General features: G+C 58.1%; 4 protein-coding genes and 1 long non-coding RNA gene across 8 annotated transcripts; 3 read left to right on the top strand and 2 right to left on the bottom strand.

Annotated features, from left to right (window-relative positions):
• Nucleotides 1-9,993: 9,993 nt before the first annotated feature.
• CALML6 (calmodulin like 6) lies at nucleotides 9,994-11,642 on the top strand. The gene is given in 7 exon segments (XM_053447939.1): nucleotides 9,994-10,162; nucleotides 10,839-10,904; nucleotides 10,906-11,014; nucleotides 11,124-11,268; nucleotides 11,346-11,386; nucleotides 11,389-11,445; nucleotides 11,517-11,642. Coding segments are annotated over 7 exon segments (468 nt in total). The 5' UTR covers nucleotides 9,994-10,159; the 3' UTR covers nucleotides 11,564-11,642.
• Nucleotides 11,632-13,748, bottom strand: TMEM52 (transmembrane protein 52). Its single transcript, XM_047873797.1, is given in 6 exon segments — nucleotides 11,632-12,529; nucleotides 12,532-12,582; nucleotides 12,662-12,840; nucleotides 13,402-13,461; nucleotides 13,554-13,597; nucleotides 13,683-13,748. Coding segments are annotated over 6 exon segments (522 nt in total). The 3' UTR covers nucleotides 11,632-12,407.
• Nucleotides 13,749-14,912: 1,164 nt separating this feature from the next.
• On the bottom strand, nucleotides 14,913-82,523 carry CFAP74 (cilia and flagella associated protein 74). Of its 4 annotated transcripts, none has more exons than XM_047873061.1 (39): nucleotides 82,434-82,523; nucleotides 73,045-73,130; nucleotides 71,130-71,217; nucleotides 70,863-71,000; nucleotides 68,988-69,086; nucleotides 67,242-67,346; nucleotides 61,870-62,043; nucleotides 61,346-61,456; nucleotides 60,862-60,964; nucleotides 59,883-60,040; nucleotides 58,515-58,719; nucleotides 56,971-57,132; nucleotides 56,313-56,486; nucleotides 55,704-55,822; nucleotides 53,235-53,301; nucleotides 52,779-52,868; nucleotides 45,152-45,316; nucleotides 43,817-43,979; nucleotides 36,987-37,063; nucleotides 36,320-36,442; nucleotides 30,408-30,529; nucleotides 27,942-28,070; nucleotides 27,670-27,757; nucleotides 26,966-27,139; nucleotides 26,058-26,191; nucleotides 23,977-24,253; nucleotides 22,924-23,022; nucleotides 21,739-21,875; nucleotides 20,961-21,095; nucleotides 20,685-20,794; nucleotides 20,521-20,576; nucleotides 20,270-20,389; nucleotides 19,878-20,033; nucleotides 18,879-19,011; nucleotides 18,043-18,197; nucleotides 17,680-17,812; nucleotides 17,323-17,453; nucleotides 16,979-17,113; nucleotides 14,913-16,814 (listed from the first exon to the last, which is right to left on the bottom strand). In XM_047873061.1, the coding sequence occupies exons 2-39, from the start codon at nucleotides 73,109-73,111 to the stop codon at nucleotides 16,764-16,766; spliced, it is 4,863 nt and encodes a 1,620-aa protein (XP_047729017.1). In that variant the 5' UTR covers nucleotides 73,112-73,130; nucleotides 82,434-82,523; the 3' UTR covers nucleotides 14,913-16,763. The 4 variants fall into 4 exon arrangements, with proteins under 4 accessions (XP_047729017.1, XP_047729019.1, XP_047729018.1 ...); XM_047873063.1 differs by having other exon boundaries at nucleotides 56,971-57,129; XM_047873062.1 differs by lacking the exon at nucleotides 82,434-82,523 and adding an exon at nucleotides 82,077-82,243.
• Nucleotides 20,052-20,965, top strand: LOC125173660 (uncharacterized). Its single transcript, XR_007155107.1, has 3 exons — nucleotides 20,052-20,170; nucleotides 20,691-20,775; nucleotides 20,891-20,965. It is a non-coding gene; the product is annotated as an uncharacterized LOC125173660 (long non-coding RNA).
• Nucleotides 82,524-96,790: 14,267 nt separating the features above from the next.
• On the top strand, nucleotides 96,791-105,665 carry GABRD (gamma-aminobutyric acid type A receptor subunit delta). Its single transcript, XM_047871560.1, has 9 exons — nucleotides 96,791-96,858; nucleotides 101,501-101,613; nucleotides 101,910-101,977; nucleotides 102,073-102,293; nucleotides 103,037-103,119; nucleotides 103,560-103,697; nucleotides 104,378-104,533; nucleotides 104,768-104,979; nucleotides 105,301-105,665. The coding sequence occupies exons 1-9, from the start codon at nucleotides 96,791-96,793 to the stop codon at nucleotides 105,598-105,600; spliced, it is 1,359 nt and encodes a 452-aa protein (XP_047727516.1). The 3' UTR covers nucleotides 105,601-105,665.
• The last annotated feature ends 13,103 nt before the right edge of the window (nucleotides 105,666-118,768 follow it).

Here is a 118,768-nt window from a genome sequence, read left to right as displayed (position 1 = left end):
CAAGTCCTCTCTCTGACAGGCTGCTCTTTGGCCCCGTGCGTGAGTCCCGCCTGTAGAGACCACAGAATTGCCCTGGGACCTCTAACAAGGACCCAAGGGCAGCCCCAACAGCCAGAACCCCCAAACCATCTTCTGAAACGAAGGTGAGTGCGCAGGGGCCTGCGAGGCTATCTGCAGTTTGGTGTGGGCTGGAACAGCAAGGAGGGGGTCACCGGGTCCCCACACTCTTCTGTCCCCCGCTTGCTCTTGGCCACTAGGCTCTGCTCCAAGTCAAGTGGGCACGTGACACTCGGGCCAGGCACCATGTGCTCTGGGGAAGGCAGGGGGACGGGGGACGGGGGACGGACACTGCCCTTCCGCAGGGCCCCTGCAGCCTCCCCCCGCCCCCCCCCCCCCCCCATCTCCCAGCCCTCAGGGTCTCCGTCCTGCCTGGCTGGGTGGCCGGCCTCAACTCAACTCAGGAGTACTCCTGGCGCCTGAGGCTGTTTGTTGAGAATCCCGTCCCTGAGGCCCAGCCCATGGACACCTGGGAGGTGATGCAAGGTGTGCCTGGAAGGGGCGCTGAGAGGCAGGGTGGGACCTGGGGGCCGCGTGGCCTGGAGAAGATGGCGTGCAAGGGCAGTGGTGCCAGAGACGGGGGGACCTGGGGCCTGAGGAGGTGGAAGAGGAAGTGGGGGGCTGGGACCTCAAGCGGCAGGGGTGCTGACAGGAGTCAGGAGCACCGCGGGCCCTTGGGCTGCCCCTCCCGGGGAGGCTGGGCCTGCAGGCACCGGGTGTTTTGGAAACCAGCAGGTGTGGCTAGGCACGTGGGGCGGCTGCCTGGTGCCAGGGGCCCTGGAGCTCTCACTGTGACGTGTGTCGGGGACCTGCTGGGCCCCGCTATATTCCCCTGGGCATCGGCCCAAGTCCCATGCCCAGACCTGCTCTGGAGTGCCCTGGCGGGGGGAGTGGCTCAGTCTGCTGGATCCCACTCCTAAGGGCCTGTCTGTCCCCCCCCCACTGCTCCTCCAGCAGCCCCTGGTGGCCCTGGGGCCCAGGCCTTGGGTAGGCACTTTGGTGCCCAGACCTCTGAGAGAGACAATGGGGAGGAAGCCCTTGAAGAGGGTGCAGGGTGAGGGGCTGTGGGTCACCCCCGACTGGGCACCACCTGCAACACGACTGAGGCCAGGGCCAGGGGTGCCCCACAGGCCATGGGTGCTGCCTTAGGCTAAGCGCCCCCCACCCCCCCAGGGGCTTTACCTGGAACCTGTTTCCCCTCAGTGCAGGGCAGACCTTCAGGCCGCTGCCCCCCTCTGGCTGCTGGGCCCATTGGGACTCTACGACAGAAGTCTGAGGCTTTACATATGTACACACATATACACATATTTCTATTTTGTAAATTTATTTATTTTTGTGAGAGAGAGCACAGGTAGGGGAAGGGCAGAGGGAAGGAAAGAGAGAACCCCAAGCAGACTCCGAGTGTCAGCGCAGAGCTGGTTGCAGGGCTCAGACTCACAAACCGTGAGATCATAATCGGACGCTTACCCCACTGAGCCACCCAGGCACCCCTTCAACATGTATTTCTTAAAGTTTATTTTGAAAACAGCATGAGCAGGGAGGGGCAGGGGGAGAAAGAATCCCAAGCAGGCTCCACACTCAGCACGGAGCCCAACTCGGGGCTTGATCCCACAAACTGTGAAATCAAGAGGCCAGTGCTCAACCAGCTGAGCCACCCAGGTGCCCCAGAGGCTCTTGATGCATTTGAAACCTCTTTTAGCTTTGGACACCATGTCCTTGGTGTGTTCACGTGCAAACAAGACGGAAAGGGAGCAGGAAGAGTCTCAGAGGTGTGGGAGGAGCAGGGGTAGGGAGCACAGGACTTCCAGGCACCAGCTGAGCAACCCCCACCCCCCCACCCCGACAGCCAGGAGGGTCACACAGCAGCCAGGCCGTGTCCCAGGAGCCCAAGGCGGGGCGGGGCGTGTGTGCGTGTGGCTATGGTCCCCCTGGCTCAAGGGCTTACCTGGGGGCCTGCACATGCGGGTCGGAGGTCAGCCCAAGACCGCCAAAGGCTCCACTTTCCCACAGCCTGTGCCCTTCCCCAAGGCCCGCCACCCGTGGGGTGAATGAAAAGGGATGTTTATGTCTATTTGTCTCCTGCCAACTGTCGGATCCAAAAGCGAGGCTTTGAAGACAAGACTTTGAGACGAGGGGTAGAGAGCGGCACGCACCAGCGGCCTAGGCGGCGACCTTGGCCCAGTTCCAACGCGGGGCCGTCCGACCCCAGACCCTAAATGACCTCTAGCGGGGAATCGCGGCCCGCCGGGCTCCGCACGGCTCACGAGCGCCGCCTGGTGCCCACGCGTGGAGACGCCGCCAGCCTCGCTGCTTCCGGGCGGGAGCCGAGGGCCGGCCGAGTGACGGGCCGGGGGCGGGACCGGGGGCGGGGCTGAGGCCGAGTGACGGGACAGGGTGCGGCCGGGGGCGGGGCCAGCGCCGAGAGACGGGCCTGGGGCCGGGGGTGGGGCCTTCTCTGAGTGACGGGGCAGGGTGCGGTCTGGGGCGGGGCCTGCGCCGAGTGACGGGCAAGGGGCGGGGCCTTGGCTGAGGGGCGGGCCTGGGCTGAGAGAAGCCCCGCCTCGGACCTCGCGGGGGCTTTGGGCCCCGGGTCTGGCCTTCTCCAGGAAGAGATCGGCCGTGGCCGCTGATCTCTGGTTTGTTGCAAACTTGTGTCCCTCCCCCGCCCCCTCCCTTAGCAGAAACAGCCCCCTGCCACTCCTCTGGCTGTTTCCTCTCGTCTTGATTTCGAAATTAATCGGAGTCTCGGTAGTCAGCGGTCAGATTGCTGTCGATCTCCAATGTGGAGATTTCCTTGTGGATCAATAAGTGGTCGATGTTCAGACCCAGGGGGTGCTGAGGAAGGATGCTCTGGGGCTGCGCCCGCAGACTTAGCACGCGTGCGGAGCGCGGGGTGCGGAGGGGCTCCCCGCCCCAGACGCGCCCCCTGGAGGGGAGCTGCCGCCCCTGCAGCCTGGGTGCAGCCACCCGCCCTGCCTGCCTTCCTGCAACCTCTCTGAAGGTTGTGTCTGAGCAGAAAGCAGCTGGGGTCCGTTTTGATCGAGTCGGACAGACTTCGGTTTATGTGACGATTGTTTTAAATGAGTTCTTTTGATTATTGACGTATTTAGATTTTTTTTTAGATTTATTTTTTAAAATAAAGTTTATCTGGGGGCGCCTGGGTGGCTCAGTCGGTTAAGCGTCAGACTTCGGCTCAGGTCATGATCTCATGGTTTGTGGGTCCGAGCCCCCCCCCCCCTCCCCCCGGCGGGCTCTGTGCTGACAGCTGGGAGCCTGGAACCTGCTTCGGATTCTGTGTCTTCCTCTCTCTCTCTCTGCCCACCCCCGCTCGCGCTCTCTCTCAAAAATAAATAAACATTAAAAAAATAAACTTTATTTTTAGAACAGTTTTAGATTTACAGAAAAATTGCTGACAGTACAGAGTTCCCATGCACTTTACACTTCACACCTATGATAGGACTATCTTACTAGCATGATACATTTGACTTTGTCACCATCAACCAGTATTGACATACTATTCTTAACTAAAGTCCTTGCTTTATTCAGATTTCCTTGGTTTTTAACAAACGTCCTCCTTATGTCCCAGGATCCCATCCCGCATGAAGTCATCACATCTCCTTGGGCTCCTCTGGGCTGTGACAGTTTCTCAGACTTTCTCTTTATTTTAATGTCCTTGACAGTTTTCAAGAGCGCTGGTCAGGACACTTTGTAGAATGTGCCCCTCTTGGGATTTGTCCGGTGCTGTCTCATGATTAGACTGCGGGCGTGGGTTTCAGGAGGGCCACAGCGGGGGTGCAGTGCCCTCTCGTCACATCGTATTGGGGGTGACTCATCACTGCCATGTTGACCTTGATCACCTGAGGGGGGGCAGCCCCTGGTTCTCCGTTTCCATACTCTACTCTGTGGAGGGAAGTCACTGTTGGGGCCTGGGTTGTGTCCCCCCCTCCGTGAGGCTAGAATAGCTACATGAATTATTTGGAATTCTGTACGGGAGAGGTGGCTCTTCTCCCCCATTTATTTATGAATCACTTATACCAATATGGACTCATCAATATTTATGTTTATTGTAGTGGTAAAATATTAAAAAAAATTTTTTAACGTTTATTCATTTTTTGAGAGACAGAGAGACAGAACGTGAGTGGGGGAGGGACAGAAAGAGGGCAAGACACAGAATCCGAAGCAGCTCCAGGCTCCGAACTGACAGCACAGAGCCCGACACGGGGCACGAACTCATGAACGTGAGACCACGACCTGAGCTGAAGTCAGAGGCTCAACCCACTGAGCCACCCGGGTGCCCCAACTGTGTTTTTGATTCTACCATTCTGACAGGTGTGAGGTGACATCTCATTGTGGTTTTGATTTGCATTTCCCTGATGACTAATGATGTTGAGCATCTTTTCATTTGTCTGTTGGCCATGTGGATGTTCTCTTAGTATTTGTCCTTTGTGACTGGCTTGTTTCACTGAGTATAGTGTCTTCCAGGTGCGTCCGCGTTGTAGCAGTTGCCAGCATTTTCTTCCTTTTTATGGCTGAATAATTGCATCGTACATTCTATGCGGGTTCTCCAGAGAAACAGGACACACACGCACACACGCACACATGCGCACGCACTCACATGCACACACGCACATATGCACACACGTGCACGCACACACATGCGCATGCACGCACACACGCACACTGAGCTGAGGAGACTGATCACGGGAACTGATCCACGCAGCTGTGCAGGCCACGGCGTCCCACCCTCTGCCCTCTGAGGGCCGCGGACCCGGGAGAGCCCGTGGCGATTCAGTCTGCGTCCGAAGGCCAGAGAGGCAGGACGTTCCACGCAGGCAGAGAGCAAACTCACCCTTCCTCTGTCTTTTTCGTTCCGTTTGGGCCCTCACCAGACTGGACAAGGCCCACCTGGCTTGGTGAGGACAGTCAGCTTACAGAACCAAACGCTTATCTCTTCCAGAGACGCCCTCACAGACGCATCCAGAAATACCGCTTCGCCGCTGTCTGGGGGCCCTTAGCCCAGTGGAGCTGACGCATAATTTTTATTATCACATATGTATACACTATGTTTCGTTTCTCCATCCATCCCTCCCTTGGGGTGCTTTGGGTTGTCTCCACCTTTTATGTATCGTGAATAACGCTGCTGTGAACACAGGCGGACGTGGATCCCCCTGCTCGCAGTTCTCTTAGGTACATACGTGGATCGCGTGGTCATCCTACGTCTGCTTTTCTGAGGACTCGCCAGACTTTTCCACGCAGCCATTTCGCATTCCCACCATCTGCGCACAGGATCCCGATCTCTCCGCCTCTTCACTAACCCTTGTCGCTCTCTGTTTTTTTGAGAATAGCCATCCTACTGGGTGGGAAGGGATAAGTCACTGTGGTTTTGAGTTGCATTTTCCTAATGATTAGTGACGGTGAGCAGCTTTCCGTGTGCTTCTTTGCCATGTGTGGATCTCCTGTTGGAAAAATGTCTATGCAAGTCCTTTGCCCATTTTTAATTGGGTTGTTTATTTCTGTTATTGTTGAGGTGTAGGAATTCTTTTTTTTTTTAACGTATTTTCTTAAAGTAGACTCCATGCCCGATGTGGGGCTTGAACTCGTGACCCTGAGAGGAAGGGTCACATGCTCTACCGACTGAGCCAGCCAGGCGCCCCGAGTTGTAGGAACCCCTTACGTATCCTGGACACGAATCCCTCATCAGAGATGGGGTTTGTGGGTATTTTCTTCCGGTCTGTTGGTGGCATGCTTCTGTGCACAATGGATATATGCGGTTATAATCCGATCCTGCTTGATTCATTTCTTGATCTCATTGTTCCAGCACTGGCCCCCGGGAGCTCTGTCAGGTGGCTCGGTTTACTTGTATGACATTACTTTCTGCTTTCAAGTTATGCTGCTTTTCTCAGGCTTCTGTCTTCTGTCCTGCATTTTGTTAGGTTCGTTATGTTTTCTTTATTCTTTTTTCCCTCCACAGATGTGGACTTGATGCAACTTATTTCTATTATTTTAGTGGTTACCTTAAAGTTTCACATTACATTAGCAAATTTTTAAAAACTGTTTGTTTTTGAGAGAGAGAGAGAGAGAGAGAGCGCACACAAACAGGGGTGGGGCAGAGAGAGGGAGACACAGAATCCGAAGCAGGCTCCAGGCTCAGAGCTGTCAGCCCAGAGCCGGACGTGGGGCTCGAACCCATGAACAGCGAGATCATGACCTGAGCCGAAGTCAGCCGCTCAGCTGATGGAGCCCCCCCCCCCCCCCCCCCCCCCGCCCAGGCACCCCTCACATCACATTTTCACCTCAGTCGCCGGCGCTGGCCATTCCTGAACAGGACTGGGATCTTACACTTGCATTCCTGGCCACCTGCCACGGTTGATGGTCCGGGGCTGGCTTGTTTTTACTCCCCTGGTCCAGGCTCCCCTTGCGGACCCTGAAACAAAGACTCAAGACTAGGGCACGGAATTTTTCTTGGGCGTATGAGGTAAGAGGGGGTGGGGAGGGGGCGTTCCTGGGCAACCGTACTCAGCACACTGGGACCCGGGGGAGACGTGTCACGGGTGCACGCCGTTGCCGGTGGGCGAGGGGACTGGCTGCAGGCACCGTGCAGCGTGTGGGTTCCAGACTGTGGCCTGCCCTGTGCTGGCTCAGGAAGCCTCAGGCAGGAGCCGCAAGAAGAAGGGGGCCTTTGAGAACCCTTGGTACGTGTAGGGTCTCCCACCTGCCTGGCTCGTGCTCCGGCCCCTCAGCGGAGCCGCTGGGGCCGCCCGTGTCCCCGGCTCCTGCCAACACAGCCCATCGGTCTCTTCGTCCTCCGCTGTCCTTGAGCTGTCAGACCCAGCTCATCCCCAGCCTGGTTATGCTGCAATTTAACCCTGGGTGTCAGCCCAGTGGCCAGGAGGGGAGGTGGATGTCCTGAAGGGGACAAATGTTGCCGGGGATTGGCAAGGGGGGGGGGGTGATGAGGCCTCCGCATTCTATTTCGGCTGGGGGCGGGGGTGCGGCTCTTCCCAGGGAGAGGTGAGCAAACCCTGCAGAGGCAGAATGTTCCGAAGGACACCCACCGGGATGTCCCCCACCCACACGGCGAGGTCCCAGCTTTCCCTGTCGAGGTTCTGACAACGGTCAGGGGCTGGGCAGCGGCCGCCTGGTCTCTGGCCCATCCTGCCCGATCGCCACAGTGACAGCTGGGGCGGGTGGGCCACTAGGGAGGCGTGTGTGTGTCCGACCCCAGCGGCCCCTCGTTGCAGCCGGGCGGCGAGGAATCCATTTCCAGTACCCCTTCTAGTTGCGGCGTGGGCCCTCAGGAAGCCGACCCCGGGATGGGGTTTGCGTTCACGCTACGCACAGGGGTCAGTCCCAGAGGCAGGGAGGGGGCAGGATCGGGTGAGGGAAGTCGGCTGTGCAGCAGGAAGCCTCAGGCCAGCCATGCGGACTCGGGAGCGATAACCCCTTCCGAGGCTCCACCTGGGCCCCGCGGCGGCACAGCTGGTCCGCCCCTGAGGCTGCCCCGGAGGGGTGGGGGGCCTCGTGGCGTCTTCCCACCGGGGACCCCGGAGAAGTCTACGGGCTCCTCTCTTCCAGGAAGGGGTCACTGGGGAAGCACGTGCAGTCTTTCACCACAACCTGGCCTGGGTTTTCAGTCTGTGAGTTCAGCTGCTCCCTGCAGGTGCCTGAGCCTCCCTTCCGGACCTGCCTGGAGGAAACACCGTGTGCCCTGCAGTCAGAGGATGGCCCGGGGGCACGTGCACAGGTGCCCAGGTTCTTGGAACGCACTGCCCTCGATGGCCTTATCAGCCAGGGATCTCCAGAAAAACAGACCACTAGGGGTGGGTGGCAGGGAGAAAGTGAGGGACAGGGGTGATTTATTTTGAGGAATGGGCTCCAGTTGTGACGACTGTGGGGTTGGCGAGTGCAGCTGGAGACCCAGGAAGGAGCTGATGTTGCGGCTCGAACCCAGAGGCCCTCCGGAGCAGAATTCCCTCCTCCTCTGGGGAGCTCAGTCTTTTCTCTTAAGGCCTTCAACTGATTAGATGAGGCCCGCCCACATTACGAGGGTCATCTGCTGATTTAAATGTTAATCACACCTAGGAAAGCTTCGTGTTCTTTCTGTCCAGTGGAATGTTATTCCACCTTAAAAAGGAGGAAATGCTGGCACCTGCTTCAGCATGGATGGACCCTGAAGACATCATGCTTCGTGAAGTAAGCGCATCCGAAAGGACAAATCCTGAATGAGTCCACTTATATGAAGGGCCTGCAGGAGTCAGATCCATGGAGATAGGTCGATGGTGGGCACCAGGGGCTGGGGGGTTAGTGTTTAATGGGGAGTTTCAGTTTGGGAAGATGGAAAGTTCTGGAGATGGACAGTGGGGATGGTTGCACAGCAGTGTGAATGTGCTCAATTTTCAATGCCCCTGAGCTGTGCACTCACAAACGGTTAGGATGGTAAATTTCTATGTGCGTGCTTGTGTGTATGTGTGTGGTTGCCACAAATTAAAAAAAAAAAAGATCGTGGTATGTGATAGATGTTTAATGAATGTCGGTTCCCCTTTCTGAGTGATATTTTACATTAGCTTCGCCACTGTAATCAATATATGTGGAAAAACCCTTCGCGGCAACACCTTACCAGTGTCTGGACAACTCTGGGCACCGCGGCCCTGGCGAGAGCCGTGAAATCAGCCGTCAGGCCGTCCTGCTCCTGGCGCCCCGACTCTGTCTTGCTCTCGGTCCCCGCTGACTTCCTCACGCGTGGTTTGGGCTCATAGATGTGACTAGTGTCACGGAAGAGCTGTCGTACTTCGGACTCCTGTTCTGGTTTGACATCTTCGAGGGAAGGGGTGGGAAAGTCTTTCCTCCTCATCACCAAGCCTGGAGCCAGCGGGCCGGAGCAAGCAGCCAGGGCAGAGGCGGGCCACCCCCCCCAGACCTGGGGCCAGCTTTTGCTGCGCCCCTGTCCCCGAGGCCCGCTGGTCTTGTGCCCGCCGGAGCCATCCCGTCCGTCAGCACAAATCTTGCGGCCTCAGCAGCTGGCCTGGGCCTCAGCGGGGTAAGTCCCGGAGGCTTCGGATACCCGGTCAGGCCCAGAGCCGAGCGGGCGGGGCCGGGCACACCCCACCTGCTCGGATCCGTCAGGCGGGCGTGTGCCCACGTGACTCCAGGGGCCGTGCACGGGGGAGGGGGGGGGGCAATTAGGTGGGAGCCCATCTGCGACCCTCCCCAGTGCAGGGGGGCCGGAGGCAGGGACGGGAGGCGCCCCTCAGCCCATGGGGCTCTGACCAGCACCTGCCAGCCTCCGAGCCCTGTGCCCACTGCCGGTGGGTGGGGGGAGCAGGGAGGCGCTCGCTGGACGTGACGGGGTGTGTGTGAGGGCTCAGCACACGTACGCAGGTGTGTGTGCCGCTGAGACATCTTGTCACCGAACAGCCTGGCCACGAGGCTCCCCTGAGAGCCAGCTTTGCTGTTCTGAGTGGAAGGGAGGTCAGGTTTCTCGGAGAAACCCCAGAATAGCCTCTGGCCGCGCAGAGGAAACCTGGTCTGGCCTCCCGGGAGCCGGTGAAGCGCCCTGGTCCCGTCTGTCCCACCCCCTCTTGCCTCCACCCCATGGCCAGCTGTCTCCTCCCTGGGCTGCAGACCCCCAGCCCCTTCTGCGAGGGGTGGGGGTGGGGGTGCTCCGGCCTGGTGTGTTCTCCCCACCTGCCTTCAGAGAGTGCCTGCGAAGCATCTGGCCCGCGGGGATACGAGAGTGTCACCTGGCCAGGGTGGGCATCCCAAAGAACCCTCGCAACTGAAGCGATGACAGGCTGAGAGGGTTCTGAGGCAGAACGGCTGAGGCTGGGGCAGGGGCCTTACCTGGGACCTAGGATCCGAGGGGGAGCTTCGGGGTGAGGGGATGCCCAGGCCAGGGCAGGCCAGAAAGGGGCTTTGTGGGTCGGGGCCAAACCTGCCCCCAAATAGGGCTGTGGGATCTCCTGGCCATACAAGGCTCTTGGAATCTGGACCCTGGGGACCCCAGGCAGCTGGGCCCAGCTAAAACGCTGCCGACACCCCATACCTCGTACCGTGTGCACAGCAGATCTGGTGCCGAGAGGCGTTCTCCCAGCCAGCCACAGACATGGTAAGCCTGGTCCCGGCACCCGGCGGAGCCACGGTGGGCTCCCGGGTGGTGGAACGGGAGCTGGGGGCAGGGCCCAGGGCGAGAGAGGACGGGTCAGTGCCTCCAGGCACCGGCACGGGCTAGAGGAAGGGGCGGAGTGGGGGCTTCGCCGGCTGCTGACACCACCCTCGCGCTGGGGGCCGGGACAGAGCAGCCCTTTCTGAAGGCTGCGATGGCAGGACAGGCAGGGCTGTCGGGGGCTAGACCCACCCCTGGAAACGCCAGAACAGGCCGGGGTCCTCCACCCTGACCTGTGTCGTGCTCCCCCACGGTGCCCTTCGCCCGGTCTCCCCTGGTGTCCCCTGCCTTCGTCCCAGAGACTGGGCCTGGCCCAGCCGGTCCTCCCTCCCGTGGCTGGCCCGAGCCTCGGTGTCCCACACCTGGTCTCTGCCCCTCGTGCCCGTCCCTCTACCCTGCCTGGCGGACTCCCGCGCCCCCCTTGAGACCCGTCGCTTGTGCCACCTTATCCGGAAGCCGCTCTGGCCGGGGGCCTCCTTTTGTAAGCACAGGCCTCGATGGGTTGCCGGACGGGTGGACGGGGCGGGGTGCCTTGCGCCACATGTGCCCGGGGCCTCCGAGCTCCCTCGGACGGAGGGCAGAGGGGGGCCCTGGTGAAGCCGGGCGGCTGTCCCTGTAGACGGAGCGCCTGACGGCCGAGCAGATCAAGGAGTACAAGGGCGTCTTTGAGATGTTCGATGAGGAGGGGCAACGGGGAGGTGAAGACGGCGGAGCTGGAGCGGCTCATGAGCCTGCTGGGCATCAACCCCACCAAGAGCGAGCTGGCTTCCATGGCCAAGGACGTGGACAGAGACAGTGAGGCCGGGGCAGGGGGCAGGGCGGCTGGGGTCACCTGCGAGCGTGAGCGGGGAGGGCTGCAGCCGCCCGCCCTCACGCGGCCTGGCCCTCTGCTTGCTCCCTGCAGACAAAGGATTCTTCAACTGTGACAGCTTCCTGGCCCTGATGGGGATTTACTGGGAGAAGGCCCAGAACCAGGAGGGCGAGCTGAGGGCAGCCTTCCGTGTCTTCGACAAGGAGGGCAAGGGCTACATCGACTGGAACACGCTTAAGTAGGGCCTGGGGCTGGGCAGGGGGTGGGCGAGGGCCAGAAGCCTATGGGCTGTCACTCAGCGTGGGGGCCCCGCAGGTACGTGCTCATGAACGCAGGTGAGCCCCTCAATGAGGTAGAGGCGAGCAGATGATGAAGGAGGCTGACAAGGACGGAGACGGAACCATTGACTACGAGGGTGAGTCGGGGACAGGCCTGGGAGCTGGGTGGCTGGGCCGGGCCGGTGCTGACCTGTCCTCCTGCTCCCAGAGTTTGTGGCCATGATGACCGGAGAGTCCTTCAAGCTGGTCCAGTAGGAGCAGGTGCTATGGCCCTGGGAGGCCTGCCCGAAGAAGGCCACTGCCTGCTGCGGCCACGCTGCTGCCCAGCCTGCCCCCCCCCCCCCCCCACCTGCCAATAAACACTCCAGACAGACTCATGTGTGCTTTACTGTCCATAGCCCGGAAAGGAGGGGCTGACAGAGATGTGGGTCTGGAGAGAGGAGAGGGTTTTGTCCAGGCAGCCATGGCGCATGGCGCATGGCCCCGTCCCTCCCGCTGCCCAGCTCTGGGCTCTGGACGGCAGCCTGAAGGCCAGGTTGGGGGCAGGGCGAAGACTACCGTTTGCCCTGCCTGCCTGCATGGGGGAGGGGGGTGACCACCCACAGGCCCCTCCCGGAGCCCCTACAGAGGGAGATCACTTAGGGACAAATTTTATTCTGTCTCCAAAAGCCGGGGTTGTCACGGCCAGCTGAGGCTGAGGCCTGTGGGGTTAGGGCTGAATGCAGCAGTCTTCGTGTGCATGCCTGTGTGTGCGTGCGTGTGTGTGCGTGTGTGTGTGTGTGGCCAACACGAGGCCCGGCTGGCTTGGCTGGCCTGGCGTTACATAGCAACCAGGCCAGGGCTGCAGCAATGTGCTGGACGGCCAGCCTTCCCTGGGGAAGGATGGTAGGGGTGTGCTGGGGGGTCCCCGGCTGCAAGTGCCCTCGCACCGGGTCCCTCTGAGCACGGGGTGGCTGGCAGCACTGGGAGGTTCAAGAGGACCCTCCTCTGCCTTTGAGGGGCACCAGGGCTACAGCCAGGGGTGCTGGGCACTGGAGCCTGGCTCCCGGGGCCCTGCTGATGTCTCTAGGCCTCAGGCCCCAGGGAGAGGACTGGGTTACTAAGAGGAGGGTGGCTCTTCCTGTCTGGGTTTGGACATCTTGACAGCCTCTTCGTAGGAGGGTGGCAGCTCAGGGGCATACGGGCTGTAGGCAGGAGGGGTCATGGAGTCGAGGTCCAGCTCCCAAAGGGCAGAGGCAGCCGCGTGCCCAGCGGATACTGCACAGAACTGTAAGCTGCAGGGAACCAGAGTGGGTTTGTGTGGGGATAAGTCTGGCTCTCACTCGCCCCCCACTCCCCCTGCAGGCCACTCACAAGTCACAGTGCTGTGCACCGGGCTGTCACTGTCTGTAGGGCTGACCGTCAGGCCACAAGGCTGAGGTGTTGCTGGCCGGTGTGGCTGGGTGTGTGCCCGCTTCCGGAGGCAGCAGAACCGGACACAGCTGGCTGTGACCCCGCACAGCAGCAGCAGAAGGACAGCGAGTAAGATAAGCCTGTGCAGGGAGGAGCGGGAGCCCACCACTGGACTGACCCCTGGCCACCAGGAGCCTGCTCCCCAGGGGCAGTCAGGGCCCGACTGCCCAAGACAGGACAACGGGCAGGATAAAAGAAAACCAGAGAATGAGTGTCTCTCCAGGCCAGAGACCTTTCACCAGGCCAGAGCTGGGCCTGAGGAGCTGGCCCCTCCTGGCCTCTTGCTGCTGGGCTGTCCTGGCTGTCTCCAGGGCTGGCCACAAGTGCCTTGGGCTCACTCCCAGGACACACTGTCCCAGGCCATCTGCACAATCCTGTGCCCAGACCGATGACGGCGCTCAAGGGGGCCTCCTGCAGGGGTGAGGAAGGAGGGGGTGGGAAGCAAGCGATGAAAGGAAGTCCAGCCAAGGGCCTGTGTGCCCAGAGCTGTCCGGGATCGGGGCAGGGCCCACGTGGGAGGCTGGCTGCCCTGGTGCTGAGGGCAGGAGGTCCTGGCGACTCGGCCGAGAGGGTTCGGGGTCTGGTGGGCCCGGCCAGGGGAGAACCGTCGGACCCGGCTCGGCGCCGAGGCCTCCACTTACCCCACGTGCCACAGGCTGCTCCAGCGGGCCTGGGGCGGGCACCTGCGGGGACGGCGGCACCTGGAGCAGGTGGGGCACCAGCAGGGTCGAGTGCCCCGCCCGAGCCTCCCGACAGGGCGGGGCCAGGCCCCGGCTCCCACCCCCTGACTTACAGGTCCGAGGGGTCGCAGCTGGCGTCTCCGAAGCCCAGCGCCACCTGTGGGGACAGGGGTGAGCCCGGGCCGGGGCGCGCCGAGCTCACACCCGCCCCGCGGTGCCCGCGCCGAGCGCCGCCGACCCACCTGCGGCAGCTGCAGGAGCGGCGACAGCAGCAGGAGCCCACGGGCGGCCGGCACCCCCACTACCATGCTCGGCACGGACAGGGAACCTGAGCCCGCCCGCCGCGCCCCTTTATGGAGGCTCCGCCCCGCGCAGACCCCGCCCCACGACCGCCGAGCCGCTTCACGAGGCCCCGCCCCTGAAGGCTCCGCCCATCGGAGGCCAGGTCCCGTGGCCACACCCCGGAGCCCCAGACCTAGAGCCCCGCCCACTAGAGGCACCGCCCCTTGAAGCCGCGCCCAATATGGGTCCCGCCGCAAGGCCGCGACCGCCCGGTCGTCTCCTCCGCGTCTCAGAACCTCGGGTCGCGGGGTGGGGGAGGTTCTCGCCCTCCGCGCGGTGCAGAGCCCCCATCCCGGCCGGGCCAGGCCTGTCCTGCAGTCAGGTTCGGTGCGGACCGGGCCAGCCCTGTTGTGGCCAGGGCTGCACAGGGTGTGTGGCCTCGGAGGGTGGCGGCCAGGACACATGTGGGCCAACTCACACACCGCGGCGCTCAAGGTGAAGGGTTTCAACAGTCAAGACTCTGGGGGGTTCTAAGCGTGTTGTTCAACGGTATTTATTTTGGTGGCGCGCTGCGGGCGCTCACTGCCTGGGGCTGCCCGGGCCAAGCCCACCCGGATTCCAACCCTGGCTCCCGGACGTTGCGGTACCCTGGAAGCAAACCACGTTTCAGGCGCACTTCGCCTTGAAAGCCATGCTCAACCCAGGGAATGTGGCCTCTGTGGTGTCTGGGCCTGGCCGTGACAATGCCCGCTGTCCATTCTTCTAGGAAAGACTGGGGGCCATTTCTGGCACCTCCCCGCTCTTCTCACCAGGCTGAGTGCGCTCGTCGGTTTCCTCTCCCCTCTGCTCCACCACCGGTGGTCACGCTAAGGGAGGAGGTCGGTACAGCAAGATGCAGGGTGGTCTGTCTTGTTTGGGGAGAGTGGGGGGGGGAGCTACCTTTGACCTTTCTTTTCTTTTTCTTTTTTAAAGGTTATTTATTTTGAGAGAGAGAGAGCAGGGCAGGGGCAGAGAGAGAGGGAGAGAGAGAATCCCAGGCAGGCTCCATGCTGTCAGTGAAGAGCCTGATGGGGGGCTTGATCCCACAAGTTGTGAAATCTTGACTTGAGCTGAAACCAATAATCAGACACTCAACCAACCGACTGAGCCACCCAGGCACTCCCCCCCCCCCCCCCCACTTTTGACCTGTCTTTCTTAATTGCACTCAAGACATACTCTACATGCATCTCCCCCATTGGGAGGGCCTCCTGGGCGTGGCTCTCCCACCTGGACCTGCCAGGCACCTGCTCTTTGATCTTGCTTGATCTTGACCTGGGCTTTACCTGGAAGCTGTCCCACACCTCCAGGCCGCCCCCCCCCCCAAGGGCCCCCTTGCTCACCCTGCTGTAGCCAAGCTGGCTAAGTTTGGCTCTTGACCATCTTTCCTCCTCCTTCTTGCCTTCACTGCCTTGGGAGGCCCAACTCAGGATGGGAGGGAGAAGGATGGACAGAAGTCCAGCCAGTGCACAGGAGTTCAGACAGAGCCTTGGCCAGTGAGTACCAGGGCCTGTTAGCAGGAGAGCTAGGCCGGGGTTTACAAGACAGTGGCTTACCCCTCCTGCCCACTAGCCAGAGCAGGACGCAAGGACCATGGCCTGCAGGGAGCAGGCCCTCCTGGAGCCCGGGTTTGGCCTGGGCTGCTGGACCTGCCTTCTCCTCTTACCTAGTGAGAAAGTGGCTTGGGCTATGGCTGGACAGCACTGGTGAGGGCACAGACAGAAGTCCTGCAAAACAGTACTTTAGGGTCACTGTCACTGGCCTGAGGTTAGGGAGATGGCAGGCTTCCGGGGATGAAGGGCACCAAGGAACTGGGGCTAGGGCAGGTGGCTCCAGGCTGGTATCCCGAAGCCTGTGCCCAGGATGGTCCCCAGATGCATCACACCCTCCACTCCTGCTCTCCTGGTGGCAGGTGCGAGACTAGGCTTGGTGGGTTGCGCATGCTGTGCATGGGGGCCAGACTGGATGTGCTCTGTGGGGTCGCTGTCCAACCAGCACTATCCAGAAGGCAGGGGCTGGGGTATGGGTACATTCTGAGCTCCAAAGAGTATTGTATGGCCTGTGGGGGCTTCTACCTTGAAGGACCTGTTGGAGCCCAGAAGGCTGAGCCTGGACTCGTTCCAGAAAAATGGAAAACCAAACTCACGTTCTGGGTCTCACCCTGGACCCCAGCTTAGCTCTGAAGGAGGACACGAGAATGAGTCCCCCACATTTTGGTCCCTCCTTGCTTAGGGTCACCAGGGAACCTGAAACTTGGGAGCAGCAGAGAAGCCTAAGGGGTCACCCTGGCTTTGAAGCCGCCTGTACCCTTCTCCCTCCTTGATGCGCCTCCTAGGTCTGGGCTTGTCTCAACTCCAGCCCTCTACCCCCAGCACCCTGTCCTGCTAGCTGTTCCCCCAGTGCTCCAGGCACCCACCCTCCAGAGGGGCAGAGTTCATCATATGGACTGATCTGTGTGCATGGTGGGGTGGGGTGGGGTAGAAGGCACGGGGCTGCCTCCCCAGGGCTCTGTCCCCATCTCTCATTCAGTGTGCATCTCACACTGCAGGCCTGTACGAAGCAGCTCAGAAGGTTTATTGGCAGACTTGTGGGGGCAGCTCTTCCCCGCACCAGGGCTTCTAAAGGCTGGGCAGGAGGGTACTGGTGGGGCTGGGGGCTCTGAGGGGCTCAGGGTAAGAGTACGTGTGGGTAGGACTGGCCTTGTTGCCTTGTTCTCGGTGGGGCCAGGGAGGGGTGCTCTTGGCCTCTAGACTTGCTGGGTCCAGGTCAGCAGGAAGCAGCCATGCCTGCAGGGCTGGGGTGCCCCGGCCATAGGGCCATGAAGAGGGCTGCACGTTTGAATTTGCCCAGCAGGGGATGCCCAGGTCCCAGGCCTGTGGGTGGCTTGGCCTGGTTTGCGGACCACAGGAGGGCTTCAAGAGAGAGCAGGAGGTGTGTGGAGAGACTCCTGTGGCCTCAGGGGCCGCTCACCACCTGGGCTACAAAGAAGACCTTGTAAGTCTCCTTCACATCCCCCTTGAGCTGCAGCAGGGCTGACACCACGAGTGGAGATCCAGCTGGAAAGGGCGGGGAGGAAGGAAGGAGCCCCTCAGTCGACTGCCCACCTCACCTGCCCAAGGCCCGCCCAACAGCCCCCAACCTGGGTGGGGCGGGGGTATCATCCCTCCCAGCGCTCCCTGGCCACTCCCAGCGCTCCCTGGCCAGAGTCTGTGGCACCTACGTCAAAGTCTGCAGGTGGCAGCCAGGAGATGCTGATGGTCTTGGTCTGGCCACGCTCCACGAAGCCTCTGGAGGGCTCAATGGTGAAGCCCTTGTGCTGTAGAGATGCGGCGCCGTCCAGGCTGAACTCGACGGTCTGCAGGGCACTGGCGTTACAGGTAGGCCGGCAGGCCGGGCACAGCGCCCAGGAAGCAGTGTGACAGGGGTCGAGGATGCCCGACTCCACCTGCCCTCTCAGCCCTGACCGGCAGGCTGTCCACCCACATCCACCAAGGGGCAAGGCCAGGAGGGACCAGGCTACCCAGGGCAGGGGACGCTGCAGAGGGGCCGGGTGGACCTGGTCACCTTCTTTGGAGACAGCTGGGTGGTCCGGATGCAGCCCACCTGCAGCTCTCGGGTGGCAGGAGGGGCTGGCATGTCTGTGTCCAGCTGGACGTAATCCAGGGTCACCAGGATGGGCTTCAGCTCCTCGGCTTCTGGAGAGAGAGGACCCGGCTGGGGGCCAGCGTGTGGGGGGCTGTGCCACCCGGGGCGTGAGGGAGGTGCCTAGGGGTTAGCTGGTCCTCAGGAAATCGCCCTCCGGGGGATGGGCCAGAATGCCCACCCCACCCTTCAGGCTTCCTACGGCTAAGGGTGCAGGCGGGCAGCTCCCCTACTGTCCTCACACCCCGCGAGGGGGCTCCCACACCTCAGAGAACACACCTTCTCTGTGCTCAGGGTCGCAGGTGGGGATCACGGTCAGGGACTCCACAGGCACGTCCAGGGGGTCTCCACCCTCTACGAACATCATGTGCTCACGGGCCGCGCCCTTCAGAAGAATCTGGTGGGAGAGTTTCTGGGGACAAGGACCATAGCAGTCTCGTTCCAAGTCCCCGTGATGGGGGTCTCCAGGAGGAAGGGGGCCCGTGGAACCGGGGACAGTGGGCTCTCCACTTGACGACACCCAGCCCGGCGTGGAGCCCTCAGGCAAGGGCCAGGGTCTCCAAAGGGGGGCAGGCAGGGAAGGCCGGAAGGGCCCCGGACACGCGGGAAGGGGGGGTCGAGCCGAGGCTCGTGGAGCCGCACCTTTCCGAAGAGCACCACCTGCAGCCTGTCGGAGAAGTAACGGCTCTCGTGGTCCGGGCTAAAGGTCACGGTGAAGTCCTGCGTCTTGCCGGGGTCTATGACGCCTTCGACGGGGATCACGCTGAACACGCTCTGGCCGCTGTGGTTTTGGGTGCCTGCGGGAAGGTCGGCAACGCGCGGATCCCTTGCTCCGCCTGCAGCGCCCCTCCCCAGCCCGACCCTCTGGCCCCCAACCAATCCACAGCCCGCAGCGCCCCCCCCCCCCCCCCCCCGCCCCAAGCCCCCTCCCTGCCCCGCGCTCCACCCCTGCCCCGTCCCCGCCCCACCCGGGCCGCGCCCCCCCCCCCCGCCCCAAGCTCCACCCCCGTCCCGCCCCCCATGCCACCCCTGCCCCGGGCCGCGCCCTCCCCAAGCTCCACCCCTCCCCTCCCCCACCACTCCTGCCCCGCCCTCCGCCCCACCCGGGACGCGCCCCGCCCCAAGCTCCACCCCTGCCCCGTCCCCGCCCCACCCAGGCCGCGCCCTCCGCCCCAAGCTCCACCCCTGCCCCGCCCTCCACCCCACCCGGGCTGCGCCCCCTCGCCCCAAGTTCCACCCCTGCCCGCCCCCCCCGAGCCCCACCCCTGCCTCCCGCTCAAGCTCCACCCCTCCCCCGCCCTCCGCCCTACCCGGGCCGCGCCTCGCCTCAAGCTCCACCCCTGCCCCGTCCTCGCCCACCTCACCACCCGGCCGCGCCCCCCGCCCCAAGTCCCACCCCTGCCCCGCCCCCAGGGCTCGCTCTCCGCTCGCACCTGCCCTCCCCAGCAGCCGCCCAGCGCCCCCGCCCGCCAGCTCACCCACGACTTCAGTCCTCTGGGCCGGAAAGGCGAGGAACTGCGGCAGCCGCTGCTGGCTTTTGCCCCTCCTGGAGCTGGAGAGGCTGTCCAGCTGCATGGAGAACCTGATGGGCAGCGCCGAGCTGTTCTGCAGCTGTGAGGACAGGGACCTTCAGCGCATTGCCGTCCACCGCCGGCGCGCGGGTCACTGCGAAGGGGTCTCAGCTCGCCCTCGCTGGGGGTCACGCCCTGCTGGCTGTCCAGCCGCCCTCCGGCCCAACCATTTTCGCCTTGCTCCCGGCACTTTCCTGGGCTGCTGGTCCATCTCACCCAGCCTCACGTTACCCCCCTTTCCCGGCCGGTGCGCCCAGCCCCCTCCACGGGCCTCGGGGAGGGAAACTCCGTGGTGGTGCGCCTTGGGCTCCACAGCGCCCCCCCTCTGCCAGGCTCAGGCTGGCCTTCAGCTGAACCAACACCCTCGCCCCATCTCTGAGAGTGCCCCTCCTCGATAAACACTTCAGGGAATCCCTGTCCTGGACCCGGTGCCAGGTCCCAGACCTAAGCGGGTGGAGGAAGCAGTTGGCTGCTTGATCCCAAGGCTGGTGAGTCCCTCAGACATTGGAGAGACATGGGGAGCCAGGCCTGCCCTCCCACAGGGGGTGGGAGGCCACAGGGCAGTGCCACTTCACCAGGAAAGTCTGTAACCCCACCCCCACCCTCCACAGCAGTGCCCGAGCTGAGCTCCTCCTCATCCCAGGTGGGGTGGCTCCTGCAAAGGCCCTGAGGCAGGAAGACAGGGAGCACTAAGAGGCGGAGCTGGTGAGGCCTGGAGGGAGGGGCACTCAGCCTTCCCCCTGCTGGACTGGGCAGTGGAGGCGGCAGCTGCTGGAGGTAGGGGCTGGATGGGGGGGGCCTGCACCTCCACTAGCTCCCCTACCAAGGCGGGCCTGACCCCTCCCAGGGTGGAGCCCTCTCCTAGGAGGCCAGGGCAGGCACCAGGTCCCCCGTGACGTGTTTCACCTTGAAGCTTGAGGACACAGACTCTCCGGCAATCACGTAACCCATGTCGAGGACGTCCCCTTCAATGGAGCACGTGATCGTGGATGCCACGCCAGTGCCCACAAGGGTCAGAGACAGCGTGTCTCTCTTGGTGATGATGTCCAGTGTTTCTCGGGCCTGAGAAGACCATGTCCATTAGCATGGAGCAGACATCTGCCAGAGGCGTGTGCTGGGGCTCTGGGAGCAGCTGGGTCCGGGCAGACTGGAGCAGAGTGATCTGAGCTCCCTAGCCTCCTCCTGCTTGCCCGCCAGAGGTGAGGCCCGGCAGCGGGGGGGAGGGGGGGCGGTGCGGGGGACCCACTGCCTCCGGGGACCCAAGCGCACGGGCTGCAGCATGTGGGCCCGGGACTCACCAAGATGCTCTCCCGGGGAGAGAAGGACAGTGTCAGGACCTGGGTCTCGCCTGCAGGCAGCTTGCCGATGGGGGTCAGCAGGATGAAGGGGCCACTGGGGTTCAGCACAGAGAACTCCACCTGTGGCCCGGTGTCAAGGAGAGGTGGCAAGAGCAGGGCTGCAGCCCCCCCACCCCCCAGCTGCTCCCTCCCACCCCCGCGAGCCACCTGGGTCCCCGCGAGCTTCCCGGGCTGGGTGTGGACAAGGATACGGTGAGGTCCTCGGGGGAGATGTTCTGGATGGAGACCTTTTTTATGCCACGGTGTCCTGAAATGGGATGGTGGAGTCAGAGGCCCGGGGGTGGGGGGCGGGCACCCAGGCCTGGGCCCCCGGGGCGGGGGTGTGCCTGGGGGGCTGGGCCCAACTGGGGCTCACCTACAGCGATGTCACCGAAGTTGAAGATGGTTTTGCCTTTGTCGGAGGTCACCACGAGAGACGGTGCCACGGCTGGACACCACAGCTCCAGGTACAGGGTATTGTGGGGACTGGGGGTGGGGCAGGGTGCGCTGAGGGAGCTGTGCTCTGCACCCCGCCCTCGCCTGCCCGCTTCAGCCTCTGTGCCCTTCCCTCCGGGCCCCCAGAACTGGTTCGTAGCAGAGGATGGACAGCCACTTTCTGGAAGACACCCCCTCCCCCACCAGCGCACTGCACCTGAAGCTCAGGGGTTCCGTCCCTTTCCTGTCTTCAGTGTCACCACTGGCAACGACACAGGGAACCACAAACTTGTCAAACCTCCCCTGGAAAGATCTGGCCAGGGTGGCCTGGGCAGCCTGGTACTCGTCCGAACTGGAATTAAGCAGCAGCGCACACTCACGCCCCTGTACCCACGCTGTCCCCAGAGGCCCCGGGGGGCCCTGCCACACTCTCCCGGGCCCCGGGCCGGAGGGGTAAGGGGCAGCTTCCGGGGGGCTCTGCCCGGCTGTGGCCGTCCCAGGTATGTCTGACCAGCTGGCTTTCCCACCCTTCCCTGCTTGCTGGGGGGCCCTCCCCTACCCCAGGGTGCCGATCAGGCACCTAACCCGAGGGCCGCGTTCCTGGGGCCCCAGGCAAGGGTCCAGGGTGGGCAAGTGACTCGAGCCCGTCAGCGCTCTCCCAGCCTCACTCTGCACCCGGGGAGGCTGGGGTTGCTGAGCTGGGAATACAGGGGTCAGGGACAGCAGGGTCTCCCCCAGCCCGCGGCGTGAGGCTGTGCACAGGGACACCGGGCCCAGGAGAATGCGGTGGGCAGATGCCTCGGAAGCCAGAGCTTGAGGGGCCTCGAGGCGGTGCCCAGATTCAACTGTCTCAAGCCGGCCCAGCCCTGGACTTGTGGTCACATGGTTCAAAACAGCTCTGCTCCAGGCCGTCTGTGGGGAAAGTCTCCATGGGGGTCAGGGTGGGGTCTCATCAGACGGGCCCGGAGGGAGGTGTGGCCTTCTCTTGGGCCTACCTGGGCTTGAGGTCCAGTTTCTGCAGCTTGGCGGCCTGGGTGGTGGAGGCCTGGGGCGGGTGGTCCCGGCCCTGCAGCCGCAGCGTGGAGGACTGTCTCCTTAGGTCCTTCCTCTGGGTGACCGTGTCTTTGCAGGGCTGCGGGATGGAGGCCAGCCCTGCTCAGCCCAGCAGGGGCTATGAGGGGGAGCTGTGGCCCCCGGCGGACTGACTCCTGCAGGAACCCCAGGGGCATGGGTTCGAAGGGGATGGGGACCCGAACACCAAGCGGCTTCATCAGGAAGACTGACTGCAGGTGCAACGGAGACAGGTGAGTGTCCAGAGGGAGACACAGGCTCCCAGTGCAGAGACCCCCGTGGGCCTGTGCACCAACTCGTGTTTGCCCTCAACAACAAGGGAACTGAGGCAAAAGAGGGGTAAAGGGTTGCCCAGGGCCCAGGGTCCTCCTTCCTGGTGCCTCTTCCCCTCGCTCACTGCAGGGAGGCAAGGGCTTCTTCCCCCCCGTGTGTGCTGGAGCAGCTCAAGGTGGCACGAGACGCTGGACGAGTGTGCATCCCCAGGGCAGCAGTGGGCGGGCGTCGCTCTAGGCCATGTGACTGTACAGCTCTGTGGGTCCGTGGGACCCCCTCTCCTGGCAGGAGCCCACGTACTGTAACCTCTCTGGGGCTGGCTGGGGCAGCGGGGCCTGGCCCTCGGTGGGGTTTATCCCTGGGCTGATACTTTCAAGTTCACATTTTTGTGTGTGTTTATTTATTTGAGAGAGAGACAGCCAGGGGTGGGGGTGGGGGGGTGGGCAGAGTATCCAAAGCAGGATCCGAAGCAGGTGGATGCTGTCAGCACAGAGCCTGACACGGAGCTCGAACCCACGAACTGTGAGATCACGACCTGAGCTGAAGTCGGACGCCCAGCCCACCGAGCCCCCCGGGCGCCCCTCAAGTTTACATGTGTGAGGCTGTTTTCATGGGCTTTCCTTTCCGGTTGTAAGAAGCCACACCTGCCCATCAGCGTGCCCTGCCGTGGCTCGCCCTCCCGAAACTGCCCTCTGGGGACCCAGCAGTGCTGCCGGCAAGCTGGCCCGGGTCCGGGAGCCTCAAGTGGTGCTGGTGTTCGGCTGAAAGCCTTTGTGCAGGAAGCCTCAGCCCCCCAGCCTGTGCCCCACACCCTTCTCCTCCATGTCCCCACGTACCGACTTGACCTCCGCTTCTTTGGTCAGGGTCTGGAGGGCTTCCTGGAGGATCAGCTTGGTGGGGAGCACGGGCCGGAAGGCCACCTGGACCAGGCACCTCTGCAGAGAGAGGAGCCCGGAGCCCGGAGGGCGGAGCTGGCTCCCTCCGGTGCCCCGCCCTCCTCAGCTCCCGCCGTGCCCCTCCCCTGGGTGCCCCCAGGTCAGGCTCGCTGACACTCCTGTGGGGTTTCACTGGTGAAGGCCCTTTCCAGGGAGGTGCTCCCCGAGCACTGCGCCTGGGGGCTTGGGTAGCTTCCAGTGCCTGATCATCCAGTCCACTCTTACCATGTAGGGTGGGGGGGCCGGCGACGGAGACCCCGCCCACAGCTCACGAGGCCGAGTGGGAGAGGAAACCGTGTTCAGCTGTCCACCCTAACCTGTCTCTGTGGCTGGTGCAGCTGCGGGGCAGCCCCGGGCCCCACGGAAGCTCATCCTAGGTGTCCCCGTGCTCGGGACACCATACGGCAGAGCAGGTGGCATGGGTTGGGGGGAGAGAATAAAGGAAAGAGGGAGGGAGAGGAAGGGAGGGAGCACAGAAGCCAACTGCAACACCCGTTTTGGGGACCCATACTTAGGCAGTATTGGCTAAATTTAAGGAAACGCATTTTAAAGAACCACACTAATTGAAACCTGCCAGGGTCCAGGAGTCCCCAGCACCTTCACATGCCCCTCCTTACTTGGCCCTTGTGGCAGCCACCCCAAGCCCCAGGAGGCTGGGGTGGCCCTGGGACTGGCTGAGAGGAACCACTGCCTCCAGGCCCCCTAGCTCTGTCGGGCAGAGCAGAGGCAGGAGAGCCCTTCTCAACGGAGTGGACGGACACCCTGCCCTTCTGGTGACCAGGCCCTCTGTGCCCAGCTGCTGGGAGGTCCGGGGGTCTGTGTGCCCTCAGTCCCAACTGCCAGAGCCCCCAGGCAGGTGCTTGCGGGGTCAGCCGCCCGCGGGTGCCCCTGCCTCTGGGGCCGGGCCGGGCCTCCCCCGTCCCCGCCCGGCCCACCTGGGGGGCCCACACCTGCCTTTCCTGGCAGCACGGTCCCCACCAAGGGCGAGATGGTGATGGGCGAGTCGGGGGGCGGCAGGAACTCGAAGGTCGTGGGCCCCACGGGAGAGACGTCCTCAGAGCCGACTCGGGGAGCGGAGTGAGTCAGTGAGCTCATGCTCACGTGAGAGTTGATGACGTATAGCGTGGCCACGGATGTGTGGTACAGGGACGTGGCTGCAAACTTGACCTGGTAGTGGGACAGCCCCAGGGGCGGGCGGACGCCCACGGCTCGGCACGACAGCTTGAAGCACCTGCAAGAGCAGGTGTGGGCGGCTCAGAGGCGGTGCTGGCCGTGGGGCCGGGTGCTGTGGGAGGTGGCCTCCAACGGAGACGGTGGCTCAGGTTTTGCTATCTCATTGACGAATTTTACTATCTTTTGAAAATACCACAGACCCCTGCACACATTTAAAGTGGACAGTTAAAAATTTCATCCCAATTTGCTGAGGAGGGAATTTCTGGCTTATTTTTGTTAGACACTCACTGACACTTGAAAATAAAACGGATAGGGGCGCCTGGGTGGTTCAGGCTGTGATTGCACGGTTCGTGAGTCCGAGCCCCACGTCGGGCTCTGTGCTGACAGCTCGGAGCCTGGAGCCGCTTAGGATTCTGTGTCCGCCTCTCTCTCTGCCCCTCCGCTGCTCACGTTCTGTCTCTCTCTCTGTTTCTGTCTCTATCTCTCTCAAAAAGAAACATTAAAACAATAAAACTGATAAACTGCTCTTTAAATACAAGCACAGGAATCTATAAACCCTAGTGAGTTCATTTCTGTCATTACCTGTCTCAAACAAAGACAGGTAGTCCACACACCTCCGTGGTGTGGGTGTGTTTGTTCGTGGGCGAGTGTTCTTGGACCACGTGTGATCAGACTGGGATATGAATAAAATAAGATAACGTATTAAAAAAAAAAAGAACAGATATTTGTTACTTTAGCTGGTGGAATGTTTACACTCCAGATCTTCGAACCCTGATTGCGACTACGCTCTCCTCGTTAGATTTCATCCTAATTACGCATATTTTAATGCCTTAAAGGCTGATGTCGACACTGCTCTGTGATGGTAATGTTGCTCATATGTTGAAATATTGAAATGTATTTTTTTGTGTCGTGTGACCACAGGCTCTAAATGTTAAAACAAATCCTTGTGGGTGGAGAGACACTGCGGTTATTGTTAGGGATGAAGTGCAGGACTCAGTACATACACAAACTCTGCACTTCACCCCCTCAACTCTTCCCACCCGTGGACTCATCCCTGCTCCCCCACGAGTCTGTCAGATGCCAGGTGGCCACTGCTCCTGCCCATGGTCACATGCCCAGGACCAGAAGACGGTTTGGCCCGTGGGCCCTGGCCAGCCCGACCCCACCGGGGCCGCCCAGGCCCCCAGGCAGGACCAGACAGGCTGGCACGCAGGTGGGGACAGGAGAAGAGAGTCAGGGTTAGAGGCGGGTGGGCGGCGCGGCTCTGTGGGGAGGTGGTCCAGCGCCCGGCTGGACACCCGCACAGGACAGTGAGGACGTTCCTCACTGGGGACTGATAGTCTCGGGCAGCAACAGGAACCGGCCCCTCATCCCGGACCACCCGGTCTGCATCCTGTTCGATTTCTCTCCCTACCACTTCCTCCGTCCCATCTGTCAGGGTGGGAACGGGAGGCTCAGGGAGGTCCAGGGTCTGTTCCCATCACACAGCATGTCAGCACAAGTGGGGCTCATGTCCAGGTCCTCCTGAGTGCAGAGAGGCAATCTACACACCACACACACTCGCACACGTGCATCCACACACAATGCACACACGTCCACACGTGTGTGCTCCCATGCTCTCATGCACATGTACTCACACACACACACACACAGGCACGCGCGCACGCACGCACACAGATGGGCGAGCTGGCCCGGCGTGCGAGGCTCCGGATCCCAGGAGCCTGTGCCTGGGTCTGAAGTCCCTGCAGCCAGCGGTGTCTCAGCCCAGCCCCGCGGTCAACCCGGCCGCCAGCGCTGGAGGACGGAGCCAGCTGAACCTGCCGAACGGGGCCCTCTGCGCGCCCCTCGCCTGCCAGGCTCACCGGTTGATCTCCGACTTGCAGACGAGCTCGAAGTTGTACTCCTTGGCCTTGGTGGGCTGGAAGATCACGTCAAGTTGCAGCGTTTCCAGCGGCAGGATTGTCCCAAACCCGTCACTGGGCTGGACGTCCACAAACTGGCGGATGGAAAAACGTCGACGCCGAAGTGAGAACACGGTGATCTGGGGCTTATCGCGGGGGCTGCGTGGACACGCGTGGCAGGGGTGTGAGCGCATGTGTGTGCGCATGGGTGTGTAAGTGCGTCTGCGAGGATGTGAGTGTCTGTCTGTCCGGGCATGTGTAAGCATGTCTGTGTGTGGAGGAGCGACCGTAGACCGGCACGTGGTGTTTGTGAGCGCGTTCGTGTGTACGTGAGTGTCGGCATGTCTGGAGCATGTCTGTCACCACACGTGTGGTCACGGGTATATGCGAGCACGTCTATGTGCATGTGTGAGCGTGTGCGTGTACGTGAGCACACCCCTGTGAGTGTGATGTTCATGCACGCATATGTGTGTCTGCGTGCATGTAAGTGGAGGGTGGGTGGGGTGGGGGGGGCAGCCTGGTCGGAGCCCCATCCCAGCTGCCCTGCAGGGCCAGGCAGGCAGGAGTTCTGGAAGGAAGGGAGGGAGGGAGTCCCGAGTCCTGGCAGGGCAGCGGGCCAGAGAGGGAGGGAGAGGCTGGGACAGAGAGAGGTGAGGTGAGGCGGTGGTGCGGGCAGTGGGGATGAGGAGAGGGACGGGCAGGGGGAGACGCCAGGCCGAGGCTCTTGGCGTGGGCGTGGGGCCTGGGGAGGGGTGAGGCCACCTGGTGCTGGGTGCCCGGACCCTGGGGTGGCAGCTGCCCCGGTACGTCCCCAGAGCTTCCCGACTCTGTCCCCGCACCCTGTGCCCCTCCCCGACCGAGTGAGGTACCTTGGGGAGCCCGACGAACCCAAAACCCTGGGGCAGGAGGGAGAGGTTGCAGAGGCTGACTTGGGTTCTGACGGCCTCGTACACGGTGCAGTGGCCAAAGTCCACTGCCGAGGGGCTGAGCTCCAGGTCCGAGGTGGTGACCACTGCGTGCACCGTAAACCCCACCGGCTTGATCTGAAGCGCAAAGGGCGAGTGGGCGCCGGTCACTGCCCATCCGTCTCCGCAAGTGTTTCCACCGACAAGGAGGGCACAAGCATTGCGTCCACCTGGCAGCCGACGGTGTGCCCTTTCCCAGACACGAGACTCTCTGTCTCGGCCACTTCCCTGTGGTGCCTGACTTGGGAGGGCACGGAAGCAGGTGCCAAAGAAGAGGGGAGGAGCCTCAGGTGGGCGGGGCGCGGGAGGGAAGGAGTGCGCGCGCGCGTGCACTGTGAGTGTGCACGTGCGGCCGTGAGCACACTCGGCGTGTGCACCGGGCACGTGTGGGCTCGGGTGCCAGGGGGACGCCCCGCTGGCCCTGCACAGCCCTCAGGTCTCTCCCTCCGATCCACAAGCCCCTCCTCGTCTCCACTGTGCAGCAGCAGCCGGGGTGGGAGACAGAGCCGCGGGTCAGGTCATCGGAACCCGCCAGGGCCCTGCCTTTTGGGGGAGGCGCTCGGGTCCCCGAGAGTGGCCGGCATTCCTGGGAAGTGTCCCATGCAGACCTGGTCAGCCACCCGGATTGTCATTGGGGCCTCCAGGACTCTGCTTTCCTTGTCGAAATACTTCCCTGCATCTTCTGGGAGGGACTGTCTGAAAGAGATAGGATGCGCTCAAAAGTACTTTTCTCCTTTATATTTGGAGAACGACCGTAGAGCTGACCTGCGAGCGTGTTTTAGGTCACACAGGAGCCACAAATGATAGGAAATACAAGAAATCTAAGAGCCGGGAGATGTGCTCCCCCCGCCTCCCAGCCCCGCGGCCTCCGGGCGCTCACCGCGGCAGGAACTTGAGCTGCACGGCGCAGGAGGACTGGGCCTGAATGTAGCCCGTCTCGGGCAGGAGCTCCATGTGGCCCCTCAGCTCCTCGCACACTTCAAACTTCAGACGCAGGGCCGCTTTCGACCTGCAGGACACGGAGGGACACCAAACAGACGCTGTGCGTCTGGCCCCGCGGGACAGGCACACCTCTCACGGGCCAGACATCCCACAGATGCACGGTACCTGCCCTCACAAGGCAGAGGGCGAGTGGGTTTTCACAGCTCGCTTGCTAAGGGGCAGATCTCCTGATGAGGAACTTTTATTTATTTTGCATCTCCGAAAATTTTTTTAATTTATTTTTTAAATTTACTTCCAAGTCAGTTAGCATATAGTGCAACAATGATTTCAGGAGTAGATTCCTTGATGCCCCTCCCCCATTTAGCCCACCCCCCTCCCACAACCCCTTCAGTCACCCTCAGTTTGTTCTCCATATTTGTGAGTCTCCTCTGTTTTGTCCCCCTCCCTGTTTTTATATTACTTTTGTTTCCCTTTCTTTACGTTCATCTGTTTTGTCTCTTAAGGTCCTCATATGAGTGAGGTCATATGATTTTTGTCTTTCTCTGAGTAATTTCACTTAGCAGAACACCCTCCAGTTCCAGCCACGTAGTTGCAAATGGCAAGATTTCATTCTTTTTGATTGCTGAGTAATACTCCATTGTATGTATATACCACATATTCTTGATCCATTCATCCGTCGATGGACATTTGGGCTCTTTCCATACTTTGGCTATTGTCGATAGGGCTGCTATAAACATTGGGGTGCCTGTGTCCCTTCGAAACGGCACACCTGTATCCCTTGGATAAATGCCTAGTAGTGCAATTGCTGGGTCGTAGGGCGGTTCTATTTTTAATTATTTGAGGAACCTCCGTACTGTTTTCCAGAGTGGCTGCACCAGTTCGCATTCCCACCAACAGTGCAAGAGGGTTCCCGTTTCTCCACATCCTCACCAACATCTGTTGTTGCCTGAGTTGTTAATGTTAGCCATTCTGACAGGTGTGAGGTGGTATCTCACCAATTGTGGTTTTGATTTGTATTTCCCCGGTGATGAGTGATGTTGAGCATTTTTTCATGTGTCGGTTGGCCATCTGGATGTCTTCTTTGGAGAAGTGTCTATTCATGTTTTTTGCCCATTTCTTCACTGGATTATTTTTCGGGTGTTGAGTTTGATAATTTCTTTAGATTTTGGGTACCAACCCTTTATCTGTCGTTGGCAAATATCTTCTCGCATTCCGTAGGCTGTCTTTTAGTTTTGCTGATTGTTTCCTTCGCTGGCAGAAGCTTTTATCCTGATGGGGTCCCAATAGTTCCCTTTTTTTTTGTTCCCCTGGCCTCCAGAGACATGCCAAGGAAGAAGTTGCTGTGGAATTCTTACAAACAGAAACACTGCCACCGAAGTATGTCTCCAGGTGGTTCTCAGAAACCTGAGACTTTATTGGGAAGACCTTTGCCGGGCAGGCACCTGGTGCAAGGACCTGGAGGGGTGTGGGGGCAGAGGTGGATCCCCACCCACCTGGAGCTCTGCCTGCCTCCTGCCCAGGCCAAGGTTCTGGGGGAGGCTGGGCCCCACAGGCCCCAGGATGACCAGGCCTTGTGGCTTCTCTAGGTTTTGTCCACCTCCGACTCCAGAGCAGCCGGAGGAAGCCGCGTGCGTCCCCAAACACACAGTCACCTGCTTCTGGTTAGTGCCTCCGGGAGCCCCACCCTCATCTGGGCTCACCTGGAACCTTCCTGTTTTCCGCCATGAGGCTCCCCATGCCCCTGCCTCCCTTCGAGTCTCTACCAAACCAAGTCACCTGGCCAACTCTGTCACACACACGCGCCCTGCATATCCAGCTGGGGTCTTCCTTTACCCCACAGGCCGAGTGCTGCCCCCCTCCTCTTTCCCTGCCCTCCCCCAGAAAGTGGCTGCACCTTGCACCCTGAGATAAACTGACTGGCAGAGGCTGGCCAGCCCTTGTTCCCCAAACAAATCCACTGGAGCCGCTCTCGAGGCCCCTGACATTTGTGGTCCTGAAGCTGAGACAGGCAAGTCCCCTATGCGGAAGGACGGTCACAGAGGAAGTCTGCAGGACTTCCAGCCCTGCGAGGCTGTTCTGCGGCTGGAAGCAGGGCCGGGCTACGCCCGGTGGGCCTGGTGTCAGCAGGTGCCGGCACCAGGCGGTCTGGGGAATGAGCGCCCGCTGAGCGCTAACCATGGCATTTGCCCTCTTTTCTCCACCTAAGTTGTACTTCGGTAAAAAGTATTTAGAATTGACTGCTCTGGTCTGGACGCCTTTGAAAACACGTTTCCTTCCTCAGGCCTCTGTCCACATTTCCTTTCCTGGCTGGGCTCCCCACTCTCCTGTCTGTGTCCACGAGGGGCCAAGGGCCTGGGTGTGGAGGGGTCCCGGGGTCCTGGGCTCCCCTGCCTGCCGGGCTCACCGTGTGTGGACGAGGATGGAGTCCTGATACAGCCGGTCGTACATGCAGATCTTCAAGTCTACGCTGGGCTTTGGCACCCACACGGGCACGTCGATAGCAACGCCTGTGACTCTGAAATATAACTAAGTTTGAAGGTGTGATGTTAGGACACGCTTTTGTCCGCAAAGCAGGCAATGACAGAGAATGCCAACACAGCCCAGCCTAGGCTTTTTACAAGCCTTACGAGTGCTGGGAACTTCATATTAAACCAACTATGTTTTGGAGTTCTGTGGCCGTTTTCATATCAGATCATTTAAACAATCCTTTTTATTATCCAAATCTTCAAACATAAAAAGATAGAATGGTGGGGCGCCTGGGTGGCTCAGTTGCTTAAGGGTCTGACTCTTTTTTTTTTTTTTTTTTTTAAATTTTTTTTTTCAACGTTTATTTATTTTTGGGACAGAGAGAGACAGAGCATGAACGGGGGAGGGGCAGAGAGAGAGGGAGACACAGAATCGGAGACAGGCTCCAGGCTCTGAGCCGTCAGCCCAGAGCCTGACGCGGGGCTCGAACTCACGGACCGCGAGATCGTGACCTGGCTGAAGTCGGACGCTTAACCGACTGCGCCACCCAGGCGCCCCAAGGGTCTGACTCTTGATTTCGGCTCAGGTCACGATCTCACTGTTCGTGGGTCTGAGCCCTGCATCGGGCTCTGTGCTGACAGCAAGGAGCCTGCTGGGGTCTTTCTCTCTCCCTCTCTCTCTCTGCCCCCCCTCCGCCCAGCTCACACACACATACTCTCTCTCCCTCAAAAAAATAAGTAAAGAAACGTTAAAAAAAGAATGGTATAATGGATTGTCATGTGCCCATCACATAGCTTCGTAATTATCAACATTTTTAGCTGTTTAAAAAAAAACCCCTTTTATCACAGAATATTGCATCACACGATGGGATGGACACTTCATAAAACGGTCACAGTCAACACAGAAAGGAGGCTCAGAGGTCTCGAGGGACGAGGAGGAGTGGGAACCACTTCTCTCCCCTTCCCGGCTGCCGGCTCCTCCGGCCAAACTGAGTCGTGGGTCTGGGGAGGTTGGGGGGTCTGTGGGTGTCCTGCAGGGACAGCATGTGTCCCTCGGGCTAGGCAGGGCCCTGGCAGGGCAGGTCCTGTCCTCCTGCTATGGTGGTGAGCTGAGGACTCCACATGCCTTCCTCCAGGACCCCCAGCCTGAGACGGGGCCACCTGCCCACAGGATGGGGTGGGGGCTACGGAGCCCAGGACTTGTGACACTTAGAACACATCAGCGAGCAGGCCAGAGGCCACAGGGTCTCCGGCGCCAGAGACAAGAAGAACATGGGGAACAAAGACGGCACCCGCTGGAGAGATGGGCTGCCGGGGGGCAGGAGGGGACTCGGGCGGAAGCAGGTAGCATCGCTCCGAGGTAGGGGGAGCGGCCGAGTGCCTAGCAAGTGGCTGGGCTGATTCATGGCATGGAGCCACCCCTGCAGAGGGTCATGAGGCCCGGGAGCCTGACTGCGCCGTCAGATAACCGTTAGGAGGAGGGCGATGCCCGTGAGCACCCGAGTCAGCAGCCAGGTGAGGTGGAGGGTGACACGGGACATGCCAGGTGGAGGAAAGACAGAGACTTGGAGGACAGATGAGGGACGTTCCGGAGGGCCCACGATGCGGGCTGACCGCAATGGGAGTCCCTGCGCGGCAGTCCAGCCGGGCTCAGTGACAGAGCCTCGCACAGGCCTGTGAAAGGCGAGCCACCCTCACTGGGGCTGTCCTTGCAGGAGACAGTGGGCAGCGTCTGTGGACCGCCAGGGGGGAGGCCCGCCTTGGAGATGGGCAGCGGGGCTCGGGATGCAGGCCCTTTCTCAGCTGGGAGGATGACGGTGTGGGGACCGCGCACGCCCCACTCCTGCTGGCGGGAGGCCAGAGGGAGGGAGAGCAGTCAGGGTGTCTGCTGCCCAGATTACCCAGCAGGGCCACCGCGACCCAAGGTCACAGCCCCTGTCAGGCCGGCTTCTTTAAGAGCTTTTGGTCACCAAGTTCTAGACTTTGTTCCCTCCTGTCACCTCTGTAGGGGCGGTGTGGGGTCCTGTGGGGTCACTGTGGGGTCCTGCAGGGTCACTGTGAGATACTGTGGGTCCTGTGGGGTCACTGTGGGTCCAGTGGGGATGTTATGGGGTCACTGTGGGGTCCTGTGGGGTCACTGTGGGTCCTATGGGGTCACTCTGGGGTGTTGTGGGTCCTGTGGGGTCCTGTAGGGTCACTGCAGGGCCACTGTGGGGCCTGTGGAGGGTTGTGAGGTCCTGTGGGGTCGCTGTGGGGCCTGTGGAGTGTTGTGGAGTTTTGTGGGGTCGCTGTGGGTCCTGTGGAGTGTTGTGGCATCCTGTGGGGTCGCTGTGGGGCCTGTGGAGTGTTGTGGGGTCCTGTGGGGTCGCTGTGGGTCCTGTGGAGTGTTGTGGGGTCCTGTGGGGTCACTGTGGGTCCTGTGAAGAGTTGTGGGGTCACTGTGGGTCCTGAGGAGTTGTGGGGTCGCTGTGGGTCCTGTGGAGTGTTGTGGGGTCCTGTGGGGTCGCTGTGGGGCCTGTGGAGTGTTGTGGCGTCCTGTGGGGTCACTGTGGGTCCTGTGGAGTGTTGTGGCATCCCGTGGGGTCACTGTGGGGCCTGTGGAGTGTTGTGGGGTCCTGTGGGGTCACTGTGGGGCCTGTGGAGTGTTGTGGGGTCACTGTGGGTCCCGAGGAGTTGTGGGGTCGCTGTGGGTCCTGTGGAGTGTTGTGGGGTCCTGTGGGGTCGCTGTGGGTCCTGTGGAGTGTTGTGGGGTCCTGTGGGGTCACTGTGGGTCCTGTGGAGTGTTGTGGGGTCCTGTGGGGTCACTGTGGGTCCTGTGGAGTGTTGTGGGGTCCTGTGGGGTCACTGTGGGTCCTGTGGAGTGTTGTGGCATCCTGTGGGGTCACTGTGGGGCCTGTGGAGTGTTGTGGGGTCCTGTGGGGTCGCTGTGGGTCCTGTGGAGTGTTGTGGGGTCCTGTGGGGTCACTGTGGGTCCTGTGGAGTGTTGTGGGGTCCTATGGGGTCGCTGTGGGGCCTGTGGAGTGTTGTGGCATCCTGTGGGGTCACTGTGGGTCCTGTGGAGTGTTGTGGGGTCCTGTGGGGTCACTGTGGGGCCTGTGGAATGTTGTGGGGTCCTGTGGGGTCACTGTGGGTCCTGTGGAGTGTTGTGGGGTCCTGTGGGGTCACTGTGGGTCCTGTGGAGTGTTGTGGGGTCCTGTGGGGTCGCTGTGGGGCCTGTGGAGTGTTGTGCCGTCCCGTGGGGTCACTGTGGGTCCTGTGGAGTGTTGTGGGGTCCTGTGGGGTCACTGTGGGGCCTGTGAAATGTTGTGGGGTCACTGTGGGTCCCGAGGAGTTGTGGGGTCGCTGTGGGTCCTGTGGAGTGTTGTGGGGTCCTGTGGGGTTGCTGTGGGTCCTGTGGAGTGTTGTGGGGTCCTGTGGGGTCACTGTGGGGCCTGTGGAGTGTTGTGCCGTCCCGTGGGGTCACTGTGGGTCCTGTGGAGTGTTGTGGGGTCCTGTGGGGTCGCTGTGGGGCCTGTGAAATGTTGTGGGGTCACTGTGGGTCCCGAGGAGTTGTGGGGTCGCTGTGGGTCCTGTGGAGTGTTGTGGGGTCCTGTGGGGTTGCTGTGGGTCCTGTGGAGTGTTGTGGGGTCCTGTGGGGTCACTGTGGGTCCTGTGGAGTGTTGTGGCATCCTGTGGGGTCGCTGTGGGGCCTGTGGAGTGCTGTGGGGTCCTGTGGAGTCACTGTGGGTCCTGTGGAGTGTTGTGGGGTCCTGTGGGGTCACTGTGGGGCCTGTGGAGTGTTGTGGGGTCCTGTGGGGTCACTGTGGGGCCTGTGGAATGTTGTGGGGTCCTGTGGGGTCACTGTGGGTCCTGTGGAGTGTTGTGGGGTCCTGTGGGGTCGCTGTGGGTCCTGTGGAGTCACTGTGGGTCCTGTGGAGTGTTGTGGGGTCCTGTGGGGTCACTGTGGGTCCTGTGGAGTGTTGTGGCATCCTGTGGGGTCACTGTGGGTCCTGTGGAGTGTTGTGGCATCCTGTGGGGTCACTGTGGGTCCTGTGGAGTGTTGTGGGGTCCTGTGGGGTCACTGTGGGTCCTGTGGAGTGTTGTGGCATCCTGTGGGGTCACTGTGGGGCCTGTGGAGTGTTGTGGGGTCCTGTGGGGTCACTGTGGGTCCTGTGGAGTGTTGTGGGATCCTGTGGGTTTGCTGTGGGGCCTGTGGAGTGTTGTGGGGTCCTGTGGAGTCACTGTGGGTCCTGTGGAGTGTTGTGGGGTCCTGTGGGGTCACTGTGGGGCCTGTGGAGTGTTGTGGCATCCTGTGGGGTCACTGTGGGTCCTGTGGTGTGTTGTGGGGTCCTGTGGGGTCGCTGTGGGGCCTGTGGAGTGTTGCGGGACACCATGGGTACTGTGGATGTCTTGGAGCAGTGTTGAGTTTGGAGGTGCCTGTGCAGTATGGTGACGGGGTTTTCCCTAAGCCTGGGGCTTCCTGTTATAAGTAGGCATTGCCGTCTCAAATCCCTGAGCCCTGACGACTCATTCTCCAGAGCAGAGACACCTAACGAGGAGAAGGGGGATGAGGAGAATGCGGTGATGGCGGACACGTCATCAAATGGTCACCCCTGAGCGGAGGTGGCCGTCATCCTGGCGGCGGGTGGTGGGTGTCAGGGAGGAGCCCCCGAGGCCATGGGCGCCGTGGGAAGAAATCTTAGCTGACCTGAGTAGCTGAGAAAAACCTAGAAGCTGAGGGCCAGGAAAGGGGTAAATAAAAGGGACCAAGCTGCACCGTGGTCTGGTCTTCAGCACGTGAGGGCGAGCGTCTGGCTCTGAGGGCCCCTCCACACGAGAAGAGAAAGTCTCATGGGATTTGGGGGGCCCTTCGTGGAATGGAAAGTGGAATTTCCAGATAAAGGGGGAAATGGAATAAATAGCAACGTGCTCGTGCCAGGGTGGACGAGAGAACCGCGAGAGAGCCAACGGCCCCCTAAGTAACACAATTAGCCTGAAGTAAGAGGGACCGAGCGAAACAACTTCCTGCCAGGCTGTGCCAGGGCGCTGGGCTCTCCCAGCGGGGACTGAAGACATCAGAGGGGCCGGCAAGAAGGACGGTGTCAGGGGACGCGGGCAGCATGGGCAGACACAAGCCCCAGCGGAGCTGGCGGGGCCTGGGCACGGTCACTGGACCCGGGAGGTCGCGCAGGGGCCGGCTGCCGGGCGGGAACACAGCTGGACGGGGACGGGGACGAGGATGCAGCGGCAGTGGCCGTCTGTTGGGAGCGAGCGCCCAGAAGGCACTGAGGGTGGAACCGAGGGGAACGAGCTAACTCCTGAATCCGCTGGCGGCCCTTAGACAGGTGCCGGCGTCACATCTACAATCTCAGTCTTGCCTTTGGTTACAATGAACAACTAACTCAGGCGCCTTGGGGTTAGATCTGCCTTGGGCTCAGGTCATGATCTCACGTTCGTGGGTTCGAGCCCCACGTCGGGCTGTGTGCTGACAGCTCAGAGCCTGGAGCCTGCTTCGGATTCTGTGTCTCCCTCCCTCTGCCCCCTCTCTGACTCTGTCTCAAAAATGAGTAAAATTTTAAAAAATAAAAATAAAAACAAAATAAAAAAGTATGCAGATCACGTTCTCTGAAAAAATTTAATAAACGTGTAAGTAAATAAATAATAAAAACTAACGAGTAAAAATTTTAACCACTTGGAAACCAGGCAAGGCGCTTCTAGCGGTGGAGAGCAAGGGCTCCGTGTGCGCGCACGGGTGTGGGAGCACGTGCACGTTCGCGCGCGCCGCGGTGCCGGCCATCTGTGCCACCAGCTGGCTGTCCAGGCGGCGGGAGTGCGAGCGGCAGGGACCCTGGCGCCCAGGCTGGGTACTCACCGTGGGACACTGCTGATTCTTAAACACGACCTTGAACTTGGTGTAGACCGCTCCTGGGATGATGGGCGTGAAGATGACCGGCACTTTGATGGAGCCGAAGGGGCCAATCTCCCCCTCTGCCACCTGCAGGCGAAGACAGTTGCCGCAGACACAGCCAGGCTTCCCATTTCTATCAAGGCGCCTCCCCATGTCCTCACCGCAGGCAGCATCACCGTGAGGGGGAGTGTCCCTGGGTGGCCTGGCCCTGCCCTTCGAGGACTTACTGCCCAGCAACACAGTTGAACCCCTCCCGGCATGTTTCCTGCCCGTGTGTGTACTTGCTCTCTCGATGCCCCGGGGCCCTTGCACACGGGCGCGCACGCACACACACACACACACACACACGCACACACGCACACATGCACACCATGCTCTAGCCTGGGAGGCCCCGCTCGTGTCTTCTCAGAGTGGGACCCAGTGCCCTGCACCCAGGACATGATGTCTGCTGCTCCAGTCCTGCCTGGCCCCAGGGGGACGGGGGTGGCCGCAGGCTGACTGACAGTGCAAACTGTGCAGAGGCTATGAGTCCAGACCAGTCGAGTGGAAGGGCCACCCTGGGCCACCCTGTGGGTGGGGTGGGCAGGGGAGGCTCAGGAAGGGGGGCTGGGAGCCAGCGGGCCCGGCTGACCTCTCCCAGAGAGATCTCCGTCTGCTCCTCGTTGGGAGGTACAGTCATCACAGTGCTCATGGTCACTCCCTCTGATTCTGGAAGAGAAGGGAGTCCAGATGAGAGGGCTGGCTGGGCAGCCCGTGGGGGCCAGGGGAGAGCTGGGGTGCGGGGCAATCTGGTCCCTCCCTCTCCTGGACCACCGGCTGTCGGTTTTTTTTTTTTTTTAACTTTTTTTTTTTTTTTTTAATTTCTTGAGACAGGGAGAGACAGAGCATGAACAGGGGAGGGTCAGAGAGAGGGAGACACAGAATCTGAAACAGGCTCCAGGCTCTGAGCTGTCAGCACAGAGCCCGACGCAGGGCTTGAACTCACGGACAGTGAGATCATGACCTGAGCCCAAGTCGGCCGCTTAACCGACTGAGCCACCCAGGCGCCCCCTCCCCACCCCTGCTGTCTTCTGATAAGACCTAGGCGGGGCTGCAGCCCTCCATCTGGCCCTGCCCTGCAAGGAGGAGCCACCGGGTGGTGCAGGAGGGGCAGAGTGGGGCAGGGCTTCCCCGGTGGACACGCACAGCGGCCACCATGGCCTCTGCAGCTGGAGGCTGGGGGCGGGAGGGGGCCGGAGTCGCTCAGGACCCCGGCTAGGGGAGGGCAGGCCGGCAAGAGGAGTTGGGTGGGCTTGGTCCGTGGGGTACAGCGGCCTGAGCGTCGGAGCAGAAGACGGAGCGAGCCAGCCCTTCAGGGTCTGGGGACAGGAGAGTGGGCTCAGAGGGGGGGAACAGAAAGGCCCTGCAGAGGGGAGGGCTGATGCAGAGGGAGGGGAGAGGCGCTGGGGTGTGGCCTAGGGGTGGGAGGAGCTTTGGTGGCCAGTGGAGCAGAGGGACCGGGGCCTGAAGGTCTACGATAGATATCGCCTCTCAAATGTCACAGCCTAATCGCCAGTGAGTTCGTTTTGTCTGTGTGCGAGCTGCTGCCATGTTCCCCACCGGTGGGGCGAGCGTTCTGACCCAGCCTGGCCGTTTCTCGGGAAGGCCCCTGAAAGCAGGTGCTAATTCCTCGTGTGAGAAGGTCTTTCTGCGATTCTGGCGTGAAGACGCCATTCGATGACAGCTGGGACGCCCACCCCGGGGGGCTCAGTCGGTCGAGTGTCCGGCTCTTGATTTTGGGTCAGTTGGTGATCTCTCGGTTCTTGGGATGGAGTCCTGCACTGGGCTCTGTGCTGACAGTGTGGAGCCTGCTTGGGATTCTCTCTCTGAATACACTGGGTTATTTGTTTTCTAATTGAGTTTTCAAAGTTCTCTACGTAGTTTGGGTATGTTCTTTACCAGACATGTAATTTGCTAATATTTTCTGCCAAACTGTGGCTTACTTCTTCACTCTCTGAACAGTATCCTTAGAAGAGCAGGTATGTTTAGTTTTGATGAAGTCAAGTTACAACTTTTGTTATATATATATATATATATATATATATATATATATATGATGTTTATTTTTTGGTGTTTATTTTTTTTGAGAGAGAGAGTGCATGAGCAAGCAGGGGAGGGAGGGAGAGAGAGAGAGAGAGGGAGAGAGAGAGAGGATCTGAGGCAGGTTCTGAGCTGACAGCAGAGAGCCTGATGTGGGGCTTGGACTCATGAACCATGAGATCATGACCTAAGCTGAGGTTGGATGCTTAACCAGCTGAGCCACCCAGGTGCCCCTATCGCTTTCATTTTTATTTTTGAATTATTTTCTTTTACTTCTTCATCCGAAGTGCACCCCTCAATCCCCATTCCCTATTTCACCCCCGCCCCTGCACCTCCCACACACCATCAGTGTGTTGTCTACAGTTGAGGCTGTTTCCTGGTTTACCTGTTTCTTTTTTAAATTTTGTTACTTGCTCATTTGTTTCTTAAATTCCACATATGAATGAAATCATATGGTATTTCTCTGGCTGACTTAGTTCACTTAGCATAATACACTCGGGTTCTGTCCACGTTGTTGCAAATGGCAAGATTTCATTCTTTTTAATGGCTGAGTAAAGTTCCATTGTACATATATACCACCTCTTCTTTATCCACTCATCAGTCAAGGGACACTTGGGCTGCTTCCATAATTTGGTTATTGTAGATAATGCTGCTGTAAACATCAGGGTGCATGTACCCCTTTGAATTCGTGTTTTTGTGTTCTTTAGGCAAATACCTAGTAGTGAATTGCTGGGTCGTAGGGTAGTTCTATTTGTAAGTTTCTGAGGAACGTCCATACTGTTGTCCGCAGTGGCTGCACCGGTCTGCATTCCCACCAAGAGTGCAAAAGGGTCCCCTTTCTCCACATCCTGGCCAACACCTGTTGTTGACTTTAGCCACCCTGACAGGTGTGAGGTGACATCTCATGGTGGTTTTGATGTCCGTTCCCCCGAGGATGAGTGATGTTGAACATCTTTTCACGTTGTCAGTTGCCCATCTGGATGTCTTCTCTGGAGAAATGTGTGTTCATGTCTTCCATACATTTTTTAGTTGGATTATTTGTCTTTTGGGTGTTGAGCCCTATCAGTGCTTTATAGATTTTAGATACGAAGCTTTTATTGGGTATGTCATTTGCAAATATCTTCTCCCATCTGGTAAGTTTAGGTTTTTTAGTTTTGTTGCTGATTTCCTTTGCTGTACGGAAGCTGTTTATTTTGATCAAGTCCCAGTAGTTTATTTTTGCTTTTGTTTCCCTTGCCTCGGGAGACATCGCTAGAAAGATGTTGCTATGATCCGTGTCAGAGAAATGACTGCCTGTGCTCCGTTCTAGAATTTTTGTGGTTTTGGGTCTCACATTTAGGCCTTTCATCCATTTTGAATTTATTTTTGGGTCTGGTGTAAGAAAGTGGTCGAGTGTCATTCTTCCGCATGTCGCTGTCCAGTTTTCCCAGCACCACTTGCTGAAGACACTGTCTTTATTCCATTGGACATTCTTTCTTGCTTTGTCAAAGGTTAGCTGACCATATAGTTGTGGGTTTATTTTGTGGCATCCTATCCTATCCTATCCTATCCATCTAAGCATCTATTTTCGTGCCAGTGCCATACTGTTGTAATTACTACCACTTTGTAATGTAACTTGAAGTCCAGAATTGTGAGGCATCCAGTTTGGTTTTCTTTTTCAAGATTGCTTCAGTTACGCAGGGTCTTTTCCGGCTCGGCACAAATTTTAGAATCGCTTGTTCTAATTCTGTGCAAAATGCTATTGGCATTTTGCTGGAGGTTGCATTAAATCTGTGGTTTGCTTTGGGTAGTATAGACATTTTTTTAATAAATATTTTTAAAAATGTTTACTTACTATTTTTTTACAAAATTATTATTTTGAGAGGGGGAGAGTGAGGGAGAGCGTGAGCAAGGGAGGGGCAGAGGGAAAGAGAGAGAGAATCCCGAGCAGACTCCATGCTGTCAGTGTAGAGCCCAACTCGAGGCCAGATCCCGTGACCCTGGGATCATAACCTGAGCTGAAATCAAGAGTCAGATGCTTAACCGACTGAGCCACCCAGGCGCCCCCTGGGTAATTGAGACATTTTAACAGTATTTCTTCTTCCAACCCATGAGGGTGGAATGTCTTTCCCTGTGACATCTTGAGAAGTTCTTTCATCAATGTTTTATTTGTTTGGGTGCAATTATAAATGGGATGGTTTTCTTAATTTCACGTTCTGCAACTTCATTATTGATGTATGGAAATGCAACAGATTTCTGTACCTTGAATTTGTATCCTGAATTTGTGCATCAGTTCTGGCAGTTTTTTGGTGGAGTCTTCAGGGTTTTCTATATAAAAGTATCATGTCATCTGCAAATAGTCAAATTTTTACTTCTTTATTGTTGATCTGGATGCCTTTTATTTCTTTTTATTGCTGTGTTAAATAACAGTGGTGAGAGTGGGCATCCTGCCTTGGTCTTGACCTTAGCGGGAAAGCTCTCAAGATTTTCCCCCACCGAGGATGATGTTGGTTGTGGATTTTTCATGTAAGGCCTTTATCATGTTGAAGTATGTTTCCTCTAAAGCTATTTGCAGAGGGTTTTTTTTTAATATCACGAATGGATGTTGTACTTTGTCAAATGCTTTTTTTGTATCCATTGAAACCATCATATGCGTTTTATTCTCTTATTGCTGTGACATATCATGTTGATTGCGAACACTGAACCACCGCTGCAACCCAGGAATAAATCCCATTTGATTGTGGTGAATGATTCCTTTAATTAGTGTTGGATTTGGTTTGCTAGAGTTTTGTTGAGCATTTTTGCAGCCGTGTTCTTCAGATACGTTGGCCAGTAGTTCTTTCCTTCGATGGCGTCTTTATCTGGTTTCGTATCAGGGTAATGCTGGCCTCATAGAATGGATTTGAGAGTTCTCCTTCCTTTTCTATTTTTTGGAACAGTTTGAGAAGAACAGGTATTAACTCTTCTTTAAATGTTTGGTAGAGTTCACCTGTGAAGCCATCTGGTCCTGGACTTTTGTCCTGGACTTCTGATTACTGACTCAATTTCTTTGCTGGTAATTGGAGTGTTGACATTTTTTATTTTTTCCTGCTTCAGTTTTAGTAGTTTGTGTGTTTCTAATAATTTATCCATTTCTTCTAGGTTGTCCAATTTTTTGGCTGTAGGTTTTCATAATATTCTGTTATAATTGTATTTCTGTGCTGTTGGTGGTTATTTCTCCTCTCTCGTTTGTGATTTTATTTATTTGGGTCCCCGCCGCCCCACCCCTGCTCTTTGGTGAGTCTGGCTAGAGGTTTCTTAATTTTGTTCATCTTTCTAAAGAGCCAGCTTCTGGTTTCCTTGATCTGTTCTATTGTTTTTTAAGTTTCTAGAACATTTGTTTCTGCTCTGATCTTTATTACTTACTTCCTTCTGCTGGGTTTGAGTTTTGTCTATTCTTCTTCTCCTGGTTCCTTTAGCTATAAGGTTAGGTTGTTTGAGACTTTTCTAGATTCTGGAGGTTGGCCTGTGTTGCTATAAACCTCCCTCTTAGAGCCACTTTTGCTGCATTCCAAAGCAGGTTCTAATTTTTAAAACATGAATCATGTTTTTGATGTCACTTCTAAAAGATCTCTGACCAACACGTGATTACACAGATTTTCTCCTATGTTTTGTTTTTGTAGGCTTATAGTTTTAGGTCTTACATTTAGGTCTATGATTTATTTTGAGCAATTTTTGTTTATAGCATGAGGACTGGATGGAGGTTAACTTTTTCCACATATGTTTATCTAACTGTTAAGGTCTCACTTGTTGAAAAGACTGTTTTTTCCTCTGAGCAATTACCTGTGCATCCCTAGTGAAGTCTGATTGGCCATGTTTGCGTGGGTCTGTGTTTGGACTCTGTTCTGTTCCACTGAGTCTCCGTGTCCCTCCCTTGGCCAGCACTACACTGTCTTCTCACTGTGGCTTCAGATGAATCTTGACATGACGTAGTCTGAGTCTTCCTACTTTGTTCTTTCTTGGAATTGTTTTGGAAATTTAAGGTCCTTGGGGTTTCCATAAGAACTTGATAACCAACTGTCAGTTTCCCAGACAAAGGCTGGTGGCAGCTGTGCTGGGTTGCTCGGTCCCAACACTGCTGGTGGAAGTCTGAACCGGCACAAACACGTTGAAAAAGAACTTAACGTTGGCAAAGAAGAGAGGCAGCAGGAGAGCAGCGGCTGCGCCTCGCAGACGCTCACGCACAGGGAGCTGTGGTCCCGGGGATGCCGCCACACACCCTGAAGTCCCCACACGTGACGAGGGCCAGCGGGTGTGTGACTCGAGGTGTGTTCACGGAAGCAGGTGGCACGCAGCCGCGGAAACAGAAAGAACAGCTTACACAGCAGTGTCCACAACAGGCTGCCCGAGGCTCTGTTTCTATGAGGCTGGAACAGGAGGAATCCTGCCATTTCTGGATGTGTGCTGAATGAAACTGTTCAGGGAGGCAGGGAGGTGATGGAAACCATCCCGACGGTAGTTGCTGGTGCAGAAGGGGGTGAGTCGGGGCGAGGCCAGGCCTGTGGGGAGTGCTCTTCCTCCTCCAGTTCACCGGCCCGGGGCTGGGGGGAGTGGTGCCTATTTCCCGGCTCTTCTGTGAACTGTCCTCACCTGTCATAGGCACTCCTGTACCAGCAGGGCTCGGGGTGGCCCTAGACAGCCCTGTGCCCCCATGACCCAGTCAGCAGAGCCTCCAGGTCTTTCCCCACCCCCCGCCCCCCGCCCTCCACCCAGCTGCTACACCCCTGGAGCAGGACTCCTCAACTGTCCCAACAAGGACCCCCAAGAGCCACAAGGAAGGCAAGCCTGCTGTGGCCGACCTGGTGGTCCAAGGCTGGGATTTCCTTTAAACGTTACGTTAGCTTGGGGCGCCTGGGTGGCGCAGTCGGTTAAGCGTCCGACTTCAGCCAGGTCACGATCTCGCGGTCCGTGAGTTCGAGCCCCGCGTCAGGCTCTGGGCTGATGGCTCGGAGCCTGGAGCCTGTTTCCGAATCTGTGTCTCCCTCTCTCTCTGCCCCTCCCCTGTTCATGCTCTGTCTCTCTCTGTCCCAAAAATAAATAAATAAATAAAAAACAACAAAAAACCACACAAAAAAAAAGTTGAAAAAAAAAATAAACGTTACGTTAGCTTAACTATGACTACAAATGTCAATCCACTCCATAAGCAGTGTTTATTTGAACACGCACACACACGCACGCACACACGCACACACACACACACACACACACACACACACACACACTCTAATACACTGCTGTTTAACATCGAAGCCCTAGAAACACCCCACACAGTCCAGCCCTCTGGCGCGTGGGCTCCTCAGAGCCTCCCAGGAGGGAGGTGCTCGATGTGCTTCCGTAACGCGGTTCACCCCCACCCCTGCTCACCTGCAGGGCGCCCCTCCTCCTGCTTCTTGCCGTCCAGCTTCCCAGACTCCTTCTGGCTTGTCATGTCTGCGGGAGGGGACTCATTGCCCTCAATCTTTTGCTCAGAAAAGCTGGTGGTGATTTTATCGTAAATACCTTTATCTCCATATGTGAACAGACTGCTCTAAAAAGAGAACATGAGACTTTCACTGGCAGTTTCCTGCTTGCCTTTCCCACTCAACTGCCCAGACCCCTGTTGTCGGGGGGCCACGTGGAAAGCCCGACCGTGATCCCCTCGCCAGCTCCCACTCTGTCCCGAGCCAGGCACCCAGATGACAGCAGGGCCTCCTTGCCCAGGGGCCCAGGGCCGGCCCCCGCCTCTCTTGTCTCTAGCCCAGGCTGGCTGGCTCCTCCTTGTTCCCCGTGGACACCGACACCCAGTCGTGAATTCTGCTGTGTGCCGGGCTCTGGCACGCGGCTCGCCGCACTGTGTGCCCTCCTCCCTTGGGAGGCCTGGCTCCTCCACCCGCGTGTGGCTGGGGCCCCAGGCTCCAGCTCCACACTCTCCTGGCTTCAGCTCCGACGCCTTCGGGCCCGAGAGCTGGCCCGGCCTGCGCCCCCCACCTCACCCACCACCCCTTCGCCCTGCTCTGGGTTCACACCCCAGCCCCTCGCACCTCTGCCTCCACCCCATCGGTCCTGTCCCTCCTCAGGGGAGACACTTCCAGGGTCTTTCCTGAGACCCCTTAACGAGTGGACCCAACTGCAAAGCAGCTCAGGGCTTCCTGTGGGAAGTTTCTCTCACCCTTCCTCACCCCTCTACACCCCTGAAAGACCTCCCAGCGTCCCCTGGCTGTGACAGAAGTTGCCTCCACAGATGGGGTCCCACCTATGTCCCTCAGGCTATTTCCGTTCACTTAGGAGCACGTCTGCACAGCCTTCCCAGGAGAAGACCGCGGCTCACCTCGCCCCTTTGGAAAGGTCCTCCTGGCCTGCCCACCCCGTGCTGGGACCTGACAGGTGCGTCAGGAGAAAGGTGGACCCTTGTGGCTCTCAGGCTTGGAGCTCCTGGCCACCGCCCTGTCAGTCACCGCACCCTCAAGAGGGGTCAGTGTCCCGTTGCCACTGCGCCTGCCAGGTGGCTCCAGGTGTCCTCCTTACGGAGACCAGTCTCTCCCACTTTGCCTGACGATGGCACCCCTGTTCCCCCTTCTCCTCCAGCCCTGCGCTGACAGACTCCTCCCCCTCACCACCAGCTCTACGCTGCCGGGACTGTGTCGTGGGCGGGGGCGGCATCACACCGTGCCCCTGGCTGAGTAGCCACGGCTATTGATCGGAAGCAGGCCACACACTCACTGTTTTCGCGACCGACTGGGAGATGTCCATCTCACAGGACTCTGATGCCCGAAGAAACTTGAACTTGGTGCCCAGACCTCCGATGTTGGTCAGCGTGACGATCCGGGAGGCGGTCTCACCCACCACGTAGCTGCCAAAGTCGATGAGCTCCTTGTCAAGAGACAGCTGCCAAGAGAGCCAGGGATGAGCCAGGGCGGCCGCTGAGTCTGCGGCCAGCTCTCTTCTCCCACCTGTGGCCCTGCGGCCCTGGGGACTCGGGCTCAGGGTCGGGGTCAGCATCTGGCTCCAGGCGGGGCCTCTACACACCCCAGGAACAGGGTCAGCGTCCTAGAAATCATAGGCTTGAAGCGTGACAATTTGGGAGCTCCTGAGTCCAAATTTTGAACAGTCAAGTCAGCTAAGAAGCAACGAGCTATTAAGCCCTGGAAAGACGGAGGAACCTCAAATGCACATTACTGAGAACCTGAAAAGGACATACGGCATGATTCCAACTGTGTGGCATTCTGGAAAAGGCAAAATTCAGGACACAGTAGGGAGAGCAGTGGATGCCAGCGGTTTGTGGGGAGGGAGGGATGAACAGGCGGAGCACAGAGGATCTGGGGGGGCGGTCAAAGTACTCCGTGTGACCCAGTGGTGACCGCGCGTCATTACAGCTTTGCCCAAACCACAGAGCACAGCAGCGAGCGACCCTTTGTAGACCAGGCACCCTGGGAGACCATGCCGTGTCCCTGTCCTTTGTCTGTGGCCACAGATGGCCCCTCGGAGGGGAGGGCGACGGTGGGGACAACTGTGTGTGGGCGCAGGGGCACGATCTGGCTCGGTCAGTTTGATGAAGCGCCTGATGACAGAGAGTCGGGAAAGGTGTGAGCTGAGCAGCTCCGGGGGAGAGTGGGGTCTGTGGGCTGAAGGCGACCGGGGCGCGGGCAGCAGGTGCAGGAGCCCCGCCCCCGCTATCGGACGGGAGCTCACAGGTAGGCAAGGGCAGAGGCTGGTCCGGTCGGTGCAGGTGGAAGGGCCGACGTGCCAGCAGCGGGCACACCTGTGCACGCACCACTTTCTCACGCCCTGTCTGGAACGAGGAACTGGGCTGCTGGAGGTCTCGCTCCAGGGCTGGCACAGGAGATGGGCACGTGAGCCCTGGGCGTTGTCTGGCAAGAACGGAAGTCCTCAATGGGAAATGCTCCGAGCACAGCGTAACCGTGCGCCTGAGGGACAGGGAGCTGAAACTGCTCCCACGGTGCGGACGGGAAAAGTGTGAGCAGCGACAGAAAGTTGTATTTGGTTCTGGTCCAGAGAGTGAAATAAATCAACGATTTTATGGATTAATGAATGAGGAAGAGATCAGTGTCCCTCACAGAAGAGTTCCAAGCGGTTCACTGGGACGTCCAGTCCTCCCGGCCCCGGGCCTCCCACGGAGCGCGGTTTGGCGGGAGGACGGCAGAGAAGCGTCACAGTGAGAAGTCAGGCGGTGAAGGCCACGTCACAGCGCGAGGCTGGGGGGCAGTGGGCACCCGTGATGGGATTCGGCCAGAACCACCGCGGCGGCCTTCCAGAAACCCGCCACCCCAGTGTACTCATGAGATAAACTCTGGACAAATCCCAGCGGGGGACATTCTACACAGCAACTGCCTGGCACCCTCCTAAACCGTCAGGCCATCAACAAAGAGAAAGTCCCAGAAACTGTCACAGCCGTAAAGACCCTACGGCAAAACAGCAGCATAAGGAACGTGCCACGTTCCTGGGGTGTGACGCCAGCACAGAAATTGGTCGTGAGGTAAAATCTAAGGGAATTTGAATATCGTGTCTTCTCCAGCTAATAATCATCATAATGCGTCAACACTGGTTAATAATTTAATAAACGTGCTACACTACATAAGATGTTTCTGGGGCAACCTGGGTGGGGAGTCAGCCAGAATCACACGTTTTGTGTTAATGCCAAAACCATTCTAGAAAATAAAGTCATTTCAAAATGAGCCGAGCTACCACACCCCTTGCTGTGGGGCTGAGTGGACACGGTAAGGCTCAGAGGGTCTGGGGACGAGGCTGCCGTCCCTGTGAGATCAATGTGGTGCAGGCACATCCCCCAGGGCACACCTCCCCCCACCCTCGTGGGCATGGGCATCTTGGCCATCTGGGCGCTGGCTAAGAGGGTCGTGTGCAGCCTGCCACCCCAGGCAGCTTTTCTGGCTGCCAGTTTTGGGGACCCAGGGGCCCCACTCTCCTCTCTGCCCCCGCAGGACCAGAGGCGGCAGACAGACGAGAGCTTCCCACAGACCAGACACGGAGCAGCCTGTGCGCATACGTGGGTGTGCACGTGTGTGCATGGGTGTGCGTCTGCATGTGGATGTGTGAGCGCGCGTGCGTGTGTATGGAGTAGGTGGCAGGTGACCCGTCTCCTGGTTACAGGTCACCAGACTTCCAGGAGCCACATCTACGCAGGATGGGAGGGTGGCCACTCCCACAGCTGCAGGCAGGGCCTGGGCAGAGGCCGGCGTGTTCTGAGCATGGGGGTGACAGGTGATGACACGCGACTGCGTGGCTAGGGGGCGACACTGCGGGGCATTCTCCCTTTTTCCTGTGCACGATGGAGCCCTGAACGTCAGCGGGACACAGAGCCGCCCTGGGAAGACTCTACTGCCCAGCCCACCTTGCAGCCAGGGCTCACCACGCGACGGTCACTTCCGGCTGGTGCAGGGGACCTGACAGGAGGGATGGTGCCTTGGAAGCCATTTGTGGAGGGTGGCAGGGCGGCGCAGCCCAGACCCTCGCATCGGAGGCAGAGATGAGTCCTTGCTTAGGGCGACTTTGTCGCGGCAGCTCCACCTGATGGTTCGATGGAGGCCAGAGGCACTCCGACCCGAGCTGGGTGTGTGACTGGAGGGCGCTGGCCTCGTGTGCACTTGGCGAAGGGCCGGGCCAGCAGGTGAGTACCCTCCGGGCCTGCCCAGAAAGGAGCCCGAGGCCACACCACGCAGGGAGCACCACGCTGGGTCCTATGTGTGAATCCTGACTCCGGCACGCACGTGCTCCTTCTGGGGGCCTGTCCCCAGCGAGCCCTGCTGCCTGGGCCACTGCGAGAAGGGGGTGTACACGCGGCAAGGGGTGCGGGAGGCCACAGCAGACGTCGGCTCTCCACGGCCTCAGCGAGGCTCGGCAGCCCCCGGCAGGGCTGCCACCATCCGGGCCACGGTACCCGGGCCGTGTGTGAACCCAGGCAGGACCCAGGGCTGCCACGACCACGGCGGAGCGACCTGAGTGCTGAGAACGGAGACCATACGATCGGAACATGCAGAGCACGCAGAACCCATGAATCCACAAGAAAACAGGAAAAAGAGAAGCTAACCGGCCGTTGGGAAAGATAATTGTTCCAACCCCTCCTTACACGGAGCACTAGTGAAGGAGGGAGAACATGAGAAGCAACAGCTTCATGCAGAAAACAACATCAGCGGACTTCCCTCCAGAGCCCCGGGCGGAGGAAGCACAGCTGTCACCGAAGACCTGTCCCCCCCACGGAGGAAGGGGCTGCAGGGGGCAGCCTTGCTCTGTGGGGAGGTGGCAATCCCTGTCGTGCCCGGGTACAAGGCACAGTGATCTGCCACCGTGTCGCTGGGAGAGCCGTCACCAGGAGACCTGTCACCCAGAACTCTGTCACCTGGAGGTCCATCACCGGGAGATCTGTCACCAGGAGACTAGTCTTGGTGGCAGCACCAGCGCAGGTGGGAAGAAAGACTCAGGGACTTGAAGACAGGACAACGGGGGTGTCGAGTCTGAAGGAAAGCGAGTAGGGCCTATGGGACCGCGGGTGGACCAGTGTCCCATCACAGGGGGCCCAGGAGCAGAAAAGGAGGAATCTGGCCCAAAATTCCCAAGGGGATGTGAATATCAAAGAAGCTCTATAAACTCCAAGTAAGATGGACCCGAAGAGACCCACACCGAGACGCATCATAATCAAACTGCTGCGAGACAGAGAGACTCCCGAGGGCCGCAGGGGAGACGTGACCCAGCGCACGAGGCCTTGGCGAGATTTCAGGGGCTTCGGAGGCCAGAGGGCAGTGGGTCGGTGTATACAAAGGGCCAAAAGGAAAAAGCGTCAACCAAAAACCCTTCTCCAGCAAAACTGTCCTTCAAAAGTGAGGGAGAAACCACGACATTCCCAGATGAACAGCCCCGTGGGCACTCAGCCCTGCAGGAGACGCTCCTGCACACCAGCCAGTCGCTCGAAGCATTAAGGGGAAATACGGCCCCATCGAAGCGAGCACACAGGCAGTATAGAAGCTAGAGCTCTTATAACGATGGTCTGTAACCGCACTGTGTGTTTTCTACATGATTTCACAGTCTAATACTTTCATTTTTAAAGCAGGTATTAGTCTAAAAGCTAATGTTATCATCACTTTGGTTTGTAACTCCACGTTTTGTTTTAAGAGACTAATGCATTTGAGACGTTATTAGTTTGTGGTCTTGGACACACGGTCACAAAGATGCAATCCTATGACATTAACAGCTGAAGGGGGTGGGGACCGAGCTGTAAAGGAGCAGACGTCTCACAGGCTTCCGAATTTAAGCTGCTATAAATCCAAATCAGAATGCTTTAACTTCAGGATGTTAAACGTAATCCCTTGGTAACCACAAAGAAAATAGCTACAGCATAAACACAAAAGGAAATGAGAAAGGAACTTAAACATTTCGCTATAAAAAAATCAACTGAACACAAAAGAAGACAGCCACACAGGAAATGAGGGACGCGCGAAAACACGGGGCAACATGACGGAAGCAAGCTGGCCGATGCTGCCGCGCGGACGGCTCCTGAGGACACGTGCTAAGCCACAGAAGCCCGTCACAAAGGACAAGTGCCACGTGATCCCACTTATGTAAGGCACTTGGAGCTTTCAAATCCCTGGAGACCAGGGTGGGGAGGAGGCGCCCGGGGGCGGAGAGGGCGGCACAGGACAGAGCTTGGGTTCCGGAAGGTGGGAGAGTTCCGGAAAGGATGGGGGCGGCGCCTGCCTGTCGTGAATGTACTTAATCTACTGAAGCGCGGACCCTCGCGCGGCCAAGACGGTGCACTCCGCGCCGCGTGTGTTTTGCCACAGCGAAAGATGGAAGAGAGAAAAGGGGATGGCTTCCAACAACACAGCAGTCACACGCCGGTGCCCGGCTGACAGAGCAGAAGACACAGGAGGCGGCTCGGGCGGCTGGCGCGCGTGAACTGGACCGGGAACGGGCGCTGGTTAGGAGTGCTCACGTTCCGGGCGAGAATTCCAGACCGCGGTCGCCCTCATCCATTCCCTCCTTCGGCCCGCCCTCCCGTGCGGCCGGGACGGGGGGCCTCTCTGCTCCACTGACACAGGGCGTTGCCACGCGACTTGCTTTAGTCAGCATCGTTAGGACAGGGGACGAGAGTGGTGTGAGATGTGCTCGTGTGGCTGGCCTTCGTTGCCTGGGCGACGACCGTCGTCCGCGAGAGGCTCCCGCCAGGAGGCCCCGTCACCTGCAGCCTGGAGCCAGCCGCCCAGCCGAGCCCGGCCTGGGTCGGCCAAACCACAGTCGGCGGCGTGTCTGTGACCGTGAGACGGAACGCTTGTGGCTGCGATAAGCTGCTAGACGTAGGAGGTTTTGTTCCGCAGCATCACCGCACTCGGCGCTGACTTGCTCGCTCGGGAGAGGCGATGACGTGGCGGTTTCTGTGGCAGAACCTCCTTCTTTGAGATGCGTGTGGAAGTTTCGCGAGGGTGCGGTGTTGAGTGTTACGCTATTGCTGGTCTACTTGGAAGTGGGTCAGGAAGACAGACAGACAGACGAGGCAAATGTGGTGAATGCCAACAGATGGGATCCAGGCGGCACACGGGCGTTCACTGTGCTGTGCTTCCTGCTTTTCCTTATGTTTGAAATTTTCTTAATCAAAAGAAGAATGGGTGGTGACTACACTTACCATAGTGAGCACCAGGTGACGGAGGTGCGGAATCCCTTGTCGCATGCCTGACACGAATGTGACACTGCGTGTCAACTCCACTCCAATAGTAAAGATTAAAAATTAATTATAAAGTTTTAAAAAGAACCAGTTCTGCACTGCAGAGGCAAATAAGGCGAAAAGGCAACTTCTGGCACGGGAGAAAATATTTGCAATTCAAAATGTATAAAGAACTCACACAACTCAATAGCAAAACACCGAGCAATTTGATTAAAACTGGGCAGAGAGGGCACCTGGCTCAGTTGGTTGATGAGTGTCCGACCTCAGCTCAGGTCATGATTTCACAGCTTGTGAGTTTGAGCCCCGCGTCGGGCTGTGCGCTGACAGCTCAGAACTTGGGACCTGCTTCAGATTCTGTGTCCTTCTCTTCCTCTGCCTCTCCCCAGCTCATGCTCTGTCTCTCTCTCTCTCAAGAGAAAAAAAATTAAAGGGGTGCCTGGGGGGCTCAGTCGGCTAAGCATCCGACTCTGGCTCAGGTCGTGATCTCGTGGTTCGTGAGTTCAAGCCCCACGTCGGGTTCTGTGCTGACAGCTCAGAGCCTGGAGCCTGCTTCAGATTCTGTGTCTCCCTCTCTCTCTGCCCCTCCCCTGCTCATGCTCTGTCTCTCTCAAATATAAACATTTAAAAAAATTAAAAAAAAAAAAACTGGGCAGAGGATCTGAATAGACATTTCTCCAAAGAAGACATCCAGATGGCTAACAGGTACGTGGAAAGATGCTCAACATCATGGATCATCAGGGAAATACCACTCGCAGCCACAAGGCACGACCACCTCACACCTGTCAGGCTGGCTTCAATCAACAACACGGGAAACAACAGGTGTCGGCGAGGATGCGGAGACGGGGGGACCGTGCACCGTTGTGGGCAGTGCACGCTGGTGCGGCCCCTCGGGAGCAGTGTGGAGGCTCCTCCAAAGTTAAAACAGAGCTACCCTAGACCCAGCCATCACACCTCTGACAATACATCCAAAGGACATGAAACCACTAAGGGGAACCCCACTGTCTGCACCTTCATATTCACAGCAACATTGTTTACAATAACCAGCCAGTGAGGACAGCCTAAGTGTCTGTCAATGGACGAACGGAAGAAGGTGGGGTATAGACACAGTGGAATTAAAAAAAAAGGAAATCTTGCCATTTGTAATAGCACCGATGGACCTTGAGGGCACTGGGCTAGGTGAGCTAAGCCAGACAGAGAAAGACAAACTCTGTGTGGCTTCACACAGGTGTGGAGTCAAGCCCATAGACACAGAGAGCAGAGTGGTGGTTGAGGAGGCAGGGGGGCGGTTGAAATGGGGAAAGGGGGTCAAAGGGTACAAACTTAAGTTATCAGTTCCGGGGGCGTAACGCACAGCCTGGTGACCACGCCTTAAAAGGGAAATCGAGGGGACACCCCAGAGCTGCTGAGGGGACCAGCATCTCCTGAGATGGGCCCGAGGGTCTCCTGCGACCTGGGCTCTGCACAGCATGGGATTTACCCCACCCCCCGCCCCGGCACCCCGCTTTCCAGCGTCAATGTGAGCGTTTACCTCCCCAGAACGGCCTGCGTGCTCCGATCCACCCCCGGGTCGGCCCCAGCCTGACCTGAGCTGTTCGGACCTGGGCCCAGACCCAGGATGCACGGTGCAGCCCCACCCAGCTCAGGCGTCCCTGAACCTACCATACACTTCTTCGTGGAACACTTCAGTGGAACGGAAAATCCACCCGTCTGAGCCAGAAATGAGACGCTTCCTTCCAGATCCTTGTTTATCTAAAAAATAAAACACCCAAGCACCATAACATTTGTAACTTTGCCCAGGGACACGGGCTGTGTCTCTACAACCACGGGCTGGGCCTGGGCCCGTCCGAACACTCTAACACACCCCACTCAGACCCAAGAGCACCTACAGACCCGCCTGCTGGCTACGAACCCTCAGCACGGGCCCCTAATTGCGACCAATGTCAGGTACATGCCGCCCGGAGATAAAGCGGCGCAGGGGCGTGTGTGACCCCTGCTGAGGCCCTCGCGTCCTCCCCCCGTCATCTGTGTCTGCAGAGACCCCGTTCTACCCACCACCCACTCACGACGGGTGAGAAAAATCCCTGCGCATCATCTGCTTTTGGAACAGACACTCACCATGGGCTTGAAGGTGACAAGGACTTCGCAGGACATCCCGGCTGACATGGGACCAGGGGGGTCAAAGCTGTAGGCACAACAATCCATGGGGCTCGTCATCAGATGGACGGGGGAGGCGCTGTTGGAACTTCCCAACAGCCACGGCCCCGAGCAGGCACCGAGTGGGCCTTCTGGAGCCCTCCCCGACCATCCTGGGTGCTGTGCCCCAGTGCCCAGGCCCCAGGAGACACTCGAATAACATCTGAATGTGTGCGGAGTGAGTAAAGGGGCGAGTGAGGCGCGTCCCCAGAGGGAACGGATGCCAGGGGCCAAGCGGTGGCCGCGGTTCCCTGGGGACATGCGGTGTCAGGTCTGGAACCAAGGGCCTCGTGTTTTAACACTAGCGTGAGGGCTGGGAGCCAGCTGGGAGCTAGCACGGACCCTGCACACAGCTGGCACCCTCCGAACCCCACTTTCAGTGAAGGAGCCAGGAAAAGAGCCCCCGCTTCACAGGGAGACTCAAAGGCAGTCGGTCTGTCTTGGTCTAGATCCTGGGTGAGGAAAAGCAGCTTCCAGAAAATTGCTAACGTGAGGTGTGTTTTCACAAGGTTGAATTTTACCTAAGGTGCTTGGATTAGAAATGCACAAGCTAAAAATTTAATGTAATTGCTTTCCCCTGCCTGGTAATGACCCCACATACCAGGCAGAAGAAACCCAAAACTTCTCCAGGGGGGAGGGAAGCTTTTGGATACTATATCACAGAGACTCCAGGGGACGGAGCCCCCCCTGGTGAGAAGATGGGGATCCCAGGCTGGAAAGGACACGTGTAAGCCAGCCACGCACACGCAGACGGCAGGGCCAAACTCCAAGAGTCTCCGATAAGAGAATGGTTGAATGGAGACTTTCAAAGATGTCATGTTAGAATTATCAGAGATGGTGGGGCGCCTGGGGGCTCCGTCGGTGAACCGTCCGACTTCGGCTCAGGTCACGATCTCACGGTCCGTGGGTTCGAGCCCCGCGTCGGGCTCTGTGCTGACGGCTCAGAGGCTGGAGCCTGCTTCAGATTCTGTCTCCCTGTCTCTCTGCCCCTCCCCTGCTCACACTCTGTCTCTCAAAAATAAACGTAAAAAAAGTTAAAGACAAACAAAATTATCCAAGATGGAAATAGAGAATCACAGAGGTGACAAAGGAAGAAGACAGTGTCCGGTGGCTGCTGACCTGAGGCAGAGTGCAGGCTTCCGGAAACAAGAAGTATGGCCACTGAAATACGAGGCTCTTGGAGACACAAAGAGAGAAGGGCCAGTGGGGTGCTGGATTCGAGAAAATACTACAGCACACACTTCAGGGGTGGAGGACCAGGGTGGGGCTGAGAAGCGTGTAGGCTTTTTCGGAGGTCTGAATCCTCAGTGAGCCCTAAGCCCGTCTAAGCAGATCAACCTGCACTTGACACACCGCGGAGGCGCTGCCGGACCTCAGGGACAAGGGCGTCTGAAGGCAACCACACGGGAAGCCAGACAACGACCCAGGGCTGGGCCTTCCCAGCAGCAGCCACAGAAGCCAGCAGACGGAGGGGTTGGGGGGTGAGACAGCCGCCAATCAGACCCCAGCCCGGTCCTGGGGAGGAGTGCTTCAGGACGCCAGGGGGCTGATACCGCGAGTCTGGGCCCCAAGTCCCACAGAGACCCACAGATCAACATGAAAAACTAGCAGACCACAAGTAAATCCTGTGCCTCCAGCACGAATGCAGGAGAGAATAAGTTAGTGACACACAGGAATTTCTGGCCACGCTCTGCCCACACGCGCCTTTGCAGATAAGCTGGCGGAAAGAGAGAAGGGGGGAACAGAGATCCCACGTCTGAGCCACAAGCAGCCCCCGGAAGAGAACAGTGTGTCCCACGGTCAGCGAGTGCGGACCACAGGGAGAGGCCGTGGGGACGGGCGGTGGGGAGACATCCTGGGCCATCTCGGGCCTGCAGACCCGTCTATAAAAAGCTGGCAGAACCAGAAGAAACCTTCTTAAAGCCAAAGGCAAAATGCTACGGAGCAGGAGAAAAGAGAGACACTACAGCAGACACGGCGAGACACAGAAGAACGTGAGAAAAATGAGGAAAACTTAAAGCGGGACATGAGCAAGCATTAAAGGGGCCAGGAAGAAAACGGTAGACGGGGCCGCCTCTCAAGCACCAGCGGGGCTTCAAAGAAGGAAAACAGAAACGTGGCTACACAGGGGACACGCACACAGTGGGAGGGGACGGTCCTGAAGCAGGACGGCTCGAACCTTCACCCAGAGAAGCCCCAACAACTGCCAGGGACGTCTCACCCAGAGGGGTGGGCCCCGAAACATTGGCCCGGAAGGAGAGTCATCACGCACACCTGGGCTGGCCTCGGGCCGCGTCAGCACAAGAAGGCGGAGCGGCCACCAGAGCGAGCGCCAGGCGGGCGTGAAGGCCGAGGACAGCGCACCCGCACCCGCGCCCCGCCGGCTCTCACTCGACGCGGACGAAGTCCCTGAGGTGCTCCTCCACGCCCACCAGCTTGCAGTGGTTGGTGGTGTGGGTGGCGTTTATCAGCGTGATCTTCTTCCTGTATACTTTGCCGACGTCGAAGTCCTGGAAAAGTCAGAGGAGGCATTTGAGGCCGTCAGGGGGAAGGCGCCGTGTGAGTGCCTGGCGGCCTCTCCTCGTGTGCCCGACGGCCAGCGTGTGACCACACGAGGAAGGTCTCGGTGGCGAGCGGAGGAGCGTCCTGATAGGGGACCAGGAACAAGTCCCAAGGTTTCCTGACTCAGGAAGCGCTCCCCTGGGGACGCATGGGGAGCAGGGACAGCGGGGGCAGGAAATGGCTTCCTGGGGACCTCGGACGGTGTGGGCTCTGGGGCCGGCACCCCACTCCGTCTGAAGGACTAGGGCCCGTGTAGCATACCAGGAGCCCGCCAGCCTCCTCCCCTGCAGAGTCTGGCGGCTGTGACTACGTGTGAGGACCGACCTCCCACTGTCCCTTTCCAGGGAGGCTGTCCCCCAGGCCGGGTCCCCTTCTGGGGCTGGCGTCTGACCCCCTCAACACTCTCAGCACCAGGCCAGGCGAGTAGCCCCTCCTCACCTTGAAGTGGATGAGCTTGGGTTTGCTATTGAAGGGGCGACCTTTGAACTCGTGCCCGGATGCCACCTGCCTGTGGGTCACCCTGCTGCGCAGCTGCTCCATGGTGCGTGCTAGGATGTCCTTGTCCATCTTTGTCCCGCCCACGGGCTTCCCGTCCACCTCCTCTTTGGGCACCTGGGTTTCCACAGAAACAGCGTCACGCTCGAGGGCAAGCCTAGGCCCAGCGAGGCGATCCGCTCCAGGTGGCCTAGGGCGGCCGGGGGCCGCAGAAGTTTAGTGGCACAGCGTCAGGGCCCAGAGCGGCCGGGGCAGGGGGAGCGCGACCGCCCGGCAGGCCACTTAGAGAGCCCTGGCTTGAGCGAGGCTGGCGGTCCTCACTTCAGAGGAAAAGGAAAGAGGGACGAGCAGGCACGTCCAGGATCCCGTTGGATTTGTGGGAAGTGACGGCAGAGGCGGGGGGTTTCTAGATTTTTCAATTAGGCCAAGAGAAAGGTTTGAAATGTTTAACCGGAGCCATGTTTTCTCAGGCAGCACAAATAAAGGTGCCTCCCTGAGGGACAGGAGTGGGGAAGGGGCTCTGTCTGCGGCCTTGACTCCAGGTCAGCCGGCGTCGGGGCTGCTATCCAACTTCTCGGAATTGAGGGCAGGAAGCGCTTACCTGGTTCGGCTTATAGTCTTCCTGCCAGAGCCCGGGGATCTCCGGCTCGGCCAGCGTGTCATGTTCCCAGGTGATGTTCCCCGAGTCCCCCTGGACAGACTCATAGGAGATGGCTTCCAGTAACTGAGAGGCTCTGGGGGGTGAGACCGCTTCACTGTCCTGCTGTCGGGGAGAGAAATTCAGAGCTAATCACAGTAAGACAAGGGACTCTACAGATCAGCGAGAGAAGAACACAGCCGCCCTCACAAGACCCTCGGGCACACGGCTACGGACAACCTGGCTCTTCTACGGGTTCTTTTCCTCTTTACCCGGAGACTAGAACACAGTCTGTTTCGTAACCCTTTCCCATTTCAAATATAAGTAACTTCAGACACATCATTACGTATTTTTCTCCAATACCCACAAAAGAGTCCACAGAACATGGATTTATGGGCCTACTACAATCTTCTTCGCCATCCTCAGTTTCGTGTTATTTCTAATTTTTGCTTATATAGACCACGCCCTGGAAAAGCCCTCCCTCCGGAGGACACCGGTTCTGGCACTGGGCTTCAGAGGGGACGGCGTGGGGCCTCCCTCTAGGGAGCATCAGCCGTAGACGGAGGGGGATGTGGCTGCAATGTGTGGAGAGCTCCCGGGGAAGCAGACTGGGTGCTGACACGGAGAAACACAGGACACCTAGTGTGGATGGCAGGGCAGGCGGCTGGGCGGGCCAGGGAGGAGGTGGCAGGGGTGACGGCCCGGAGGGGCAGACTCCACAGTGGCGGGCAGGGACCAGGCAGAGACCGAAAACGCCTGGGAACAGAGCGAAGAGTCCGCAGAGGCCCAAGGGAGCCGGCGACCTGCACCTTCGGGTTTCGAGGTGCACGGGGCAGAAGTGGGAGTGCTGAACTGGGCTCAGGAGGGGTCCTGATGTCCCTGCCCCTCACTCCTGGGGACAGGTATGGGTCACCAGCCCCGGGGGTGGGGTGGGGGTGCCGGCCTGGAGCTGGCCCTCAGGAGGATGACGCATGAGCGGCGAGGGAGTACAGGACGTGGCAGCGGCTGGTCTCTGGGGGGTGTTGAGAGCATTTGGTGCCAGGGTGGTGACAGGCATGTGCACAGATAGCACCATGGCCTGGGACTGGGCTGTGGTCACTGCCTGTCTTTTTGTCTAGGGACAGGTAAGGCGGCCCGAGCCACTCTTGTTGCAGAGGACGCTACGGGTGTCTGCACCCGCAGTGGGGTCCACAGAGGTGGATCCTGTGGCGGATGAGCCACCAGACACCTGGGTCTCGGCCCCTTGTACCTGCGCCGTCACCTGGGAAAGGACAGCTCCCAGGTGGACGCCGTGTGGCCCGCCATCTTGCGTGCCGCAGAGAGGAGCTGTGGGGAAGCCCGCCCGCCTCCCGCCCGCGGGGCCCCCGGGGAGCAGGGAGGCCGGAAGACAGCCTGGTGCAGGCCACACGGTTTCGGCTGAGGGATCTTAGCCGGAGATGGTCACACGATGTCTCGAGGCCCAACCACGTCCCCGGGGACTTGTGACCAGACAGGGGCCTCTGGCTCACCGGCAGGTTGCGGGGAAGGGCCACCGTGCCCCTGTCCTCACAGACGTCCGAGATGTAGCCCCACGTCTCATCTCTCAGGGTCAGCCGGCCCGTGGCTTTGGTGGGAGAAGACCGCCTCTTCCTCCTGGTTTCTCCCGCAGCCTCTTCTTTCAGAATCCGACCTACGATCTCCTGCTTTCTGAGCCTCTGCTGCTCCTCGAAGGCGCTGTGGGAAAACGCCGTGTGGAACCAGGGAAGGTGAGTTGCGAGCTGCCTTTGGGGCCCCTCCCCCAGGAGGTGCCGCCCCGCTGGGCTCAGGGCTGCCGGGAGCTGATTCTGGCCGGGCCCCCTGGCTCCCAAGGGAGCAGACAGATGAGGCCCAGGAAGGCTGCCAGGCCGGAGACCCGGGCCTTGAAATTCCTGCCCCGCCCGGGCCCCACAGGACGTGCCTTTTACTCCAGGTTTCCAGGCTGGCAGCCGGGCACTCCAGCGAGGCACAAACCACGGCCTCACTAGGGCTCGAGGCCATTCACTCACGTGCTCATTCATTCCTTCACTCATTCATTCCTTCACTCATTCCTACTCTGTCCCTGGCTCTTCCTACGTGCCCGGCCTGCGCCAGACGAAGGCACGGGTGGAGCCGCCCCTGGGAACCCCTAGCGGGACAACTGATGGCACAGCTCCTGTGGTGACAGCCAGAGCACTGTGACTCCCTGGCAGGAGATGCTGTCCCCAGGGAGAGGACCAGGAGGCCACACCTGGGTACGTACCAATCGTGCCTGTGAAGGGGGTGTGGTGGTGGGGGGGGAGAAGGGATGTGCCCTTCAGGAGGTGGGCAGGACCAGAACGTGGACCTCTGGATCTCAGGAAGCCCACGTCTGCGGGGGGTGTGGGGGCGGGAGGCAGGGCAGAGTGTGGCCTGGAGAGCTGTGTACTGGGACCTTGCAGGGCTGAGGGGGGTTCTCAGGGTGAATGACGAGGGTTCAGGGCATACTGAGAAGGCAGCACCGAGTGCCCTTTGGAGGAAATCGGAAAGCGAAGCCCATGAGGGCGTGAAGGGTGAGCCCAGACCCCCCACGGCCCCCTACGGAGGGGCCCGGAGAGCCCGGAGACACAGAGAGTGAGCTGCGTCGGGGGCTTGGGGCAGCTCCTGAGAAACCAGGAAGCCGGGCCAGGGGCCGCGCTAGAGGTGATGGGGGTCAAAAAGTCTGTGCTCTGAGGCCCATGGGAGGCCTCACCTGTTGGGATCTGGGGAGCAGGGTGTGGAGGGAGGGCTGGAGCCCCCATCTGGGGAGAAGCCCAGGGAGGAAAGCAGCTTGGCTAATTGTGAGGGACAGGCCTCCCTCGGCCCAGGTGGGCACCTCCCCCAGGAAGCCACCTCGCACTCACCGGTTCTGGGCTTCCAGCTCCTGGCGCTGGCGTTGATGGAAAAGGTGTCTGAAAGCGTCCCCACCTTGGGCCAGAATCATCTCCTTCTGGGCCCGGGCCTTCTGCTCAGCCAGCTCTGCCCTGGCCTGGCCCCATGCTTGAAATTTCCGGAGTGTTTCCTTGGGAATAGAGAAAAGTGAGAGTATACCATTGGCACATGCACACGCGTGTGCACACAAGTGTGCACACACACACGGCAGCTCTCGGTTGAGCCGGTGACGTTAACTCAGCCCTGAGATGCCGGAGCACAGGTTTGCAGAGCCCCACCCTTGCCTGGTCCCGCCCACCCACCGACCACCTGTCCTTAAAATCCTCAGGGGCTTCCCGCCCCCCGAGCTGGCTGTCGTCCACAGCGCTGCAGGACTGGCGCCTCGCCTCTGCCCCCTTGCCATGCTGGGCTCCCCTCCAGCAGGCCTGCTCACTCTTGCCTCTGAGCCTTTGCAAATGCTGTTCCCCTCTCCACTCCCCAGGCCTAACTGCCACACCCTTGGGCCCCAGGGGGATATCACTTCCTCCAACAGGACCCTGGACCCCTGCACATGGCCTCGCTGAGCCCCGGTCCCCCTGGAGCCCTGCCATGGCTCCTCCCGCGGACCAGGCCCCAGGAGGACAGGCCTGCGCTGATTTCTTCCTGCCCAGCGGGGCACCTGGCTAGTGCCAGCACGGGCCCAGGGGCAACAGACCTGTGGGGGGAGGCTCTGTAACCCCCAGGAAGCGACTGAGTGGCGAGTCTGAGGACACGGGACTCCCGCCCCAAGGGGCAGGGAAGCCAGATGACAGGGCAGGGCAGGCTGAGGGGTCGAGGTGTGGACCCCCGCCTGGAAGGAAACACGCCTGCCTGGAGGGCTCCTGTAGGACTGCGTGGGGCCCCAAGGGTGTCAAGCTGTCCCTCCTGGAGTGCGATGTGCCCCGAGGGCAAGGGTGGACACAGGTCGCCTACCCTGTTGGCACTGATACTGTTCTTCAAAGCCAGCACGGCGTCCATGCGCCTCTTCATGTGCTCCTGGGACCCCATCTCCTTCTCCCTCTCCTGCTCGCGGATTCTGGAAGAAGAAGGCACGTTTTTTAACCGCGAGTACCGGGGCACGTTGACTTGCGGTTACAGAACTGCACGGTGGTCACGTCCGTCAAGGAAATAATTAAACGTGACCACATTAAAGACACATGGAAAGAGTTATGTTGAATGTCAATTTCTAGGGAACACTGAAACAGGCTTCTCTGGACAGGCCCCTGGCAACTCACCGCAGGTCCTTTTCTGAACACAAGCAGGAAGTCAGCTCGAAACTAAAAATACAGCTTTATGACGTTCTGACAGTAGGGTAATGATTTAATAATAAAATCGGGGACAGTAAAACAAAAAAAAGATTCTTGTATTTCTTATATTTCTCCTCCAGGGTATCAATGGGGGAGTCTGAGGACGCTACCTTCCCAGGGAAGCCTTCAGGAACTTCACCGCGATCTTGTGATTCTTCTTGGCGTCTTCCACCAGCTTCTGGTGCCTGAGCCCGTGCTCCTTCTGCAGGTGCATGGCTTTCCTGCGGTGGCGGGGGACAGTGGGAACGGAAACTCATGGAGCACCGGCTCTTGAGGGAACAGGTGTCCCTGAGAGCCAGGCCGGCGGCACCTGTGCCCAGGGCGAGAGCGCTGCCGGTGTCCAGGGGCTTGGCTCCCATAGAAGCGGCAGGGAAAGCTGGCAACGGGCCGGATGGGGTGAGCAGGGGGAGGGGTGGGGAGGACCCTGGACGACGACTGGGAGGGAAGGAAATGGGGACCGCACCTGGGGAGCGGGAGTGGGCCTGTGACACACCTGCGGGTGCTGTTCTGCCCTACTCAGCAGCCTGGCCAAACAGGAGGCCCTGGGCGGGCCCTGGCCAGGGCCTCAGGTGGGGCCACAGAGGAGCTGGCTCTGGAGAAGGGCTGAGGCCCCCGGCAGGTCCTGGCCACCCACCTGACCCTCAGCAGCCGGTTCCTCTCGGCCTTCTTCAGGGCCTCCTCCTCGCGGTGCAGCTGCTCGGCCGCGTGTGCCCGGAGGCCCTTCCTGGCAGCCGCTTCCTCCTCTTGGGCAGACGCTTGGACGTCCTCGAGCTGTCCCTTCTGGATCGCAATGTGCCACACGGCGCTCCTTCAAACAAGAGGCACTTCTGTTTGTGTCGGCAAAGGCCACACCCTCTGAGGAGCGTCCATTCCAGGGGTTCCGGGAGGGCCTGGCCACGCAGTTCTGACGACCACCAGTCAAGGGCGGCTCCTCCTCCTGGAAGCCCTCTGGGCCTGCAGCCGCAGGGGAGAGGAAGGCTCCCCCCTTCACCCGCGGCACTACGGGCCCCGGCCTGGCTCGAACGTGGATCTGCACTTCCTGAGTGTCCCCGGCTGGCCCGAGGACCGGTGTGGCACTCTGAAATAGGCCGGGGACACAGGTGGGAGATGCCACCTTTGAAAGAGGCTCCCTGTGGCACAGGAGCACGGCAGTGAGAGACAGGGCCGGGGGGGGTGGGCAGCACAGGACATGGAGGGGAAGTGGGCTGCAGCCATATGAGCACCCTGTGTGACCTACGGGGGGGGGGGGGTCTGGGCGCAGACGGGCGGCGGGAACATCTGACCGTGGCTGATGGATTGCTGGCCCCCAGACCTGAAAAAGAGGGCGATTTGACTGACGTCCCACTTTCTCTGAATAAAGAGAAGGTGACGGTGGAAGGAAGGTCAGAGGCACAGAGGTGCTGCTGGCCTAGAGGATGGGGCAGGGGCGTGGGCCCAGGAAGGAGGGCACGTCTGGGGGCTGGGCAAGGCTGGAAAGAGGCTCTCCCTAGAAAAGAAGGCAGTCCTGCCAGCCCCTCGGTTTTAGCCCAGTGAGATCTGTGTGGGCATCACCTTCGGGGACGCGAGGTCTGCGTGTGCCGCCTGCCGCAGCGCCGGAAGGAAGGCCAGCAAAGGCTCTCAGCCGGGCCCCTGCGGCAGACACCCTGCCCCGGGCGTGGCCAGGCCCCTGCACGGAGCCTGCGGTGCGAGGCTGCCCGTGGCCTTTGGCCTTGCCGCTGGACCCAGGTGAGACAGAAGCTCGAGTCCAGGGACGCAGGGACCGCGTGACACGGGCCACCCGTCCCGAACTTCACGTTTGGCTGATCGTCTGCCTCCCATTACCACGAAGACAGAGGCTCCCCGGACACGGCTTTTCACTTGTTCTATTCACCGGCGAGCCCTAAATGCTTCGAACAGAGTGTGGCCTACAGCAGGTTCTCAACTACCGTTTGTTGAATGAGTGAGCGGCACTACCTGAGCCACGGAGCCACAGATTCAGGCGTCCCGCCTGCACCCCAGTGCACACGAGCCCCCTGGAGGGGCCTGCCTCGCCTGCCCACCCCTCCACCTCCTCGGAGTCCCTGGCTGACGGGGGCTTCTGCCCAGCGTGTGGTCGGCAGCGACACAGGAGGGCCTGAAGGCGCGTCATCCCTGAGAGCAGAGTCCCAAGAATGTGCGTCCGGGGGCACCGCTTGTGGAGGCACAGATCCACGGAGACCCCGCGGCGGCGCTCGTGGTGTGGCTGGTGGCCCAGGGGCTGGTGGCGGGACTTCCCAGGATGGGCCCAGAGCATGAGGACGTCAGGACCCCACTTGAGAGAAGGCTCCTGTCGATGAGGCCGACGGGCCAGCCACGCGGACCCGCCCGCTCCAGGGCTGCGCTGGCCTCAATCCGCTGAGCGCCCTGTCCGCCCGCAGCAGACAGCGGGCCGCGCCCCACTCTGGCACACGCGCCCCTCAGGACCCAGGCGGGAGTGGCGATCTGTGCTCCTGGGAATGGTCACTTCCTCTGCGCACAGGGCTTCCTTCTCCACCCGTGTTCTTGTCACCTGCTGCGATTCTCTGCGGGGCTAGAGCCGCTCAGCTCATCTTGCGCTGCCGGGACGTCCACACGATGACATTTTACAGCGGAAGTGCAGAGGCGCGAGGAACACTCAGTGTACCGCCCCCCACCCCCAGGCGCCGCGTGCAGTAGCCGGTTTTGCTGGGGGAAGGGCCTATGTGAGACTCAGTATGAGGTGGCCAGTCCCCAGGATGACAGCCCATGACCCTGTATCCTGCACGCACACCGTCGAGCAGGCCGCGCCCACCCGGTCTCAGGGTTGATCCAAATGCAGCAGAGGTGATGCGATGTCACTTCCGAGAGGACACTGGGGCTTTTGCTCACCTCTGGGGGCTCAGTGTCCCTTGTCAGCAGCCCCAGGAGAGGCCTGCGGGGGGTTGATCTGAGCGAGCTTGGAAGCTGATCCTCCGTCCAACCCAGCAAACCTCCACACGATGCCGTCTTGACTGACATCTCAAGCGTAACCTCCCGGGAGATCTCGAGCCAGAACCCCAACTACGCTGCTCCTAGGTTCCCGGCCATCCAGGGACGGGGAGGTAATAATGCTTGTCGTGTTAAACCCTGGATGCACCTGGGACTCCCGCTACATAAAAATGCAGACGCGGGGCACATGGGTGGCTCAGTCGGTGAAGCGTCCGACTTCAGCTCAGGTCATGATCTCACAGTCCGTGAGTTCAAGCCCCACGTCGGGCTCTGTGCTGACAGCTCGGAGCCTGGAGCCCGCTTCGGATTCTGTGTCTCCCTCTGTCTTTGCCCCTCACCCACTCACACTCTGTCTCTCTCTCTCTCAAAAATAAATAAAAACATTAAAAAACAAACTGCAGACACGCCCGGACTCCTGCTACGTACAAATGTGGATGTGGGGGCGCCTGGGTGGCTCAGGTCATCTCAGGGCTGCCGGGGTCGAGGCCCATGTCGGGCTCCGTGCTGAGTGTGGAGCCCGCCAAAGACACTCTCTCTCCCTCTGCCCCCCTCTCCTGCTTGCTCTCTCTCTAAAATAAAATAATTACAAAAAACTCGGATGCGCCCGGACTTCCGCTCCACACAAGACCACAGATGCAACTGGGAGCCGTTGTGTGGACTGGAGAAACCAGGCGCCGGGTAAACAGGTATGGTTCTGCACATTTAAAACATGTTTTTAAAATGTTTATTTATTTTTGAGAGAGAGAGCGCAAGCAGGAGAGGGGCAGAGAGAGGGAATCCCCAGCAGGCTCCACGCTGTCAATGCAGAGCCCGATGCGGGGCTCAGACTCACGAACCATGAGATCATGACCTGAGCAGAAATTAAGTCAGTCACTCCACCAGCTGAGCCACCAGGTGCCCCGGCACACTGGACACATTTAATAGGAAGGGACAGAGTGTGTCAGCGGTCCCCAGTGGTCCCCTGGGGCAGGACTGCTGACTGAGGAGAGGCACAAGGGAACGTCTGGGATACATTTTCTCGTGTGTAAATTAGACTCAGGGAAAGCTGGTTAACAAGGCAGCAAATGACAGTCCGGCAGCAGCCAGGCCCACGTGAGCAGCGGCCGGCGGGCAGGCTGCTGGGGTCAGGCCGCAGGAGGAGGGCCCCAGGGCGATCGCTGGAAGGGTCGGCGGACTGGCTACACGTGGGGACCGGGGAAACAGTGAAAACGTTGAGGGTAGCGACAGGCAGGCTGGTCACTGCCACAGGAAGGAGGTGCAGACACGGCGGGGGAGGGTGGGGACGAGCCTGCAGTTCTGTTGGAACTGGTTTCAAGACAGGGACACACACAGACGTGCACGGGTTTGCTGTCCCCGCCTGCTGCAAGGGCCTGGGAGCAGCAAGGTCCTCGCGGCCACGGGCATCAGCGGCGCCCAGCTCTAGACCTCCAAACCCCACTCCTCAGTTACAAACCAGGCTGAGTCCAGAGCTGGGGCGGGAGGATGAATCGGGGGGCGTGGAACGTGTCCTGGTGCCCGAGAGCACTCCAAGAGTGACAGGGACAGGGACGTGTCAAAGGGCCTAGGGGCCAACTTGGGAGGACCGGAGGGTCAAGGCGAATAATGACGGAAGTGACCGTATGCTGCTGACTAAAACAGAAATCAGAGTCTACGCCAAAAAGCAAATGGACGTGGAGAAGACACGCTGTTCTTCACACCAGAAGGCCGGCCCGCGGCCGCAGAAGGAGCGCGGACTTAGAGCGTCTTTGGGGGCCATCACCGCCATCGCCATCATGATTGGCGCAGGCAAGAAACACCACTGAATTCAGACACCAGCGCCTGCAAGGGGGCGAGGACAGGATCCCAGAGTCTCTGAGGGTCCACCACACGTTACGGATTCGTTTCCAAAGGTGTCGCGCTGCGTGGAGAACCCCGGCGGGCACCACCTTGGCCCAGCCACCAAAGTCCCCCTACCGGAAACGGGACCGGTCGCCATCATGCGCCTCGTTGAGAGCCCCCCCCCCCCCCCCCAGAAGGACATGGCATCACTCGGGGGTATTCCAGCCAACAGTCACAAGGAAGCATCACGCAAAAACAACTTAAGGGGCCTTCACTGGCCCATAATCTTCAAAATGTGGAGGCCATGAGTGTCATGGAAGGGTGAGGGGTCTTCCTGGCTGGAGACGGGATAACCCCCTGCAACCCCCAAGTGGGACCCTCTTGCTGTAAAGGATGTCACTAGGACGGCTGGGGCCAAGGGGGCTCGGGGTGTTTTGCGCCGTCAAACAAGGGCCACATAAACGTCCATCGTCCTCCCATGCTCACTCACAGATGGCCCTACCATCCCGGCCACCTCTCTGTCCTCCCGCCTCCCCACTAGATTATGCTAAAGCACCACAGGACCCAGGGCTGGACTGTGCCTAACTTAAAGGAGGGCTGGGTTAGAGACGGATTCCTGCCCCCACCCCCCGCTCCCCGAGAGTCCCTGTGGTCGGGAGGGGCAGGGGACAGCTGTGGCTTTTCCAGCAGCGGGTGGCCTGCTGCCAATGCCCTGTCCTGGCCCTCTGTGCCTTCCTGCGCGTTTCCCAGAGGCTGCCCGGCCAGCGTCTGGGGGAGGGGGCCGCTGTTGGGGGGGAAGCAGGGCACGAGGGACACCAGGAATCTGATCCCCTCCTAAACCCCCTTTCTTGCAGCAGCTAGCTAGAGGCAATGCTGCTGTTTACGTCCCAAACCCAAGCATCAGCGTCTTTGCTGGGGGTGGCTTCTAGAAAGGTTGTGAAATGGCGAAACACTGTTTAAACACGGTGCTGGTGGCTCTCCGGAAGCAGGAAGCAGGAAAGAGGGGAAAGGAAAAGAAGCAGGTGTCATAGTTCTCAGAAATGCAAACAAACACGGGGAAAGTGGGAAACATTTCAAAAAACGTGAAGTCTTATCCTTTCAATGATTTCATTTAACGGGCTCCCTTCCCGCTTCTAGGTAGCTTAAAAGTCGCGCGCAAACTACGTGGGCTGCGTCCTGCCTGTGCACAGGGAGCCCCCCTCCCCCCCCCACCCCCCAACTCACTCGCTCTTCAGCAACGCGGCTCTGAGCTGGGACTGCAGGGCTCTCTCGTCGTCCAGCTCCGTGCACAGGCGTCTGGACACCGCCTGGAGGCGGCCCACGGAGGCGCTGCTGAGGCACGGGGGCAGAGGGGCAGGGGGGCAGGGGAGTGGGGGGGCGGGGAGGTGGCGTCAGCCTGGCCCCCAGAGAAAGCCCCCCGGTGGCCACTATCCCACTGAGGCCTTCAGCTGGCCTCTTCGTTTTCAAGAGAGAAATCTGTCTACACCGGCCAGCGGGAAAGGCCTTCAAGAAAAGCTGCCCCTCTGCCTACTTCTGGCTGCTTGGCCAGGCACAGAACCCGCTAGAACACCTGCCCTGGCCACACCAGTGCCCACTTCGCTCCCGGGGTCAGGGAGCCGGATCTCCTGGTTCCAGCCTGTCCGAGTTGCGGGCCCATTCCGATCAGGGAAGGATCCTGCACACTCGCCCGACTGGAAGCAGTCAGGCGGCCAAAACGCCCCTGGGAGACTCTAGGTAGGGAGTCCACTCTGCACCCTCTTCTGTCCTGGGCTGGGGCCGGCTCAGTGCACCGCCCAGGCACCCGACCGCTCAGGCATGTTCTGAGATAATCACAGATGATCACGGGGTGGCCAGTGGGGCTGTGTGGAAATAGCCTTGGGTGACAAAGACCTCAGGACCGGTGTGTGCATACCATGGATCAGGACCCCACACGTGTACGGCTGGGGAGTGGGTTTCCAGCAGCTGGTGTGGCCCTCATTTCTCGACACCCAGCCTGCTGTGTCCCATAGAATCAGGTGGATTTTAAAGTCCTACAAAAGAGCCTGTCTCTGCCTGCAGGGGGCTGGGCTGCAGGCCTCACGACGCTGCTGCTGGGTGAGCTGTCTGGCACCTTGTCCTGTCTGTCCTGTGACCCCCCAGGACTCCAGCCTCCAGCCGCCAGGAGGCCCCCTACACTCCTGGGGCCAGTGGGGCCCAGCGCTCGTCCCTTCCTGGAAGCAAGTGGGGCAGCTACATTCAGATTCTGGCTCAGAGCGCCAGGACCAACGTCCCACCGTGTCCCCGCTCAGCAGGGTGACCCCGGGCAGCTCACTTAGTGTCCCTGAGTCCCTCAAAGGGCTGCTGTGAGACCAATAGGGCCTGAAGTGCATGGACGCCACCTGGCTCACCTGTGGACACCAGCCCCGGGCGCGGGGAGCTCCAAGCAGATGTGTCCACGTGAGGTAGCCGCGCAGGCCTCTGACCCCCTGCCTGTCCTGTCCCCTCATCTGGGTAGTGGCACTACCTGGCTGGCCGATCGAGACAAAGCCAGTCCTGATGTTTCTTCCCCTAAGCTCATTGGTGTCCCTGCCCCGTCCCCACAGAGTGGCCTCTCTTTTTGGGCACTTCTACGGCTTTGCACATCCTCACCCCCAGAATGTTCCTTCCTAGTCCCTGCAGGCAAGTTGTTTTTCTTACTCAGGTTCCAGCCTGGAGGCAACTCCTCAGGAAGCCTCCCTGGCCACCTGCCTCAAAGGGACCACCTCTCCTGACCTCACGGCCACCAGCTCTCTTGTCCTTGTGACCACCTGTCTCTTTCCGTATCGGGGTGCGTCTGTTCCCCACCCTGGAGGGCGGCCAGTCTGCTTCCTCGTGCACCCGAGGGCAGCAGGTGTTAGTACAGATGACGAGTCGGGTGACCGGACGCCTTCTGCTGCGGCACTGGGGGCCCCCGCCACCCGCCCCGCTCGGCGCCCGGGGCGCACGACCTACGTGTTGTTGGCCTCTCTCCCTGCAGCCACCTCGGCCGCCACGCTCGCCTGCTGCTTGGCGATGAGCTCTATCCTCTGGCGGCAAGCACGCAGCTCTCCTCTGCAGGGAAGTCAGAATCCGCATAAGCAGTTCTCTGGGATTGAGCCTCTCCTCACGCTCTCCCTCGGGAGCCTCGGGCAGAAACCCATCTTCCTTCAGCTCCCCTAACCCAGGCCAGGGGCCGCGGTTATATGTCCCCCCTCGTCCAGGATAGGGGTCGCGGTCATCGGTCCCCCCTCACCCAGGCCAGGGGCCGCGGTTATATGTCCCCCCTCGTCCAGGGCAGGGGTCGCAGTCATCGGCCCCCCCCTCACCCAGGCCAGGGGCTGTGGCTATATGTCCCCCCTCGTCCAGGCCAGGGGCCCCGGTCATCTGTCCCCCCTCACCCAGGCCAGGGGCCGCGGTTATATGTCCCCCGTCGCCCAGGCCAGGGGCTGCGGTTATATGTCCCCCCTTGTCCAGGGCAGGGGTTGCGGTCATCGGTCCCCCCTCACCCAGGCCAGGGGCTGCGGTTATATGTCCCCCGTGACCCAGGCCAGGGGCCGCGGCTATATGTCCCCCCTCGTCCAGGCCAGGGGCCCCAATCATCTCTCCCCCCTCACCCAGGCCAGGGGGCCCCGGTCATCTGTCCCTCCTCACCCAGGCCAGGGGCCCCGGTCATCTTTCCCCTCACCAAGGCCAGAGGCCCCGCTCATCTGTCCCCCCTCGCCCAGGCCAGGGGCCCCGGTCATCAGTCCCCCCTCATCCAGGCCAGGGGCCCCGGCCATCTGTCCCCCCTCATCCAGGCCAGGGGCCCCGGCCATCTGTCCCCCCTCATCCAGGCCAGGGGCCCCGGTCATCTGTCCCCCTTGCCCAGGTTAGGAGCTGAGGTGACATCATCTTTCCAGGGATTTCTCTCACACAATCAAGCTGCCTGATCAGGGTCTTGTTTCCTGAAAGCCCTTCAGAGGGGCCACCGTGTGACCTCAGCCCAAATGAGAGTTCACGGGAACCGGCACACGTGAACGTGGCCAGGCGTGTAAGGGCACCGGGGAGAGGCCTGGGAGGGCCGCACACCCGGCACACAGCTGCAGCACCTCGTCAGCGTTCTAGAACTCCCAGACCCGACAGGACAAGCGACCGACGTGTGGGCCTGGATCGAATCCGATTCAAAACTCTAGCTCCTGTGATGAGAACAGCAGAACCAAACCCAGAGCGCGGGCTCTAAGCCAGCCTGGAGGACACGCAGGGAACCGCCGTGGTTGCGCGGCCGGGAGATGCTCACTTCCTCAGGGGAGGAACCGGGCGGAGGTCCGGTGGAAGGAGGTTTTTACTCGCTCCGGGGACAAGTAGGCAGGAGTGATGCCTGCAGGCGGCGGTCACACAACTCAGCAGACAGAAATCACAGGCACACGCACCCACAGGGAAAGAACCCACAGGCGAAGGTGGGCAGGGGCACGTGGGTCACAGCGGGGACCATGTGTTTTCCACTTTCCCGTATGGCCTTCTCTTCGCGGACGTTTGGGGAACACGCGCTACCAGTGTTAGCGCGGGTCAAGCCGGAGCGGACCCCGGGGCAGGACGCGCCGACCCGGGGCCCAGCCCCACGCAGGCCACCAGCGAGGCCCGGGCCCCGCACGACCAACGGGGACACCCTCTGCACGCCTCACGTGACGGCCAGGAGGGCAGGGGGAGATCCGTCCATCGAGGCCGGCCCCGAGGTCGCCAGGGTCGGAGGCCCGGGCAGAGCCGAAGCCTCCGGAGCACGACGGCCGCCCCGCCCCCCGCTCGCCCCGCCCCCCCCCCCCCCCCCTCGCCGCAGCTCCCTCCCCGCCGCCGTCGCCTCGCCGAGCCCACCTGGTTTTCCGCACGAGCAGCTCTTTCTCCTCCCGCAGCGTCTCCAGGCGGCCCAAGGTCCCCCGCAGGCCGCAGGCCTGGAACCTGGCTGGGGCGGCTGTTTTCTTCCCACCTGGGTCAGCATCGGCGTTCCCCGGGCTTAATGCGGAAGGACAGCGGCGGCCCTCGCGCGCTGCTCGCCCCCGCCCGGCTCCACCTTTCCGCCGCCGCCGCCGGGGGCGCCCAGGCTGGGGTGCGGGGAGCAAGGGGCCCGCCCGGAGTAGTTACCGGCGGCGGCCTCCCGAGTCGGCACCCTTCTCAGCTGCCGGAGGAAGAAATTCAACCTGGAACTCTGGAGCCTCTAGTTCATCTCTTTCTAGAAATCCAGGCAAGAGAAAAAACACAAAGTAGACGCAGACGTTCAAGTCTGAAGCACTGGGACGAACCTAGACAAGCTCGCATCTGCAGGCGACGATGCTGGTGGCCTTAGAGCAATGGTTGTCAAAGCGCGGCCCGGGGAACCCTGGTGGGAGCGCCTAGAACTCTCTGGGAGCGTCTGCAGTCAAAACTATTTTCCTAGCAGTACTGGAACACCGTTTGTCCTCTCACTCTCGTTTCACGAGTGTAGAATGCAGTTTCCCAAGGTCCACGTGACGGCTCGTGTCACAACAGACTAACACGCCCGGGCGGGAATCCAGCTGTCTTCTGACGAGCCACACTCTTCTCGTTACATACAACAGGTTCAGTTTTGCTGTTTTCACTGAGTACATATAAGAAGTTTTTCAGCTTTAATTTTTAATACACTCGATATTAAAGAATGTAACTGACGTAGGGGTGTCTGGGCGGCTCAGTCGTGCGTAAAGAATTTTAAGAGAACACAGAAGTGGGAAGGGGCCTACTGGCCAAATTTAGAACAAATTGAGCATCAAAATAAACGGGGCAGAGGGGCCCCTGGGGGGCCCAGTCGGTTAAGCATCCGACTTCAGCTCAAGCCATGATCTCCCGGTTCATGGGTTCGAGCCCCACGTCAGGCTCGGTGCTGACAGTTCAGAGCCTGGAACCTGCTTCAGATTCTGTCTCCCTCTCTCTCTGCCCCTCCCCTGCTCATGCTCTGTCTCTCTCTCAAAAATAAATAAACATTAAAAAGTTAAAAAAAAATAGTAACCGACAGGAAAAACACTTTCTGGTTGCAACGATTTTTAAGAATGTAAAGGGGTTCTCTGACAAAAAAGTTGGAGAATTATTATCTTATGCAATTTCTCTCTACCCTTCATTAAATCTCAGTGAAAATGACTACAAAGGAATTCAACAAGGCGTCAGTGAAAATCACAAGGAGTACAGGAGGAAGAGAGGAGACAAAAAGCCTGTACATTTGGGAAGACGGAAAGGTGGGGACGAATTTACTACCCCCCCATACCTCACCTCACAGCTCCTCACCTCAGCTTGCCTTGCCACACCTCACCTCTTCTCACCTCACCAACCTCAGCTCACCGCGCCTCACTGCACCTCACCTCACGACGCTCACTGCACCTCAGCTGACTTCACCTCACCGTATCTCACCTCGTCTCGCCACAACTCACCTCACTGTACCCCACCTCGCCACACCTCACTTCTCCTTACAACACTTCACCACAGCTCAGCTCACCACACCTCACCTCATCTAACCACAACACCTAACCACACCTCACCTCACCTCACCTCACAGTTCCTCACCCACCTACCTCACCACACCTCACCTCACGCTTCACCCCACCTCACCACAGCTCAGAAACGGAGAAACGAGCCGCGCTGCAGTTAGATGGAGAACCAAGGAAACTAGTCCAGGTTTGATTGTCTTGCCTGGTGTCCAGCACTAGCCCAAATCGAGGCCTATCTTGGATTATCGGATTATTTTTAAATCTATAAACTTCCAGGGAAAGAAAACCAAAATAGGTCACAATCAAAGGGATAAAAATGGCATCCTATTTCTCAATAGAGACGCTGGAAACGAGAAAACTGTAATCTGTCGCTTTCGAGAATCTCGGCCATAATTTATCTTTTTTTTCTTCAACTAAAGACAGAATGATATAAACTTTGAGGAAAAAAAAATAAGCCTAAAAGATACAGTCTTTCCAAAGAAAGGGAATTCAGGGAAACTATAAAGCACGTCATTTATCTTCATTGTTGCCAAAACACCTGTTATCTGTGAAAAGACTTTTATTACCATCTTCCACAATCGGGACATTGTCCAAAAGCTCCTTCGTAGGGAACTGGTTAGCGTCTTCTTCCATCTTGGGAAGCAGAAATTAGCTACAAAAAAAATTGTAACAGGTATAGATGAATAGGATCATAGTTAAAAACCATAAATATCGGATTTCATACGCATTAACACTTTTCTCTTGTAAAAAGACATTAAGAAAATGGATGAGGGGCACCTGGGTGGCTCAGTCAGTTTAGCACCCAACTCTTGGTTTTGGCTCAGGTTATGATCTCATGGTTCGTGGGCTCAAGCCCCACGATGGGCTCTGTGGTGACAGTGCAGAGCCCGCTAAGGATTCTCCCTCCTTCCCTCTCTCTCTGTCCCTCCCGGGCACACGCTCCCTCCCTCTCTCTCTCTCTCAAAATACATAAATAAACTTTTGTAAAAAAGAAGACAAGAAAATGGACAAGCCACAGACTAGGAGAAAATATCTGCAGCAGAGAAATCTGACAACAGTCGCATATCCAGAATATATAAAGAGCCCCTGAACATCAACAACATAAAGTCCAAACTCCGACTGAAAAGGGGCAGGAATTTTAGAACAGACGTGGCAAGAGGAGGTACACAAATGGCCAACGAGCTTGTGACACTCGCGCCGCAGCATCAGTCCCCGGGGAAACGTGAAGTAAGACCATCACGAGACACTGCTGCACACCTGTGAGAACGCCCCAAATCGAAAATACGAACACTGGCCCAGCACGGGACCCGGAAACCCTCCTCCAGGACGTGCCCGGGAGAAACCAGAACACATCCCTCAAACGACCTTGCACACGAGTGTTTACCCAGAGGGCCCCCAGCCGGAAAACAACCCAAGCGCCCGTCGTCGTGAGCACGTGCCGCTGCTCGGGAACAAGAAGGAACCGAACGGATGCGCACGAGCGTGTCGCAGGGGCCTCGCCGGAGGTGAAGGAAGCCACACACGGAAGAGAACCGGGAAACCCCCATTCAGGCAAAACTACCTGCCGGCGGCCGTGGATCTGGGGTCAAAGGCGAGGAGTGGGAGGGGCGCGAGGGCACTGCGGGGTGGGGGATGTTCTGCATCATTTCTAGCGGTGGTTGCACACGTGACGATCAAACCTCATCCAAACGAACCTTCGGGATGTGCGTGCTATATAGCACGTCGCGTGTTACGGGGCAGGTCCGAAGCAACCCTTAAGGAATTTCAGAACATCCCTCACGCTTTAGTTCTTTGAGGGACCTTAGGGGCCTGCCTGCCCAGAACTCGTGCGGAATGTTGATATTATGTAGGAGATGCTACAATTGTAGATGAATTTGTCTTTCATGTTTCACTTTACAATTGCCTCGGAATCATTGACTGAAAAATATTTTCAAAGCCTAATAATGTTTCCTGGATGAATCAATAATAAGTCAAGGCCAGCGATTCCTTTTAAAAAATGCTGCAAAGAAACAATCACGCATTACAGTTCTGAGAGGCAAAATTTCAAGGCATCTTGTCAAATGCCAACAATATTCCTCCTACTTGAGAAAACCTATTAACCCCCCCCCCCCAATCTGTGAATGGCAGAGCTTTTAGAACATATTTACAAAGTGGCCGAGTCTGTTCTGCTCGCGCTCATGGACTCCATGTGCTCATCACAGCGCAGCTCAATTGTCTCCCGGATGGATGGCAGCCTGGTACGAGGTGGATCATCACACATACAGTTCCATTGAAGATGCCATTAAACCACATACACTTCTTTTTAAATTTTTTTTTTTTTACATTTTATTTATTTTTGATAGAGAGAGACAGAGCACGAGTGGGGGAGGGGCAGAGACAGAGGGAGACACAGAGTCCGAAGCAGCTCCAGGCCCCGAGCCGTCAGCACAGAGCCCGACGCGGGGCTCGAACTCACAGACTGCGAGATCATGACCTGGGCCGAAGTCGGACGCTTAACCGACTGAGCCACCCAGGTGCCCCGACACTTCTTCTTTTTTAATGTTTATTTATTTACTTTGAGAGAGAGAGAGAGAGAGAGAGGGGGGGAGAGAGAGAGAGAGAATGAATCCCAAGCAGGCTCCATGCTGTTGGCGCAGATCCCGACATGGGGCTCGATCTCACGAACCACGAGATCATGACCTGAGATGAAATCAAGAGTCACACGCTCAACAGACTGAGCCACCAGGTGCCGCTGAACCACGTGCACTTTGAATGTCCAGTGAAACAGGGCAGTTCCAGACAGGGAGCCTCTGATGCCTCTTAAATTCTCACTAAAACCATAGCAGAAGGATTCAGTTTTTTCAACACACGCATCTACAAGGACACGGCAAATGGGAGAATAAACAGCTTGAACAAAACAGAAGCCGGGAGTGTGAGGCGGTAGCAGCCCTGCAGGCAGAGGTACGGACCGACCTCCAGGGGAAAACTTGAGCCATAAAAACCCACGTGTGCCCCACTGCCCGTGGAAGGCCCCAGAACTCGGTGTCTATGGGGATGAAGTAGAATCGGAAACAGATTTGCTAAAACATGCGTAAGAGGCAGTTGGAAGTTCCATTTCCATTTTAGGCATGTGGCTGTCCAGCGTGCCAGCCATCACACTAAAAATAACCACAAACGCCGCATAAAATTGTATGTTAATTGCCTTAAGAACCTTGAAGACTTGACTAGAAAGTAAGAAATCATCAGGTCAAAATCTAAGTGAAGGCAAGATTGTAAACAGGTGAAAGGGCCAAGGTGTAACAAAACAAACAAACAAACAAAAGGTCTCCTTTTAAATTGGATTAAAAGACCCATAGCAACAACCAAAAAATCTAACTGTCCACTATTGGAGAGACATCTAAAACACAAGCTTACAGAAGCACTGAAATTTTTTTAATGTTTATTTATTTTTGAGAGAGAGAGAGAGAGAGAGAGGGCAAGTGGCAGAGGGGCAGAGAGAGAGAGGGAGACACAGAATCCAAAGCAGGTTCCAGGCTCCGAGTTGTCAGCACAGAGCTCGGTGCAGGGCTCAAACCCATGAACTGTGAGACCTTGACCTGAGCCAAAGTCAGACGTTCAACCGACTGAGCCACCCCGGCGTCCCGAAGCGACAATTTTACATCCACGTGTGTTCACTAATGGAGTCACAGAGGAAACGGCACAGATCGACAGAACAAGGAAGAAGTCAAAATGCAAACTCTCGTGGGAAAATTTCACACACCGCTCTCAGGAACTGATAACAAAAGCAGATAGCAGAAGTCGTTAATGACACTGGACATCATTAACAAACTGAACGTGGCAGACATACAGAGAGCATACCAGCGACAGAATTGCAAGTGCTCCCTGAAGGCACACACTGAATATTTACAAAAGCCGTCTCCTGGACCCGAAGCAGGTCTCAATAGATTTTAAGAGACTAAAACGTACAAGGCTTTGTACAGCATAAGGAACATGGTCAGTTATACTGTGACAGCTTTGTGTGGTGGCAGACGGTGACTACACTTGTCACGGTGGTGACTCTGCAATGTACAATATCAAATCACTAAGGGGTGCACCTGAAACAAACACAGTATTAATATCGTATGCCAATTATTCCTCAATAAAAACAATCATAAAAAGCTTGTTCTCTGACCAAAAGTCACCAGCCCAAATCAATAACAAAGAGAGAAGTATTTCTAGAAAATAAGAAACATACTTCTAAGTAACCCATGGGTCAAGGGAAAAAAATCATGCTGGAAACAGTAAAATACTTTGAGCTGAGTTACAAGGACAGTAGCTCCAATCAACCATAGCGCAGCTGACCCCACGCAGAGCAAACTCCTGAACTTCACACAAAAACGGCATTAGGAAAAGGCTAAAAGTTAATGCACGAAACATCCAGCTCGAGTGGCTGCAGAAAAAACTGCGAGATGAACCCAAAGAAAGTGGAAGAAAGCAGACTGAAAATATTAACAATTCATGCAACAGAAACGAACGTACGTGATCGAGATGCTCCTGGAAACCAAGAGTTTGTATTTTTAAAAGACTAAAATTGATAAATATGTCAGGAAAACATTAAAGTAGGCATGAACAACTTTATGCCAGTAAATTTGAAAATGTAGACAACGGACAAATTATTAGAGAAATATTACTAATCAGAATTGTTTGACCAAAAAAACCTTCCAAAGTCCCACAAACATAAAAGAAACTCAATCAACAGTCAAATGCATTCCCAGGAAGAACACTCCAGGCTCAGAGGCTTCCCCATCCACTTGTGGGAAACACGCCGGGCGCAGACCACTGGGTTCACACGCACCCCCTCCCGGAGGGACAGGCAGGTCCGGACTTCTCTCCTGGGGCTCACGCAGCCTTCGTCACCAGAGCCCGACACCGACAGGGGAGACCGGAGACGGGGAGCTCCTGTCGCTCAGAGCGCAGACACGAAAATGCAGAGAGAGGCATCGTTGGCCTGGATCCGCAGTGTCAACACGGCATAAAACTTCAGGACCACGGCGCGTTTACTTAGCATCGGAAGTCAGCTTAATTCACCCCGGTAACAGACCGAAGGAAGAGAATTATATGATCAACTCGACAAGTGTGGGGAAAAAGTATTGATAAACTTCAACATGCCACTTATGCTTTAAAAAAAACGTGGCAATCTTACATTAGGAACAGTCTCCCTTCATGTAACAAAGGCTACACGCTGCCGACAACGTACAGGAGGCATCACGCATCATCCTAGACGTTAAAAATGTTCTTTTAAGACGGAAAACAGGGGCGCCCGGGTGGCTCAGTTGGTTAAGTGTCCGACTTCGGCTCGGGTCGTGATCTCACAGTTTGTGGGTTCGAGCCCCGCGTCAGGCTCCATGCTGAGAGCTGGAGCCTGGAGCCTGCTTCGGATTCTCTCTGCCCCTCCTCCCCCCCTCAAAAGGTGAATAAAAAATTAGAAAAAGAAACAGACGGAGAACAAAACAAGGGCTTCGCTGAGCTACTTCCTTCCACGGGCACTCCTGCCTCCCAGCTAGAACCTTTGGGGTAAAAGGACCAAAAAGGCATTCAGAAATGGCAATGTTTTCAGATAACATAGCCGTGTACATAGGAAATCCAAATGAGTATACAGACCTCCCTCATGAAAGTTATCGAGACGATGTTGTAATGTCGTTAGATATAAATGCAATAATAAAAACCAAACATATTCCCATTTATCAAAGATTTGGAAAAGATGCCATTTACAATTCCATCAAAAAATACGAACTGCGTAAGGACAAACACAACAAAAGGCTGCAGGACCGCTCAGGAGGAAATGACGGAGCCTCCCCGGGTGACGGCAAAGGAGGCCTAAATAATAAATAAACGGACCAGATGATCCTGACACCTCAACAAGTGGGTGTCATGGGGGAAAGGGGGATCGGGAGGCCTTTTTAAGTGAAAAGGTCCGGAAGACAAAAGTCCACCTCCTGCCGTGTGGGGGTCCTGTTTGGAAGCAACTGTAAAAGACGTTTTTGAGATCATGTGGGAAAGTGAACACAAATTGGCATTAGATTTTATTAAGAAATTCACGTTAATTTTGTTGGGGTTGACGATGATTTTGCAGTTATGCGAAAAGTGAGTCTTCAGCCGTTGGAGCTGTATTTACCGGCCCAAACCCACGAACCGTGAGATCGTGACCGGAGCCAAAGTCGTACGCTCAACCGAGTGGGCCACCCAGGCGCCTCCAGGGTTTCTTACACAGGACACCAAAGTCATTAGCCATGAGAGGAAAAGCTGGCAGGTGGTCACGTACATTTAAATTAAAAACTGTCATTCAGATGATGCCCTCGGGAGAGTGAGAAAAAAGTTACAAGCCAGAAGCTAAATTCAACACATTATCCTAAAGGTCCTCCGCATCAAGACCACGCAAGGATTACCCACAAATCAGTAAAGAAGGTGGCAGTCCGGGGGCAGCGGCAGGACCCACACAGGCACTTGACCATTGAGGACATTCAAATGGCCAGGAAGTGGGGCAGCCATGTGTCCAGTGTGACCGCGTGCCCCACTTCATGCCTGTTTTCCTGGCATTATTAAGAGTGTTTCCCTTTAACTCTTAGCCAAGTCGTGCTTTGGACGATACACTATTTCTTGGTAATGAACAACACCAACAACAACAATTGTCCAACCTCATTTGTAATTAGGGAAACGAAAGTTAAAGTCACAATCTCCTATCGTTACGTGGTCATCACACTTGGTAAGACATCACAAGCCCGACAGTGGCAGGTGCGTGAGTGAGGCAGCGGGAACGTTCACTCGGCCATGGCGGGAGCGTGGGAGCGAGAGCGGGGACAATCACTTCCAGAGAGTCTGGCGTCACCCGGTAGAGTTAACGAGCGCGCGCCTCCGTGCGGCTCTCCCGCCGCTGCTGCAACAACTTCCCGCAAACCCAGTGACTTCACAGATTTACTGCCTTACGATCCTGACGTCGGATTCTGAAATGAGTCTCACTGGGTGAAAATCAAGGTGTGGGCAGGACAGCGTTCCCTTCTGGACGCTCTAGGGAGGATTTTTGTTTCCAGAGGTCACGCACACTCCTGGGCCCACTGGACCGCCTTCAAAGCCAGCAGCGTCAGTGTGGTCTTTCTCCTGGGGCCCCCTGACTCTCTCTCTCCTGCCTCCCTGTCCCACTTCTGAGGACCCTGTGTCTGCACTGGGCACATGTGGATAATCCAGGACAATCTCCCCATCTCCAGACACCTGGGTAACAACCTCAGTTCCCCTGCCGCGTCATCTAACATATTCCCAAATTCCAAGGATTAGGTCATGGATCTCTCTGGGCACCATTCTGTGCCCCCCTACCCTCTGACTCAGCGGTGCCTCTCCTAGGTGTGTGCCCTACGGAAAGTCTCAGCCGTTATGCTCGTGTCCCGGAGCTGTCACAGCATAAGCGTGGCACACCGGGCGTCTCAGGACAACAGAAGTGTATTCTCTCACACTTCCGGAGGGCAGGAGTCTGACATCAAGGTGCCGGCAGGGCCTTGTTCCCTCTGAAGCACTACAGCAGGGTCTGTCCCAGGCCTCCCTCCCAGGTTCCGAGAGTTCCTGGCCCGTGGCAGGGCAACTCCAACCTCCGTGTGATGCTCTGAGTGCACATCTACGTTCAAATACCTCTCTCTCTTTTTTTTTAATGTTTATTTATTTTGGAAGGAGAGAGAAACAGAGCATGAGCGGGGGAGGGGCGGAGATAGAGGGAGACACAGAATCTGGCAGCACGGAGCCCGACGCGGGGCTCAAACTCATGAACCTCAAGATCATGACCTGAGCCCAAGTCAGACGCTCAACCTACTGAGCCACCCAGGCACCCCTTAAATACCTCCTTTGTATAAAGACGCCTGACATATGGGATCAGGGGCCCACTCTCCTCCAGTGTGACCTCATCTTACTGAATTCCATCCCCAGTGACCCTATTCCCAAGTGAGGTCACATTCTGAGATGCCAGGGGTTAGAGCTTCAACCTATGATTTTTTTTCCCCCTGAAGAAACACAATTCAATTCATCACAGACTTAAACAACAGGAGACATAACACGACCTCAGAGAGCAGCAGCAACTCTGGGAACAAAGCCCCATGGCCACCAACAGCAGAAAACACCGACAGCGTGATCTGGCCTACAGAGTGCTGGATGGTTACGAGGAAGGAGCCGGCGCCGTGTCACAGAGCGGGTGCGCCTCTTCCACACGACTGATGGGCAGATGGTGCACAGCACTCACCCTTCTTCCCTCTGGAAGCTTCCGGACTAGGTTCCCCAGGAGGGGCAGGCAAAGCAGGACCCGGGGTGGCCCAGAGCTGGCTGTCAGGGCCTGAGTAGGAGGAAGGCAGCGCTGAGAAGGGCATCAGAGCCCAAGCAGGGTGGAGGGCGAGCCCGCGGTGAGCCGCCCAGCTCAAGCCTGGGAAGGGTGACGCGGCCACTAGCCTCAAAGTATCTCCCAACAAAATGCGCGTTCATTACAGAGGGAAAAAGGTAACTTCCCAGCGCAGACATTGGCAGACACCACTTTGATTAAGTGATCAAGGCAAACATCATCTGTAATGTGACAAATGGGCCACCATGAGCCACCTGACAGGATGGAATGGGATGAAGAAAGTTGTGCATAAGTTCTGTGACTTTCCTGCCAAGGATGCATAATGCGAATCTAATCTTGAGGAAACATCAGACAACCCAAATGGAAGAGCTTTCTACAAAGTCACCGCCTGCAGCCATCAAAGGTGCCAGGGTCATGGGGGCCAAAGAAAGGCTGGGGAATGCTGTGGACCGAAAGACACCGAACAAACACTAAGTCGCTATGATGACCGAGTGCTGTGCGACGTCCCAGACTGAGTCCTTTTTGCTTTTGTGACTTTACGGGATCAACTGTCAAAATGTGCTTGACTGGGCTGAGGACCAGCAGTAGTGACACATCCATGTGACTCTCTTGACCTTGATGGTCACGTGGACCATGGTCATGCCCGAGAGGGCCCTTGCAGGTAGGAAATACTCAAAAGTACGGTGGTGGTGGTGATAAAGCTTCATGCAAGCTACTCCTTCTCAAATGCTTCAGGAAAAGGAAGATTGTTGGTGCTCAACTTGCAACTTTTATGCAACTTGGCGTTGTTTCAAAATTGAAAAAGAATATACACCGTATCATTCCATTTATATGAAGTTTAACAACATGTGGAATTTAATCATATTGCTTAGGAATGCACACATAGGTGGGACACCTAGAGAAAAGCAAGGGAGTTAGACTCACAAACCAGCTCACGGTCCTGGGGGGAGGTCTGCCAGGCAGGACAGGGGTGGGTTGACTTGTGCGGTGCTAACACGCTTTTATTTCTGGACTTGGGGGGTCGCCACCGATGTTCACTTTAAAACCAGTGTGTACGCTGTGCTCATGAATTTCCGCACGGCTTACCCGCAGAGAGTGAGTGCGGGAGTCTTCTGAGCTGCTGCAGACCAGACTGGGGCCTGCTCACGTGCTCGGCGCCCAGGCCCCACCTGCCCCTCGCCTGCCCCTCACCTGCCCCCTCACTTGCTCGGCACCTGCTCCTCATCTGTCCCTCACCTAATAAGTGCCCAGTCCCCACCTGCTCCTCACCTGCTCAGTGCCCAGTCCTTGCACACGTTCAAGGAAGCCTCGCTCAAGCCAAAACTTCGAGCGGATAAACGAGTATCCGCTGGTGGACGACGTCGGAGCGGAGGCCCTCGCGCTTCCCAGACCCGGTTATCCTTTGCAGAACCGAGTCGGGAGGCCCTGGGGACTCCGCAGGGCGCCCTCCCACCCCGCCCGAGGTCCCCTCACCGCCGCAGCGGAGGCGCGGCGACCACGAGCGGCGGGCGCGCACCGCCGGGCGCAGGGCCCCCGAGACCCGCCGCAGCAGGCGCCGGCCCGGCAGGACTTGGGCGGCGAGGGCGCTGGGCCGCGTCCGAGGAGCTACGCGGCGGACGGACCCACCTCTCTGCCGACCGGAGCGGGTCGGAACGGCTCGCACGGCGGCTCCTCCGAAGCTCCGCGTCGGCGGCGTCGGCGGCGGGCGGCTCCATGGCAACGGGCGGCCCCAAGCGGCGGGGGAGCTCGCGCGCCGCACGCAACCCCCGTTCTCGCGATGGTTCTGTCCGGCGCGCCCCGCGCAAGCGCAGTGCGCCCGGGATGCAGGCCGCGTGCGGAGGGGCTCGGAGAGGACGGCGCCGCTGGGAGGACCGGACCCGGCACCGGGTCGGCGCTCCGGGTTTGGCCCAAGGCGACCTAAGTTCGGACGGGCTGTCAACCCTGAAAACTAGGTGTGTTCACGTAAAATCTGCATTTCCCCTGCTTTGCGCAAGGGGCGGGGGGTGAGCGGGCACAACGTGCAGGCTGCGCTGGAGCGGAATCGAGCCTCGCCTCGCTCCCCCCCTTCCCCCGTCCCCCGAGGCCCGGGGTCGCCGTTATACCGTAACTCCTGCCCGTCTTTCCTGTCAGGCGACCTTCCTGGCGCGGGGGTGTGTGTGACGAAGGGCACCTCCCGCCAGGCCACGCAGGGGGCGTCCGGCCACCCGAGGGCGTGGGTGCACCTCTGCAGAGACTTGCATGTGACTTGCAAGGTGGCTGGCCCCGCTAGCCGCGTGCTGGCTTTGACCCCTGCCTCCTGGTGCCACAGTGAGGTCCAGGAAGTCCTTTAAGTTTGTGCAGGGAAGACGATCCATCAGGGCCACCAAGCCTCGCAAAAAGCGCAGCAAAGGTGGGAACGGTGGGAGCCAGCCGGTGGCAGCACGCTCCTGCGCCCTCATCGCCCGCTGGTGTTGGCCAGGGCTTCTCCCTGCTCAGAGTGAGGGACCTCGGGGAGACCGAGGTCACCGTATCAGCCCCCGGTGGTAGCCCCTTTACCAGAAATTCTACTTCTCTTCCCCACCCACGCACATGGCGACATGGCGGGGCTTCTTTCTCCCCAGCTTTGCCTTTCTGGGCCTTTCCACATTAACCATCAATACACTTTCTACTGTCGAAGGAAAGGAGAGCAAAAGACTGGAAACACTCCAGTGTTCACCAGTAGGAGCTGCGGGAAGAGGGTGTCGGGAAAGGTGTGCAGCCGCGCCCTGGAGCAGCTGTGAAAGACTGCTCCCAGGTTCTGTCCCAGAGTGGCCTTCAGAACGTATTGTTAAGAAAGATAATAATAAAGTTGCAGAACAGCGTGTATGGTATTTTGCTAAGAAGGGGTAGAAGCAGTAAGAATGTACATGGCTATTTTCCTACCTTGAGAGGTAACGTGCAAACGGTGACCCACCAGGGTCAGGAAGGTGAGGTGTGTGCAGAAACTAGATTTCTCCACATGCGCTTGTCCCTTTGGCTTTGGAACTGTGTAATGACAAAGCCAAAAGTAAATCAATTCCTAAAAATCGGAAGCAAAATGAAACAAATGATCCGAACGGTATGTCAGGTTGAGGGCTTAACCACACAGAAAATAGTTCAAGTGACATTAAAACCCAACACTTTGTATAAGTAGTAACGGCAAAAAGAGCTGCAAAGAAATCTCAAACTGTTTGCATTAATCCTGGTCTTGGTAATAATATTGCCGTTGCTATTTTGGAATTGTGTAAAGTGGGATAGAGCAATTAAGTAGTGTGGTTAATATTAGGAGCCAATAAGGGCACCTGGGTGGCTCAGTAGGTTGAGCCTCCAACTTTGGCTCAGGTCAGGATCTCGCAGTTTGTGAGTTCAAGCCCCACGTCAGGCTCTGTGCTGACAGCTCAGAGCCTGGAGCCTGTTTTGGATTCTGTGTCTCCCTCTCTCTCCCCCTTCCCTGCTCATGCTCTGTCTCTACCTCTCAAAATTGAATAAACGTTAAAAAAATTTTTTTTTAAATATTAGATGCTTTTAAATATCAATGCTTTTAGCTTGAGAGAAGAGATGGAAAATAAGTTAAAAACCTGTAATCTTGGATTTCAATGGGAAATATTAGTATGACTTAATATCTTTTAAAAATGTATTTCTTAGCTCTATCCACTGGAGAGGTCTAGAACTGTCCAATATGGTAGCCACTGGACACATGTGGCTATTTAAATTGAAAATTAAATTAAAAAGGGGAGCCTGGGTGGCTCAGTCGGTTAAGCGTCCGACTTTGGCTCAGGTCATGATCTCACGGTTGGTGAGTTTGATCCCTGTGTCAGGCTCTGTGCTGACAGCTCAGAGCCTGGAGCCTGTTTCAGATTCTGTGTGTGTGTGTGTGTGTGTGTGTGTGTGTGTGTGTGTGTGTGTGTCTGCCCCTCCCCCACTCACAGTCTGTCTCTCAAAAATGAATAAATTTAAAAATGTTTAAAAATTAATTAAAATTAAATACTTGAACAGACATCTTTACACCAATGTTCATAGCAGTGTTATTCATAATAGCCAAAAGGTGGAAACGACCCAAATGTCCATCAGTGGAAGAATGGAAAAACAAAATGTGATATGTATATATAGATACAATAGACTATTTAGCCATAAAAAGAAAGGAAATTCTGACACATACAACATGGGTAAACTTTGAAGACATTATGCTGAGTGAAAAAAGCCAGACACAAAAGAAGAAATATTGTTTGATTTCACTTCTATGAGGTACATGGAGTAGTCAAATTCGTAGAGACAGGAAGTAAAGCAGTGGTTGCTAGGAGGCGGGGGTGGGTGTGAAATGGGGAGTTAGTGTTTAATGGGGCAGAGTTTCAGTTTGGGAAAATGGAAGGGTTTTGGCCATGGGCGGTGGTGATGCTTGCAAATAATGTGAATGTGCACAATGTTGTGACCTGTACACTTAAAAGTGGTTAAAAAGGTAACATTTATGTCATGTATACTTTACTGTAAGAAAAACAATTCAATTAAATAACATTAAGAATTCCATTTCTTGGTTTCAAGCGTTCAATAGCCCCGTGTGGCTAGTAGCTGCTATATTAGGGCAGATATAAAAAGTTCTCATTGTTCTCCCGGGCTGCACTGGTCTAAAAACAAACCAATTCAGGACAAGCGAGCACTCTTAGCACCCAGATTGTTGTCCCTGCATGCCATTTCCCACCAAAACAAACCATAGCTTCATAGGAAGATGACTGATTTCAGATTTGAGGCAGAAAGCACACATGATGGGGGTGCCTGGGGGGCTCCGTTGGTTAAGCATCTGACTCTTGATTTCGGCTCGGGTCATGATCTCCCGGTTTGTGGGTTTGAGCCCTGTGTTGGGCTCTGTGCACACAGTGCAGAGCCTGCTTTGGGATTCCAGACTGCCCCTCCCCCACTTGCACAGGCACTGTCTTTCCCTCATAATAAATAAATAAACATCAACACACACACACACACACACACACACACACACACACACACACAAGATGGTCCTGGAGCCTCTTATCAACAGAAAGCAAGGAAATTATCAGTGAGACTAGCATTGCATCAGAGGATTCGCTAGCCGGAGGCGCTCCCACTAGCCAAAGTAAGGACAATTTGAGTATCAAAAAGAAAAGTAAATATAACAGATTGAAGCATGGCAAATGTGTTAATATCCATGAGCGCATTAAAAAAATAAAATCTTCATTGATCATCTTTGACAGATGCTAGGATACTAAGTGACTATTCTGTGGTAGCAGCCAGCCACGGAGGAGGCTCCACTCTGATCTCCCTTCCAGAGAGAATTTTCATTCAACTGCTAGGAGTGCAGCTGGCTGCCCGCCAGGTTCAGTACGCTGAGTTCACTCTCTTTCTGGGTCGTCTCTGGTCAGAGATGGAGCATGGCGGGGGCTCTAGGTGGACCATACCCATCAACCCAGGACTCCTCTAATGGACAATCTCTGCTCCAAAGTTCCTCCAACCCCTTCCTTTGGGTTGGCCCAGACTTCGTTAGATTTGCATTAGAGTTAGATTCTCTCTGCCCGATCCTACTTCTTCCCACTTTCCATTCACAGGCTTCAGATCAGTATTGCAGTCTGCCGACTTCCTCGGCCCAATTTCACTCCCCACCCCCACTCCTGATCTTTCATAGCCATGAGCCCCCAGTGAATCTCTTGCATTCTGAATGCCATCTCACGGTATGCTTACTAGAGGACCCAAATTAACAGAGTTGGTAGCAGCAATGGTCTGAGAAAGTAGATGGTGAGGTGGGGATTTGTAACTAGATCACTCGCTGCCCAGCTGGTAGTGAGCAGCTCATCCTGCATAGTGTGTGGACGCCTTGAGCAAGGAGGCAGCCCACTGGCAACATTTTCACTAGGAATAAATTGGGAGAAGAGTGGTTAGTACAGTGACTGAGAAGGATGTCTGGGAGGGTGACAGAGACATGCAAGCACGATGATCTCGCTGATGCTGACTGGCACTGGCACCCCGTCCAGGGATCTGAGAAGTTGGAGACAGTTAACGAATAACTGAAAGTAAGTGTATTGGCACCAAATGCAAAGGTGACAAAAGCAAAAATGAACAAGCGGGACTATATCAAACTAAACACCGTCTGCACAGCAAAGGAAGCCATCCACAAAATAAAAAGCAGCCTATGGAATGGGAGACAATATTGGCAAATCATGTATCTGGTAAGGCATTAATGTCCAAAATATATAAAGAACTCGCACAACTCAATAGCAAAAAATCCAAACAATCCAACTAAGAAATGGGCAGAGTACATTTGCAACAACGTGGATGGAACTGGAGTATATTATGCTAAGTGAAATAAGTCAGTCAGAAAAGACAGATAGATGATTTCACTCATATGTGGATTTTGAGAAACTTAACAGATGACCGTAGGGGAAGGGAAGGAAAAATAAGATACAAACAGAGAGGGAGGGAAACCATAAGAGATTCTTAAATACAGAGACACTGAGAGTTGATGTGGGTGGGAGGTTGGGAGGGTGGGAAAAATGGGTGATGGGCATTGAGGAGAGCACTTGTTGGAATGACCACTGGGTGTTGTCTGTAAGTGATGAATTATGGGAATCTACTCCTGAAGCCAAAACTACACTGTATGTTAACCATTTGACGATTAAAAAAAAAATGGGCAGACTATTTGAATAGACATTGTCCCAAGGAAAACAAAGACATACAGATGTCCAACAGGTACATTGAAAGATGCTCAACATCACTAATCATTGGGGAAATGCAAATCAAAACCACACTGAGATATCACCTCACACCTGTTAGAATGGCTACTATCAAACAGACAAGAATTAACAAGAGTTGGCGAGGACGTAGAGAAAACGGAATCCTTGTGCACTTTGGTGGACATGTAAATCGATGCAAGCACTATGGAAAACAGCATGAAGTTTCCTCAAAAAATTAAAAATAGAGCTGCCTTGAATCTCAGTCAAGGTAGCTTTGCAATGCCAAGGTCAGGGTCCTGGTTGAGAAAACCTTGACACATCCGATGAGTATATCTGGGTGGATGCCCCTAAAGGTTTTGGCTCCTCAGACTTTTCAGGAACTTTAGAGCCTGCAACGGTTGCTCACCCCTAACTAGGAAGAGCTAGCGTTCCCTTATGGGAAGATTCTGTAGAGGCTTCGAAAACAAGACAACAAGGTCCCTTTCAGTATCTGCACCCCCACCCTCTCCTGGTTGCCAGCCGGACAACTGGGGAAAAGTCGTAGCATAGCCTCATTAAATAAGTGCTGGGCCTGATAAGAGAGAAAGGGGTGTGAAAATTAGTAGCAGAAAAAATCGCTAAAATGTAGCTGGGAGGTTATGCAGGGGGCGCTCTCAGGCCCTACCACTCCTCATCAACTGCTCACCCAAGAAGAGAGGGACCCTGCGGGTGGATGTTTCTTGAGGCTACTCCACCTGCAGGAAGAAAGGCTTTACTTATCACCCCAGCAACAGCTCAGCCAATGAGAGACGATCGCCAAGTCCAGCCAATGAGAGACTAACAAGCCCAGCCAATGGGAGACTCTCACAGCCCAGCCAATGAGAAGACACTTCACTTCAAACTCCTAGTTTGCTCCCCTGGACTTTTTGCCTATAACCGCCGGCCCAACTTACGTTCCCCCTCTTTGCTCTTTAAAAGAGTCCGCCTCCCCTTTGCTCTTTGGACTCACCAGTGGTTTTGCTGTAGTTTGCTTGCCCACGTGGCAATTCTCTTTTATTCCCCGATAAACCTATCTTTTGCTGGTAAGGTAACTGGAAGTTTTATTTTAAGGCTAACAGGGGCTATCTGCCAAAGGAGCTGCGAGAATGAGCCATGGAATGGATTTTGAAGGTGCTTGATCAGGGGGCCAAACATGCGACTATAAAAGGGAGAGTTTGTTGACGTAAGGCATTCTCTCAGGATATGGATTTGATACCCTGGCAAGGACCCCAGGGGATAGGAAACTTGCTGCCAAAGTGGCTGAAAATCTTCCAAACTTGATGAAAACAATAAGCCCACAGATCCAAGAAGCTCAACAAACCTCAAGCAGAATAAATATAGGAAAATCGCACCAGGGCACATCATAATCAAACTGATGAAAATGAGAATTAAAGAAAAACTCTTTAGAACGCTCAGAGAAAAAATGCATTGCATACAGAGCAACAAAGTGACGTCAATAATCTTTTTGAGTGAGAGCAACCACACCATCCAGGGACAATGGGACAACAACTCGAAGACACTGAGAGAAAAGAAGAAAAACAAATAAAAACCACTGACCATTGAAACTTCTGTACTCAGAACAGCTTTGAAAAGTGAAAGCAAGTTTATGGCATGTGAATTATACGGCAATAAAGCTGTTACTTAAAAAAAATTTTTTTAAACGACGGCAAGCTTCTGCTTTTGACTGAGATGGCGTAACAGAGACAGATTTACCTTCCTGCCTGAAACAACTAAGGAACTGAACAAAATATGTATATACAAAGTGACATCAGCTGTCAGGTTTTTGGACACCAGGGAATTAAGGACAATGATCCCTGAGAGATGGGAGCAAGTTAGGTGAGCACTTTGGGGATCCCAACTTCTTGCCTGGAGAAAGCTCCCAGGCCACTTAGAAAAGGCGGACGCAGGTGGAGCATGAGCTATAAGGGAAAATTGACAAAATGGATTTCATCAAGATTAAAAACTTTGTGGTGCCTTGGTGGCTCAGTCGGTTAAATGTCCAGCTCTTGATTGCGGCTCAGGTCAAGGTTTGTGAGTTGGACTCTGCAGACAGTGCAGGGCCTGCTTGGGATACTGTCTCTCCCTCTCTGCTCGTGCTCTCTCTGTCTCAAAATACATACATACATACATACATACATACATACATACCCAACCTTTACCTCTTGAAAGAATAGTTGCAAAAAATGAATAGACAATGGGGCACCTGGGTGGCTCAGTCATGTGGGCATCTGACTCTTGATTTTGGCTCAAGTCATGATCCCAGGGTCGTGAGATTGAGCCCTGTGTCGGGCTCTGCATTGAATGTGGAGCGTGCTTGAGATTCTCTGTCTCTGCCCCTCCCCACCCTGCTTGCTTGCATGTGTGCATGCACTCTCTCTCTGTCAAAAGAAAGAAAGAAAGAAAGAAAGAAAGAAAGAAAGAAAGAAAGAAAGAAAAAGAGAAAAAGGGAGGAAAAATGAATAGATAAGCTCAGACTGGGAGGAAGTATTTGCAAAACATACATCCAACAAAGCACTTGTATCTACAATATACAAAGAACTCTTACAAGTCAATAAGAAGACCAACGATCTCATTTTTAAATCTTGACAAAAGATTTGAAGAATTACATGAAGAGATGCTCAGTGTCAACAGTCATTAAGAAAATGCACATTAAACCCACGATGAGATGTCTCTACATAGTTACAAAAATGGCCAAAATTAAAGACTCCTAAGCACATGTGGATAGGGAAGCAGAGGATCTGAAAATCTTATCCCTCGCTGGTGGGAATACAAAATGGTACAGCCACACCAATATAGATTGGTAGTTTCTCATAAACATACATTCCCCTTAAGATCCCACAATCCTAGAAGTAGGTATTTATTCCAAGAAAATGAGAATGTGTGACCACACAAAGACTTGCACTTGAGCATTCAAAGCAGCTGTACCCCAAATGGGCGAAAACTGGGTACAGCCCGAATGTCCATCAGCAGGTGGGTGGAGGCAAACTGGGGTATATTCGTACACAGGAACACTCCTCAGCAATAAAAAAATAAACATCCAGTCCACACTACTATGTGGGTGAATCTCAAACATTGTACTAAGTGAAAGAAGTCTACTTTGTTACTACTGTGCTAGGAATTCATGCCGTGTAACAAACGGCCAGGGACAGGGTGGATAAAACAGCACAGTTAGCACCCAGCTTTTGTAGGTCGGGGTCCCAGCTCTGTCTCTCACAAAGCTGTGACTAAGATATTGGCCAGGGCCACAGTCATCTAGAGGTTTGTCAGCTCTGTTGGACCAGGGGCTGACAGTCCCCCGTTCCGGCCCGCTGAGCCTCTTGCCACATCGGCTCTGAACATGGCTGCTGGCTTCGTCAAAGTGAGCAAATAGAGTGCCAGCTAGACCCAAGTCACAGCTTTTTTACAAGCTGATCCTGGGAGTGATGTTTCGTCACTGTTGACCTATCACTGAAACAAGTCCGTGGATGCGGGTCCCATGCCAGGGAAGGGCTTGCCGAGTATCAGGAGGCATGGATCGCTTAGGCGACTGCCACCATCGACCTCATGCTGTGGGGTGCCATTTATATTATACTTTAGAAAAACAAAACTAGAGTGACAGAAAGCAGACGCTAGTGGTCACTTGGGACCGGGGCTGGGGGGAGATTGACCGCAAAGGGGCAGGAGGGAACATTTTAAGCTGGTGGAAAGGTGTAATGTCTTGATCGAGATGGTGGCTATGCAATCCTACGCACAGCTCAAAACCCATAAAATTGTATACTTAAAGTTGGTGCGTTTTATTATATGTAAATTGTATGTCAACAAAACTGATGGAAAATGAAATAAAATGAAACAGAACCTAGATCCAGGCCACAACACCACAGGCCATGCCTGACCTGACCTGGAGCCCCCCCCCCCCCCCCCCGCCTTACTTACTTGCCTCCCCTCCCTCACGTCTTCTGTGACAGCCCGCACTGGCCTGACTTTGTCTCTTTTTGAACTTGCTGGCTCATTCCAGCCTCAGGACCTTTGCATTTTCTTTCTTTCTTTCTTTCTTTCTTTCTTTCTTTCTTTCTTTCCTTAATTAAAAAAAAAACTTTAATCTCTACACTCAATGTGGGGCTCAAACACACAACCCAGAGACCAAGAGTTGCACATCCACCGACTGAGCCAGCCAGGCACCCCAGGACCTTTGCATTTTCTATTCTCTACCTAGAGCACTTACCTGGGCCTCGATGTGGCTGGCTTTTGCTCCAGGAGGGATAGGATATAATTCAAGTTTCAGCTAAAATGTTACCTCACCACAAGGTCTTTCCTGGCTGCCCTAACTGTCCCCCTTCACAGCAGGCATTTCATCCTTCACAACGGTTTGTTCGTTTACTAATGGTCCGTGTTCCACCCTCTAGAAGGGGAGCTCAGTGGGGATCGGGACCTTTTATATCTTCTTCGCACCCAACATCTAGACGAATACTTGGCATGCAGCAGGCTGGATAATCCTACTAATATTGGCTAAATGAACATTGATCTGTGTGTGGGGTTTTCTTGAGGAAGTTTGATGAAGGTCATTGAATATTAAGTATAAAAAAGATTACTGTTTTTCTTTTTCCAGCGTCCTGTCCAGAGGACCAGCACGGAGGACCAGCGAGAGGTGAGGGAGGCACAGTGTCTTCCTGTCACAGAGTTCGGGGGGCAGCCTCACCCCCGCTGCCAGCGGGACCCCCTTCTCCCCAGCGGCTCCCCGAGAGTTTCTGTGTGGTTGATTCCGTGTGGCTCTATCCCAAGTGGAATGTTTTCCCCACTGGACTGACCGCCTTTGTTGTTAGGAATGCGAATTTGTGTTTAATGTTTGCTGCCACGTGAAAGAATTCAAATCACTACTTTGTTTTTTTGAGAGAGAGTGAGCGGGGGGAGGGGCTGAGAGGGAGGGAGAGAGACAGAATCCCAAGCAGGCTCCATGCTGTCAGTGCAGAGCCCAATTCGGGGCTCGATCCCACAAACCGTGAGATCGTGACCTGAGCCGAAATCAGGAGTCAGACATTTTACTGACTGAGCCACGTAGGCATTCCCGAATCACTGCTTTAAAAAATACAAAATAGGGGCGCCTGGGTGGCGCAGTCGGTTAAGCGTCCGACTTCAGCCAGGTCACGATCTCGCGGTCCGTGAGTTCGAGCCCCGCGTCAGGCTCTGGGCTGATGGCTCAGAGCCTGGAGCCTGTTTCCGATTCTGTGTCTCCCTCTCTCTCTGCCCCTCCCCCGTTCATGCTCTGTCTCTCTCTGTCCCAAAAATAAATAAACGTTGAAAAAAAAAAATAAAAATAAAAAATACAAAATAGAAGAATAGAGTTCTGACTTCTCCACATTAAATATGACCAGGTTTTTTTTAAGTTTGTTTATTTTGACAGAGAGAAAGCATGAGTGGGCAGAGGGGGAGGGAGAAAGGAAATCCCAAGCAGGCTCTGCACTGTCAGCACGGAGCCTGAGGCAGGGCTCGAACCCACAAACCGTGAGATCGTGACCTGAGCTGAAGTTAGATGCTTAACCTACTGAGCCACCCAGGTGCCCCTAAACGTGACCAATTGTACTTGCGTGTCTATTTAACTCGTGTAGAAAACATTCTGAGTGGCCAAGTTCGATTGTGCATTGGTTCTCAGGGCCTTGATTACTGAGAACAGCATCCCAGCTAAGCCCTGTTTCCTGTGGGCCCGTCCTCTGTCTAAGCAGACAGACGACCTCAGGCGACTGCAAGTAGTTTGCTTTTGATCTTTTCTGCCAAGTTTCCTCAGCTTCTCAAATGAATAGATTCCATCTGAAAATCATAGCGTTAATAATTACATCCTGAGCTCGAGAAAATTCTTCTGTGTCCCTGCCATTTCTCTATTTGGTGCATTTTTCCCCAGGAAAATAATAAAGCAACCTCACAAATATATCAGGCAGGGATTTTAAATTTAGCTAGTGCTGTTTCCCCTCCCGGATCCCTATGACTCACCTCTACCTCCCGGGGCCCATCCTGCTGCCAGGATGGGTTCAGGCCAGCTCTCCGCCCAAGCTGTAGACTTAGTGCCGTCCCTTCCCTTTTTCTGTGAGCACCCGGCAAAGAGATTACCCAAAGGGTAAATAATGCAAAAAAGCTGCAGGCCGATGATTTCAAGAACCAAATAGACCAGCAGACCACACTTTTGTGGCTTTTCTAGATGCAGCCTAGGGCATTGGTGTGCTCTGTCCCGGGGAAGTGTTGCCCGTGACTCCCGGGGACTAACTAAGGAGACGGTTTCCATACCTTCCAGGGCCGAATGCATGATTGTCCTGCTCAGTGCCATATGGGGAGAGCATGACGCCTCCCTGCACTAAACAGGAGAAAGAGACAGACGTCACTGCCCTGAGCTTGAGACCAGAGGGCTCTGCATGGGTCCTGCCTGACGGAGAGGTCACCATGTCGAAGGGAGGCCATGGAGAAGTTAAGTAGATGTGCAGGGATCAAATGCGTTAGGTTTGAAATTTGAGTTCTTTTTTATCTTCATTCCTGTGGTCTGGCACCAGGCCTCCTGTTCTGTGCTCTTGGTGGTACCAAGAAAGGGGCTGGGGCTGTCGGGGCGTCTGGGGAAACAGCAGAGACCTCATCTGAAACAGAGAGCCTTCCACTGGGGGAGACCTCTTCTTACGGATTTTGAGTTTTATCAGAGTCGTACTTGGAGGGTGGGTTCTCCCCCCCCCCCCCATAACAGGCATGGAATTAACACAGGGACTAACCTACATATTTTCCAGAGAAGGGAGGTGGCCTGACCCAGACCTATGACTCGGGGAGCATTTCCTGAATCCTCCAAGGGAGGGGAGAAGTAGGCTGTTTCCATTTCACAGGTGTGGATGATGCTGTAGTCTGGGGCTCGCCTCAGCCAGGCCGGTGGCTGGCCAACGCAGAACCAAGGGCCTGTTTCCTGACCTTTGGTGGGGCTGCCCTGCATTGGCTCTCTGTTCTGGGGCAGCTGGAGCTTGTCTGAATGGGGCTGAGAATGAAAAAGGGGGGGGGGCCACTACCCGGTTACATCCAGAAGTGGCCAGAAGCTAATTTTCAAAAAACTTGAAGCAGGAATAATGAAAATCCCCATTCTTCAGATCCAAACAGACCAATCAGGGGCAATGGAGAACTAGAATGAAGCTTGCAGACTCTGGGGAAGAAATTAAGCGTTTCGACTGAAGGTCACTAAATATCCTGGTTACTCCGGACAGAGCTGCTTCTAGAGAGATCTGCGGGAGGTGCACCATACGGCAGGTGGCAGGTCGGGTGTGTGCCCGCCACTTCCTTCCCTCTTTCTCTATTCACGGCTTTGAAACATGCTTGCCTCCAGGGCTTGAGGAAGATGAGGCCATTTGGTGAGAAAACAGCCAGAGCTATGGCTAGAATACCCGTCCAGTACAGCTTTGCAGTGGAAGGTTTAAGGTTAATTTTATGCCTCAGGTAATAGAGGCAAGTGAAGAAAATAGCGATAGAGTCTGGTTCACCTTGAACTAATTGAATCAAGTGATTCAAGGTTAACACTATTTCTCAGAGGCTGTCAGCCCCTGGACCTTCTCAAATGCAGAAAGGGGTGTGTGGGTGAGCCCCGCCTGGCTGCCTGACCAGCACAGAGGTCAAAGCTTGGGACTGAAAGGCAGAAACCCCGAGCAGCAAAGGTGCTGCTGACCAGGCTCATTTTGCTGGCTTTTGGAGACTCTGAGCCTGTGTCCTTGCCTACATTTATTAAGCACTTGTTATGTACCAGAGGCTTAGACATGAGGGGCTCTGTGAGGAAACAAGCAGATAAGATCCCTGTTCCAGTGGGGGAGTCATAACAGTGCCAGTGGGTGCTCACAGCCCGTGCTCTGTGCCAGGTCGTCCTCTGGACACTTTGTGAGGGATGAACTCCTTACTCTCCCAAAACGTGTGCAGAAGGACACCCGGGAATGAGGCCAGGAGGCCCCAAGACTTGTCCAGAGCACACGCACGTATGTGCAGCGTGTGGTCATTCTGGGATCAATGCTTCCATACAGAGAGAGAGCCCAAAGAGGGCTGGCACAGCCCTGCAGGGAGGCGTTCACGCTGAGACCTGACTGGCTCTCTTAGGGCCCGTTCCTGGCTTCAGGATAGAAAGCTGGGAACCAGCCCCATCCTTGGACACTTGGCACTCAAGGCTGTGCTGGAAATTCCCAGCAACAAAGCCCTTTCTCCCTGCCCCTTTCTGGCCAGCGTCTGCAGTCATGGGAGCAGACTTAATGCCCTCCGGGACAAGTTTGCCCGTTCTTAGTGTTTTCATGGGAATTCACTTTCTGTTGTCAGCTGATATGGAGTCCAGAAGTGAATAAATGAGACCCAACAGAGATTAAAGTTTGTGATGTCTTTTGAGGGGAATTGCGCACAACTTCTGTTGGAAAGAATTCAAATAGAGAATGCTTAGGGCCTTGACTTCCTCAGCGCTTCGCGGGCCGCAGAGGGCAGATGTCACCTTCCTTACAGCCCAGCCATCTGCAGTGCCCTTCCAGAGGCGGGCACAGGTGTGACGGAGCCTGACCAGGCGGGACAGAGAAGTCGCTGCATCCTGTGACCAGGACCTCAGCCAGAGGAGCAGCCGCACTGCCCCCCACCCCCCCCACTTCCCTCCCCATCAGGCCCACCCAGGGGGGCAGTGGTCGCTCGGGCTCTGGCTCTGCCGCGAGTGTGAGGGGCTTGGAAGGAGCTGCGGGTTGGAGGGCGGGGGGTCTCTCCCAGTAGCCGGTAAGGCGCAGGAACGCTAGCCCCCTCCCCGCACCCGCCAAGTCTCCGGGACCTGTGACCCCCACGAACAGCCCCGGGACGAGGTTCACCGCGCCCGTCTGTCTGCAGGCGCCTGGCCAGGCAGCGGGAGGCTGCGACCAAGCGGGTCGTGGGCCTGGGTCGCCTCCCTGGCAGCGGTGGTGCGACGGGGAGTGCGGGACCCCCCCTCCCCGGGCCCGGAGCGCGGCCCGCCAGGGAGGGGGGCGCGGCCAGGCCGGGCGGGAGCCCGAGGCGGGGCAGGGCTGCGTGGCCCAGGCGCGGGGAGGAATCGGCGCGGCTCCCAAGTGCGGCGGGGGCGCGGCGGCAGGTGGGGGCGGACGGGCGGGGCGGCCCGGTTCGGGGCGGGGCGGGCTCCGGGCTCCGCGCTCGGTCCGCCCTCGCGCCCGCGCCGCGCGCCCTCCCCGCTCCCCGCCCCGCCTGTGCCGCTGCCGCGGCCGCCGGGAAGAACTTCGCGAGCGCCCGCGACCGGCCGGACCCCGGCGCCGCCCCCGGTCCCCGCCGAGCGCCGAGGCCATGGACGCGCTGGCCTGGCTGCTGCCCCCGCTCCTGATGCTCTGCGCGCAGCAGCACCGCGGCGCCAGGTGAGCGAGCCGGGTCCGCGCGGCGCCCGGGGCCGCCCTCGGTCTTCCTCCCCGCCCCCACCCCGTCTACCCCCGTCTTCACCTCCCCCGTCGACTCCAGTCTTCGTCTCCCCTCTCCCCGCGAGCACCCCACCCCCACCCCATGTCCCCCGCGGGCCCCTAGCTCCGGACTCACCGCTGCCCTTGGGGCCGCCCCCGGGTGCTGTCCGCCGTCCCGGTGCTGAACCGGCGCCGCCGAGCTGCGCGCGGACGTGGGAGCCGCTCCCAATTCCCGCCCCCCCCCCCCGCCCCGGTGCCTGGGCTCGCGTGGGGTCCTCGGCCCCAGCGGCACCTGGCCGGTCCCTGGCTGCTGGTGCCCCTCCAGGCGCGGGCTGAGCGCTCGGCGCGGCACGAGCTGCAGGGAGGAAGACAGGAACCATCCCGCGGACACGGGGGAGGAGGCTCCCCTTCCCCATGGGAGCCGAGCTGCACAGACACGCTTCCGCTGCAGCCCGCAGGGCTGGGGGGACGGCATGAGGGCTGTGTGTGGTCGCTAGAAAGTTCGGGCCCAGGACGCTGTGGAGTCTCCTTCCAGGGGCCATTTCAAATGGCAGCCACTCAACTCTGGAGCATGCAGGTGGGAAGGAGCGAGCTGCCTCTGGGGGTGGGGGGCGGTGAGGGGGTGGAGGACAGAGAAGACTCAGGATTTCTAACTGCTGGGGGAGGGGAGGAGGGCTCTGTCTCCCCAAGGAAGGAAAAGGCTAAGAAGGAGGGTCCCCATGGATTGTGGCTTCCTCCCTTTGGCTTCTAGGGAGCAGTAGGGTCCCCAGCGTCTTCTCTGTTCTCTGGGGACTTGAAATGGGCTCCAGGTAGTCTGGCATCCCATGGCCATATGCCCGCCACCTTCCTGGGAGTTGTGAGGGCCCTTTTTGAAAATCATCTAGGTACATGGGCTGCAGACAACCAGAGCAAATACAGCACACCCCTCTGCCCCCCAGCATTCCGGACTTCTGGGCAATCAATTGCTGTCAAAGGCCTTAGAAACTGGAAATGGTTGAACATCAGCCTGTGTTTGGGCTGTAGGCACTCAGGCAGCATGTGACACGGAGGTGGGGGGATGTGGTCAGAATGTCCTTGTTTGTGGGGTGGGGGGCAGAGCCAGGAAGGTCTGAGTCTGGCCATAGGGTGGTCATCGTGCCGAAGGTCACAGGCAATGTTGATCTGCCCCTGTCCTCGGAAGACTTCATTCTCTTATCCGGCTCCATGGCCCTTTTCCCTTTTCCCACTTCAAGGTAAGGGGAAGGGCAAAGCATTGAGGCGTGGCCGTGGATGTATGTGCTGGAGGCCTGGGATCAGCTGTTGGTCCAGCATAGCCACGTAGCTGTGATTCTGGAGTCCAAGCTGCTCTGAACCTCAAAGCCTCAGCCCAAGTTTGACACCAAAACTCATTTGGTGGCCAAGCCTGTTCTGCTCTGACGTGAAGCTCACTCACCCTACTTTTGGGACCTGTTTGTACTTTCCTGCTGGGAAATTCTCCAGACCACCCCCGCCCCCATCCCAAGTCCATATGTACATTATATCGCCTTTCTAAAAACTGAAACATCCTGGTCTCTGTCCCACATCTGGCTTGGAAGTGGGGGTAACGGGTGTGCCCGTCTGCCCGTGCAGGAAGGCTGGAAGGCTGTGGCCCCGGCCGGAAGGAGAGCCTCTGGGCTTCTTGGGCCTTGGTGGGCGACCTTCAGACAGTGCAGTGCTGTCAATCTGGCGCCTCCTCCCCTGCCAGCTTCCTGTCCCTTCACCCTCCACTCCAGAAGCAGGTCAGCACCCTCCTTTCCCTCGGTCTCCAGGTCCTCACATCCAGAGTGGTAGGGGGACAGGAGATGCCTGTCCTGGCTGCCGCTGCTCAGGTCACATCCTGGGCTTCCCAGCAGGAAAGTCTCGGTGGGTTAGAATAGATGTGCTGTGCAGCGTTTGTGGGTTGGGTCAAAGCTGTGCCTTCCCTGAGTCTGAAGACCCACTCATGTGGCAGGGGCCCGAGCTTGCCGGCTGCACACCCTCGTGGGTGGCCCTCTGGATTGCTGGCACCTCCACCTCCCTGGAGAAGCTGTGTGTGTGGCTCCTGCTTTGCTAGCTCACCGTGCGACTGTCGTGCTGTTCCTCTTATCCTTGGTAACTGAGGGGCCAGCGCAGCGAGTGCTGCTCCGAGAGCAGAGTTGCCAGGGACTGTGGGCTTGTGTGTGCACGCTGGAAGGGTCCTTGCAGGGAGGAGGGCCCCACCGCCTTGCTCAGCTGCACCCACCTTTCCTCTCTGGCCCCAGGGGCACGGACAAGTGACAAGGGTGGGCTTGTTTACTCAAGGGGCCAGTCGAGGGAGGGAGGCCTGATGGCGCCCGAGCAGCCGCCGCCAGTGTTTCATGGCGCCCACTTCACCCCAGGAGTTTGAGCATGTGTCTCTGAGTTTCTCTGTCTGCACAACGGGAGCCCCCACCCTAGGCCATCTTGGGTTTCAAGGCGACCAGATGAGGCAGAACCTCTCCCCCAAGGTGCTGATCAGAGGCACCACGACCTCCCCCCACATAGAGTGTGTACCCCGTCCACTCCTTTACCTGCCCACCTAAACCGTGCGAGGAAAGCAGGGCTCTCCAGCACCCAGGCTAGCATTAGTACATCCTCCTTGGATGGCCCTCGACATCTCTTCACGGCTGGAAAAATGAACAGCCCCTGTGCTAGGTGAGAAGTGACACGGGGCAGGGAGTCCGTTCCCTTCACGCCTCCTGGGGGTGGCCAAGTCTAGGAAACCCACTGGCATCCTGCCACTTCAAGGCGAGCTTTGTGGCCGGGGGCTCACCTGTGGCCTTGCCTTGTGCCCGGGAGTGGGCACGGGACCCAGCTGAGGGAAGGGGCGCCTGCCTGTGCCACCACCCTGAGGCCGGGGAGGGATGGTATGTCTCCCGACAGCCTTGTTCCCGGCAGGCGAGCCGCTGCAGCAAGATGGCAGCTGGGCCAGTCCAAAAATAAAACCTAATTCGAGTCCCTTTACGTCTGATCGTTAGGGTGACCTCCATTTGCACTTTTCACTGTGCTTTACTTGGGTCCAGACTTCATTCAGTTCCTCCTTATACTTTGTTAGCAAATCACCGGCCCCACCCCCACCCTGGACCAGACCGGGACGTTGCCTAGAGGCCCTAAGGTGGTCCTAAGGGATAGGTCAGGGGTTTGTGAGTGTCCTTAGCTAGGGAGCTCCTGGTTCAAGTTTGACCTTCTTCCAAGGACCAGCGTGTGGGACAGAGGAGGGGCTGGGTGCCCAGCTGCTGGTGCTTCCCTAACCCAGGCAGCCTTCCAGGTGTTTGAGAACCCACCTGTGAGTGCAGCGTCATTGCAGATAACACAAGAGAGTCATTCTTGAATGCCCTCCTGAATGCCCCCCTCACTTCCTGCCTGACTGTGGACGGGCCTTGCCCTGTGGGCGGGAGGGGATGGCTGTGTGACTTCCTGGGGCCTGCAGTAACAAGTGACCACAGGCTAGGGGGCTTAATAGACATTTATTCCTTCCCAGCTCTGGAGGCCAGAAGCCCAAGATCAAGTCCGAGGGCAGGGTTGATTCCTTCCGGAGGGTTCTGGGGGAGGATCCGTTCCACGCTTCTGTCCAGCCCTTGGTGTCCCCTGGCTTGTGGCTGCATGTCTCTGGTCGCTGCCTCTGTTGTCACATGTCCTTCTCCCTGTGCGTCTGCTTTCTCTTCTTACAAGGACACCACTCATTGGATTGAGGGCCACCCCAATCAAGCGTGGTATCATCTTAACTAATTATAGCCCAATTTCCAAATAAGGTCCCATTCTGAGGTTCTGGGTGGACGTGAGTTTTGGGTGACCCGGTTCACCCCAGGACAGGTAAGCACAAGGAGGGGTGGGTGGGTGGACTGCTGGGGGGCTTTGGGCAGTCTGGCGTGTACAGGCCACAAGATGCCACGTGTGGAACGCCCCTGCAGCCCTGCCAGAGACGACCAGCACAGGCTGTCATTTGGACTAGTCTGCAGCCACTGGCACGGCCCCAGCCACTCTGGGGTCAGACTAAGCCTCAGGAGCACATGACAACTGGGGATCACTGCCGCCAGGGCTGGGCCTGCCTGGAAAGGCACAGAGAGCAGGAGGTCGGCTCCAGCGTCCCCATGGGCCCTTAGCCTTGGCCTGGGTCAGGTGTGGGACCTCACCCATCCCCTCCTTCTCTCTGTTCTCACCTTCCTGGTCACGCAGCTCTTCTCCCAGGTCACCTCCTGCAGGACACTTTGCCATCAGAGGCTGAAAGGGGGGCCATGTGCCTTGTCAGGGTCCTCCAAGGCTCTTCATCCAGAGTCCCCAGGGGCGGGGGCTCTGGGCTGGCCACCCTCCTCGAACCAGTTGTGGAGGGAGGCTGGGGACTCTGTGTGACCTGGAAGGCTCACTCAAGGCTAGGTGGGCCGGCGGAAGCTGAGCAGAGGCTGGTGGGTGAGGTGGAAGAGTCCTGGGGCTCCTCGTTTCTGGCAGGATTCACTGGGACTGGCCAGGTCCAGCCTGGAGGGGCTCTCGCCGTGGTCTCCCCCGCCCACCCCTGGCTTAGGTGCCGAGGAAGGGAGCTGGGCTCCGTCCCTGGCACCCTGCCTGTGACCAGTGGGCCTTGCGTTTCCAGAGCAATGAATGATATTGGGGACTATGTTGGTTCCAATCTGGAGATATCCTGGCTTCCCAACCTGGATGGCTTGATAGAGGGCTATGCTCGCAACTTCCGGCCTGGCATTGGAGGTGAGGGCGGCCAGTGGGGGCACGGGGGAGTCTCCTGCGTCCGGCTGTGGGGGTGAGCCCTGCCGGCCCTGGGCTGGCTCCCTCGAGGGGTGCATCTGTGGTCCCCAGGGCATGTGTCACACCTCGACGGTAGCCCCCCGCCCCCAGGAGACAGCTGGGAAGGTGGGTCTTCTCAGAAGGGTCTCGTGGCAGACTCTCTCCAACATGGTCTTCCCTGCAAAACCCTGGCTGACCCCTGTCCTGCCTGCCTGGGCTTGCACTGGGTGGGGAGCCTGGCTTCAGCCTCTTCCCTGCAGGGCCTCCTGTGAACGTGGCCCTCGCCATCGAGGTGGCCAGCATCGACCACATCTCAGAGGTGAACATGGTAGGTGCTGGTCAGCCTCCACCCACCCCTGGCTGTGGGCCCCCACGAGAGGAGCGGGGCTGACGGCCAGTGGCCCTTCCCGCCTCCCACTGCAGGAATACACCATGACCGTGTTCCTGCACCAGAGCTGGCGGGACAGCAGGCTGGCCTACAACCACACCAACGAGACCCTGGGCCTGGACAGCCGCTTCGTGGACAAGCTGTGGCTCCCGGACACCTTCATTGTGAATGCCAAGTCCGCCTGGTTCCACGACGTGACCGTGGAGAACAAGCTTATCCGGCTGCAGCCTGACGGGGTGATCCTGTACAGCATCCGGTGAGCCCTGGACCGGCCCCCCCAAGATGCTCAGACGGGAGCCCGGATGGGTCGTCCGTCCTCTGGCAGCGCCCCATACCGCCTGGTAACGGCAGCTGCAGAGGTGGCCGCGGGAAGAAGCCCACGGATGCAGCTCTGTGGCCAACACGGTGGCTTTTGGGTTTTCACGTGGGGGTGAAATTCACATAACATACAATTCACCATTTGAACGTGAAGGATTCAGTGGCATTTAGCACGTTCTCAGTGTTGTGCAAACATCCCGTCTGGCTCCAGAAGGTCTCATTCCCCAGGAAGGAGACCCCACGCCCATTAGTGCTCGCTCTCCATCCGTCCACCCGCCCCACCGACCTCACCTTCCGGATAAAGTGAATCATACGGCGCGTGACCTTCTGTGTCTGCCTTCTGTCCTTTACCCAGCACGGTGTTTTTGAGGGTCACGGTGTTTACCGGGATGTCATTTCTGTTTACGGCCGAGTAACCTTCAGCCACATGGTATCCACTCATCCGTCCGTGGACACTGGACCGTTTCCACTTTTTTGGCTATTGTGTGTTGAGCTGTCCCGAACATACATGTGCATGTATGAATATGTGTTTTCGGACCTGTGTCTTTTAAAAACAGAGTTAGCGGCCAACATTTTAAAAACCAGGAGATTAAAAAAATCTGGGGGGTGGGGCAGGAGGACCTCAGGATTTCGGGAGCTGGCCTCGCTCCTGGAGGCCTCACCAGCATGTTGTCTGGGCAGAATCACCTCCACGGTGGCCTGCGACATGGACCTGGCCAAATACCCCATGGACGAGCAAGAGTGCATGCTGCATCTGGAGAGCTGTGAGTGCCCCTCCGGGGCCGGGCAGGGGGCTCTGCTCAGCAACTGTGCTGCGGGGGGAGAGGGGACTCGGGCCGCCAGGGACCTTTGCAGCCGGCCTGGCTCGGGGACAGGGAAGCGTCTGGGATAGGACCCGTGGAGCGAGGAGCCTGGGCTGAAGAGAAGGCAGAGAGGGAGCTGGAAGGCCTGGGCGGCCCGACCCTCTTCCCACGGGTCACAGACGGGTGTGCAGCCCAGACAAGTCATGTATTTGTGTCATCGAGCCAGCGTGACAGCCCCTGCGAGTCACCTAGAGATGGCGGCCTGCCCTTTCTCCAGCTCTCCTGGTCCTGTCTGCCTGCCGGAGGTTGGGCACGGCCACAGGCCTTCTCCACCCTGGCTGGGTGTCCTGTGCTGTCCCCTGCCCCCTGTGCCGGGGACACCACCTGGGGCTCTCCTGCAGATGGCTACTCATCCGAGGACATCGTGTACTACTGGTCTGAGAACCAGGAGCAGATCCACGGGCTGAACAAGCTGCAGCTGGCCCAGTTCACCATCACCAGCTACCACTTTGCCACGGAGCTCATGAACTTCAAATCGGGTAACGCGGCTTCTCGCGGCCTCTTCTTGGGAGCCTGGCTCGCGGTTTTCTAGCACTTTTAACCAAGCCGTTAGTTGGCTCTGAGGACCCCCTGAGGATGCCCCTGGAAAAGCACCGATGGGCACAGGCTGCACCCGACCGAGGGACTCAGGGCGCCACAGTGCGGATGTGGGTCAGGCTCTCTCTGCCTTGTTCCTCGGTCCTTGGTTGCTTCCTGCAGGCTCTCAGTGCTTGCGGTTTGGGGGGGGGGGGCACGAAGGGTGTGGGGCTCACCTGGGGCTGCCTTTGTCCTGACCCCTCCTGCCCCTTCCCAGCTCCTACTGCCTGCTCATTGGTGCCAGCCAGCCCAGCTGGCTCTTTCCTTTCGCTTGGCTGGGCTCCAGGGAGGGCTGGAAGAGCTGGCCACACTCCGGGAGAGTGCCCTGGGCCAGTGCAGCACCGGGATCTTTCTCCTCTCCTGCCTCCGGGTGGCCCTGCCTCTCTCCCAGGACAAGGCCCAGGGCACAGGAGACTCCTGATCCATCAGGCTGTGTGGGGAAAGTGGGGAAGGCAGGGGTCTGAGGCTCGAAGTGGTGCCCCCCTCCGTGCCTGCCAAGCCCTCCTCTCCACCCGCACCCCCTGACCCCCGGTGCCACAGTGTGTGGTGGGTCAGGTCCCGGCAGGGAGTGTTTCTCCCGCAGCTGGTCAGTTCCCTCGGCTCAGCCTGCATTTCCACCTCCGGAGGAATCGGGGCGTCTACATCATCCAGTCCTACATGCCCTCCATCCTCCTAGTTGCCATGTCCTGGGTCTCCTTCTGGATCAGCCAGGCAGCGGTGCCCGCCAGGGTGTCTCTAGGTACGGGGCCCTGACCTTTCCTCTGAGGGAGCTGGTGAAAGGGTGGGAGCCCAGAAGCAGGGTGCCAACCCTGCTCCCCATGAGCCCATGTTTTGCCTTCCAGCCCCTTGTTCCAAGCCAGTGGCCAGCCAGGCCTGGTCACGAGAGTCTGAATTTCACTTGGGCTTGGGGCAGGGGTGGGGAGGGCAGGGAGGTGGCAGGGGCCCCAGCAGTGGCACCACCCATTCCCGGCAGGCATTACCACGGTGCTGACCATGACCACGCTGATGGTGAGTGCCCGCTCTTCCCTCCCGCGGGCCTCGGCCATCAAGGCGCTGGACGTGTACTTCTGGATCTGCTACGTCTTCGTGTTTGCTGCCTTGGTGGAGTATGCCTTTGCCCACTTCAATGCTGACTACCGGAAGAAGCAAAAGGCCAAGGTCAAGGCCACAGAGCAGAGAACAGAGGTGAGGCTGAGCCTGTGGGCGCTCTTGTGTTCAGCACCAAGGACAGCCGCCCCCCCCCCCCCCCCCCCCATGCCCTTCACACACACCCCCCGCCATCGACACAGAGGGGCAGTGCTGGTGGGGCCACTCTTCCTGGGACCAACTCAGGACCCTCTGCCTACTGCTCTGGGGGGTTCGCTTGCAGCCCCCGGGCACAGGAGAGCAGGCCCTGCCTGCTGCTGCTCACAGCGACACTTGCTGAGGGACTCAGCCATGGCCCGGGTGGGGGGTCCTGGAGCAGAGCCCGCCCTTGGCTCAGCCCTGCCCCGTCCCCCTGTGCAGATGGACGTGAAGAATGCCATTGTGCTCTTCTCCCTGTCGGCCGCTGGCGTCACCCAGGAGTTGGCAGTGTCCCGCCGGCCCTGCCGCACACCTGGGAACCTCATGGGCACCTACAGGTGTGTGGAGATGGAGACGGGGGAGGCCAAGAAGCGGGGCGGGCGCCGCTCGGGGGGCCAGGGAGGCCTCCGTGGGCTTTTCAAGCCCATCGACGCAGACACCATCGACATCTACGCCCGCGCAGTGTTCCCTGCTGCCTTCGTGGCGGTCAATGTCGTCTACTGGGCAGCCTACACCATGTGAGGCTGCAGGTACCTATCCTGGATAGGCTGCTTCACCTATCCTGGAGCCCACGGCCACCGGGCGAAAGGCTCTCGGGTGGATCTGCCCCCTCTGCCTGTTTCGAAGGGGGCGTGACAACAGGCCGCGTGAAACAAGAGGAAAGCCTCGGCCTCCCTAAGTACCCCAGGCGCTGTCCCCACCATCACCTGGAAGACCACCCGGGGCTCTCCCATGCACCTCTCCTGCAGACCCCCGGCCCAGCTCCCCCTTAGCGGCAGGGTCCACCTGACCCAAGGCTGAGCCAGGCAGGCTCGTGGCCTCTGGGAAGCTATGCATTTGACTCACAAAACAATCCTGATTCTAGGCACTTGCTCTGTGGGCTTGGGACCGGGTCACGGGAGGAGGCTGGCAGTGGGCGGTGCTACTCTCTTGGTAAAGTGGTGGAGAAGGGCGTCCACGGGCCTTTGGTCCCAGCATGAAATAAAACAAAGCATTTGGCTGCTGGCTGCGTTCTCTGTTGCTGCGGCTGGGCCATGGCCGCACCCTGGCTGCCCGGAGAGCTGTCCTGGAGCCGGGAGCTCCATGGGCTCGAGACAGAGGGGCTTGGAGCTGTGTCCCAGAGGCGAGCCATGTGGCCACGTCCTTGGGCCTTGGTGGGAGGGGCAGAGATGCAGGGTCCTGGAGAGAGGCTCGAGGAGTCACCCCTCCCCCCTTGGTCTCTTGGTCCCGTGGCCAGGGTGCCATGACACTGCCTTCTCGGATGTGGCGATGGGTAAAAGGGGGCCACTGAGTCCCCAGTCCCCACCACGCACATGGGGCGACACGGTTGCAAGCAGGGTGATGGGAGTTGTCCGTCACTGGAGATCTGACAGGCAGCTCTTACTAAGGGTGTCCGGGTTTTCCATGGCACCAAAGCTAGGTGAGCCTTCACACTCGGAGGAAACGGAAGCGGCAGTGAGAGGACCGGACCGCTCTGCGGTCGCTGTGGGGCCCGGGAAGCCGGCTCCCACGGACAAGGTCAGCCAGGCCCGTGCCGTGCTGTGGTCAAGGAGGCAGCCGGGCAACTGCCCTGCTGGCCCCGCGGTGCCCTCCCAGTGGGCCCCAGCCCGAGCCACCTCAAGGGGAGCATGACGATGACTCTGTGTGAATCAGACTTTGTGAATCGGGTGGTCCTACCATCCGCCCCCAGCCTGCACAAACTGCCCAGGGGTCTGCAGTGTCTCCAGGCCCTGGGGACGGGACGCTAGAGGACGCCACTCACAAAAGGGCTCAGTGGACCATTGAGGTCCAGGTGTTCCAGCACGGGGGTGCCGGGCAGCCGCTCCCAGAAGACCAAGGCTGCGTCCAAGGGCAAAGGAGGGGATTGGTCCATCTGCCCAAACCACAACCCGGCTTATCACCTCCACTTCCCCCCCCTCCACCTCCTCCTCCTCTTCCTCCTCCTCTTCTGCTTCCTCCTCTTCCTCCTCCTCCACCTCCTCCTCTTCCTCCTCCTCTTCCTATTCCTCCTCTTCCTCCTCCTCCTCTGCCTCCTCCTCCTCCTCCTCTTCATCCTCCTCCTCCTCCTCTTCTTCCTTCTCCTCTTCCTCCTCCTCCTCCTCCTCTTCCTCTTCCTCCTCCTCCTCCTCCTCTTCCTTCTCCTCCTCTTCCTCCTCCTCCTCCTCCTCTGCTTCCTCCTCCTCTTCTCCTCCTCCTCCACCTGCACCTCTCCCCCTCCCTCTCCTCCGTTCCTTCCCCTCTTCCCCCTCCTCCCCGTCCTCCCCCTTTTCCTCCTCTCTGTCTCCTCCACCTCCACCTCCACCTCTAGCTCCAAGGCCCTTTACCTCCTAAAGACCCCTTCTGGCCCCAGGCTGCCACTTTGGGCCCCTGCTCTAAAGGGCGAGGCTTCAGCGCTTGGTACCGTCATGCCAGGCCGTGGGATGGGCCCAGAAGCAAGACCTCCAGGATCTGATGTGACCAGAAGCTGCAGGCGGAGCGGACCCCGGGGCGAGCCGAGAGCAGGTGGCTTGGATCGGGGTCAGCCGGGGATCCGGGCCGCCTCGGACAGCGGGGGGGGGCTTGGGGGCAGCCAAGCTGGGCTAACACCGTGAACAGGGCAAGGTGACGCCCCAGGCAGCGGTCCCTTTCTCCCTCGCCGCCTCGCCCCGGCACCCTCTGGTCTGCGTGGCCCCACGCGGGGTCACGGCCCCCCTCCTCCCCTCCTCCCCGGAGCCTGGAGGACTGCCTGGGGGTGAGGTGTTCAGGCCCCAGATGGTGTGCTGAAGGTGCCAGGCTGGGCTCAGGGCCACCCGCCCTCCCCTGGAGGCAACCTGGGTCCTGTCCCAAGTCTTTCTTTCCACCAGAGGAGGCCGGGGAGGGTCAGCTCCACCTTCTGGGCCCCCAGGGGAGGTGCAGGTACCCCGCTCACCTGGGTGCAAGCCCCCTGCTGCCGGGCTCTTGCCCCACCCACACCCGCCTCTCCTCACCTTCCCTGCTGCTTGCAGGCTGCCCTCTTTCCGCTGCACTTACCCACAGGGAGCTATTTAAAGCCGGCCTTTGTGACTGCCTCGGGCACCCACGCGCGAGGCCCACCCGGGCAGGAGCCTGCGCCTGGTTCCGCAACCAGCAATCACTCCCTCCAGCCTGCAGGCTGCTATTTCTGCCCACATGTTTACAGGGCCAGAAAAAAGGGACGGGAAGGGCTGGCGCTTTTGAAACGCCGAGTTCTATTCCGGTGGTGATGACATGGGCAGATTGAAGGCCCGGGCGGATCAAGGTTTGCAGCTGAGAGGGGCCAGCTTGGGAAAGGGGTGTCGGCAGTTCCCGTGACAGAGGCATCTGGGCCCGGTGTGGGGCGGGGAGGCTGCCTCCAGATGCGCCTCGTTGCAGCGCCGACAGTTTTCGGGGCCGGCGGCTTCCTGGTCTGTTGTCTCTGGCAGAGGCCGGAAAGCGTGTTGGCAACACAGACCCTGAGATGCTTCCCTGAGGGCCGGGGCGGCTCTTTCCTGCGGGGCCCGCCCGAGAGGGGCAGGGGCAGGGGCAGGGGCAGGGCCCAGCTCCACTCTCCCGCCTGTGGCGGGGGCAGGGCGAGCCTGACGATGCAAAAGCAGAGCCTGGGACAAGGACTTCGGTACAGGGCATTTATTCTGGGGAGGTTACTTTCCCGGGGCCGCCGCAGACCGAGGGCTCAAAACAACAGAAATCTACCTTCTCACAGACTGGAGGCCAGACATCGGAGACCAAGGAGTCGGCAGGATTTGTCTCCTCCAGATCCTGTGGGGGGATGTGTCCCAGCCTCCTCCAGGCTCCTGGTGCTGCCGGAGGCCCTCGGCGTCTCTTATCTAAAGAGGCAGCACCCCAGTCTCTGCCTGACGACACCGGCGTTTTCTGTGTGTCCTCTTCTTATAAAGGCACCTGTCATGGGATTTAGGGACCCTCAATGCAGTATGACTTCATCCCACCTCATTATAGCTGCAAAGACCTTATTTCCAAATAAGGACTGGGGAGACATGAGGTGGGGCGGGGGGGCACTGTTTAAGCCGGGGGGGGGGGGGCGGGGGTGATGTCCCAGAGGCCGGAAAGGAGGAAGCAGGAAAGCTGGCCAGGTGCTCCAGCCCGAAGCACTCAGGTCCCTGCCCCACTGGGAGCCCCTGCCCAACATGTGGAATGTTCTGTGACTTGTCCTTCTGAAGCATGAGGGCCATCTCCTGCCTCAGGGCCGCAGGCCTGCAAGCCCAGGCCCGCCCTGCCCCCTCCCCCGGAAAGCGCTAGAAGGGCTGCCGCTTGCGGTGGATGCAGGGCAGGGGCTGACGCACAGCAGTGGGGACTCACGTCTGCTCAGGGCACCTCCGGCTCTTCAGGGTGGTGGCTGTCACAGCAGCAACAGCAGTGAGCGGCGACCCAGCTAAGCGGAAGGAGCCATTGTCCGCGCCCGCGGCTACAGGTGTTCCTGAGGCTGGAACTGAGGGTCATCCTCTCCCCTGCCGAGTCCCTGTAGCATTTCTCTGTCTTCTGGCAAGCAGGCGTCTCAGTAGGACACACAGAGTCCTGGCCACTTCCTGGGCACCAGGTCCGACGAACAGAATATCCTCGGTAAGGTGGACCCCGGAGAAGGTGCTCAGATGTGCGCTGTTCGAGACCCCCGTGCACCATATTGTAACAGTGCGGGAGAGCTAGCGTAGCCGGAGAGCGGGACGGTGGCTGTGGACGGCTGCCCGGCCTGCGCAAGGGCCACAATGTTCGGTCCTCATCGGCGGAGGCGGAGAAGACCCTCGGCAGCTCAATCTGCGCACCAGCGGCGGGGGACGCGCTGGGCAGACGCCGTCCCCAGCACCACGGCAGCTGGAGCCACTGCTGCCCTCCTCCTGGTCTGTTCAGAGCTGACACCGGTGAACTGAATGGGAATATGGGGGGGTGTCTTTGAGGTTGGCATTGACAGCCGTACCTTCTACCTGGACGGGGTTTGTTAAGTCCTCCCCCCGGTACCTGTGAGTGTGATGCTATTTGGAAGTAGGGTCTCTGAAGATGTAACCAGGATGCAAGTAAAGAGGAGGTCAAACTGGGTTGGGGGGGTCCTAAATCCAACCACTGGTGTCCTTATATGGGAGACACAGAGACACGCAGAGAGGAAGGGCTGTGTGAAGACAGAGGCAGAGGTTGGACTGACGTGTCTATAAGCCAAGGGTCACTGAGGCCTGACGGCAACACAGGAAGCTGGGGGAGGGGCAAGGCACAGCCCCCGCCCCCTCCCCCAGGAGCCTCCAGGAAGACCAGTCTACTGGCGCCTTGGTCTCAGGCTTCTGGCCTCCAGACTGCGAGACGGTGAAGTTCAAGCCCCACAGTCTATGGTCTTTTGTTAGAGCAGCGTCGGGGAACTAATGCAAGCATCACTTTGCCAGGTATCCCCCTGAGATGACGTGTTCTCTGGGACCCCTCCAACAAGCGGGACGTGAGACAGGGACACAGGGTTCCCAGGTGGGTTCGCTCGTAACGACCGCAAACCCGCCTCAGGTCCTACGCCTTCCCATCAGGGCCCTGATCTTGGCATAGGAGATCGGCAAGGCCCCTTGTCATTCTTCTCTGGGATCTGTCACCCTTATGATTGCATCTTGGGCCCAATTTTCTGCACCATCTGCCCTCTGGCTGGAGGCAGCAGGGCTCCTTGAGATGCGTGGGCCTCCTGGCTTTCACAGCTCGCCGCAGTCGGCTCGGAACCCATAACGGTGAGGGCTCTGCGGGCCGGTGATCACCACCCCACACCCCACCGGCGGGCGCCCTCTCGGTCACCACACTAGTGAGTGGCCCAGCCGCACGCACATGGCCAGTACCTGACGGCGGAGTCGGCTACAGGAGCTCCCGTGCACGTGGCCGCCCGACAGGGGATCTGGGAGGTCGCCGGGAGCCGGTGGGGAGAGGTGGAAAGGAGGAAAAAGTGGGTGGGGTCCGTGTTCCTGAGCTGGCTGCTTACGGGGCAGCTCGCGTGCATGGGTGCGTGGTCCGCACCTCCCTGGAGACCCTCTGAGGAGCCACATGGAACCATCTTTCAAGGATCAGCCAATTCTCATGCCCCAGTGGTTGACAACTGCCCCCAAGGGCAGTAACTTCCCACCCTTTTGGGCTGCCCTGGGCTGACCATGTCTGAGAAAGTCCTGGGGCAGCACAGTGGGTGGCAAGGAGAGCACTGGGGACAGGACCCCGCCGGTGTGCTTGAGGACCGTCTACCCCGCTGCTCTGAAATTAGAGGTGAGCCCAGGGCACCAAAAGCACCTACGACCAAGAAGTTAGGGGTTTTCAGTGTAACAGATGTAGCCATTGCTGGGGGGAGGGCAGGTAAATGTGCATCTCTCTCTCTCCTGGCTTTCTGAGTACGACTTCCCCTTGTCGAGAAGTCCTAGTTGTTAGGAGCGTGGGCTCGGGGCGACCTGATAGCACTTCCTGTCTGCGCAACCGTGGGCAAGTTATTTAACATCCCAGGGCCTCAGCATCCTCATCTGTAAAATGGAATAATGACGGTACAGGACTGTCGTGAGGAGTAACTGGCCTCATCATAAGTAAAAAGCACTTAGGGCGCCCGGGTGGCTCAGTCTCTTAAACGTTGGACTTCAGCTCGGGTCATGATCTCACAGTTCATGAGTTCGAGCCCCGCGTCAGGCTCTGTGCTGACGGCTCGGAGCCTGGAGCCTGCTTCGGATTCTGTGTCTCCCTCTCTCTCTGCCCCTCTCCCACTGGCATTCTGTCTCTCTCTCTTTCTGTCTCAAAAATAAACATTAAAATAAAAAAAACACGTTATAAATAAACAAATAAATAAATACAAATAAAAAGCACTTAGAACACTGCCTGATACTTTGTACCATTTAGTAAATGCGATTATTTTTTATTGGTTGGTCCCAGGCACCCGCCCTGCCTGGTTTGGGGGGGGGGGGTGATTCGTTTTGCTAAAGGAGAAATGCAAAGAGAAGGGCAGAGTTAGTATTTGGGTTTCGATATTCAAAATAGGATTTGCATCAAGAAAATAGCCTCGCAATCCAGCTGTGCCTCGGAAATTTCCCTCTTTAAGCTCCCATTTGGCACAGGAAGGGCAGTTCTAGGAGACTCAGATTTACTCCTCAGCATGGCATAGCACAGGCTCCAAGGTCCGCCGTCCTGGGTGTGTGTGTGTGTGTGTGTGTGTGTGTGTGTGCGGTGGGAGGGGGGGGGGAGATAAGGACTGATCCTGAGAAATGGGGAAAGCCTGGGGGGCTGTAGGAAGGAGGCATCCAGAGGCTGGAGGAGGAAGAGGGCTCCCACAGGCTCACAGAAGCTGACTGCACATCCAACTCCAAGTTCAGTGACTTCACGCCGTGGAATTTAGTGAACACTATAATCAGGGCTCTGGTTTTCAGACAGCTGGTCTACCAGAATGGCACGTGATGTGTGGCGCTCAAGGGGAAGAGACATCCATCAAGGGCATGGCTGCTCCCTCCCTAAACTCAACACAGCTAAGAGGGGGCCATGGAGGGGTCAGACAGCTTGTCCAGCCTGCTCTCCTGAGCCTCTGCAGTACCCGTCCGGGCCGCACTGAGGTTGGGTGGCATGACCCCTGGGACAGAGGCTCAGGGGCTCCACCTGGGCCACCCGTGTTCTCCTGTGGGACAGGGGCACAAGCAGACCGATGCCAAGTCACTGACGCCCATGCCACTCTCTGTGCCGTGAGTAATAAGGTCCTTTGTCTCTGAACCAGGACTCTCATGTCTTCTGACGGCCTCTGTGCCACTGAGGGCTCACAGTCCAGAAGATCCCTCAACTGTGGTTGCAGACAGGATGCCCAGCAGGGAGCTGACTGCTCTCACTCTGCAGGCCCCGGGCCAGTCACTGCACAGCAGGCCCAGCCAGGGTCTCGGGGCCCCTTCAGGCCACTGCCGTGAGCGAGCATCGGCCCTTCCTGCCACACGCAGACGCATCTCTGTGGGGGGAGGCGAGTGTGTAGAGAGGAGGGACACTGGGCAGGACTGCAGAGGCTGAACGCATCAACGGTTCCCATGAAAGCTTTAGGTGTTTTTTCCTGCTGCCGAGTGGATGGGGCTCCTGAGGAAGGCGGGACGGGGGTAAAAGTCCCGAAGCAACGTGCTCTTCCCCGCCAGGTTGTTGAACGCGCTCTGCGAAGTCTCCGGAAGGGGCTGAGAGTTGCCCCAGGCCGCCAGAGCAGAGGGGGCGCCCCTGGGCTGCCCGGGACCCCGCGGCACCAGCTGTGCCCCTTGGGTGCCGAGATGCCCTCGGGCGAACAGAACCACGGTGACGGCCTGCCGTTTCCCGAGAGCTGAGCCAGGAGCCAGTGCTGTGCCTTCCGTGGTCGTCCCCTCCCACCCACAGAGTCCCCGCGTCCCAGGGGAAGAACCCGAGGCCCAGCTAGGCAAGAAAGCTCTCCAGACCACGTGGTGCGAAGGATCCCAGCTGCTGCGGGCATCCGTGTCCCCGTGTCCTGAGAGTCTCCCAGGCCGGTGCCTCCTGCCCTCCTGAGCCAGGTCACCTGGCTCCACCCTAAAAGGGCCTCCCTCCCCCCTGCATGTACCACTCCATTTGGAAACACCTGATGGCCGGTCCTCCCAGGGCCCTCTCGGATGGCCCCTCCCAGGGGGTCCCGGACGCACAAACATCTGGATGGGGCGGCCGCGGGCTTCACGTCCTTAGCCTGGGATGCCCCACTTTTCCCCAGGTGCCAAGGACACCGACACCCCCAGCACAGCCCTGGGGCAGCTTGAAGACCCAGCTGCAGACCCAGGAACCGTCAGGCACATGGGCTGGCTTCATGTGGGGGCTGGTGCCCTCAGTCAGCCTTGAAGACACGTCTCTCGGGGCTCCCCTGAGGCACTGGGACGAGGAGGTACACAGATGTGCTCAGAGGCACCGGGGACCTTCTGTGGATGCCTGCCAGGTGCCGCAGCCCTCAAAGCCTTAGCCCTTCCCCAGGCGGCCGTTGCAGGAATTCAGTGGGGTCCGGTCCTGAGAGCAGTTTGTCAACTCTCCAGCTGTCCTGCCGGGGAGGGGTCTCTGGGGGGGTGACGGGAATTGTCAGGGGTCAGCGAGGGCTGCACGTTGCCTCTGGGGATGGCAGCCCGGGCCCGGCCCATGGGAAGCTGCTGACCCCGGGTGACAAGGTCCCAGGGAGTCTTTTCCCCGCACGGGGACGCTGGGGTGCTTTCCTATGAGGGTGGCACCTGCACACAGCCATCTGGGGCCACGGGCAGGGGTCCTGCCTCCTCCCGTCCTGGCAAAGCCACCCTGCCTGCGTGAGCGTGAGCCCACGTGTGCAGCGTTAGATCTCAAAGGTCACGCGGGGCCTGCGGTGGGGCCTGCGGTGGACTTTGCCTCGGCTCCACAGCAGGCCACGTCACCTGTCACCCTCGACCCTGCAACCATCAGACGGTACCTGCAGCTCCCTCTTTACAGTGCATTTCCAGAGCGGAGCGTTGACACCCAAAGACGCAGACACCTTTAAGGCCCCGGATGCATATCGTCACCTTGCCTTCTAGAAGGCGGTCCCAGCTGCACCTCCCTGGGTCGGGGGGCGTGAGGACCTCCTCCCAATCCCTTCCCAGGACGGGGTTACCGGATGCCTGACCGCGGAGCGGTCTGTAAACAATGTAGGCTTTGGGGCCCGCCTGGGGGGCCACCAGCTCAGGCTCTGAATAAAAGGCAAAGAAAGCCGGGGAGGGCTCAGCAAGGTGGAGGCACCAGGGCGCAGTGGGTCCCCTGACACCTGGCCGGACGCGGACAGGCCCCCGCCCGGGCGAGCTCAGCTCCCCACACAAAGACACGCAGGGGCTCAGCCAAGCAGCTGGGGACCTGTCTCACTCTGCCACTGTGTCTCCCTGTGATGCTTCTAGTTAACTATGGTTTTCTCGTGGCTGAAATAGCACCCGCTGGCAGCCCCCACGGAGTGGCATTGCCATGGTGACCGCGGGTTTTGCGTGCTGCCTCCTCAGATGCGTGTCAGGCTTGTTTTGGGTGTTAAATATAATCCCAGGCAGCTGAGGGGATCGAAAGCGGGACAGACTCCATCTCCCAGGCTGGGAAGTAGCTCTCCCTCGTGATGCCCTGGCCCTGCTTGTCTTGGGCGCCAAGGAGAGGGGCTCCACTCCGTGGACACATCCAGCTGGAAGACAGAGATGTGCAGGGCGTCCCCACCGGCCCCCGGCAATCCCGGCCCTGCAACCCTGGACAAAGCGCCGGGCCACCCAGACCCCCGGTGTCCTCGTTCAGAAAACGGGCCTATGAAACCCACAGCCTAGGGGGCCCCCAGGGGGCAGGGTGCAGACCCTGCAGGTGCCGGTGCCTCACTGTCCTCGCTTGTATGATGGGACAACTGCAGGGCTCGTGAGAGTTGCTGAATGCGGGAAGCCGCTGGCACAGCAGGATCCAACCCTTCCGGGCCGTCGGTGTCCCGGGGGGCGGTTCGGCCCTGCAGCCCCCCCATCCAGCAAGCCACCCTTCCTTGCTGTCCTGCCTCTGCCGGAGGTGGGCCCTTCCGGCACCCGCTCCAGGGCGTGCACGCAGGAACACCCGTGGCGCACAAAGGCGCACGTGCAGCACGCACAGGGACCCCACGCGGAACACACAGACACGCGCACGTGCACAGGCAGGCGGTATCCGCCGGGGTCCGGTCGGTGGTTTCCAACAGAGACCAGTTAACATAACGGGCCATTAAGCTTGGCCAGTGACCGCAGGCAGGAGGCAGGACTGGTACCCGTGGGCTGAGGGGCCGCCTCTCCCCAGGCCGGAGTCGGGCCGCGTCCCCGGCGGGGGGCTGGGGGCCCAGGAGGCGCGCCGCCCACGCGGCCACCCACCCGGCCGGAGCCGCGCGCGCGCGCGCGCGCGCGCGCGCGCGGGGCCCCGCCTCCGGCCGCGTCCCTCCGGCGCCCTCTGCTGGGAGAGAGGGAGGACGGCGGCTCCCGGAGCCAGGCACCTGCCGCGCACAGGCTGGCCCCGCTGTGATGAATGACCCCGCCCAATGTCAGCAGTGCCCAGGGCGACAGACCCTCACCCTTGTCCTGAAGGAATGGCATCTAGGCCCCCAAGTAGGGAAGGGGGAATTTGGAGCAGAGAGCAACCAATTGGCCACCGGCACATAGATGCACACGGACACACACCCGGGCCGAGAAGCCCACGGAGACGAAGACATCCCTCTTCCTCTCCCTCTGGGCAGGGCCTTGCCCAGTGAATGGAGCAGCCTTTTCTGGAAGCTCCCAGGGCCCTGTCGCTGGCTCCCCACCCTCCTTGATGTGGCCCTCGAGGCCCCTCAGGGTCTGCTCCAGCAGCTTCTGCAGCCGCGCCTCCACAGCCTCCGGCCCACCCTGCTCCCTGGGGCCACAGAGCCTTTGCACAGGCTGCCCGAGCTGCCTCTCCTGCGATCCTTCTCCACCACACACATGGTCATCCCGGTGACAGGCTTTCTTCCAGGGATCTGGTCAAACCTGCCTCTCTCCAACAGACTGCCATGTCTGTGTGACCAATGACCGTGGCCAGTCTCCCCACCGGCATGCAGGTTCACGGGGAGCAGCCATGTCTGGCTGAATCCCCACCGTATCCAGGCACCCAGCGGGCCCTTGGCCAACATCCGTTGAACAAATTAATGAGCGAGTGGAGTGAATGTTGTCTCTTGAGCCAGTTTTTCCAAATCCCATGATCCATGACAAAGGAAGGAAACACCTGCTGTCCATTCCTCCCTCAGCCATGCGCCCAGCAAACGTCCTGTCCCTCGCACAGCCATGTGTGTGAGCAAACGTCCTGTCCCTCCTGCAGCAGGAGTCTCACTGAGCACAAGCTCCACCTGCTTCCACCCTTCCCCTGAGGCATCCCCGAGGCGTTTGAGAGTCCTCATAGACAGCTTGCATTGAAGATCTGAGGGTGCCCTCGGTGGGGCCTGGCTGGGAGGAGCCTTGACCCAAGGCCTTGCAGCCCTGCTCTGGCCTCCGCCAGGCCTGGTCACCCTCCTCGCCCACCAGCCCCACACTTACTCTGGGGGCCCGGGGGACCAAGACAGGGACACCCTCCCAGCTGGGTCTGCTGGGGGAGGGGGGGCAGGGGACCAGGGCTCGCCTCCCCTGACACCTTTCTGTGTTGTGGGGGTTGTGTGGCAAACCTCCATCACCTTTGTGATCCGCGTAAAAAGCCCGCGCCTTTGTGCGTTTTCATTTTGGAAATAATGTGTTTGTCATCACGAAGGTACGTGAGGTGTTTGCGGGGAGACTTGGGAAACGCAGAAGCTGCTGATAGGCAGCCCCAGGGCCTGTGGCAAGTCTGTCCTTGGGCGTCCACGGCCACCGCCCTGCCCACCCTCCCAAGCTCCCTCGCTTGTCGGGCCAGAGAGGCGGGAACCCTGCCCGCTGACACTCGGAGCAGGACCTGAGGGGCTGGGATGTCGCCCTGGCGCCGGTGGTTCTGAGGGGTCCGCACCTGTTCATTCATTCACTCGCTCACTCATTCCCGGATGTGTCAGAGACGCCGTGGGGGTGCGGCAGCGGCCTCTGCGGACCGGGTCCAACCCCCGCCACGTGTGGAGTGGGGACTGGTTGGGAAATCTGGGAACAAACACCTCGTGCCCGTTGCCAGGGCCCAGGGCCTGCGGCACCACCTGCCTGCTTGGTCAGGGCCACGCACTCTGTCCTTGAGGCCCTAACTGCCGGGCGGGGGGCGGGGGACACCCTCTGGGGGCTGTCCACTGGCGGGGGGGCAGGTGGGGCCCAATGTTTTGAGGAGCTGTTTGCCGGGAAGGACGCCAACGCCCCCCACGCTCGGGGGAGGCCCTCAGGGAGGTTTTCCGGGCCCTGCAGATGACCCGTGTGCCCTCACCCCGGCCTGGGGCGGGAGGTGGTGAGACCCAGGGGTGGAAACCTCCCCAGCCCTCCTCCTGGAGTAGGCCTCTCCTCCTCCCCCAGCCCTGCTGGAGAACAGAGACCCCACCCTCCAACACCCCCCGACCTGGCCCCCAAGCTCTGAAGCTTCAGGCCCTCCTCCGCACTTCCCTCCCCGAGATTGAGGCCCCGGGGGTGCTGCAGTGACCTGGGTGCCAGCCTCCAGGAGAGAGGTTCACATGTCAGCTGAGATCTGTAGGGAAGGCCAGGGCACACAGGGGCACCAGGACCCTCAAGGCTTCTACCCCAGCAAGGGCTTCCTGGTCACAAAGGGCTGTGGGGCCACACTTGGGCTGCTGGTGTGCACTGGAACGGACATCTGCCGGCCCGTCCTGCCCGCAGTGGGGGGTGGGGATCAAGGCCTGGGTTTGCTGCCTCCTTCTCTGCCTTTGAGGGAGGCAATCAGAGTGCCAGGGAGGTGTGGCGGGGTCTCGGGGGACCCCCTCCACCGGAGACGGCCCGTGCCCACCGAGATGCAACCTCGCTCTTCTCCACTCCCCGAGGTCATGTCCAGGCTGGGCTCTGGACGGCTGCCCAGGGGCTGACTGAGGGGCCCGACTCAGGGACAGCTGCATCCCACACATTCGTCTCCTGGGTGCTGCTCACGTGGCAGATTCCCGCTCGTCCCCACGAGCACCATGCTGCTCCCCTGACATGACAAACCCTTTTACCCCATTCCCCTTCATGTGTGGCAGACCGCCACAGACCTCTGTGTGCCCGTGCTGGGGCTGTGGAGGAACCACCCCATCGGGCTGGGGCAGGGGGAGTAATACAGGCATCAGGGATATTAGGTGGAGACTCAAAGGAAGTGTGGGTCTGGG

Source organism: Prionailurus viverrinus, chromosome C1 (genome assembly GCF_022837055.1).
Source record: "Prionailurus viverrinus isolate Anna chromosome C1, UM_Priviv_1.0, whole genome shotgun sequence".
NCBI lineage: Eukaryota > Metazoa > Chordata > Mammalia > Carnivora > Felidae > Prionailurus > Prionailurus viverrinus.
This window is presented reverse-complemented; position numbering and strand designations above follow the sequence as displayed.

What these genes read in the sequence shown, in the direction of transcription:
- CFAP74 (XM_047873061.1), bottom strand. Translation starts at nt 73,111, where the DNA reads ATGGAAGAAGACGCTAACCAGTTCCCTACGAAGGAGCTTTTGGACAAT. An exon ending in CCCAGTCGGTCGCGAAAACA is followed by an intron (nt 43,980 to 45,151) that starts GTGAGTGTGTGG and finishes TTCTCTTTTTAG; the next exon opens with AGCAGTCTGTTCACATATGG. An exon ending in ACGGAACCCCTGAGCTTCAG is followed by an intron (nt 20,795 to 20,960) that starts GTGCAGTGCGCT and finishes CCCCACCCCCAG; the next exon opens with TCCCCACAATACCCTGTACC.
- GABRD (XM_047871560.1), top strand. Translation starts at nt 96,791, where the DNA reads ATGGACGCGCTGGCCTGGCTGCTGCCCCCGCTCCTGATGCTCTGCGCG. An exon ending in GCCCGCCAGGGTGTCTCTAG is followed by an intron (nt 104,534 to 104,767) that starts GTACGGGGCCCT and finishes CATTCCCGGCAG; the next exon opens with GCATTACCACGGTGCTGACC. An exon ending in CCACAGAGCAGAGAACAGAG is followed by an intron (nt 104,980 to 105,300) that starts GTGAGGCTGAGC and finishes CCCCCTGTGCAG; the next exon opens with ATGGACGTGAAGAATGCCAT.